The sequence below is a fragment of the Cetorhinus maximus genome, unplaced genomic scaffold (genome assembly GCF_964194155.1).
Source record: "Cetorhinus maximus unplaced genomic scaffold, sCetMax3.hap1.1 HAP1_SCAFFOLD_706, whole genome shotgun sequence".
Lineage (NCBI taxonomy): Eukaryota > Metazoa > Chordata > Chondrichthyes > Lamniformes > Cetorhinidae > Cetorhinus > Cetorhinus maximus.
The window spans coordinates 36,912-181,090 of record NW_027596648.1 but is presented as its reverse complement, the minus strand read 5'-3'; the positions used below and the strand labels follow the sequence as shown (position 1 = coordinate 181,090).

The 144,179-nt window shown below is 45.8% G+C and overlaps 1 protein-coding gene across 3 annotated transcripts; it reads right to left on the bottom strand.

Annotated features, from left to right (window-relative positions):
- Positions 1–26,782: 26,782 nt before the first annotated feature.
- Positions 26,783–137,713, bottom strand: LOC144674568 (stromelysin-3-like). Of its 3 annotated transcripts, none has more exons than XM_078535858.1 (8): positions 137,618–137,713; positions 88,198–88,457; positions 71,890–72,033; positions 66,581–66,714; positions 64,810–65,051; positions 57,404–57,608; positions 34,224–34,487; positions 26,783–27,089 (listed from the first exon to the last, which is right to left on the bottom strand). In XM_078535858.1, exons 1-8 carry the CDS (start codon positions 137,630–137,632, stop codon positions 26,956–26,958), a joined length of 1,398 nt encoding a protein of 465 aa, XP_078391984.1. In that variant the 5' UTR covers positions 137,633–137,713; the 3' UTR covers positions 26,783–26,955. The 3 variants fall into 3 exon arrangements, with proteins under 3 accessions (XP_078391984.1, XP_078391983.1, XP_078391985.1); XM_078535857.1 differs by having other exon boundaries at positions 137,546–137,687; XM_078535859.1 differs by lacking the exon at positions 137,618–137,713 and adding an exon at positions 88,612–88,680.
- Positions 137,714–144,179: the final 6,466 nt, after the last annotated feature.

Sequence of the window (144,179 nt, the reverse complement as noted above, 5' to 3'; positions counted from 1 at the left end):
TTGTTGAATTCAATATTCAGTCCAGAAGGCTGTAAAGTGCCTAGTCGGAAGATGAGGTGCTGTTCCTCCAGTTTGCGTTGGGCTTCACTGGAACAATGCAGCAAGCCAAGGACAGACATGTGGGCAAGAGAACAAGGTGGAGTGTTAAAATGGCAAGCGACAGGGAGGTTTGGGTCTTTCTTGCAGACAGACCGCAGGTGTTCTGCAAAGCGGTCGCCCAGTTTGCGTTTGGTCTCTCCAATGTAGAGGAGACCGCATTGGGAGCAACGAATGCAGTAGACTAAGTTAGGGGAAATGCAAGTGAAATGCTGCTTCACTTGAAAGGAGTGTTTGGGCCCTTGGACGGTGAGGAGAGAGGAAGTGAAGGGGCAGGTGTTGCATCTTCTGCGTGGGCATGGGGAGGTGCCATAGGTGGGGGTTGAGGAGTAGGGGGTGATGGAGGAGTGGACCAGGGTGTCCCGGAGGGAACGATCCCTACGGAATGCCGTCAGGGGGGGTGAAGGGAAGATGTGTTTGGTGGTGGCATCATGCTGGAGTTGGCAGAAATGACGGAGGATGATCCTTTGAATGTGGAGGCTGGTGGGGTGATAAGTGAGGACAAGGGGGACCCTATCATGTTTCTGGGCAGGAGGAGAAGGCGTGAGGGAGGATGCGCGGGATATGGGCCGGACACGGTTGAGGGCCCTGTCAACGACCGTGGATGGAAAACCTCGGTTAAGGAAGAAGGAGGACATGTCAGAGGAGCTGTTTTTGAAGGTAGCGTCATCAGAACAGATGCGACGGAGGCGAAGGAACTGAGAGAATGGGATGGAGTCCTTACAGGAATCTGTAGTCGAGGTAGCTGTGGGAGTCGGTAGGCTTGTAATGGATATTGGTGGACAGTCTATCATCAGCAATTGAGACAAAGAGGTCAAGGAAGGGAAGAGAAGTGTCAGAGATAGACCATGTGAAAGTGATGGAGGGGTGGAGATTGGAAGCAAAATTAATAAATTTTTCCAGGTCCCAACGAGAGCATGAAGCAGCACTGAAGTAATCATCGATGTACCGGAGAAAGAGTTGTGGGAGGGGGCCGGAGTAGGACTGGAACAAGGAATGTTCCACATACCCCATAAAGAGACAGGCATAGCTGGGGCCCATGCGGGTACCCATAGCCACACCTTTTATTTGGAGGAAGTGAGAGGAGTTAAAGGAGAAATTGTTCAGTGTGAGAACAAGTTCAGCCAGACGGAGGAGAGTAGTGGTGGATGGGGATTGTTGGGGCCTCTGTTCAAGGAAGAAGCTAAGGGCCCTCAGACCATCCTGGTGGGGGATGGAGGTGTAGAGGGATTGGACATCCATGGTGAAGAGGAAGCGGTTGGGGCCAGGGAACTGGAAATTGTTGATGTGATGTAAAGTGTCAGAGGAATCACGGATGTAGGTGGGAAGGGACTGGACAAGCGGAGAGAGAAGGGAGTCAAGATAACGAGAAATGAGTTCCATGGGGCAGGAACAGGCTGACACGATCGGTCTGCCGGGACAGTTCTGTTTGTGGATTTTGGGTAGGAGGTAGAAGCGGGCCGTCCGAGGTTGGGCAACTATCAGGTTGGAAGCTGTGGGAGGAAGATCTCCAGAGGAGATGAGGTCAGTGACAGTCCTGGAAACAATGGCTTGATGTTCTGTGGTGGGGTCATGGTCCAGGGAGAGGTAGGAGGAAGTGTCTGTGAGTTGACGCTCAGCCTCCGCGAGGTAGAGGTCAGTGCGCCAGACAACAACAGCACCACCCTTGTCAGCGGGTTTGATGACAATGTTGGGGTTGGACCTGAGAGAACGGAGTGCAGTAAGTTCAGAGAGAGACAGATTAGAATGGGTGAGAGGAGCAGAGAAATTGAGACGGCTAATGTCACGCCGACAGTTCTCAATGAAAAGATCAAGAGAAGGTAAGAATCCAGAGGGAGGGGTCCAGGTGGAGGGAGAATATTGGAGGTGGGTAAAAGGATCCGTTGAACGGGGAGAGGACTCCTGCCCAAAGAAGTGAGCACGGAGACGAAGACGGCGGAAGAAGAGTTCAGCATCATGCCGAACCCGAAATTCAGTGAGGTGAGGGGATAAGGGTATGAAACTAAGTCCTTTGCTGAGCACTGAACGTTCAGCATCGGAGAGGGGAAGGTCAGGGGGTATAGTGAATACGCGGCTGGGGCTGGGATTGGAAGATGGGGTGGGGACGGAGGGACAAGCAGGGGTGGAGTGTCCCAGATGGGTGTTGGTGTCGATGAGTTGTTGGAGCTTGCGTTCCTTAGCACTTGAGAGAAAGAGAAAAAGTTTCTTGTTGAGGCGACGGATGAGGCGAAGAATAAAATGAAACTGGGGGCACGCGCAGCTTTGAAAAAGGGTGCAGCGGTGCTGCTGGAGGGAGAGGTCGAATGTGTTCATATGGCGGCGCATGGCACTGAGTGTGGATCTCAGAATGCGACGGGAACAGCAGTCCGAGAAACGTTTTATGTCCCGGAGATACCTGTAATCCTGGGTGGGTTCGAAACAAGAGGGATGGAATTTCAGTTGAAATCCACGTGGGGTGAGTCGGAGACGGAGACAGTCACTGAGAAAGGATATATGGCTGTGAAAGCGGGTTTTAGTAAACACCTTGTCAAACACCAGGAGAGAAATGGAAAGCAATGAAGGTGAACAGGGCAGAAGAGACAGGCGGAAATCCTATCGGAGAACAGAGCAGTACTTCTTCAGGGAGGGCATTTCTTGAAGAGAGGTGGCAGTCAATTATACACAGAGATAAAAACAAAAAGCTAAAAGCTACTGCGGATGCTGGAAATCCAAAACAAAAACAGAATTACCTGGAAAAACTCAGCGAGTCTGGCAGCATCGGTGAAGAAGAAAACAGTTGACGTTTCGAGTCCTCATGACCCTTCGGCAGAACTGAAGTATAGTTAGGAGAGAGGTGAAATATAAGCTGGTCTAAGGTGGGGGGCGGGGGGAGAGAGAAGTTGAGGGTGGGGTGGTTGTAGGGATAAGCAAGCAGTGATAGGAGCAGATAATCAAAAGATGTCACAGACAAAAGGATCAAAGAGGTGTTGAAGGTGGTGATATTATCTAAGAAAAGTGCTAATTAAGAATGGATGGCAGGATACTCAAGGTACAGCTCTAGTCGGGGTGGGGTGGAAAGACTAACAAAGTTTTAGTTTTAGATTTAAAAATAATGGAAATAGGTTGGAAAAGAAGAATCTATATAAATTATTGAAAAAAAAGGGGAGGGGGAAGAAACGGGGTGGGGATGGGGGGAGGGGGAGTTTAAGATCTAAAGTTGTTGAATTCAATATTCAGCCCGGAAGGCTGTAAAGTGCCTAGTCGGAAGATGAGGTGCTGTTCCTCCAGTTTGCGTTGGGCTTCACTGGAACAATGTAGCAAGCCAAGGACAGACATGTGGGCAAGAGAGTACCCAATAAACACCCCAACACCTCCAATAATCCCCAAAACACCCCAATAAACACCAAAACATGCGCAATACCCTCCAAAACTCCCACAATAAACCTCAAAACACCCCCAATAAACCTCCAAACATCCCGAATAATCCTCCAAAACATCCACTATAAACCCCAAAACATCCCCAATAAACCCCTAAAACACCCCCAATAAACCCCAAAAACATCCCCAATAAACACCCAAATCACGCCTTAATAATCCCCAAAAGAACCCCCGATAAACACACAAAACATCCCCAATTAACCACCAAACACCCCAATAAGACCCAAAATAACCCCAATAAACCCCCAAAACACCCCAAATAAACCCCAAAACCTCGCCAATAAATGCTCAAAACGTTCCCAATAATCCCCCAAAACGCCCCAATAAACGCCAAAAAAGATCCCCAATAAAACCACAAAACAAACCCAATAAACCCCAATATATCCCCAATGACGCTAAAAACACCCCCAATCAACTCACAAAAAACCCCCAATATACGCCCAAAACACCCCGAATAAACCACAAATCTTGCCCAATAAACCCTCAAAATAGCCCTAATTTAACCCCAAAACATGCCCAATAAACGTCCAAAACATCCCCAATAAGCCCCCAAAACATCCCCAATAAACACCCAAAACACCCCCCAATATACCTTCAAAATAGCCCCAATAAACCCCAAAACATCCCCAATAAATGCCCGAAACATCCCCAATAAACCCCCAAAACACCACCAATAAACCCCAAAAAAGAACCTCCGATAAACACACGAAACATCCCCAATTAACCACCAAACACCCCAATAAGACCCAAAATAACCCCAATAAACCACCAAAACACCCAAAATAAACCCCAAAACGTCCCCAATAAATGCTCAAAACGTTCCCAATAATCCCCCAAAACATCCCCAATCAACTCACAAAACACCCCCGATAAACACACAAAACATCACCAATTAACCACCAAATACCCCAATAAGACCCAAAGCAACCCCAATAAACCCCCAAAACACCCAAAAGAAATCCCAAAACGTCCCCAATAAATGCTCAAAACGTTCCCAATAGTCCCCCAAAACGCCCCAACAAACACCAAAAAGATCCCCAATAAAACCACAAAACGTTCCCAATAAACCCCAAAATATCCCCACTGAACCCTAAAAACACCCCCAATCAACTCACAAAAGACCCCCAATAAATGCCCAAAACACCCCCAATAAACCACAAAACATGCCCAATAAACCCTCAAAACATCCCCAATAAAACCCCAAATAATCGCCTATAAAGGCCCAAAACATCCCCAATAAAACACAAAAACGTTCCCAATAAACACCCCAACAGCTCCAATAAACATCAAAATACCCCAATAAACACCCAAAACATCCCCAAAAAAACCCCAAAATATCCAAGATAAGCCCTAACAACACACAAAATGAAGTCCTAAAACCTCCCCAATAAACTCCCAAAACATCCCTAATTAACCCGCAAGCCATCCGCAACAAATCCCAAAGATTCCCCAATAAACCTCCAAAACGTCCCCAATAAACTCACAAACATCCGCAATAAGCCCCCAAAACATCCCCAATAAAGACACAAAACACCCCACATTAACACCCAAAACATCCCCAAAAATACGACAAAATATCCCTAATCAACCCTGAAATATCCAACATAAGCCGTAAAAACACACAAAATAAACTCCTAAAACATGCCCAATAAAACCCAAACCATCCCCAATAAACTCCCAAAACATCCACAACAAACCCCCAAAACATCCACAATAAACACCCCAACACCACCAATAATCCCCAAAACTCCACCAATAAACACCAAAACATCCGCAATACCCTCCAAAATACCCACAATAAATCTCAAAACACCCCCAATAAACCTCCAAACATCCCAAATAAACCTCCAAAACATCCACTATAAGCCCAAAAACACCGCCAATAAACCCCCAAAACATCCCCAATAAACTCCCAAAACGTCCCCAATAAACACCCCAACACCTCCAATAAACACCAAAACACCGCAATAAACACCAGAACGTCTGCAATACCTTCCAAAATTCCCACAATAAACCTCAAAACACACCCAATAAACCTCCAAACATCCCGAATAAACCTCCAAAACATCCACTATACACCCCAAAACAACCTCAGTAAACCCCAAAACGTCCCCAATAAATGCTCAAAACGTTCCCAATAATCCCCCAAAACATCCCCAATCAACTCACAAAACACCCCCGATAAACACACAAAACATCCCCAATTAACCACCAAATACCCCAATAAGACCCAAAGCAACCCCAATAAACCCCCAAAACACCCAAAAGAAATCCCAAAACGTCCCCAATAAATGCTCAAAATGTTCCCAAAACGCCCCAACAAACACCAAAAAGATCCCCAATAAAACCACAAAACATTCCCAATAAACCCCAAAATATCCCCACTAAACCCTAAAAACACCCCCAATCAACTCACAAAAGACCCCCAATAAATGCCCAAAACACCCCCAATAAACCCCCAAAACACCCCCAATAAACCCCCAAAACACCCCTAATAAACACCCAAATCACCCCAATAATCCACCAAAACAACCCTAATAAACCCACAAAGCACCCAAAATATACCCCACAATGTCCCCAATAAACCATCAAAACGTTGCAATAAACCCCCAAAATGTCCCCAAAATCTTCCGAAAGATCCCCAATAAAACCACAAATCACCCACAATAAACCGCAAAATATCGCCAATAAAGCCCAGAAACAACTCCAATAAGACCCAAATTCACCCCAAGAATCCCCGAAAACACCTCCAATAAACAGACAAAACATCCCCAATTAACCCCCAAAACACCCCAATAAGACCCAAAACAACCCCAATATACCCCAAAACACCCAAAATAAACCCCAAAACGTCCCAAATAAATGCTCAAAACGTTCCCAATAATCCCCCAAAATGCCCCCAATAAATGCCCAAAAGATCCCCAATAAAATCACCAAACATACCCAATAAACCCCAAAATATCCCCACTAAACCCTAAAAACACCCCCAATCAACTCACAAAAGACCCCCAATAAATGCCCAAAACACCCCCAATAAACCACAAAACATGCCCAATAAACCCTCAAAACATCCCCAATAAAACCCCAAACAATCCCCAATAAAGGCCCAAAACATCCCCAATACACACCCCAACAGCTCCAATAAACACCAAAACACCCCAATAAAAACCAAAACATCCATAATACCCTCCAAAACTCCCACAATAAACCTCAAAATACCCCCAATAAACCTCCAAACATCCCGAATAAAACCCCAAACAATCCCCAATAAACACCCAAAACACCCCCCAATAAACATCCAAAACATCCCCAAAAAATCCCCAAAATATCCAAGATAAGCCCTAACAACACACAAAATAAAGTCCTAAAACCTCCCCAATAAACTCCCAAAACATGCCTAATAAACCCACAAGCCATCCACAACAAAGCCCAAAAATTCTCCAATAAACCTATAAAACGTCCCCAATAAACTCACAAACACTCCCAATAAACCCCAAAACATCCACAATAAACCCCAAAATTGCCCAATACACCCTAAAAACACCCCGAATCAACTCACAAACGTCCCCAATAAACACCCCAACACCTCCAATAATCCCCAAAACACCCCAATAAACATCAAAACATGCGCAATACCCTCCAAAACTCCCGAATAATTCTCCAAAACATCCACTATAACCCCAGAAAATCCCCAATAAACCCCCAAAACACCCCCAATAAACCCCAAAAACATCCCCAATAAACACCCAAATCACACCTTAATAATCCCCAAAAGAACCCCCGATAAACACACAAAACATCCCCAATTAACCTCCAAAACACCCCAATAAGAACCAAAACAACTCCAATATACCCCCAAAACACCCAAAATAAACCCTAAAACGTCCCCAATAAATGCTCAAAACGTTCCCAATAATCCCCCAAAACGCCCCAACAAACACCAAAAAGATCCCCAATAAAACCACAAAACATACCCAATAAACCCCAAAATATAAACAGAATTACCTGGAAAAACTCAGCAGGTCTGGCAGCATCGGCAGAGAAGAAATCAGTTAACGTTTCAAGCCTTCATGGCTCTTCAGCAGAACTGAAGCATAGTTAGGAGAAGGGAGAAATATAAACTGGTTTAAGGTGGGGGGAGGGAGAGAGACGTTGAGGGTGTGGTGATTGTGGAGATGAGCAGATAATCAAAAGATGTCACAGACAAAAGGGTCAAAGAGGTGTTGAAGGTGGTGATATTTGTCTAAGAAAAGTGCCAATTAAGAATGGAAGACAGGATATTCAAAGTACAGCTCTAGTGGGGGTGGGGTGGAAAGGCTAACAAGGTTTTAGTTTTAGATTTAAAAATAATGGAAATAGGTGGGGAAAGAAGAATCTATATAAATTATTGAAAAAAAAGGGGGGTGGGGTGGAGAAACGGGGTGGGGATGGGGGGAGGGGGAGTTTAAGATCTAAAGTTGTTGAATTCAATATTCAGCCCGGAAGGCTGTAAAGTGCCTAGTCGGAAGATGAGGTGCTGTTCCTCCAGTTTGCGTTGGGCTTCACTGGAACAATGCAGCAAGCCAAGGACAGACATGTGGGCAAGAGAACAGGGTGGAGTGTTAAAATGGCAAGCGACAGGGAGGTTTGGGTCTTTCTTGCAGACAGACCGCAGGTGTTCTGCAAAGCGGTCGCCCAGTTTGCGTTTGGTCTCTCCAATGTAGAGGAGACCGCATTGGGAGCAACGAATGCAGTAGACTAAGTTAGGGGAAATGCAAGTGAAATGCTGCTTCACTTGAAAGGAGTGTTTGGGCCCTTGGACAGTGAGGAGAGAGGAAGTGAAGGGACAGGTGTTGCATCTTCTGCGTGGGCATGGGGAGGTGCCATAGGTGGGGGTTGAGGAGTAGGGGGTGATGGAGGAGTGGACCAGGGTGTCCCGGAGGGAACGATCCCTACGGAATGCCGTCAGGGGGGGTGAAGGGAAGATGTGTTTGGTGGTGGCATCATGCTGGAGTTGGCAGAAATGACGGAGGATGATCCTTTGAATGTGGAGGCTGGTGGGGTGATAAGTGAGGACAAGGGGGACCCTATCATGTTTCTGGGCAGGAGGAGAAGGCGTGAGGGAGGATGCGCGGGATATGGGCCGGACACGGTTGAGGGCCCTGTCAACGACCGTGGATGGAAAACCTCGGTTAAGGAAGAAGGAGGACATGTCAGAGGAGCTGTTTTTGAAGGTAGCGTCATCAGAACAGATGCGACGGAGGCGAAGGAACTGAGAGAATGGGATGGAGTCTTTACAAGAAGCGGGGTGTGAGGAGCTGTAGTCGAGGTAGCTGTGGGAGTCGGTAGGCTTGTAATGGATATTGGTGGACAGTCTATCATCAGAAATTGAGACAGAGAGGTCAAGGAAGGGAAGAGAAGTGTCAGAGATGGACCATGTGAAGATGATGGAGGGGTGGAGATTGGAAGCAAAATTAATAAATTTTTCCAGGTCCCGACGAGAGCATGAAGCAGCACCGAAGTAATCATCGATGTACCGGAGAAAGAGTTGTGGGAGGGGGCTGGAGTAGGACTGGAACAAGGAATGTTCCACATACCCCATAAAGAGACAGGCATAGCTGGGGCCCATGCGGGTACCCATAGCCACATCTTTTATTTGGAGGAAGTGAGAGGAGTTAAAGGAGAAATTGTTCAGTGTGAGAACAAGTTCAGCCAGACGGAGGACAGTAGTGGTGGATGGGGATTGTTGGGGCCTCTATTCAAGGAAGAAGCTAAGGGCCCTCAGACCATCCTGGTGGGGGATGGAGGTGTAGAGGGATTGGACATCCATGGTGAAGAGGAAGCGGTTGGGGCCAGGGAACTGGAAATTGTTGATGTGATGTAAGGTGTCAGAGGAATCACGGATGTAGGTGGGAAGGGACTGGACAAGGGGAGAGAGAAGGGAGTCAAGATAACGAGAAATGAGTTCCGTGGGGCAGGAACAGGCTGACACGATCGGTCTGCCGGGACAGTTCTGTTTGTGGATTTTGGGTAGGAGGTAGAAGCGGGCCGTCCGAGGTTGGGCGACTATCAAGTTGGAAGCTGTGGGAGGAAGATCTCCAGAGGAGATGAGGTCAGATCTCATCCCCAAAAAAACCCAAAATATCCAAGATAAGCCCTAACAACACACAAAATGAAGTCCTAAAACCTCCCCAATAAACTCCCAAAACATCCCTAATAAACCCGCAAGCCATCCGCAACAAAGCCCTAAGATTCCCCAATAAACCTCCAAAACGTCCCCAATAAACTCACAAACATCCGCAATAAGCCCCCAAAACATCCCCAATAAAGACACAAAACACCCCACATTAACACCCAAAACATTCCCAAAAATACGACAAAATATCCCTAATAAACCCTGAAATATCCAACATAAGCCGTAAAAACACACAAAATAAACTCCTAAAACATGCCCAATAAAACCCAAACCATCCCCAATAAACTCCCAAAACATCCACAACAAACCCCCAAAACATCCACAATAAACACCCCAACACCACCAATAAACCTCAAAACTCCACCAATAAACACCAAAACATCCGCAATACCCTGTAAAAAAACCCACAATAAACCTCAAAACACCCCCAATAAACCTCCAAACATCCCAAATAAACCTCCAAAACATCCCCAATAAACCCCCAAAGCGTCCCCAATAAACACCCCAACACCTCCAATAAACACCAAAGCATCTGCAATACCCTCCAAAACTCCCACAATAAACCTCAAAACACCCCAATAAACCTCCAAACAACCCGAATAAACCTCCAAAACATCCACTATGCACCCAAAACAACCTCAGTACACCCCAAAACGTCCCCAATAAATGCTCAAAACGTTCCCAATAATCCCCCAAAACACCCCCAATCAACTCACAAAACACCCCCAGTAAACACCCAAAACACCCCCAATAAAAACCAAAAACAACCAATAAGCATGCAAAACAACCCCAATAAAACTCATAACCACCCCAATAAATGCCCAAAACATCCCCAATCAACCCCCAAAACATCCCAAATGAACCCAAAAAAGACCACCAATTATCCACCAAAACACCCCCAATAAATGCACAAACCATCCCCAATAAACCTCTAAAACGTGCCCAATAAACTCCCAAGCACCCCCAATAAAATCCAAAACACCCCCAATAAAGCCCAAAACATCCCCAATAACCCACAAAACTCACCCAATAAAACCCAAAACATCCCCAATAAAACCCCAAACATTCTCAATAAACCCGCAAAACATCCTCAATGAACTCCCAAAACATTCCCCAAAAAACCCCAAAACATCCCCAATAAATGCACAAAACACCCCCCAATTAACCCCCAAAACATCCCCAAAAAATCCCATATAAGCCCTAAAAACACACCAAATAAATTCCCAAAACATGCCCAATAAAACCCCAAAACATCCCCCATAAACCCACAAACCATCCACAACAAATGCCCAAAAATTCACCAATAAACCTCCAAAACGTCCCCAATAAACTCACAAACACCCACAATAAAACCCAAAACACCCCGAATAAACCCAAAACATCCCCAAGAAACCCTAAAACACTCCCAATAAACCCCAAAACATCCCCAATAACCCGCAAACATCACCAATAAACCCCCAAAACATCCCCAATAAACCCCCAAAACAGCCACAAAGAACCCTCAAAACACCGCCAATAAACTGCCAAAACACCCCCAATTAACCCCCAAAACACCCTTAATGAACCCCCAAAGTATCCCCATAATCCCACAAAACATCCCCAATAAACCCCCAAAACATCCCCAATAAATTCCCAAAACATCACCATTAAACACCACAAAATATCACAAATAAACCCCCAAATCATCCCCAATATGCCCCCAAAACATTCGCAATAATCCTCCCAAAACATCCCCATAAGCCCACAAAACGCCCCCAATAAAACCTCAAAACATCCACTGTAAATCCCCAAAACATCCCCATTAAACACCGAAAACATCCCCAATAAACCCTCAAAACACCCACAATATAGCCTCCAAACACATCCAATAAAGCCTCAAAATACCTCCAATAAACCCCCAAAACGCCCCCAATAAAGCCCCAATACATGCCCAATCCACCACCCAAACATCCCAAATAAACTCCCAAAATATCCCCAATAAACCACCAAACCATCCCCAATAAACCCTAAAACCCCCCCCAATAAACCACCAAAAAACCCCAATAAACCCCCAAATCATCCAAAATAAAGCCCAAAACATTCCCAATAAACCCCCAAAACCCCCCAATAATCCCGCAAAACATCCTCAATAAACCCTCAAAACATCCCCAATAAATTGCCAAAACATCACCATTAAACCCCCAATATCATCCCCAATAAACCCCCAAAACATCACAAATAATCCCCCAAATCATCCCCAATAAACCACCAAAACATCCCCAATATACCTCCCAAAACATCCCCATTAAGCCCTCAAAACATCCCCAATAAACCCCTAAAACATCCCCAATAACCCCCCAAAACATCCCTAATAAATCCCCAAAAACACCCCCAAAAAACCCCCGAAACATCCCCAATAAACCCCCAAAACATCCCTAAGAGACCCCAAAAACATTCCCAATAAACCCCCAATAAACTCCCAAAACACCCCCCCAATAAACCCTGAAACATCCCCAATAAACCCCCAAAACATCCCCAATAAACCCCCAAAACATCCCCAAGAGACCCCCAAAACATTCCCAATAAACCCCCAATAAACTCCCAAAACACCCCCAATAAACTCCCAAAACACCCCCAATAAACCCCCAAAACCCTCCCGAAACATCCCCAATAAACCCCCAAAACATCCCAAAAGACCCCCTAAATCCCAATAAACCCCCAAAACACCCCCAATAACCCCTCAAAACACCCCCAATAAACCACCAAAACCTCCCCAATAAACCCCCAAAACACCCACAATAAACCCCCAAAACGCTCCTAATAAAGCCCCAAAACACCCCCAATAAACCCCCGAAACATCCCCAACATGGGAGATTGGTTGGGGTAGAGGGGAGGTCGAAGTGGGTGTTGGGGGAGATCGGAGGGGGTGTTTGCGGGTGGTTGGAGGGGGTGTTTGGGGGAGGTTGTGGGGGTTGTTGAGGGGAGTCTGGAGGGGGTGTTCAGGGAAGGTTTTAGGGGTTCAGGGGAGGTTGAATGGGGTGCTGGGGGAGGTTGAATTGGTTGTTGGGGGAACTTTGGAGGGGCTGTTTGGGTGAGGTTGGAGGGGTTGTCAGGGGGAAGTTGGAAGGATTGTAGGGGGGTGGTTGTAGGTGGTGTTGGCAGAGGTTGAAGGAGTTGTTGTAGGAGGTTAGAGGTGGTTTGGGGGAGTTTGAAGGGGGTGTTGGGGAAGGCTGGATGGGGTGTAGGGGTCTGTTGGAGGCAGTGCTGGGGGAGGCTGGAGGGGTATTGGGGGAAGTTGGAAGGGGTGTTGTGGGAGGTTGAAGGGGGTGTTGGGGGAGGCAGTGGGGGTTTGGAGGGAGTTTGTAGGGCATGTTGGTGGAGGTTGGAGGGGGGGAGAGGGTTGAATAGGTTGTTAGGGGAAGGTTGAAGGGGGTGTTGGGGGAGTTTGGAGGGGTTGTTGGGGGGAGGTCGGAGGAGTTGTTGGGGGGGTCAGTGGGTGAGTTGGGGGGAGGTTGAAGGGGTTGTTGGGGGTGGTTGAATGGGTTTTTGGGAGGACATTGGTGAGGTGGAAGGGGGTTGTTGAAGGTTGGAGGGTTAGTTGGGGGGAGGTTGAAGGGGATGTTGTGGGATTTTGGAAATTTAGGGGGGAGGTGAGAGGGGGGTTGGGGGAGATCGGAGGGGTTGTTGGGAGGAAGTTTCGAAGGGGGTGTTGTGGGATTTTGGAGGGGTTGTTGGATGAGGTTGAAGGGGTGTTGGGAGAGGATGAAGGGGGTGGTTATAGGGGAGAGGTTGGAGGGGGGTCCTAGGATGGCTGGAGGAGTTGTCGGGGGAAGTTGGAGGGGGTGTTGGAGGGAAGTTAGATGGGTTGTTTGGGGGGTCGGAGGGTGAGTTCGGGGGAGTTTGAAGGGGTTGTTGGGGGAGGTTGGAGGGTGTGTTAGGGGGAGGCTGGAGTGGGTTTTGGAGGGATGTTTGAGGAGTGTTGGGAGAGGTTGGAGGCGGTATTGGTATTGGAGGCTGAAGGGAGTTTGTTGGGGGAGATTGAGGGGGTTGTTGGGGGAGGTGGGAGGGGGTGTTGGGGGCTGTTCAAGATGGTGTTGGGGGAGGTTGGAGGGGGGTTGGGGGAGGTGGGAGGGGGTGTTGGGGGAGGTGGGAGGGGGTTTGGGGGATGTTGAAGGTGGTGTTGGGGGAGGTTGGAGGGGGGTTGGGGGAGGTTGGAGGGGGTGTTGGGGGAGGTTGGAGGGGGGTTGGGGGAGGTTGGAGGGGGTGTTGGGGGAGGTTGGAGGGGAGTTGGGGGAGGTCGGAGGCGGATTGGCAGGATGTTTGGGGGGCTTGTTGAGGGGAGATTCAGGGGGTTGTGGGGGCAGTTTGCGGGGGGTTGGCTGCAGGAGTTCCTCAGGGTAGCGTCCTAGGCCCAACCATCTTCAGCTGCTTCATCAATGACCTTCCTCCCATCATAAGGTCAGAAGTGGGGATGTTCGCTGATGATTGCACAATGTTCAGCACCATTCGCAACTCCTCAGATACTGAAGCAGTCCATATCCAAATGCAGCAAGACCCGGACAATATCCAAGCTTGGGCTGACAAGTGGCAAGTAACATTTGCGCCACACAAGTGCCAGGCAATGACCATCTCCAACAAGAGAGAATCCAACCATTGCCCCTTGATGTTCAATCCCCCACTATCAACATCCTATGAGTTACCATTGACCAGAAACTGAACTGGACTAGCCGTATAAATACTGTGGCTACAAGAGCAGGTCAGAGGCTAGGAATCCTGCAGCGAGTAACTCACCTCCTGACTCCCCAAAGCCTGTCCACCATCTACAAGGCACAAGTCAGGAGTGTGATGGAATACTCCCCACTTGCCTGGATGAGTGCAGCTCCCACAACATCTAGGAAGCTTGACACCACCCAGGACAAAGCAGCCCACTTGATTGGTACTACATCCACAAAAATTTGCTCCCTCCACCACCGACGCACAGTAGCAGCAGTGTGTACTGTCTACAAGATGAACTACAGGAATTTACCAAGCCTCCTTCGACAGCACCTTCCAAACCCAAGCCCACTGCCATCTAGAAGGACAAGGCAGCAGATAGATAGGAATACCACCACCTGGAAGTTCCCCTCCAAATCACTCACCATCCTGACTTGAAAATATACCATCGTTCCTTCACTGTTGCTGGGTCAAAATCCTGGAACTCCCTCCAATAAATGCTGGCCTAGTCAACAAAGCGCACATCCCATGAATGAATAAAAATACATTTTCACGTGGCCTTCTTTTGACCTTGGATGCAAAACACACACACGCCTCTCTGGAGATTGGGTCCCCGTTTGAGGGACCACAGGAAAATGATATCTCCTTCCTTTTAAAAGGAGGGCAGAATTTTACGTTCTGCAGGTGGGTGTGGGCCCGACCCAAACAGGGGTAAAATCAAGCGAGATGATGTCGGGCGAGCATCTTGACGTCATCGCGCACTCGCGTGATATTTTGGTTGGTGGGCGTGCATTGCAGTGGGAGGCACACCTGCCGACAAAGTGGGAAATTAAGCCCAAACGGCGCAATTGTCAGTGACTTTTCGTGGCCTGTCCAGCCTTATGATTGGCGGACAGACCAATCGGCCAGGCGGCTGTTTACATTTTTGATGAAACCTCATCCAAGGGCGGGATGAAATCTCTGTTAGGAAATAAAATAAAAAGAAATACCTGGGGACAGCATTTTTAAGAGGTCTGCTTTTAGGTGCTTGATTGTGCTGCCTTGACATTTGTTGCAGTTTTTTTGTACTTTCTTTTATTATTTGGAGGTCTGCAGCTCCCTGAGGCAGCTGTCTGCCTTCAGGGAGCTCAGTGGAAGCACTCCCAGCACCCGTGGTGACATCGGCGCCCACCCTCTTCCCGCCCCACCCTGGCAGTGCTGAGCTTTCCAGCACGTGTTTTACACCGGCTGCCCGTTAATTGGCCAGCCAGTGTGAAATCGTGGTTGGGGGACAATTGTGGTCGGGGTCCTGTTTCCCGACAGCTCCTGGGCCCACTGTTTGCGGGCACCTGGCAAGGGAAATATTCAGGCCATAATTTCTCATTTTTCTTTTTCTGGCTGGATTTTTAAAAAAACTGAAACTCTCTGAAGGCAATGGAGACTGTCCAGATGGCTACAATATACAGCTTGCACTCCACCAAGTGGGATGGGGAAGAAAAAAGCATGAAAGACTCCTGTTGACTTTACTTTATTCTGAAACTTGGTAAATATTTCTGAGATAAGGCATCAAAATGCAATTACTTATTCTAAAACAATGACTGCAGCATACATGGTCTAATAGGATTTCTCTGGAGTTTACAGCCAGCAGCCTACTTTAAGGACTGTTTTCCAAGCAGGAGAGAGATCAACAGAATATTCCAAGGAGAAACAGGTGACTTAAGCTGTTTGATCTCTCTCTCTCTCAGAAGTATTGTGGCCGGATTTGCAAAGTAACCATCCTGAGAAATCCACTGCATCCTGCGACTTATTGGGAATAAAAGGTGGAAATCTGTTCCCTACAACTACACCCAGGAAGACAATGAATAAAAAAGCCACAATGTGGAAACACTGCATCAAGACCGGCCAAAGAACAGCTAACCATATACTCCTTTGTTTTATCTTATTCACGAACTGTAAAAAATCTTTAAGCCTATCCTCTTATTCAACCATCCGTACGTGTTTGTGTTTGTGTACGTGCATGCATGCATGCGTGCGGGGGGTGCGGGGAATGTGTGTGACATATGAATGGTGGTTGCGATTTAGCTTAGTTTTTTTAAACTGGAGAAGTACTTTCAATAAACTTATCTTATATTTTATTTAAACTCAAAAAACCTGTCTGGCTAATTCTTTATCATCTGAAAGCATACATAGTGGGACTCCTGCAGCATTGGCAAAGCACATTCAGACCTGGAGTGGGAGAATAGGGAAGGCAATTTTTACCCCTCCTCGTTTGGCCGGAACACTTCCCCACACTGGTCTTGTGCGCTGGGGTGGATTTTGGAAGCCTTAAAAAAAAACCTCCTTGGAAAATTCGTAACCACTGGTGGAAGCCTGCTGAGGTTTTCTGAAGGGTAAGCTAAAATGTTGTGACACCTTCAAATGTCACTATGAGATGCTGTATTGTAATGTAGATGTGTTTTTAATGCAAAGATTAACATCTTCTCTGACCCTTACACTGACCAGCACTGTCATACATTACAGCATACATCCAATTGTCAAGCTGCCATGAAGTGTTAGAAATGTAAAAAAAATTCCTGTCATCTCTGCTGTCATGTTTGTGCAGTGATTTAAATTGACTGATGGTTCTGGCTGTTAAAGAAAAAACCTTGTTTTTGAAAGTTGAAAGAAATCTCACCACTTGCTTCCCTCCATGCATGGTCCCTCTCTCTCTCTCTCTCTCGCTCTCTCCACATGCTTTGCAGGTCAACAGGATGTTTCCAGAATTTTCTGTTTTTATTTCCGATTTCCAATAGCCACAATATTTTGTACCATTTTGTAAATCTCTACTGCATCCTATCCAAGACCTTGACTTCCTTCCTAAAGTGTGATGCAAAAGTTGAACACAACAGGTGGAATTGTCCCAGATTTGCACTAAGTGCAGCAGCATCCGGGTAAAAGAATGTTTCTCCCACCGGCCGCAATGGCGGCTTTCCACACTGTATCATCTCAATCCCGCCGCATTAATCATGCATTCCCAGGACCATGCCTTTTTGATGGCGGACAGGCTCTCATTCACCCGCCACACTACCACCTCGCTGCTTCATCACACTGGGCACCATATTTAAAGTGCAGCCATGCACAAACTTCTCACTGCTTCCAACCCAGGACTGCAGTGCAGAAAGCAGTATAGCCCAGAAAGAGAAGAAGACTGCAGTCCCCTAGTTTATTGACAAGTCCTTCGAGCACCCTTTGGACACAGTGGGGGCCCGTCGTGATGTCCTCTACCCCAACTCTGGCTGCAGGAGGGGCAGCTACCTCACTAATCCAGCATGGGAGGAGGTGGCAGTGGTGGTCAGCGCCAACGCCCTGCAAGAGAGGTTAGCACCCGGTACGGGAAAAGGATAAATGGTCTTATCCGTTCCACCAGGGTGAATCACCCTCCTCAGCACTCTCAACTCACACACTCACAAACCTATCACACATCCACAGGGATCTCACACCTCAAGGGACAACATCACTAACTCCCACACACACCATCACATCTCTATCAGGCTCATATCCTCTGGAGCTCACGTCCTCATCCCGTCCATGGCTCCACTCACCACACAAACATTCCATGCAGTGTCACATTCTCTCCATCTGTTTTCATGCAGGAGAAGCTGGCTCACAACAGGGAGAGGCCCCAGACCAGGAGTGGAGTGGCCCACATTCGGCCCCTCACTCACTTTGAGGAGCGGCCATCGTACTGACTGGTGAGGATGTGGACTGTGCCTGCGGCAATGGTGAGGTCGGCGGTAAACACCCACATGAGGATCCTGCACATCATCCCTCTCTCAATGGAAATGTGAGTGTTCTCTCTCCTCCTTTTGAATCTGCTGCCATACACTAATTATCTCTACTTTGGTTCACAGGGAGCTCTGCCAAGTGACCGACACCCTCAGCCTGCCAGTCCCTCAGCTTCATCCACATCCTCACATCGAGCCAAGAGGATACCTTCTCCATTGAAGAGCTGGAAATAAGCAGCCTAGAAGACCCATCATATCGCTTACCCACACCCTCCACCAGCGCAGAGACACACATCTTGGCGGAACCTAGATCTAGAGCAGGCCCGGGTTCATAATCTGGTGATCACCGCACGGCCATATGTCTGCAGCAGAAGGAGGCAGGTTCAGCCGAGCTCCCCGGCATTCGGCGGACTGCTGGGGAAGAGGCATCTGTGAGGTCCGGGTCAGATGACGAGCTCCCGGATTCGGCCTTCCAACCCATTGTTGCTGTTGGGCTCCAGCACCTTCTGCTCCTCGAATGTTCATGATGTGAGCAAGGCCCTGGCAGTAAGTCCCGACTTCTGCACGTCACACTTGTCAAGACGTGTTCTGCACCGGTGTGTTTACCCACTGCCGTGGGCAGACGATCCAGCATGATTCTAGCAGGCTGGCTTTATATTTTTATATTTATAATGATATGCTGATGTATTACAATGAGGTTCCTGACATCTGACGGCAGGAAACATGGCTCGCCATTGATGGGCAGAGCGGACAATTGCAAACTGGTTTCACACCGTCGTGAAACCTATTTTTGATCTTCTTGCCATATTGTCCGCTCACGCCGCCAAACACACCAGCAGGCATGGAAAATTCCGCCCGATACTTCAGCTGAGGCTTAATCACTGTTTTATAAAGGTTTAGCATAAAACAGAAATATATCATTTCTATAGCACCTTCCAGGCCATCAGGACATCCCTAAGTTTTTACAGCCAATGAGCTATTTTTGAAGTGCAGTATCTGGTGTAATGCCGGAAACATCATCAAGCTCCCAATAAACATAATGGTAATGATTAGATCATTTGTTTTTGAGATGTTGAGGAATAAATGTTAGCCAGGAGAGTTAGATAACTCACAGAGATAATAATAAAAAACTACTGCGGATGCTGGAAATCCAAAACAAAGACAGAATTACCTGGAAAAACTCAGCAGGTCTGGCAGCATCGCGAGAGAGGAAAAGAGTTGACGTTTCGAGTCCTCATGACCCTTCAACAGAACTAAGTAAAAATAGGAGAGGTGGGGTAAGGTAGGGGGGTGGTGGGGTGGGGGTGGGGGGGGGTGGGGGGGAGAAATAAGTTCCGTGGGGAACCCTCCCTCTGGATTCTTACCTTCTCTTGATCTTTTCATTGAGAACTGTCGGCGTGACATTAGCCGTCTCAATTTCTTTGCCCCTCTCACCCATTCTAACCTGTCTCTCTCTGAACTCACTGCACTCCGTTCTCTCAGGTCCAACCCCAACATTGTCATCAAACCCGCTGACAAGGGTGGTGCTGTTGTTGTCTGGTGCACTGACCTCTACCTCACGGAGGCTGAGCGTCAACTCGCAGACACTTCCCCCTACCTCTCCCTAGACCATGACCCCACCACTGAACATCAAGCCATTGTTTCCAGGACTGTCACTGACCTCATCTCCTCTGGAGATCTTCCTCCCACAGCTTCCAACCTGATAGTCGGCCAACCTCGGACGGCCCGCTTCTACCTCCTACCCAAAACCCACAAACAGAACTGTCCCGGCAGACCGATTGTGTCAGCCTGTTCCTGCCCCACGGAACTCATTTCTCGTTATCTTGACTCCCTTCTCTCTCCCCTTGTCCAGTCCCTTCCCACCTACATCCGTGATTCCTCTGACACCTTACATCACATCAACAATTTCCAGTTCCCTGGCCCCAACCGCTTCCACTTCACCATGGACGTCCAATCCCTCTACACCTCCATCCCCCACCAGGATAGTCTGAGGGCCCTTAGCTTCTTCCTTGAACAGAAGCCCGAACAATCCCCATCCACCACTACTCTCCTCCGTCTGGCTGAACTTGTTCTCACACTGAACAATTTCTCCTTTAGCTCCTCTCACTTCCTCCAAATAAAAGGTGTGGCTATGGGTACCCGCATGGGCCCTAGCTATGCCTGTCTCTTTATGGGGTATGTGGAACATTCCTTGTTTCAGTCCTACTCCGGCCCCCTCCAACAATTCTTTCTCCGGTACATCGATGATTACTTCGGTGCGGCTTCATGCTCTCGTTGGGACCTGGAAAAATTTATTAATTTTGCTTCCAATCTCCACCCCTCCATCATTTTCACATGGTCCATCTCTGACACTTCTCTTCCCTTCCTTGACCTCTCTGTCTCAATTTCTGATGATAGACTGTCCACCAATATCCATTACAAGCCTACCGACTCCCACAGCTACCTCGACTACAGCTCCTCACACCCCGCTTCCTGTAAGGACTCCATCCCATTCTCTCAGTTCCTTCGCCTCTGACGCATCTGTTCTGATGATGCTACCTTCAAAAACAGTTTCTCTGACATGTCCTCCTTCTTCCTTAACCGAGGTTTTCCATCCACGGTCGTTGACAGGGCCCTCAACCGTGTCCGGCCCATCTCCCGCGCATCCGCCCTCACGCCTTCTCCTCCCTCCCAGAAACATGATAGGGTCCCCCTTGTCCTCACTTATCACCCCACCAGCCCCCGCATTCAAAGGATCATCCTCTGCCATTTCTGCCAACTCCAGCATGATGCCACCACCAAACACATCTTCCCTTCACCCCCCCTGGCGGCATTCAGTAGGGATCGTTCCCTCCGCGACACCCTGGTCCACTCCACCATCACCCCCTACTCCTCAACCCCCACCTATGGCACCTCCCCATGCCCACACAGAAGATGAAACACCTGCCCCTTCATTTCCCCTCTCCTCACCATCCAATGGCCCAAACACTCCTTTCAAGTGAAGCAGCATTTCACTTGCATTTCCCCTAACTTAGTCTACTGCATTCGTTGCTCCCAATGCGGTCTCCTCTACATTGGAGAGACCAAACGCAAACTGGGCGACCACTTTGCAGAACACCTGCGGTCTGTCCGCAAGAAAGACCCAAACCTCCCTGTCGCTTGCCATTTTAACACTCCACCCTGCTCTCTTGCCCACATGTCTGTCCTTGGCTTGCTGCATTGTTCCAGTGAAGCCCAACGCAAACTGGAGGAACAGCACCTCGTCTTCCGATTAGGCACTTTACAGCCTTCCGGGCTGAATATTGAATTCAACAACTTTAGATCTTAAACTCCCTCATCCATCCCCACCCCCTTTCCGTTTCTTACCCCTCCCTTTTGTTTTTTCCAATAATTTATATAGATTTTTCTTTTCCCACCTATTTCCATTATTTTTAAATCTATAACTGGAATACCCTGTCAGTCTTTCCACCCCACTCCCACTAGAGCTGTACCTTGAGTATCCTGCCGTCCATTCTTAATTAGCACATTTTCTTAGATAATGTCACATTTTCTTAGATAATATCACTACCTTCAACACCTCCTTGTCCCTTTTGTCTGTGACACCTTTTGATTATCTGCTCCTATCACTGCTTGCTTGTCCCTACAACCACCCATCCCGCCCCCCCCCAACTTCTCTCCCCCCCCCCCCCCCACCCCCCACCCCCCCACCTTAAACCAACTTATATTTCACCCCTCTCCTAACTTTACTCAGTTCTGCCGAAGGGTCATGAGGACTCAAAATGTCAACTCTTTTCTTCTCCGCCGATGCTGCCAGACCTGCTGAGTTTTTCCAGGTAATTCTATTATGTTGTAGTTTGCCTGTGGAAAATCCACCTATACATCATCAGTCCAACTACCCACATCAATCCTTTCTGGTACTTTATCAAATAACTCAATTTAATCAACATGGTCATTTCTGGCTCGCAGCAGGAAAATGATCATTGAAGTTGCTGGGCGGTTTGTATAAACCCAACCAGTTCACTGATGACCTTCAGGGAGGGGAATCTGCTGGTACCCTGTCTGCCTCCCCCTAAAGTGCTTCCATTTCCACAGGACGGATACTTGAGGGAGATAAACTTTCAGGGCTACAGTGATAGAGTGGGGGAATGGGACTGACTGGGTGCTCTATAGAGAGTTGGCATAGATTCGATGGGATGAATGGTCTGCTTCTTTCTGTACTGACTCTACAGGAGGAGTTTTGTAGAGCTTGCAAGAGTGAGGAATGTGGAGTGCGGGGCATGGAATGAGCTGGGAGCCAAAATGTTGATTTCCTGATGGTGGGTTAAGATACAGGGATTAAGTCAGTGGCATGGTTGTGGCGTGTTGTGACCGTCCTGTGTCATGTTCCCATTTATAATATATTTGCAGCCATGAATGCTCATTAGTGTAAAACTTTTTTTATTATGCCCTACCTCCAAGATAAAGTCAGTGGCTCACAGAGTCTCATGGCACCTGGTTCACAATTGTTTAAAGGTGGCGTGTAATAGCCAGCTTTGTGCAATTGTGTTTGAGGTCAGTGGATTTATGTTGAGCTCTGTTATCAGTAGGGAGGGGAGCAGAAGAATGGCAGCTTACATGGATACTCGTGACTGGTGTGGTGGGTGTGGGGTGGGGTCGGTGGCAAAGAGGAGTGAAAGAGGGAAGAGTCTAGTGTTCTGGGGTGAGTGGATAGCCAGCCATGGTAACAAAATGAGGGACCTAAAGGGTGGGGTCAGTACTGTCCACATGTGTGTCCATCATAACGTGTTGACTGGCAGAGTCCTTTTGGACTTTGAATTCACCTACAACATTTCAGTATCCCTGCTGAGAGTGATCTTGGACAATGTCCTTAACAATGCATAGGAGGGTCAGCTGAGGCTGCAAGATCAGCCAGAATGCACAGAGTGGTGAGTACAACACTGGACACTAACATGATCATTCAATAAAGAGTGAATGCAAGAACACAACATTGTTTCTTCCACAGTAATGGAAATCACAGAATCACAGAGTGCAGAAGAGGCCCTTCGGCCCATCGAGTCTGCACCGACACGTGAGAAACACCTGACCTATCTACCTAATACCATTTACCAGCACTTGGCCTTGAATGTTATGTCGTGCCAAGTGCTCATCCAGGAACTTTTTAAAGGATATGAGGCAACCCGCCTCCACCATCCTCCCAGGCAACGCATTCCAGACCGTCAGCACCCTCTGGGTAAAAATGTTTTTCCTTACATCCCCCCTAAACCTCCTGCCCCTCACCTTGAACTTATGTCCCCTCATGACTGACCCTTCAACTAAGGGGAACAGCTGCTCCCTATCCATCCTGTCCATGCCCCTCATAATCTTGTACACCTCAATCAGGTCGCCCCTCAGTCTTCTCTGCTCCAACGAAAACAACCCAAGTCTATCCAACCTCTCTTCATAACTTAAATGTTTCATCCCAGGCAACATCCTGGTGAATCTCCTCTACACCCCCTCTAGTGCAATTACATCCTTCCTATAATGTGGCAACCAGAACTGCACACAGTACTCCAGTTGTGGCCTCACCAAGGTTCTATACATGACCTCCCTATTTTTGTAATCTATGCCTCGATTGATAAAGGCAAGTGTCCCGTATGCCTTTTTCATCACCCCACTAACATGCCCACCTTCAGAGATCTATGGACACACAAGCCAAGGTCCCTTTGATCCTCAGAACTTCCTAGTGTCATGCCGTTCATTGAATACTTCCTTGTCAAATTACTCATACCAATGTGTATCACCTCACACTTTTCAGGGTTAAATTCCATCTGCCACTTATCTGCCCATTTGACCATCCCGTCTATATCTTCCTATAGCCCAAGACACTCAACCTCACTGTTAACCACACGGCCAATCTTTGTGTCATCTGCAAACTTACTAATCCTGCCTCCCGCACAGTCATCTATGTCGTTTTTATAAATGATGAATAATAGGGGATCCAGCACAGATCCTGTGGTACGCCACTGGACACTGGCTTCCAGTCACTAAAGCATCCTTCTGTCATCACCCTCTGTCTCCTACAACTAAGCCAATTTTGAATCCACCTTATCAAATTACCCTGTATCCCATGTGCATTTGCCTTCTTTATAAGTCTCCCATGTGGGACCTTGTCAAAGGCTTTGCTGAAATACATATAAACTACATCAACTGCACTACCCTCATCTACACACCTGGTCACCTCCTCAAAAAATTCAATCAAATTTGTTAGGCATGACCTCCCTCTGATAAAGCCATGCCTCTCCAAGTAGAGATAGATTCTCTCCTTCAGAATTTTCTTCAATAGTTTCCCTACCACTAACGTGAGACTCACTGTGCCTAACTCCCCTGTAACCATCAGTGCGTGACAACCATGAGGCATGACAGTACATTCAGCTCTCTGACTAACTTTGTCTCAACAAATAACAATGGTGCACACATAAATAAAGTGAAACCAATGTAATGTGAAATATTTAGAAGCAAAGTTTAAATTTGAAGAACATCTGTGCCACCCTTGTGCTCTCAATAAGTCTTTTGTTCATGGCAATGGAGTTGGGCAGGGAAGCTGTGGTCATGATGCTGAGTCTCCCTGTTTGTCCAGGAGGCTCCTTTATAGCTCACTGATACCTGCTGCATTCTCAGCTGGTGGCAGGTTTCACCATGAAAAGCTTCCCCACAGCAGAAAACAGAAAGAGCAAGAAAGAAGTGGTGCCCACTTCCTATTTTGCCTTTGATAATGGCGTGCCATAGTTAAAATTCCACCCCATGCCTTAATTCTCTCAGGAAGTCAAATAATTGTCATATCAGGAATCCTCTTCAAGCTCCCGCCTAAATCCATCTAATGATAGCAGAATCCTTTGATTGTGAACACAGAAATCCCTCATTCACATTGACTGATGTTCTATTCAGTTGCTTTCAGTGATCTCAAGCCAGCCCAAGGTATCTCATTCAAGCAGCTACTTCATGCAAGCCAAGACAATCAGTGTCATCTGGCTACTGAACGGAAGAGGTAGCACTGTCCTTCACTGAACCAGTCCATATGCTCTTTGAGCAAAGGCACTAGGTAATGAGAAGCAGGAAGCCTGGCTGATAATTCTCCACAATTGATCCTGAGACTGAGATTACTACCTCATTCCCTACATTGGGTGGTATCAGCTCACTTATATTGTCTGGTGACAGAGCCTCGAGCACAGTATCACCTCTGAGATATTGAAACCTGGGAGCACAATCAGTAAGGGACAGATTCACATCTAAAATGAAACAGAACTGTGTAGAAAACATGATTTATTGTCAAAAATACAAAAACAAGTGTTGGTCCAGAGACATGTTGGGAGGGTGAGAACGTTGTTATTTCCAGGTCTGAGACTCAGCACAATCCAAGCATGTCAGGGTTGCTGTTCACATGTCCATCAGAGAGCCAATCAAAATAGGTTTGACATTTTGTACACTCCACAATCCCAATGCCCTCCCAGAGAAAAACACTTCCCTTTGTTTCGAATATGATACCTCCCCTGATATGAGACAAGTTGCTTTTAAGTTTTTACCAAAGGATAGCTTCTGAACAGAGAAAATTCCACGCCCACACCCTCCTCCCTCTACATCCTCACCGCTCTAATCGAGACACATTGGGCTAAATGTTCCCAGCTCTGTGATGGCAGGTTTGGGGGTGGTAAAGCTGGGAAAGTAGGGGTTATCATATCAGGGTGGCTCCCTGATGCCCGGTGAGCTGCGTTGGCAGTGCCCACCTCTGCCAGTAAGGCTGTCGAGGGTCCAGAGCTGTTGGTATTGTCTGTGGAGTGAGCCTGGAGACGGTCAATAAGGTGACGGCCTTCCAGAGATTGCAGAACTGTTCTCGTTACCTGCAAGTGCGGGATTCAGGATCTCCATAGGAGTCCTGAAACGCAATGGGAAAATCCAGCCCATCTGGTCACTTACAATCCCAATACACTGCTTGGGTCCTCTTCATTTAACTGATGTCAGACCTTAGAATGTCAGCAGGTATTTAAATGAAGCTTTTAGTTTTAGGAATCAGTTAATACTGGGGAGTTTGACAAGCAGACATTTCATCACTTCTCTATTCTTCTGACATCCTGGCTGTTAGCTTACAGGGCAACTTGCTGAATACTCTGATGGACCCTGTCCATGGCGAATGTGTACATGACAATTCTGTGAACGCAACCACGGTTCCCAATGTGACTGCCCAGGCAGGCAGGTGACCAACCCCTGTGGCACCCTAGTTTGTACGTTTCTTTGGGAATAATTGTTGAATTGTGTGTAAATGCTGAGCCTGCAAATCTGATTACAGAAAGGCAAAGCGTTTCCCTCCTCAAAATAATGCTCAGGCCTAGAAAGTATTAACTAATACAGATAATGTAATTGGCTCCAGCAAGCTAAAAAAGAGTGACCAGATGTCTGTTCAATATTAGCTTTCTTCTGAAGGGTACTCTTGAGGCTTTCCAGAACAATAATATTGTACAGTTATGTGTAATAAGAGCAGCTATCCTAAGAGATGGGGCCCTCAGTCATTTCAAGACTACAGGAGAAAACAAAAGCACACATGCCAAATCTTTCTCCATCTTGCCATAAACTGAGGTACAACCCAACTCTGAATCATTGTCCAGAAGAAAATCCTAGAAAAGTGAGTGGGGAAATGGGAAAGACCCAGAGTGAAGGGTAGCTGGGAAGGGACATGGGTTCAAATCCCATCACAGCAGTTGGTGGAATTTGAATTCAGTTAATAGATCTGGAATATAAAGCTAGTCTCAGTAACGGTATTGCAGTATTGGGTGCAGAAGAATATTCATGAGTAGCTCCAGGAGCTTTGAACATCTTTCGGAGTCATCTATATGGCTGAGGGGAAGAGGCACATCCAAAGAAGTCATGGCCTATCAGCCGTGGGTATCCTTCCTGTACCTTCACCTGCACAGGATCAAACTTCCAGTAATATCTTCCTTGGAGAAAGTAGGCATAACCTGTCAACAAAGAGTTCAGAGTTAGAATATGCAGAAGAAGAAAGCCCCAAGGTATAAGAACTAGGAGCAGGAGTAGGTAATTCAGCCCCTTGAGTCTGCCCCGCCATTCAATACAATCATGGCTGATTTCACTTCGGCCTCAACTCCAATTTCCCGCCCTCTCCCCATAACCTTTCAACCCATTACTAATTAAAAATCTGTCTATCTCCTCCTTAAATTTATTCAGCGTCCCAGCATCCACTGCAATCTGAGGTACTGAATTCCACAGATTCACGACCCTTTGAGAAAAGTAATTCCTCCTCATCTCTGATTTAAATCTACCACCCCTTAACCTAAAACTATGGCTTCTCCTTCTAGAATGCCCCACAAGGGGAAACATCTGCTCCACATCTACTTTGTCTATCCCCTTTAGCATCTTACATACCTCAATTAGATCTCCTCTCATCCTTCTAAACTCCAGCGAGTATAGGCCTAAACTGTTCAATCTCTCCTTAAAGACAAGCCCCTGGAATCTCTGGAATCAATCTAGTGAACCTCCTCTGAACCGCCTCCAAGGACACTCTTCCCAGACTGCTTCATGGCGATGGCGACTGCAGAGGACACTCTTCCCAAACTGCTTCACGATGGCGGTGTCTGCAGAGGACACTCTTCCCAAACTGCTTCACGATGGCGGTGACTGCAGAGAACGCTCTTCCCAGATTTACCATAAAAATTTTATCATGTTAACAGTGTGAAAGGGACAGCCCGTCAGCAACATGTCCTTGTATGTTGTTCACTCTAAGGTGCATAAGCCCTGGAACCAGGGTTGAAGGTGCAATTTCTGTACTGGTTACCCTTCTCCACAATTCACACAACCTTGATCTCTCTGAGCCTGACACTAGCCTCAGTCCAGCACAATCTCTACTTCTCTCTGAGGGTAGAAACAGGCTCCCAGTCCTCTTTACAACACCACAGCTAAGATCTCTTCAGTAGGAGGGGGTGGACAAAGCAGAATCTATACCATGCTGCTGGATGGCATATGTAGCAATATGTAGAGAACACCTTAACAGCAAATCTTTATTTCAATTTTCTTCCCTCTATTAGCCTTGACTCTGCTCCGGGGCACAGTTCCATGGATGTTGGCTGCTTCTTTGTAACTTGTTCAAGTCGTCAGTTGTCATCATGTGTTAGTCAGGCCAGTTAATCAGTGTCCACACATTTTAGAAAATCAATTCTAGGGATGTGGATATTATTGGCAATGCCAATTATTATCTTGTCCCAAGAAAGTGAGAGTGGGCATTCTTCTTGAATCATCGCGGGGAGATGGTGGCAGAGTGGTAATGTAGTAAACTACATCCAGAGACCCGGGCTGATGCTTGGGGGACAGGGGTTCAAATCCTATCACAGCAGCTGGTGGAATTTGAATTCAGTTAATAGATCTGGAATGTAAAGCTAGTCTCAGTAATGGTGTCCATAAAACTATCATCCATTGTTGTAAAAAGCAACCTGGATAACTAATGTCCTTCAGGAAAGGAAATCTGCCATCCTTACCTGGTCTGGCCTACATGTGGCTCCAGACTCTCAGCAATATGGTTGACTCTGAAATGACCTAGCAAGGTCAGTTCAAGGGCAATTGGAGACAAGCAACAAATGCTGGCCTTACCAGTGATGCCCACATCCTGTGGAAGAACTAAAAAAAAGCAAAGCTGTTTGATACAACTGGGTGATTTCAGGGTGCAGTTAAGGCTCCATCATGTTAGTATGGGACTGGAGTTACATGTGGGCAGAATTATTTGCTGAGAAAAGGCTTTAGTGAATGAATTGGGTTTTTACAAAAAAGCAACAGCATCATGGTCACTGTTAGCAACTAATTTCAGAGTTCTGGGATCTGATCAGAGTCCCTCTGGTGTACATGGTAGAGCGAACAGTGCATCTGAATAATAGCTTCTGATATACATTATTCTTTAATTGTGTTGATGGCTTATTCAGACAATAATTTGCATCAGTAAACTTTCCAACGAAGCCATCAGCCAGATTCCTATTTAATGAACAATTTGGATTGGATGGACCAGAAGAGAATCTTTCAACTAAAATGGCTCCGTGTTTAAGTGGCTCCTGTGAAGTGCTACTCTTTACAAGATCATAGGATAGATACCATTGGCTGAGGAAGGCCATTTGGCCATCTACCTCATGCAGCTGGGAAACCTTGCAGTCCCTTCCTCAAGGCATTGATGTTTATAAGATAATTCCAGAGTTTCTGGGACTACACTCCACACTGATCACTCCTTGTGTGAAACCCTTCCTGACTGTCGTCCTCAATTTTGCCTTTTTCCTGGTTTCTCGCCTCACTGTCGCAGTTTAAAGTCACGTTTCAGGTGCAGCCTTTCTATCCATTCAATATCTTTTGGACCTCGACAATGTGTTTTTTCAGACATGTTATTTCAAAGCTGAAAAGCACCAATCTCTCCAGCCTTTCCTCATCACTGAGCCCACAAACCAGGAACCAATCTTCAGCCTCTATCTCAGTCACTTGAATTTCCTCCATGGGTCTGAGTAACCAGGAATGGACACAGGACTGGAGAGTTTGACTTGATTGAATTGGGGATGGTGTTCAGTCTGGTTATTGAGAGGCAGGGAGGATCTGTCCCAGAGATTATCTCAAATTCAAGCGTTTAAGTAGCTGTCTCTCAAGGAGAACTTGGTTGTGGGTTTGCGGGGGGTGGTGGGCAGGTACACCATGTTCATAATATGGCAAAGAATCACATGGCAATTTTTGTGTCAAGTCTAACTAATGACATCAACAATTTATAGATCCCTGAGTCACTCCACAAACTGGCCTGCATGTTACCTGGGCTCACAGAGGATGGGGCTGAGGATACACTGCAACCCAACCACAGGTCACATGTTACACAATGTCAGCCCAACTGAAGCTGCTGCTTCCAGTTATTCTTCAATGGAGCTTCTCTGGATCTCTCCTCTTCACGGACTTTCAGGGCAATTAGCAGGCTGGACCAGCTGGTTCCAAGATGGGTTTTGGTTATATTCATACTTGGGAAGTAAGCATCATTTGCGAGGTCGACTGTTATTACTCATCTCTAATACCCCTTGAAGACATGTATTTGGGCCACCTTCTGGAACAGTCCCTGTGGAGGAGGTGTTCCTGCAGCACGCTCCCTGGGGAGGGGGGGCGTTCCCGCAGCGCACTCCCTGGGGAGGGGGGGCGTTCCCGCAGCGCACTCCCTGGGGAGGGGGGGCGTTCCCGCAGCGCACTCCCTGGGGAGGGGGGGCGTTCCCGCAGCGCACTCCCTGGGGAGGGGGGGCGTTCCCGCAGCGCACTCCCTGGGGAGGGGAGGCGTTCCCGCAGCGCACTCCCTGGGGAGGGGGGGGCGTTCCCGCCGCTTGCTCCTTGGGGAGGAGGTGTTCCTGCAGCACGCTCCCAGGGGAGGAGGCGTGCCCACAGGACGCTCCCCGTGGAGGTGGTGTCCGCGCAGCGCGCTCCATGGGGAGGGGGCGTTCCCGCAGCGCACTCCCTGCAAAGGAAGCGTTCCCTTGCTCGCTAAGTACATAGAAAACCCCAGATATGGGAATGAATGATGCAGGAGGTGCTGTTCCTGGTCTGTGGATTGAGAATGTACCCCAGCGGGGCACTGGTACTGGTATTGCTGAGAGGTGTGGGTACTTGGTGGGGGCATGGTCTAACTCAGCTCTGATCTCCTCATGACCTCCCCTGCTAAACTATCCCCCCCACCGGGAGTGTTTTTTTCACTCATTCTCGGGATGTGGGCTCTGCTGGCTGTGTCAGCATTTATTGCCCATCCCTAGTTGCCTTGAGAAGGTGGTGGTGAGCTGCCTTCTTGAACCGCTGCAGTCCCTGTGGTGTAGGTACACCCACAGTGCTGTTAGGAAGAGAGTTCCAGGATTTTGACCCAGCAACGGTGAAGGAACAGTGATATATTTCAAAGTCAGAATGGTGGGTGACTTGGAGGGGAACTTCCAGGTGGTGGTGTTCCCATCTATCTGCTGCCCTTATCCTTCTAGATGGTAACGGTCATGGGTTTGGAAGGTGCTGTTGAAGGACCCTTGGTGAACTGCTGTGGTGTATCTTGTAGATGGTACACACTGCAGCTACTGTGCGTCGGTGGTGGGGGGAGTGAATGTTTGTGGATGTGGTGCCAATCAAGAGGGCTGCTTTGTCCTGGACGGTGTCAAGCTTCTTAAGTGTTGTGGGAGCTGCACTCATCCAGGCAAGAGGAGAGTATTCCATCACACTCCTGACTTGTGCCTTGTAGATGGTGGACAGGCTTTGGGAAGTCAGGTGGTGAGTTACTCGTCACACAATTCCTAGCCTCTGATTTGCTCTTGTAGCTACAGTATTTATATGGCTAGTCCAGTTCAGTTTCTGGTCAATGGTAACCCTCAGGGTGTTGATACTGGGGGATTCAGTGTTGGTAATGCCATTGAACATCAAGGGGCGATGGTTGGATTCTGTTGGACGTGGTCATTGCTTGACACTTGTGTGGCATGAATGTTACTTGCCACTTGTCAGCCCAAGCCTGGATATTGTCCAGGTCTTGCTGCATTTGGACATGGGCTGCTTCAGTATCTGAGGGGTCACAAATGGTGCTGAACATTGTGTAATCATCAGCGAACATCCCCACTTCTGACCTTATGACGGATGGAAGGTCATTGATGAAGCAGCTGAAGATGGCTGGGCCGAGGGCACTACCTTGAGGTGCTCCTGCTGTGATGTCCTGGAGCTGAGAGGACTGACCAACAACCACAAACATTTTCCTTTGTGCTAGATATGACTCAAACTAGCGGACAGTTTTCCCCCTGATTCCCATTGACTCCAGTTTTGCTAGGCCTTCTTGATGCCACACTCAGTCAAACGCTACCTCGATGTCAAGGGCAATCATTGTCACCTCACCTCGGGAGTTCAGCTCTTTTGTCCATGTTTGAACCAAGGCTGTAATGAGGTCAGGAGCTGAGTGGCCCTGGCGGAACCCAAACTGATCGTCAGTGAGCAGACTTTGCTAAGCAAGTGCCACTTGGTAGCACTGTTGATGGCTCCTTCCGTTACTTTACTGATGATCGAGAGTAGACTGATGGGGAAGTAATTGGCCAGGTTGGATTTGTCCTGCTTTATGTGTACAGTATACACCTGGGCAATTTTCTACATAGCTGGGTAGGTGCCAGTGTTATAGTTGTACTGGAACAGCTTGGCTAGGGATGCGGCAAGTTCTGGAGCGCAAGTCTTCAGTATCATTGCCGGAATATTGTCAGGGCCCATAGCCTTTGCAGTATCCAGTGCCTTCAGCCATTTCTTGATATCATGTGGAGTGAATGAAATTGGCTGAAGACTGGCATCTGTGATGCTGGGGACCTCCGGAGGAGGCCGAAATGAATCATCCACTTAGCACTTCTGGCTGAAGATTGTTGTGAATGCTTCAGCCTTATCTTTTGCACTGATGTGCTGGGCCCCTCCATCATTGAGGATGGGGATATTTGTGGAGCTGCATCCTCCAGTGAGTTGTTTAATTGTCCACCACCATTCACGACTGGATGTGGCAGGTCTGCAGAGCTTAGATCTGATCTGTTGGTTGTGGGATTGTTTAGCTCTGTCTATCACTTGCTGCTCATGCTTTTGGGCACATAAGTAGTCCTGTGTTAAAGCTTCACCAGGATGACACCTAATTTTTAGGTATGCCTGGTGCTGTTCCTGTCATGCCCTCCTGCACTCTTCATTGAACCAGGGTCGATCCCTTGGCTTGATGGTAATGGTAGAGTGGGAGGTATGCTGGGCTATGAGGTTACAGATTGTGTTCGAGTGCAATTCTGCTTCTGCTGATGGCCCACAGCGCCTCATGGGTGCCCAGCCTTGAGTTGCTAGATCTGTTCAAAATCTATCCCATTTAGCACAGTGGTGGTGCCACACAACACGATGGAGGGTATCCTCAATATGAAGGCGGGACTTCATCTCCACAACAATTGTGCGGTGGTCACTCCTACCGATACTGTCATGGACAGATGCATCTGTGGCAGGCAGGCTGGTGAGGATGAGGTCAAATATGTTTTTTCCTCTTGTTGGTTCCCACATCACCTGCCACAGACCCAGTCTAGCAGCTGGACTCAGCCAGCTCGGTCAGTAATGGTGCTACTGAGCCAATCTTGGTGATGGACATTGAAGTCCCCCACCCAGAGTACATTCTGTGCCCTTGCCACCCTCAGTCCTTCCTCCAAGTGATGTTCAACATGGAGCAGCGCTGATTCATCGGCTGAGGGAGGGCGGTACATGGTAATCAGCAGGAGGTTTCTTTGCCCATGTTTGACCTGATGCCATGAGACTTCATGAGGTCCGGAGTCGATGTTGAGGACTCCCAGGGAACTCCCTCCCGACTGTATACCACTGTGCTGCTACCTCTGCCGGTGGGACAAGACATACCCAGGGATGGTGATGGTGGTGTCTGGGACACTATTTGTAAGGTATGATTCCATGAGGATGACTATGTCAGGCTTGACTAGTCTGTGTGACACTAGCCCCCAGATGTTAGGATGACTTTGCTGGGTCGACAGGGCTGCGATTGCCATTGTCGTTTCCGGTACCTAGGCCGATGCCTGGTGGTCCTTTTTTGTGACTTTGTAGCGGTTTGTTACAACTGAGTAGCTTGCTAGGCCATTTCAGAGGGCATTTAAGGGTCAACCACATTGCTGTGGGTCTGGGGGTCACATGTATCGCATGACAGATTTCTTTCCCCTAAAAGGGCCAGATGGGTTTTTACAACAAATGACAATGGTTTCATCGTCATCATCAGCCTTTTAATTCCAGGTTTTTAAAAAATTATTGAATTTAAATTCCACCATCTGCTGTGGTGGGATTTGAACCCAGGTCGCCCAGAGCATTACCATGGATTATTTTTGGATTACTAGTCTAGCGACATTACCACTATGCCATCACTTCCCCCAAGCAGCAGTGAGCAGCAGTTCATAAACCCCTACATCAGTGAAGACCCTCAGGACAAGAAGGGAGAAGACAATATGTAAAAAAAATCTGTTTGTTAACAAGATTCCTATCTCATTCCACCCTTTCACCCAAGATGAATCTTTGCAGTTGGCATCAACTACAGTCTAGGTTACATCATGGCAAAGGCTGCTCACCATGCTCATCTTGGAATGCCCCGTCAATGTTGGCAGGGATACCTCGCCAGTCATTGGTACTCCGTGGGTAGATACTGTCCACAACATTTTGGTTCACATCGAATCGCCAATAATTGCTTCCTTTAAAGAAATAGATCTTCTTCTTCTCCTCCTCCAAGCCCCACATCAGAGCAGCCTGGACCTCTTGAGCTGACAATCCCAGCTCAGAGATTAGCTTGGGCCCCGAGACTTGATTTTCTCCATCATAGATCCAGTAACTGGAGCCTGAAAGAAAATGGAGACAGTCTGATGATCATGGTGCTGAGAGGAAGAAGGTCGCGTTGACAAGGGTTAACAGGAGGTCAGGGCATTGGGATGAAGATGGCCTTTTCACTGTAGGGACCTGGATAAAACACATCTAAGATTGACGGAGTGACAGAGTCAAAGAGCCAGAACGGCACAGAATGAGGCCCCCACTCATCGAGTCCATGCTGGCTCTCTGCAGAGCAAATCAATCAGTCCCATTCCCCCCTCTAGCCCTGTGGTCTTACAGGTTTAGTGCCTATCCAATTCCCTTTTGGGATTATTGATTGTCTCTGCTTCCACCCCACTCATGGGCAATGAGTTCCAGATCATTACCACTCAGTGTGTTAAAAAGTTCTTCCTCACATTCCACCTGCATCTCTTGCTCAAAACCTTAAATATGTGTCCCCCAGTCCTTGTACCATCAGCTACTGGGAACAGCTTTTTTTTGTCTACCTTATCTAACCCTGTCATAATCTTGCACACCTCAATCAAACCTCCCCCCAATCTCCTTTGCTCTGAGGAGAACAAAGTCAGCTTCTCCAACCAACAAGCTGCTTTGTCCTGGATGGTATCAAGCTTTTCGAGTGTTGTGGGAGCTGCACTCATCCAGGCAAGTGGAGAGTATTCCAGCACACTCCTGACTTATGCCTTGTAGATGGTGAATGATCTCTTTACAAATTCATGCTGGTTCTCTCTGGTAAGCTGTAAATTTTCAAGCTGTTCTTCTTCTCTTTTCCTAGACTCTATTAATTCCCTGGCAACAGATATTAGGCTAACTAGGCAGCCCACTTGATTGGCACCCTCCACCACTGACGCACAGTGGCAGCAGTGTGTACCATCTACAAGATGCACTGCAAGAATTCACCAAGGTTGCTTCGACTGCACTTGCCAAACTGGCAATCTCTACCATCTAGAAGGACAAGGGCAGCAGATAGATGGGAACACCACCACCTGGAAGTTCCCCTCCAAGACACTCACCATCCTGACTTGGAAATATATTGGCCATTCCTCCACTGTCGCTGGGTCAAAATCTGGGAACTCCCTCCCTAGCAGCACTGTGGGTGCATCTACACCACATGGGACTGCATTGGTTCAAGAACTCACCACCACCAGGGCAATTAGGGCTGGGCAATAAATGCTGGCCTAGCCAGCGACGCCCACATCCCAAGAGTAAATAATAAAAAACCTGGTCTATAGTTCTCTGGTTCCCTCTTGTTACTTTTCTTTTATAGTGGAGGAACATGCACAATTTTCTAATCTAAATCAACCCAATGAAAATAATTCTTGAATCAAGAGAAATTTATAAGATTTTAAATTAAGGTTTTTGCAATGTTTTCTTTAAACCCTAAGATGAAAGCCGCCTGGTGCTGGGGATTTGTCACACTTCATGCCATTATTTTCTTCACTATTGTTATTTAGCGAATGTTAATTTTGTTGAGTTGCTGACTCTGATTCAGTTTCCTGAAGATTTCCAGCACTCTTCCTCTATTGTAAATACTGACTCAAAGTAATTATTTAGCATGTTTGCCATTTCCTTACTTTCATTGACAATATTATAGTTATCAGTTTAAGAGACCACCCTCTTTTTCCAAATTAAATTGTAAAATATTTTTGTGTTGACTTTGATATTCTTGCAAGTTTCTTTCCATACTCCCTTTTTGAAGCTCTTCTGTTTTGTCAACATTTGCTGCTCTTTGTAACTTTCTCATTCACTAGGATCTGTGCTATATTTTGCATCTTGGTGTGCTTTTTCCTTTATGCTGACTCTTTACCTCTTTAATTATCCAGGTTTTGTTTTTAAGCAAGTAGAGGTCTTCCCCATCAGGGAAATGGCCACTTAAGAGTCTCATTTTACCATTCCTGTAACTTTTCACCAGGCTGGGGAAGGCGGGGGCAAAGCGAGCAGCCTGGCAGATTTCAATGGTGGACAGGAAGCAGAGTGGGGAGACAGATCTTTTTGGGGAGCCCCCTGTACCCATTGGGACCACCACCCCCCAAGATCATAGTCTCCCTTTATCCCATCCCCCACGATCTCTAAAACATGACCCCCACCACCCAGTCACCCCATAGCTGAGGTCTGCCAAGCAGGCCCAGCCCAAACTCCCTGACTTACCTGAAGTTGAGAATCCATTGATCTTCTTCCCAGACTGCTGTGAAGCCCCATTATTGGCCAGCAGCTCTCCAGGGCGGGACTTGCTCCCAAAATAGGGGTGGAAGTCCCATTCAGAATCAATTAAGGCTGCCCCAGCTGGATTTCTGGTTGGTGCAGTGCCAACGGATTTTTCGGTCAGGGGGGTGCATAATCAGCCCCGCGTAAGATCCACTCCCTTGTGACCAACTCTATTTATCCTTCCCACTTGGGCTCTGGTCCTGGTAGAAGAGTGTGAAATGGATTGGACACAGTGGAGGGCTCTGTGACCTCGGTGGGGTGGGCGGGGGGGTGTGTGTGTGTGTGTGTGTGTGTGTGGTGGGGTGGGGGGGGGAGAGAAAATATCAGAAGCACTGGTATGAACGATTGTATCATCAGAACAGCAAGACCTGGACAATATCCAGGCTTGGGCTGACAAATGGCAAGTAACATTCGTGCCACACAAGTGCCAGGCAATGACCACCTCCAACAAGGGAGAATCTAACAATCACCCCTTGATGTTCAATGGCATTACCATCACTGAATCCCCTACTATCAATATCTTGGGGTTACTATTGACCAGAAACTGAACTGGACTAGCCATATAAATACTGTGGCTACAAGAGCAGGTCAGAGGCTAGGAATCGTACGATAAGTAACTCACCTGCTGACTCCCCAAAGCCTATCCACTATCTACAAGGCACAAGTCAGGATTGTGATGGAATACTCTCCACTTGCCTGGATGAGTGCAGCTCCAACAACACGCAAGAGGCTTGACACCATCCAGGACAAAACAATCTGCTTGATTGGCACTCCTTCTGCAAACATTCACTCCCTCTACCACTGACACACCTTATTAGCAGTGTGTACCATCTACAAGATGCACTGCAGAAACTCACCGAGCCTCCTTAGGCAGCACATTCCCCAAGGCCACTACCATCCAGAAGTACAAGGGCAGCAGATAGATGGGAACACCACCACCTGGAAGTTCCCTTCCAAGCCACTCACCATCCTGACTTGGAGATATATCACAGTTCCTTCCCTGTCACTGGGTCAAAATCCAGGCACTTTCCCACCCCCCGCCCCTAACAGCACTGTGGGTATAACTACACCACATGGATTGCAGCAGTTCAAGAAGGCAGCTCACCACCTTCTCAAGGGCAATTAGGGATGGGCAATAAATGCTGGCCTAGTCAGCGACACCCACACCCTGTAAATGAATATAAAAAGCAGAAAAACTGGGAGAATGGAATAGAGTCCTGACAGGAAGCAGGGTCTGAGGAAGTGTAGTCTAGGTAGCTGTGGGACTCTGTGGGTTTGTAGTGAATATCAGTTGATAGCCTATCCCCACAAATGGAGACAGAGGAGTTGAGAAAGGAAGGGAAGAATCAGAGATGGCCCAGGTGAAGGTGTGAGAAGGGTTGAAATTGGAAGCAAAGTCAATGAAATTTTCCAGTTCATGCTCAGAGCAGAAAGCGGCACCAATACAAATATAACAAACCGGAAAAGAGATGAGGGAGGAGGCCAGAGTAGGACTGGAACAAGGAATGTTCTAGATTTCTCACAAAAGGACAGGTATAGCTAGAACCCATATGGGTACCTATAGCAACACCTTTTATTTGGAGGAACTGAGTGGAGTTAAAAGAGAAGTAGTTCAAAGTGAGGAAATGATCAGCCAGGTGGATAAGGGCGATGGTGGATGGGGCTAGTTGGGCCTTTGTTCAAGGAAGAAGCAGAGAGTCCTCAGGCTGTCCTGGCAGGGTATGGCGGTGTAGAGGGATTGGACATCCATGGTGAAGAGGAGATGGTTAGGCCAGGAAATTGGAAACTGTTAAAGTGACAGAGGGCATTGGAAGAGTGGGTGGCAAAAGACTGCACAAGGGTAGGTAAAAACAGAGTTGTGACAGGAAGAAACCAGTTCAGTGGAGCAGGAACAGGGCAGGAACATGATGGGTCTACCAGGACAGTCCTATTAGTGAATTTTGGGGAGGCAGTAGGAGTGGACCATTCGAGGTGGGGGACTCAGAGGTTGCAGGCTGTGGAGGGAAGATTTCCAGAGACTATGAGGTTAGTGCCAACCCTGGAAACAATGGCTTGTTGAAGGGGTCATGGTCCAGCGGGAGTAGGAGGAAATGTAAGAGAGTTGGGGTTGGCCTTTACTAGATAGAGGCCAGACAACAGCAGCACCATCCTTGTCAGTGGGCTTGATAACGATGTCAGGGTTGGGCCTGAGAGAACGGAGTGCAGCAAGTTCAGAGGGAGACAGGTTAGAGTGAGTGAGTGAGGGGAGCAAAGAAATTGGGGCGGTCGATGTTACGCCAGCAGTTCTCAATGAAAAGATCAAACGCGGGTAAGAGGCCAGAGGGGTCCAGCTTGAGGGAGAGAGAACACTGGAGAAGAGAATACTGGAGATGGATGAAAAGGTCCGCTGATTGTGGCAAGGACACCTGGGTGAAAGGGTCTGCTGATTGGGGTGGGGATACCTGGGTGAAACAGTCTGTTGATTGGGGAGAGGACCCCTGGCCAAAGAAGTAAACATGGATGTGGAGGCGATGGAAGAAGAATAGGGGAATAAGGGGATGAAGGTGAGGCCTTTGCCGCATTCAGGTCATTCAGGGTCAGAGAGAGTGGAAGTTTGAAGGTTATGTTGAATATATAGTAAGGCGCAATTAAAAGAAGGAATGCAGTCAGAGGGAAGCGAAGGGGAAGAAGGTTCTGCGGGGTGTAGGTGCCCATGAGCTTGTGGACCTTACAACCCTTCACACCTGAAAGGAAGATAAAAGACATTTTGTTCAAGCATCAGACGAGATGGCAGATGAAATGAAACTATGGAGCTGGACAGCTTTGTGAGTGGGTGCTGCTGGAGAGAGAGGTCAAGAGTGTACATGTGGCGGTGCATGGCACTGAGTGTGGATCTCAGGATGTGGAGACAACAGCAGTCCGAGGAATGTTGAATGTCTAGGAGATACCTGTAATCCTGGGCGGACCCCAAACATGAGAGGTGGAATTTCAGTTGGAAAACCCACATGGAATAAGTCGGAACTGGAGACAGTCGCTGCGAAAGGAGATGTGGCTGAGAAAGCAAGTTTTGGTTGATCTTTGATCAAATGCAAGAAGGGAAATAGAAGGTGGGTGAACATGATGGAATAGACAAACGGAAATCCTGTCAGAGAGGACGGAACTCCTTCAAGGATAGGATTTCCTGGAAGAGAAGTGACAGCGAATTAAACGCCAACCCAAAAACAAATTCAAATCCGTGGCACCATGCGTGGCTCAGTTGCATGGGAGAGGAGGAAGAAGAGTGGAAGAGCAATAGTGATAGGGATTCATTAGTTAGGGCAGTAACTGTGATTCCAGGATAGTATGTTGCCTCCCTGGAACCAGGGTCAAGGATATCACAGAGCGGCTGCAGGACATTCTGAAGGGGGAGGGTGAACAGCCAGAGGTCGTGGTCCACATTGCGAACAATGACATAGATAGGAAGAAGGATGAGGTCCTGAAAGCATATTTGAGACAGTTAGGAAAGAAATTAAAAAGCAGGACCTCAAGAGCATTAATCTCAGGATTACTCCCAGTGCCACATGCTAATGAGTTTGGGAATAGGAGGATTGATCAATTGAACATGTGCCTGGAGAATTGGTGTATGAGGGAGGGCATCTGAGACATTGGGACTGGTTCTGGGTCAGGTGGGACCTGTACAAGAAGGATGGGTTACACCTTAAAAGGACTGTCCTCACAGGGAGATTTGCTAGTGCTGTTGGGGAGAGTTTAAACTAGATTGGCAGGGGGATGGGAAGGGTAGCTCAAGTTGGAAGGAAGTAAAGCTGGTAACGGGAAGTAGAAAAGTAGCAAGTGAAATGAGAAGGCAGGAGAAATAAAGGCAAGCATCAACTAGGCTTAGGATGTGGAATAATGTCAAAAATACAAAGTTGAGGGCACTCTACCTGAATGCACGCAGCATTCACAACAAGGTAAATGATTTAAAAGCATAAATAGAGGTAAATGGGTATGATCTAATTGCTATTACGGAAAAGTGGCTACAGAGTGACCGAGACTGGGATCTGAATAATCACGAATAATTAACATTTAGGAAAGACAGGCAAGTAGGCAAAGGAGCTGGTGTTACACTGATAATAAGGGATGGGATCAGTAGTAGGGGAGGATCTCAGATCGGAAGAACAAAATGTGGAAGCCGTCTGGGTGGAGCTAAGAAACAGCAAGGGACTACATAAATTGGTAGCAAATGTTTATAGGCCACCAAACAGTAGTGGGACATGGCATTAATGAGGAGATGAGAGGAGCCTGCAGCATGGGTAATACAGTAATCATGGGTGACTTCAATCTGCATACAGACTGGATAAATCAACTGAGCACTAATGCTGTGGAGGGCAAGTTTCAGGAGTGGGTTAGGGATGTTTTTCTAGAGCAGTATTTTGAGGAATTGACTGGAGAACAGGCTATTTTAGATTCAGCATTATGTAATGAGAAAGGGCTAATTCATAGTCTTGTTGTAAAAGAAACATAATAGAATTTTACGTTGGCCAGGATTTTACCGTCGGCAACTGGGGGGCAGGGCCCGCTCGCCAACACATAAAATGACATGTGGTGACGTCGGGCGGAACTCCTGATGTCACCGCGCCCCATTTAAATTTTCAGGTAGGCTCAGCAAAATCAGTTGTGCGCCCGCCGACCTGTCAATGGCCAATTGAAGCCATTGACAGAGTCATTGAAGTAATTAATGGACCTGCCCGTCCAACTTTAAGGTTGGTGGGCAGGCCAGGTGCCCTGGCGGACTTAGAAAAAGCATGAAACCTCATCCACGGGCGGGTTGAGGTTTCATATAGTTTTTTAAAAATTTAATTAAAGTGTTTTTAAAAGTTATGGACGTGTCCCAACTCATGTGACAGTGTCACATGAGGGGACATGTCAGGGATTTTTTTTTCTTATTTTTAATAATTTTTACAGTAGAGACAATCTCCCTGAGGCAGCACTTAGCCTCAGGGAGATGAGTGCGCTCATTTGTGTGCATGCGTGAAAGAGCTCACTCTTGGGTTTAGGGATTCCCCCCCACCCGCACAGGGAGCGCATAGTGCTTCCGTGTGGATGTCATGCTGGGTGGGCCTTAATTGGCCCGCCCACGTAAAATGGCGGCACGCCGCCGATTGGAGGCGCACTTCTGCGTGCCCGCTCTTCAACTTCCCTCCCGGTGGGGGGAAAATTCTGCCCATGAAATGGAGGTAATTCAATCTGAAGCCAGGGTGCTTATTTTGAACAAAAGAAATTATGAAGGTATTAGGGGCAAATTGGCTGAGGTGAATTGGGAAAATACATTAAAAGATATGACAGTACATAGACAATGGATAGTCTTTAAAAGAATTATTACATTTTGTTAACAAAGAGACATGTCTAAGCTTTTCATCTTGCACTCGTCAGGACACTTGCAAGAATACCATTATAAGGGGGAAAAAACAACAATTTATACTGTACGTGAGGAGAGTTGGTTGGTTGGCAAGTGGTATTGCCATGGATGGTGACTGATAGTTAACTACCAAGCATTGTTTGAAATTTAAACCAGGCAGCTTGACCTTGATTGGTCAAGGCATTGCCTTGAGGATTGAGTCAGCGAATAGCTGTCAATTATTTTGTTTAGCTGAAACAGTGTGTACATGTCAATGTATATACATGTTCTGTGCCCTCTAGTTCTTGATGTTCTCTTGTGTGGGAACAATTTCTCACTACTTACCCTCAGTATCTTGAATACCTCTATCAAGTCTCTTCTCAGCCTCCTCTTCTCCAAAGAACAGGGCCCTGTGAATCAATATATATAGCTTCCAGTACACGCAAACGCTCCACACTGAGCTCGGCTGACAATCTTAAATTGATTGTTAGCGTAATTGTTAGCACACTGAGGATTATATAGCAAAAGTTGCGCCAGTCGCGGAATCACATCTAATGTTGGACACTGTGTTTTGAGTTTTACATGAACAGGCTGATTGGGTACGGTCTGTATCCGTTGCGAACAGCGGTTGGGACATGCTGTTTGATGCGATTTCCAGTCTTTTGAACATACAGCCTACATACCTAGCATCACACTGCTAAATAATCCTCAGTGTGGTAAGAATTATGCTGGCAGCCAATTTAAGATTGGGCTTTAATTTAATAAGATTTAAGTCAGGCTCGCAGTGTGGTGTATTTGCATGTACTGGAAGCTGCATATATTAATACATAGGGCCCTGTTCTTTGCAGATAGAAAGAACATGTACATACATTGTGCCTGTTTCAGCTGAACAAAATAAGTGACAGCCATTCGCTGACTCAATCCTCAAGGTCAAGCCTTGACCAATCAGGGTCAAGCTGCTTAGTTTAAATTTCAAACAATGCTTGGCAGCTAACTGTCAGTCACCATCACTGGTGCATTCTCCATGGTGATACCAGTTGCCAACCACAGTATCTTTACAATGCAGGAGGAGGCCATTCGGCCCTTTGAGTCTCACTGGCTCTCTGAAAGAGCATTCCGCCTAGTCCCATTCCCCTGCCTTATCCCTGTAATCTTGCACATTATTTCTTTTAAGATAGCGATCCAATTCCCTTTTGAATGCTCAATTGAACTTGCCTCCACTACCCTTTCAGGAAGTTTGTTCCAGATTCCAACCCTCTGGGTGAAAAAATTTTCCTCACATCACTTTTACTCCTTTTGCCAATTATTTTGAATCTGTGCCCTCTAGTCCTTGATGTTCTCTTGTGTGGGAACAATTTCTCACTATTTACCCTGTCTATACCTCTCAGGATCATGAATACCTCTATCAAGTCTCCTCTCAGCCTCCTTTTCTCCAAGGAAAACAGTCCCAACCTCTCCAATCTATCCTCAAAGCTACAGTTCTTTATCCCTGGAATCATTCTTGTGAATCTCCTCTGTACCCTCTCCAATGCCTTCATGTCCTTCCTCAAGTATGGCGGTCAGAACTGGATGTAGTACTCCGGATGAGGCCTAACTAGTGTTGTATACAAGTTCAACATGACCTTCTTACTTTTGTACTCAATGCCCCTATTAATAAAGCCTAAGATATGCTTTATTAACTGCTCTCTCAACATGCCCTGCCATCTTCAATGACCTATGTACGTATACACAGAGGTCCCTCTGTTCCTGCATCTCCTTTAGATGCTCTCCCTTTATTTTATACTGTCTCACCATATCTTCTTGCCAAAATGAATCACCTCACACTTCTCTGCATTGAACTTCATCTGCCACTTGTCTGCCCAATCCACCTACATGTCTATGTCCTTTTGAAGTTCAGGACAACAGTTGACAACATTTCCAATTTTCGTATCAACTGCAAATTTTGAAATCATGGCCTGCACTCCACAGTCTAGATCAATATATATGAGGAAGAGCAAGGGTCCCAATACTGACCCCTGGGGAACTCCACTACAAACCTTCCTCCATTCTGAAAAACAACCCTTTATCACTATTCTGTTTCCTGTCACTCAGCCAAATTCTTATCCAAGTGCCTACTTTCGCTTTTATTCCATGACCTAGAATTTTGCTCACAAGTCTGTTGTGTGGCACTGTATCAAATGCTTTTCAAAAATCCATAAACACCACATCAGCAGTGTTTCCCTTCTCAACCTTCTCTGTTAACTCCTCAAAAAATTCCAGCAGGTTAGTTAAACATGATTTTCCCTTAATGAATCCATGCTGGCTTTCCTTAATTATCCTGCACTTGTCTAAGTGACTATTGATTTTATCCCGTACTATAGTTTCCAGAAATTTCCCTACCACTGAGGTCAAACAGATTGGCCTGTAGTTGCCAGCTTTATCCTTACGCCTCTTTTTGAACAAGGGTGTAACATTCGCAATTCTCCAGTCCTCTGGCACCTCCCCTGTGTCCAAGGAAGGCTGAAAGATTATCACTAGTGCCTCTGCAATTTCTGCTCTCACTTCCCTGAGTACCCTTGGATGCCTCTCATCCGGTCTTGGTACCTTATCTATTTTAAGTAACAATGGCCTTTCCAACACCTCCTTCCTCTCAATTGTAAACTCTTCTAGTGTACCAGTTACCTCCTCTTTCACCTTGACCTGGGTAGGGTCCTCTTCCTTCATAAAGACAGATGCAAAGTATTCATTCAACACCTGCACTATTTCTCTAGCCTCCACATGCAAGTCCCCTTTTTTGTCCCTAATCAGCCCTACTCTTTCTTTTACCACCCTTTTATTATTTACATGCTTATAAAAGACCTTGGGATTCCCTTTTACATTAGCTGCCAGTCTCTTTTCATGCTCTCTCCTTGCTTTTCTTATTAGTTTCTTCACTTCCCCTCTGGTCCTTCTATATTCAGCCTGATTCTCCACTGTATTTTCTACCTGACATCTGTCGTATGCACACTTCTTCCTTTTCATCTTTATCCCTATCTCTCTCTCATCATCCAGGGCGCTCTGTATTTATTTGTCCTAACTTTCCCTTTCAAGGGAATGTACCTTGACATTGCCTGCAATACTTTTTCTTTGAAGGTAGCCCATTGTTCAGCCAACGTCTTTTCTGCCAACATTTGATTCCAACTCACTTGGCTCAGATGCATTCTCATCCCATCGAAGTTGGCTTTCCCCCAATTAATTATCCCTTCCCTGGATTGTTCACTGTCCTTTCCCACGATTAACCTAAACCTTATGATAAATTGGTCACTGACCCCTAGAGAGTCTCCCACTGATATTTGATCCACTTGGTCCAACTCATTCCCCAGAACCCAGTCCAAAAGTGTCTGTCCTCTTGTTGGACCAGAAACATACTGCTGCAGAAAATTATCTTGAACACATTCCAGGAACCATTGCCCTTCTTGTCCCTTTCCACTATTCCTATCCCAGTCTATATTTCGATAATTGAAGTCCCCCATTATGATTACTCTAATTCTTGCACCTCTCCGTAATTTCTTTGCAAATTTGTTTCTCCATGTCCCTTCCACTAGTTGATGGTCTATATACTACACTGATCAATGTTATTACACCTTTTTCATTCCTTACCTATTGCCAGAGAGATTCTGTCCTTGGTACCTCTGGAACATCCTCTCTCTCTCTCTCTCCAGTACTGTAATGCCATCTTTAATCAATAATGCCACTCCCCCACTTATCTTCCTTTCCTGTCTTTTCTAAACACCTCGTACCCAGGAATATTTAATGCCTAGTCCTGCCTTTCTTTCAGCCAGGTCTCCATTATAGCGATAATAACATAATTCCATTTGTCAACCTGTGCCTGCAGTTCACCAATCTTATTAACCACACTCCATGCATGCACATACATGCGCATTAATCATGATTTAGGCTTTTTCACTTTCCCTCTTTTCTCTGGCTCCATCTAATGACTTACTATTGCCTACTCAAATTCCATCAAACTCTCCAAGTATCCATCAAGGTCGCATTTGACCAAGTGTGGCATTAAGAAGCCCTAGCAAAACTGGAGTCAATGGGAATCAGGGGGAAAACTCTCTGCTGGTTGGAGTCATACCTAGTACACAAAGGAAGATGGTTGTGGTTGTTAGAAGTCAGTCATCTAAGCTCCAGGACATCACTGCAGGAGTTCCTCAGGGTAGTGTCCTCGGCCCAACCATCTTCAGCTGCTTCATCAACGACCTTCCTTCCCTCACAAGGTCAGAAGTGGGGATGTTTGCTGATGATTGCACAATGTTCAGCACCATTCGTGACTCCTCAGATACTGAAGCAGTCAATGTCCAAATGCAGCAAGACCTGGACAATATCCAGCCTTGGGCTAAGAAGTGGCAAGTATCATTCTCACCACACAAGTGCCAGGCAATCACCATCTTCCACATGAATCTAACTATCGCCCCTTGATGTTCAATGGCATTACCATTCAATGGCATTATCATCACTGGATCCCCCACTATGAACATCCTGGGGGATACCATTGACTAGAAACTGAACTGGACTAGCCGTATAAATACTGTAGCTACAAGAGCAGGTCAGATGGTAGGAATCCTGTGACGAATACCTCACCTCCCGAGTCCCCAAAGCCTGTCCACCATCTACATGGCACAAGTCAGGAGTGTGATGGAATACTCCCCACTTGCCTGGATGAGTGCAGCTCCCTCAACACTCAAGAAGTTTGACACCATCCATGACATAGCAGCCCGCTTGATTGGCACCACATCCACAAACATTCACTCCCTTCACCACCGACGCACAGTAGCTGCAGTGTGTACCATCTACAAGATGCACTGCAGGAATTCACCAAGACTCCTTAGACAGTACCTTCCAAACCCATGACATCTACCATCTAGAAGGACAAGGGTAGCAGACACATGGGAACACCACCACCTGGAAGTTTCCCTCCAATCCACTCACCATCCTGACTTGGAAATATATCGCCGTTCCTTCACTGTTGCTGGGTCAAAATCCTGGAACTCCCTTCCTAACAGCACTGTGGGTGTACCTACACCACATGGACTGCAGCGGTTCAAGAAGGCAGCTCACCACCACCTTCTCAAGAGCAACTAGGGATGGGCAATAACTGTTGGCCCAGCTACTCTCTGAAAAAAATCCTCCTTATCCGTTAATACTTCTCTGCTTCTCTGGAAAAATGTGACGTTTGGTAGGAGGAACAGATGTGCAGAGTATTTCCTAAATGGTAAGACATTAGAAAGTGTAGATGTACAAAGGGACCTGGGTGCCCTCATCAATAAGTCACTGAAGGCTAAGTGCAGGTACAGCAGGCAATTAGGAAAGCTAATAGCATGCTAGGGGAGGCGGTAGAGTAGTGGTCTTGTTGCTGGACTAGTAATCCAGAGACCCAGGATAATGCTGGGTTCGAATCCCACCAAGGCAGGTGGTGGAATTAAAAGTCTAATGGTGACCCTGAAACTATTGTTGTAATGGTTCACTAATCCTCTTTAGGGAAGGAAATCTGCTGCCCTTATCCGGTCTGGCCCACTTGTGATTCCAGATCCACAGCAATGTGGTTGACTCTTAAATGCCCTATGAAATGGTCTAGCAAGCCACTCAGTTATATCAAATCACTACGAAGTCCATAAGGAATGGAACCGAATGGACCAACAAAAACAACAATGGCAAACCCAGCCCTGTCAACCCTGCAAAGTCTCCCTGGCTAACATCTGGGGCTTATGCCAAAATTGGGAGAGCTGTCTCACAGACTAGTCAAGCAACAGCCCGACATAGTCATACTCACGGAATCATATCTTACAGATAATTTCCCAGACACCACCATCACAGATCCAGCACAGTGGTATACAGTCGGGAGGGAATTGCCCTGGGACATTGACTCCGGCTCCCATTAAGTCTCATGGCATCAGGTCAAACATGGGCAAGGAAAGCCCCCTGCTGATTACCGCCCTCCCTCACCCGGTGAATCAGTGCTCCTCCATGTTGAACACCACTTGGAGGAAGCACTGAGGGTGGCAAGGGCACAGAATGTACTCTGGGTGGGGGATGTCAATGTCCATCACCAAGAGTGGCTCAGTAGCACCACCACAGACCGAGCTGGCCAAATCCTAAAGGACACAGCTGCTAGACTGGGTCCGCGGAAGGCGGTGAGGGAACCAACAAAAGGGAAAAAACATACTTGACTTCATCCTCATCAACCTGCCTGCTGCAGGCGCATCCGTCCATGACAGGTGACCATTGCACAGTCTTTGTGGAGGCAAAGTCCCGTCTTCACATTGAGGATACCCTTCATCGTGTTGTGTGGCACTACCACCGTGCTAAATGAGATAGATTTCGATCAGATCTAGCAACTCAAGTCTGGGCAACCATGAGGTGCTGTGGGCCATCAGCAGCAGAATTGTATTCAACCACAATCTGTAACCTCATTGCCCAGCATATCCCCCACTCCACCATTACCATCAAGCCAGGGGATTAACCCTGATTTCAATGAAGAGTGCAGGAGGACATGCCAGGAGCAGCACCAGGCATACCTAAAGATGGTGTCAACCTGGTAAAGCTACAACACAGGACTACTTACGTGCCAAACAGCGTAAGCAGCAAGTGATAGACAGATCTAAGCAATCCCACAACCAACAGATCAGATCTAAGCTCTGCAGGCTTGCCGCATCCAGTCTTGAATCATGGTGGACAATTAAACAACTCACTGGAGGAGGAAGCTCCACAAATAACTCCATCCTCAATGATGTGGGAATCCAGCACATCAGTGCAAAAGATAAGGCTGAAGCATTTGCTACAATCAGCCAGAAGTACCGAGTGGATGATGCATCTTGGCCTCCTCCAGAGGTCCCCAGCATCACAAATGCCGGTCTTCAGCCAATTAGATTCACTCCACATGATAACAAGAAATGGCTGAAGGGACTGGATACTACAAAGTAGTACTGACAATATTCCATCAATAGTACTGAAGACTTGCGCTCCAGAACTTGCAACGCCCCTAGCCAAGCTGCTCCAGTACAGCTACAATATTGGCATCTACCCAGCAATGTGGAAAATTGCCCAGGTATGTCCTGTACAAAAAACGCAGGACAAATCCAACCCGGCCAATTACTGTCCCATCAGTCTCTCTCAATCATCAGTAAAGTGATGGAAGGGGTCATCAACAGTGCTATCAAGCAGCACTTGCTTAGCAACAACCTGCACTGCTCAGTTTGGGTTCTGCTAGGGTCATTCAGCTTCTGACCTCATTACAGCCTTGATTCAAATGTGGACAAAAGAGCTGAACTCCAGAGGTGAGAGTTGACTAACACCAAGGCAGCATTTGACAGAGTATCGCATCAATGAGCCCTGGCAAAACTGGGGTCAATGGGAATCAGGGGGAAAACTCTCTACTGGTTGGAGTCATACTTCCCGTTCCTTCACTGTCGCTGGGTCAAAATCAAGGAACTCCCTACCTAACAGCACTGTGGGTATACCTACGGCACATGGACTGCAGCGGTTCAAGAGGGCAGCCCACCACCACCTCTCAAGGGCAAATAGGTATAGGCAATAAATGCTTGCCTAGGTAGTGACACCCACATCCCAAGAATGAATAAAGAAGAAATATTAGCCTTTATCGCAAAGAGTATTGAGGACAGGAGTAGTGAAACATAGAAAATAGGAGTAGGCCATTTGGCCCTTTGAGCCTGCTCCGCCATTCATTATGATCATGGCTGATCATCCAACTCAATAGCCTGCTCCCGCTTTCTCCCCCATATCCTTTCATTCCTTTCGCCCCAAGAACTATATCTAACTCCTTCTTGAAAACATACAATGTTTTGGCCTCAACTACTTTCTGTGGTAGCGAATTCCACAGGCTTACCACTCTCTGGGCGAAGAAATTTCTCCTCATCTCAGTCCTAAATGGTCTACCCCATAACCTCAGACTGTGACCCCTGGTTCTGGACTCCCCCACCATCGGGAACATCCTTCCTGCATCTACCCTGTCTAGTCCTGTTAGAATTTTATAGTTTTCTCTGAGATCCCCCCTCATTCTTCTGAACTCCAGCGAATATAATCCTAATCGACTCAATCTCTTCTCACATGTCAGTCCTGACATCCCAGAAATCAGCCTGGTACAATTTAAGCTTGTTATGGACAAAGAAATAGACAAGTTGCAAAAAAAATGTTTTGGATTGGGGGAGAGTGGATTTTAGTAAAATAAGGCAGGATCTGGCCAAGGTAGACTGGGAACAGCTACTTGTGGGGAAATCTACAGAACAGCAGTGGGGGAGGGTGTTCAAAAAGGAAATGGGGAGGGTACAGGCTCAACATGTTCCCTCTAGGGTGATAGGAAGGAGTAACAAGCCCAGAGAACCATGGACGACCAATGATATTCAGGATACGATGAGAAGGGAAAGAGAGGCCAGAGGACATTGGTAGAGTGTTGAACGAATACTTCACATCCGTCTTCATCCAAGAGAATGGGGATGAAGGTATGGAACTCGGGGAGAGAGATTGCAAGGTTCTTGAACAAATTGATATAGGGAGTGACAAGGTATTGGAGGCGCTGGCAGGCTTAAAAGTGGACATATCTCCAGGTCCAGATGATTTGTGTCCCAGACTGCTGAGGGAGGCAAAGGAGGAGATTGCAGGGGCTCTGACCCAGATTTTTAATTCCCCTCTGGCCACGGGAGAGGTACCAGAGGACTGGAGAACAGCTAATGTGGTTCCGCTATTTAAGAAGGGTTAAAGAGATAACCCAGGGAACTACAGACCAGTGAGGCTCACGTCAGTGGTAGGGAAACTATTGGAGAAAATTCTGAAGGAGAGAATCTATCTCCACTTGGAGAGGCAAGGTTTGATCAGGGATAGTCAGCATGGCTTTGTCAGAGGCAGGTCATGCCTAACAAATTTGATTGAATTTTTTGAGGAGGTGACCAGTTGTGTAGATGAGGGGAGTGCAGTTGATGTATTTTACATGGAGTTCAGCAAAGCCTTTGACAAGGTCCCACATGGGAGACTTATAAAGAAGACAAATGCACATGGGATACAGGGCAATTTGATAAGGTGGATTCAAAATTGGCTTAGTTGTAGGAGACAGAGGGTGATGACAGAAGGCTGCTTTAATGACTGGAAGCCAGTGTCCAGTGGCGTACCACAGGGATCTGTGCTGGGTCCCCTATTATTTGTCATTTATATAATGGGGGGTAGGGTTAGTAAGTTTGCAGATGACACAAAGATTAGCCGGGTGGTTAACAATGAGGTTGAGTGTCTTGGACTACAGGAAGATATAGATGGGATGGTCAAATGGGCAGATAAGTGGCAGATGGATTTTAACCCTGAAAAGTGTGAGGTGAAATACTTTGGAAGGAGTAATTTGACAAGGAAGAATTCAATGAACGGCATGAAACTAATGGCATGACCTTGGCGTGTGTGTCCAAAGAGCTCTGAAGGCGGAGGGGCATGTTAGTGGGGTGGTGAAAAAGGCATATGGGACACTTGCCTTTATCAATCGAGGCATAGATTACAAAAGTAGGGAGGTCATGTTAGAGTTGTATAGAACCTTGGTGAGACCACAGCTGGAGTACTGAGTGCAGTTCTGGTCGCCATATTATAGGAAGGATGTGATTGCACTGGAGGGGGTGCAGAGGAGATTCATCAGGATGTTGCCTGGAATTAAATATTTAAGTTATGAAGAGAGGTTGGAAAGACTTGGGTTGTTTTCGTTGGAGCAGAGAAGACTGAGGGGCGACCTGATCGAGGTGTACAAGATTATGAGGGGCATGGACAGGGTGGATAGGGAGCAGCTGTTCCCCTAAGTTGAAGGGTCAGTCACGAGGAGACACAAGTTCAAGGTGAGGGGCTTGGGGTTTAGGGGGGGATGTGAGGAAAAACTCTTTTACCCATAGGGTGATGACAGTCTGGAATGCACTGCCTGGGAGGCTGGTGGAGGTGGGTTGCCTCACATCCTTTAAAAAAGTACCATCATTCAAGGCATTGGGCCACGTGCTGGTAAATGGGATTAGGTAGGTAGGTCAGGTGTTTCTCACATGTCAGTGCAGACTCGATGGGCTGAAGGGCCTCTTCTGCACTGTGTGATTCGGTGAATCAGTCTGGTAAACCTACGCTGCGCTCCCTCTATAGCAGGAACATCCTTCCTCAGATAAGGAGACCAAAACTGCACACAATATTCCAGGTGTGGCCTCACCAAGGCCCTGTATAATTGCAGCAAGACATCCCTATTCCTGTACTTGAATCCTCTGGCTATGAAGGCCAACATACCATTTGTCTTCCCTACCACCTGCTGCGCCTGTATGCTTACCTTCAGCGACTGGTGTACAAGGACACACAGGTCTCGTTGCACATTCCCCTCTCTCAATTTATAGCCATTCAGATAATAATCTGCCTTCCTGTTTTGTCTACCAAAGTGGATAACCTCACATTTATCCACATTATACTGCATCTGCCATGCATTTGCCCACTCACTCAGCTTGTCCAAATCACATTGAAGCATCCTCCTCCCAGCTCACCCTCCCACCCAGCTTTGTGTCATCTGCAAATTTGAAGATATTACATTTAGTTCCCTCATCTAAATCATGAATATATACTGTGAATAGCTGGGTTCCAGCACCAATCCCTGTGGCACCCCACTATGCCTGCCATTCGGAAAAAGACACGTTTATTCCTGTTTGTTTCTATTTGTTTCCTGTCTGCCAACCAGTTTTCTATCCATCTCAATACACTACCCTCAAAGCCATGTACTTTAATTTTACACGCCAATCTCTTCTGTGGGACTTTGTTGAAAGCCTTCTGAAAGTCCAAATAAACCACATCCACTGGCTCCCCCTCATCAACTCTACTAGTTACATACTTGAAAAATTCCAGTAGATTTGTCAAGCATGATTTCCCTTTCGTAAATCCATGCTGACTCTATCTGATTCTGCCACTGTTTTCCAAGTGCTCAGCTATTAAATCTTTTATAACGGACTCTAGAATTTTCCCCACTACCGACGTCAGGCTGACTGGTCTATAATTCCCTGTTTTCTCTCTACCTCCCTTTTTAAATAGTGGGGTTACATTAGCTACCCTCCAATCTGTAGGAACTGTTCCAGAGTATATAGAAAGTCTTGCTTTAATTGTACAGAAGCTCAGTTACACTGCACTTAGAGTACTGTGTGCAGTTTTGGTCCTCTTACTTCAGGAAGGATATTATTGCAATAGAGGGAGTGCAACGAAGATTCACCAGACTTGTTCCCGGGATGGCGGGACTGTACTATGAAGAGAGGTGGGGGAAACTGGGCCTGTATTCTCTAGCGTTTCAAAGAATGAGAGGTGATCTCATTGACACCTACAAAATACTTAAAAAGGGATAGACAGGGTAGATGCAGGTAAGATGTTTCCCCTTGTTGGGTAGTCTAATACCAGGGAACAAAATTGCAAAATAAGGGGGAAGCCACTTAGGACCGAGATGAAGAGAAATTTCTTTACTCAGAGGGTGGTGAATCTTTGGAATTCTCTACCCCAGAGGGCTGTGGAAGCTCAATCACTGAGTATGTTTCAAGTAGAAATTGACAGATTTCTAAATACCAAAGACATCAAGGATATGGGGATAGTGTGGGAAAAAGGCATGGATGTGAATGATCAGCTATAATCTTATTGAATGGTGGAGCAGGCTCAATGGGCTGAAGAGCCTACTCCTGATCCTATGTTCCTATGACCTGGATAACATTCCATGAAAAGTGGCAAGTAATATTTGTGCCACAAAAGTGCCAGGCGATAGTCATCTCCAACAAGATAGAATCCAACCATCTCCCCTTGACGGTCGAAGGCATTCCCATCACTGAATCCCCCACTATCAACATCCTGGTGGTAACCATAGACCAGAATTGAACTGGACTAGCCATATAAATGCAATGGCTACAAGGGCAGGTCAGAGGCTGGGAATCCTGCGGCGAGTAACTCACCTCCTGACTCCCCAAAGCCTGTCCACCATTTAAAAGAGAAGTCAGGAGTGTGATGGAATACTCTCCACTTGCCTGGATGAGTGCAGCTCCAACAACACTCAAGAAGCTTGACACCACCCAGGACAAAGCAGCCCGCTTGATTGGCACCACATCCACAAACATTCACTCCTGCCACCACTGACGCACAGTGGCAGCAGTGTGTACTACAAGATGCAGTAGCTCACCAAGGCTCCTTCAATAGCACCTTCCAAACTCGTGATCTCTACCACCTAGAAGGGCAAGGCAGCAGATACATGGGAACACCACTACCTGCAAGTTCCCCTTCAAGCCACACACCATCCACTTGAAAATATATCGCTGTTTCTTCACTGTTGCTGGGTCAAAATCCTGGATCTCCTTCCCTAACAGCACTGTGGGTGTACCTACATCACATAGTCCACGCAGTCCGCAGCGGTTCAAGAAGGCAGCTCACCACCACCTTCTCAAGGACAATCAGGATAGTAAACAAATGCTGGCCTTGTCAGAGTCGCCCACACCCTATGAAAGAATGAAAAAAAACCTTTACCTCTCTCAAGAGGTGTAACCGAAATATGGCGCAAACGGCCCAGATAAACTTTCCTTCCCTTATGCGTGAGAGCATCTCCAACTCGCACTTCAACAGAATGACTGGAGACATTGAAGATGAAGACATCGACAGCAGATGTGTTCACTTGGGACAGTCTTACTGTCCACAAACTCTCATATACAGCAGTACAGATATAGAAACTGCTTTGCCATGTCTTCTTTATATTCATTTTTTAGTTCCTAAGTTTATTTTATTTTATTTTTTTACACACTAACTTGGACTAAAACACTCAAAAATATTTAATTCTACTGCCTCAAGCTTACACAAACCACAGTAAGTATTGGAGCTGAAAAGCAGCATCTCCTTCCCCCTCTGCACCGAATGCTCGACTTTGCACTCTGTTTACTAAGCACTTCTTTTATCACCACTGTGCATCAGCAGATGCTATAGTCCCTTCCTGTCCGTCATTAACCGGTAGTGACCCACAGAGGCCCAACTATTCCATCATTGCAAGCACTGACCCATAATGTCTGTTCTGTTGCATCACTGACCCTTAGAATCTTTCTTGTCCTTTCTCTGATCAATATATTATGGGATGCGATTTCTAAGTCCGTTGCAGATTAGTTCTTGGTTGCAATGCCCACACAACAGGGTTACAGACAGAGGCTCTCCTTCCTTGATTGCTGAGAAGAGCAGTGCTTCTGGAGGCCGAGGTTGCCACGTTAGGTGTTAACAAACACTTGCTGTCTCCTACAGGAAGATCTGTTACCTGCAGGACCTGGTGGCTGTAGGATCAAGGTGTTTGACAGAGCAAGGATTAATGTGGGACTGCAGAACAGTACTGTCCATGGTATGATGTTGAGAGTCACATGATAGTAGACTACCTGTGTAGTGGAAGGTGCTGCATTGGGACAGTTCCCATGCATGGCAGTGCCTCGGAGATTTACATAGTTATGGGTTACCAATAAACAGTTTATGTTTAACTATACAAACCTCCAGACCTCTCTGTGAAACACCAAGCAGCCTTACAACAGTGGCCACACATTGCCAGACATTGTTACCACTGCTCTCAATCTTTGGATCCAGCTCTTTCCATGGCACCAAATTGAGAACCTCCCGGATGGCTGCACACATAAGGCAGATGATGGATGGGTTGTTTGCTAGGGTAATCAAATTATGTTAACTTTTCCTGTGATGGCAAAAGTCAAAATGAGGGGGCACCTGGATTGGTATGTGTGTTGGTTTCCCATACATTCAGGATGTTGTTAACTGCATAGATAAGCCAATTCAGACACCACCAGATTAACCAGGAGTATTTGTAAATGGCAAGAGGATCAATCCATCAACATGCAGCTGTGTATGTAATCACAAGAAAAGGTTTAGGCAGGTATGCAACAGGTTCTCTCTATTCTGGGGGAATCCAAGCTTTCTGACCTCTTTGTACTTGGAACAATCTGAAGGAAACAAACATGAGACGCTCTTCAAACTTGCCCCATGACATCTGAAAGGAATCCCACCAATAAAGCCCAGTAACAATACGTCAGTTGCATGAGCAGCAGGCGTGTCATTGGCACATTGAACATGTTCTTCAGCTGCCTGGAACATTCAGCAGCCAATGAAGATCTCCAGAATGGTTGTGCTCTGCACAGTGTTGTGCATCAGTGAGGGCTACAGATGAAAGGAAGAGGGGGAGAAGAAGAAAAAGGCAAAGAAAGAGAGAGAGATAGAGAGAGAGAGAGAGCGCGCGAGAAAGAGAGTGTGCAAGAAAGAGAGAAAGAGAGAGAAAGAGAGAGGAGGAGGAGAACACCAGGCCAAATGCTGACATTGCTGCTCAGGGTGGCAGGGAAGTCTTAACAAGCTCGATGGTTCAGCTAGTGATTCACACTGGAAGAAAGTAATCATCACATCCCCCGGGTAACCACTGCCAACACATCCCCCTCCTACCTCACACAATGCAGCCCGACCAGTCACTCAATGTTCATCCCTCCCCATTGATCCTGTCAATTCAGGTATTCCTGTTCAGCAACAAACAACTGAAGAGGGTGAGTTACCGCCCAGCAACTAAGAATGGGCCACAAAGCAATGGTGCAACTGAATATGTTTTATGCACCATGATAACAAAAAGGAATGTAACAGAACATCTTTTCAATCATCCATGGGCATATCCTTGGTGAATCACAATTTGTCTTTATTCTTTCATGGGATGTGGGCATCACTGGCAAGGCCATCATTTGTTACTCATCCTTAATTGCCCTTGACAGCAGTTAAGAGTCAACCACATCACTATGGACTAGGAGTCACATGTAGGCCAGACCAGGTAAGGATAGCAGATTTCCTTCTCTAAAAGACATTAGTGAACCAGGTGAGTTTTTACAACAATCGACAATTTCGTGGTGACTAAGACTGAGACTAGCTTTCCATTCTAAAATTATTCATTCATTAAATTTGGGATTTAAACCCATGTCCCCAAAGGATTAAGTATGGGTTACTAGTCCAGTGACATTACCAATAGGCTGCCATCTCCCTCCTTTCAATCTGCCTACAGCTCCTACATGGTACCAGTAGCTTCAGCAGAGGTAGAGACAGGCTGCTCAGATCCCTACTGTGACTGCTATGATGCTCTTGGTTGATGACTTCTTATGTTTGGGTCCCAGCACTGACTGGCACTGACCCATAGACCCCTCCAGTCCCAGGACTGGAGTATCTCTGGCGAAGTAAACCATTTCACACATGTAGCCAGTTTAAAATAAATAGCCCATCCTGAGCTGATTTGGAGAAGGTAATGGGTTCAAAGGTTAGAAAAGGGAAGGGGAAGTGTTAAATATATAAAAATAATCAGAAAGGAAATCTAACCTTGGAAGAACCAAAAGTTCCCAGCTGAGTCCTCAAATCCTGCGTCGATGCGGTCAGGGATTGCCCACCAGTGCCGAGAGGCCTGTGCTGGGTAACCAGGCTGCAGGTGTCGGTCTCTCAATCTCCACACATATTTGGATTTAAAAAAGAAGAGTTCGCCACGGATCATTGACACAGCATCAAAGTCAGTCTCACAGACATCTGGCTGCAAATGATGAATTGGTAATGGTTACACAAATCCAGGTAAACAGTTGTCACAAAGGCCCAGGAATTCCATAGGGCTGCCACCTGTCTCCTGCCTGAGTCAGTCACTGCAGGAAACCCACACAACACACACTGCATCAAAATAGCAAGGGTTATTCCTCAATCATGACCAGAGAGAAAAGCCCAGCCATTTGCTCCTGAACTTCAATAGCATTGTTATTGCTCGACCCCCACCATCATCATCCAGCCATATAAATACTGTGGCTACAAAAGCAGGTCAGAGGCTGGGAATCCTGTGGAGAGTAACTCACCTCCTGACTCCCCAAAGCCTGTCCATCATCTACAAGGCACAAGTCAGGAGAGTGTTATAAATACTTTGGTCATGGCTCATGTTAATAATTTGAGGTAGTTTTTAGTTCTGGGAAGATTAAGGTTTAACTGTAGAAACTGTTATAAATGCAACTAAAGCAACTTGGAGTCTATTACACTTAAAAGGTCAGGGCCATGCTGACCAAAGGTGAGCTAGAAAGACAAGGTCATAAAACAGCAGGCTTACTTCACTGGAGAATTGGAGGTGAGGTGTCTACACTGCTTGCAGCCTAGAGAGTTGTTTTGTTTGGAGAGTTAAAGCTACAATTATTTTAAAAGCATTTAGTGAGCCCCAGAAGGCCACATCGCCACAGAGGTAGGTGGATATTAAGAAAGTTCTAAGGTTTCAATTTATCTGTGTGTTTGCTGGGGAAGTGAGTGTTCTGCAGCAGGGCTAAAGTCCAGACTGAAAAGGTGCTGCTGTTAGCAGGCTCCAGGCAGCAAAAGTGTTGCTGTTAGATGGCCCTGTGTGGTTGGGGCTCAGGAGAAGTCCTGAGGAGCTGAGAAGGTGGCAGAAGGTCACTGGCTCCATTTTGGAAAGGTCTAGGACTCAGAGGAAGCCCTGGGAACCATTTATAGCTTGGTGTAGCTGGGAATATTGGAGCTTGGTGAAATCCAGGGGCAGTGCCAGCCCAGTGAAGCTAGCCGACTATTAAAGAGCTGAAATTGTGTCAGCAAATAGAGGCTGGAGTGCAGACTCAGAAATCCAGGGGAACGGAGTCTCTGAAGATGAGATTAAAACCCTGGGATGTGTGCAATCATTGAGGCCATCTGAATTGGAGCTGTTTTTGAGGAAATTCAGGGCCTAGATCTTCAAAAGTGAAAAGTTTGAAGTCCCTTGTGAGAGAGGCAGAGTTTCAATGAGATTGGTTGACTCAGTGTTTATTGATTCTTGGGTGGGTTGCTGAGAAATCCGTCGGATCTGTCCTGGTCACATTTGCCACTTATTGTGCAGTGTGGTGTGTTTGACCAGAGTTTGCCTGTTAATTCACATGCACCTCATATTAACCCTGAATATTAGAGTAAACAATAGGTATTGTAAATCATTTTATCTTTCTGACCTTGTATAGTAAAGTTTATTTTTGTTTGTTCAAAACCCATGGAATCTTGTGGCTTTATTCACTGAGCAAGTGTCTTGAATCTCAAACTTTGTCTACTTTAAACAAAACTTCATTGGTCCCTAGCCGGATCTTACCAAAAACTTGGGATTCTGGTCTAGGATTATAACAAGTGTGATGGAATATTCTCCACTTGCCTGGATGAGTGCAGCTCTAATGGCACTCAAGAAACTTGACACCATCCAGGACAAAGTAGCCCACATGTTTGGCACCCCATCCACCATCTTCAACATCCACTCCCTTCACCACCAACACACAGAAGCAGCAGTATGTACCATCTATAAGATGCACTGCAGGAGCTCACCAAAGCTCCTTCGACAGCACCTTCCAAACACATGACCACTACCCTCTAGAAGGACAAGGGCAGCAGATAGATGGGAACACCAACCCCTGCAAGTTCACCTCCAAGCCACTCATTATCTTGACTTGTAAATTTATCATCGTTCCTTCACTGTCGCTGGGTCAAAATCCTGGAATCCCACTCCCTAACAGCACTGTGGGTGTACCCACACCACATGGACTGCAGCAGTTCAAGAATGAGACTCACCATCGCCTTCTCAAGGGCAATTAGGGATGGGCAATAAATTAACTTAGTTTCATACCCTTACGCCCTCATCTCAATGAATTTCAGGCTTGGCACGACGCTGAACTCTTCTTCCGCCGCCTTCGTCTCTGTGCCCACTTCTTTGGGCAGGAGTCTTCTCCCCGTTCAACGGATCCTTTTACCCACATCCAATATTCTCCCCCCACCTGGACCCATCCCTCTGGATTCTTACCTTCTCTTGATCTTTTCATTGAGAACTGTCGGCGTGATATTAGTTGTCTCAATTTCTCTGCTCCTCTCACCCACTCTAACCTGTCTCTCTCTGAACTTGCTGCACTTCGTTCTCTCAGGTCCAACCATGACATTGTCATCAAACCCGCTGACAAGGGTGCTGCTGTCGTTGTCTGGCGCATTGACCTCTACGTCGCAGAGGCTGAGCGTCAACTCGCAGACACTTCCTCCTACCTCCCCCTGGACCATGACCCCGCCACTGAACATCAAGCCATTGTTTCCAGGACTGTTACTGACCTCATCTCCTCTGCAGATCTTCCTTCCACAGCTTCCAACCTGATAGTCTCCCAACCTCGGATGGCCCGCTTCTACCTCCTACCCAAAATCCACAAACAGGACTGTCCGGGCAGACCGATCGTGTCAGCCTGTTCCTGCCCCACGGAACTCATTTCTTGCTATCTTGACTCCATTCTCTCTCCCCTTATCCAGTCCCTTCCCACCTACATCCGCGATTCCTCTGACACCCTACATCATATCAACAATTTCCAGTTCCCTGGCCCCAACCGCCTCCTCTTCACCATGGACGTCCAATCCCTCTACACCTCCATCCTCCACTGGGATGGTCTGATGGCTCTCCGATTCTTCCTCGAACAGAGGCCTGAACAATCCCCATCCACCACTACTGTCCTCCGTCTGGCTGAACTTGTTCTCACACTGAACAATTTCTCCTCAAACTCCTCTCACTTCCTCCAAATAAAAGGTGTGGCTATGGGTATCCGCATGGGCCCCAGCTATGCCTGTCTCATTATGGGGTATGTGGAACATTCCTTGTTCCAGTCCTACTCCAGCCCCCTCCCACAACTCTTTCTCCGGTACATCGATGATTACTTCGGTGCTGCTTCATGCTCTCGTCGGGACCTGGAAAAATTTATTAATTTTGCTTCCAATCTCCACCCCTCCATCATTTTCACATGGTCCACCTCTGACACTTCCCTTCCCTTCCTTGAACTCTCTGTCTCAATTTCTGGTGATAGACTCTCCACCAATATCTATTACAAGCCTACCGACTCCCACAGCTACCTCGACTACAGCTCCTCACACCCTGCTTCCTGTAAGGACTCCATCCCGTTCTCTCAGTTCCTTCGCCTCCGTCGCATCTGTTCTGATGATGCCACTTTCAAAAACAGTTCCTCTGACATGTCCTCCTTCCTTAACCGAGGTTTTCCACCCACGGTGGTTGACAGGGCCCTCAACCGTGTCCGGCCCATCTCCCGCGCATCTGCCCTCACACCTTCTTCTCCCTCCCAGAAACATGATAGGGTCCCCCTTGTCCTCACTTATCACCCCACCAGCCTCCGCATTCAAAGGATCATCCTCCGCCGTTTCTGCCAACTCCAGCATGATGCCACCACCAAACACATCTTCCCTTCACCCCCACTGGCGGCATTCCGCAGGGATCATTCCCTCCAGGACACCCTGGTCCACTCCTCCATCACCCCCTACACCTCAACCCCCTCCCACGGCACCTTCCCATGCAACCGCAGAAGGTGCAACTTTACTTCACTGCCCCTTTACTTCCCCTCTCCTCACCGTCCAAGGGCCAAACACTCCTTTCAAGTGAAGCAGCATTTCACTTGCACTTCCCTCAATTTAGTCTACTGCATTCATTGCTCCCAATGTGGTTTCCTCTACGTTGGAGAGACAAACGCAGACTGGGTGACCGCTTTGCAGAACACCTTTGGTCTGTCCGCAAGCATTACCCAGACCTCCCTGTCGCTTGCCATTTCAACACTCCACCCTGCTCTCATGCCCACATGTCTGTCCTTGGCTTGCTGCATTGTTCCAGTGAAGCTCAACGCAAACTGGAGGAACAGCACCTCATCTTCCGACTAGGCACTTTACAGCCTTCCGGACTGAATATTGAGTTCAACAATTTTAGATCATGAACTCTCTCCTCCATCCCCACCCCCTTTCCGTTTGGCCCCCCCTTTTTTTTTCCAATAATTTATATAGATTTTTCTTTTCCCACCTACTTCCATTATTTTTAAATGTATTTCCATCCATTGTTTTATCTCTACCTTTTAGCCTTTTTTGATTCCTTCACCCCACCCCACCTCCACTAGGGCTATCTGTACCTTGCTTGTCCTGCTTTCTACCCTTAATTAGCACATTCCTTAGATAATATCACCACCTTCAACACCTCTTTGTCCTTTTGTCTGTGACATCTTTTGGTTATCTCTACCTATCACTGGCCCTCTATCCAGCTCTACTTGTCCCACCCCCCCTTAAACCAGCATATATTTCACCTCTCTTCTATTTTTACTTAGTTCTGTTGAAGGGTCATTCGGACTCGAAACTTTAACTGTGCTCCTCTCCGCAAATGCTGCTAGACCTGCTGAGTTTTTCCAGGTATTTTTGTTATGGGCAATAAATGCTGGCCTAGCCAGCGAGGCTCTCATTATGAGAACAAAAAGAAAAGTTTTCTCTAATCCTCTTCCAAAGAGGAACTTAAACTAGGATGTCAGTTTAATGAGTGAAACTGAGTAGTAAAGACTCTTAGACTTTTCCAGGGAATGAGCTCCTACAGCAAAACTAAAATTGAGCCCTCAGCCGATATTTACATGAAAATCAAATGGATGACGAACAGGAGCCGGAACCCTGGATGATTTTCTCTTCCTAGCTTCCAATCCAAGGGCAGTGAATCAAACACAATGCCCCATGTGAGACCAGTTATCTTAGAACTGATCAAGGATCAGACTTGGGTCTTCTCTGGTTAAGGCTGAGTAACTGGGATTTGCCCTACATTGTAACCTTTATACTGATATGGACCAATGTTAGAATTTGCCTCTTTCTTCTAACAGTGGCTAGTTAGTGTCAGTTGCAATGAGTGCCCTGATGTACCTGTGCCTTTGGAAGGATGGAAGGACCGCAAGTGACCCAAAGCCCACAAGCTCAACTGGAAACTGACCTCAGTAACTTCTAGATCAACAGATCAGTTGCAAGCTGGTCCTTCAGTCCCCAGGGCCTTTCCTCTATAACACTCCTGTACTGTCCTGTTTGTAGTTACTCCTACCAAGAGATCTGCTCTCATTGTTCATCTGTACTGCTCCATCCTCACCCATCCACTGTAGCTCATCTGCAACCACTCTGTAATGCCTGTCATCCAGCTACGCCTAGGCCATCCCCTCTTTCTGTTGCCCTCCACTTTGCCCTCTAGAAGAGATCACTGTAGCTTTTCAGCTCTGATCAAATGGCCAAAATACTGACATTTTCTTTTTTGGATGTCACTTGTTTAACCCAATCAAGCATTATTATATGGGAATTGATTCTGGTTTTGAGGTGTCAATGAAATGCTGGTTGCAATGAATTGTACAACAAGATGGACTGGCAGTGGGTGCTCAATGAAGGGGAGTATCTGTGATGTGGCTGACCAGTTGGTTAATGTGGCATCATTGTTGGCACAGCCGTTAGCTTTAGGCAAAGACCGATCAATGACATCGCCTGACAGCATCTCCAATGTGATTAGTTATTTTAGGTTTGATTGGCTGGAGGATGATGGGCTGAACTCCCCCCTCTATAGTGGGGAGATGGCTGGAACTACAGCAGAAATCTCTCCCTGGTGTTCAAACAGGGCTTCCAGTGAAGTTCTCGCAGGACAGCAGGAACAGATCTGGCAAAATTCCCAGTGAAACAAGTACTGAAACTGTCCTGTTCATGGAGGCAGAGTTAAAGTTTGAACTCCATTTATTTAGCGGTCTCCCAGATAGTTATGATAATTAAAGGGTTTAATAGGGTAACCAGAAAGTATTTCCTTTGATGAGAGAGTCCAGAACAAAGGGAACAAACCTTAAAATTATAATGAAGTTTCATTCAGGAGTGAAATCTGAATACAAAAGTTAGTGAAATCTGGAACTCGCTCCCTCAAAGGTTTGTGGATCTTGGGAGACAACTGGAGCTTTCAGGACTGAGATCGATAGACCGCTCCCAATGCGGTCTCCTCTACATTGGAGAGACCAAACGCAGACTCGGTGACCGCTTTGCGGAACACCTTCAGTCTGTCCGCAAGCATGACCCAAGCCTCTATGTCGCTTGCCATTTCAACACACCACCCTGCCCTCATGCCCACATGTCCGTCCTTGGCCTGCTGCAATGTTCCAGTGAAGCTCAACGCAAGCTGGAGGAACAACACCTCATCTTCCGACTATGCACTTTACAGCCTTCCGGACTTAACATTGAGTTCAACAACTTCAGATCATGAACTCTCTCCTCCATCCCCACCCCCTTTCCGATCCCCCTTTTTCCAATAATTAAAAATTTTTTAAATATATTTTCTTTTCCCACTTATTTCCATTATTTTTAAATTTATTTCCAACCATTGTTTTATCTCCACCTTTTAGCCTATTTCTATCCCTTCCCCCCACTCCACCCCCACTAGGGCTATCTGTCACTTGCTCGTCCTGCTTTCTACCCTTAATGTCACCATTAGCACATTCCTTAGCTCATATCACCACCGTCAACACCCCCTTGTCCTTTTGTCTATGACATCTCTGGCAATCTCTTCTTTGCCTCCACCTATCACTGGCCCTCTATCCAACTCTACCTTTCCCACCCCCCTCAACCAGCTTATATTTCACCTCATTTCTATATTTCCTTAGTACTGATGAAGAGTCATACGGACTCGAAACGCTAACTGTGTTCCTCTCTGCAGATGCGGTCAGACCTGCTGAGTTTTTCCAGCTATTTTTGTTTCAGATTTCCAGCATCCGCAGTATTTTGCTTTTATCAATAGATTTTTGTTGGTTAAGGATTTCAAAGGAGAGCAAAGGAGGGCAAATGGAGCTGAGGTATAGATCAGCCATGACCTAACTGAATGGTGGAATATACTGAAAGGGGTGAATGACCTCTATGGTTCTCTGTCTGTAAAGTTCCCATCACTGTACCTTGTTTCCATGACGATCAACCCTGGGCAGTTCATTGGTTTCCATGTCCCGGTCAAAGTGTTCAACTCCATTGTCACGAGAGCTGCCATATAAATACTGTATTCCTTGCTTGTCATCCTCGGCCAGGCCCAGTGGGTAGTGGGAAGTGTAATAAGGTGACATCAAAGATTTTGGGACTCTCGAGTGCTGCAGTCCAAGGGCATGGCCAAACTCATGAGCTGCTACTTGAAGGAGGTCAGTACCTGTCCACAGAATAGAGGCCAGAAAGTCACCATGGACAGATGTCCAACACGACAACACAGGAACTTTTACAGCAATCTTTATCGCTGACTTTCCTGAAGGTCCAAGGAACCTTCTGATACTCAATATACCACAATACTCAACTTTCCCTCTCCGATACCCGATATCCAAATATCACTTTTCATGCTTGAGGCTGCAAGTGAATGTCAGTGGGTTATTCCACCAAAAAAGCTACACCTTCACACATATCACACATGCACACTTTCTGACACACCCATGCATGCACACACACCCACACGCACGCACACATACCCATGCACATACCCACATGTGCACAGAAACACATACACGCGTACACACCCACCTGTGCGCACATACACACATGCACACACATCCACACGCCCAACCACACTCACTCCACAGTCCCTGCTCCCTCCTGCAGGTAAAAAAAAAAATCAGGCCACAGCCCAACAGAATGACAGCTGCCCTGCTCTCATTATTTGCCTGGTTGCCAATTAAGAAAGATGAGATGGGACTTCTGTCCCTCAGGAATAGGAAGTCCAGCCTCATAGAACTACTGGCCAATTAGAGCTTGGCAGGTCTCCAGGGCCGCCAGTGCCACAGGGAGCGGAGGCCACTGCTGGTACAGCAGCCAGGCCAAGGTGTGGTGAGCTCTGCTGGATCCATCTCAGCAGGTGAATAAAGAGTCTTCCTGGGTGCCGAGCTGGCAGGCCACAGTGACAGGGGAGAGGGGAAAGGCAGGGCGGGAGGGGAACCTGGGGGTAGGGGCATTTACACCTTGGGGACTCAGCCCATTAAGGAGGGACCTCCTCCCGGGTGTTTGGCATGGACCTCTTCTGCTGCCAGTTTAATCCTAACAGAGGCATAATGAGGCCCTTAGGTGGGAATTAATTGTCCACTTAAGGACTCAAGTGGCCCACTTGTGCCTGGGTGGGTAGGCAGCAGGTAGACCACCCGCTGGATTTTTACATGCTTCCCAGCCTTCAAGCCCACCCAGTAAGAGAGCCAAAAACCCAGCTCCATTTTACAGATTCTGCTAAAGATTTCCCTGCAGGCTCTGTCAGTGACCAACAGTTGCAGCAAGTGACAACTCATGGGCTTGTTTCTATTAGGGCATGCGTAGTGAAGCTGCACTTCAGTGCAGACTCTCGCCTGGTAGGAGACCCAAGCAGGGTCTTGGTCCTCTGACTTGTCCCTGCTGCCAGTAATACCCCAATCTGGAACCCTAGCTGCATAATTTCCCCCCTCATATTGGTTTCAATTCCCTGGCAGTACTTGGTCAAGATGGGTAGGGAGCCACATGACAAACATAGAGAGAATGGAGAAGATGGGTTGTTGGTGCTTCCAACTCTCTTGGCAGTTGGACTTCTTTTTAAAATTATTAATGGGATGTGACCATCGCTGGCAATGCCAACATTTGTTGCCAGGATAGATTTACTGCCCTTCCCTACTCTCAGAGGAGGTCAGGATGACTATCATGATGCCTGATTCCAGTTGTAAGCTGACTTACCCTTATTGCTGTCAGTGGTCCACAGTTCGTCATAGTCAAAGTGAATATTTCCAGCCTGAGGGGTTTGAGGGTAAAAAGCGTGTGCCAACACCCCTCCAGGGCCATCAAATGGTAAATTATCTCCATGCCAATACCTGCATGGTGAAAAAGGAACAACCTGGCATTATTCGATTCAGATGCTGGCAAATTGCTTTTCAACAGGAAACAAAGCGAGTACAACAAGGAAAGCCTTCCCAGTTCAACTGTCACCATGAAAACACAACAATCTCTTTACAGTTCAGTTTTAACACTGGGACACCCCACTGAGGACAGCTCTGCCGAATCTTGTGGAGGTGACGGAGATCTTGACCACCAGCTACAGAGCTGGTGAAACCACCACATTGCCTCTTTCAGGGAAGGCCTGAAGTATCTTGAGGCACTTGGCAGATCAGCGGTGGGCCTTCCCCTGGGTTCAAGGACTCTGTGCAGAAGTCCTGCCCACTCTGAGCTGCTGGCCAATCAGAGGCTGGCAGCTCTTATGCTCAACAGTGCCATCAGGGAGATAGTGGCTGCTACTGGTACTATGCCCACTTGCACAACTACCATTACCACTCCTTTTTGCTTTTGTTCCATGTTATCTTTGTCATTTAATCACCCATCCTCTATTCAATCCCTGACCTTCCCTTTTGCTCCTCCTGACTGCCCCCCTTTTTCAACAACGTAAAACCCATCACATTTCTGCCTCTCTTCAGTTCCAAAGAGTCATATTGGACTCGAAACGTTAACTCTGTTTCTCTTTTTACAGTTGCAACTAGACTTGCTGAGTTTTTCTAGCATTTTCTGTTATTTGAGTATTTATCTAGCTCAGCCTTAAAAATATTCAATGACTCAGCCTCCACTCCTCTCTGGGGAAGAGAATTCCACAGACTAACAACCCATTGAGAGAAAAAATTTTTCTCATCTCAGTCCTAAATGACAGACTCCTTATTTTTAAACTGTTGCCCCTAGTTCTAGTCTCTCCCACAAGGGGAAACATCCTCTCAGCATCCACCTTGTCAAGTCCCCTCAGGATCTTATATGTTTCAAATAAGATCACCTCTCATTTTTCTAAACTCCAATGGATACAGACCTAACCTGTTTAACCTTTCCTCATTAGATAAGCTCTTTATCCCTGGTATCAGTCAAGTGAACCTTCTCTCAATTGCTTCCAATGCAATTATGTCCTTTCTTCAGGTAGGAGACTAAAACTGGACACAGTACGGTGACTATTGGAGTTCCACAAGGGTCAGTGTAGGGACCACAACTTTTCACTTTATACATTAATGATCTAGATGAAGGAAATGAGGGCATTCTAGCTAAGTTTGCAGATGATACAAAGATAGGTGGAGGGACAGGTAGTATTGAGGAGGCGGGGAGGCTGCAGGAGGATTTAGACAGGTTAGGAGAATGGGCAAAGAAGTGGCAGATGGAATACAACGTGGGGAAATGTGAGGTCATGCACTTTGGTAGGAAGAATAGAGGCATAGACTATTTTCTAAATGGGGAGAGAATTCAGAAATCTGGAGTGCAAAAGGACTTGGGAGTCCTGGTCCAGAATTCTCTTAAGGTTAACTTGCAGGTTGAGTCGGTAGTTAGGAAGGCAAATGCAATGTTGGCATTTATTTCGAGAGGACTAGAAAATAAAAGCAGGGATGTGCTGCTGAGGCTTTATAAGGCTCTGGTCAGACCACATTTAGAATGTTGTGAGCAATTTTGGGCCCTGTATCTCAGGAAGGATGTGCTGGCCCTGGAGAGGGTCCAGGGGAGGTTCACGAGAACGATCCCAGGAATGAAAGGCTTAACATATGAGGAACGTTTGAGGACTCTGGGTCTATACTTGATGGAGTTTAGAAGGGTGAGGGGGGATCTGATTGAAACTTACAGAATACTGAAAGGCCTGGATGGAGTGGACGTGGGGAAGATGTTTCCATTAGTAGGAGAGACTAAGACCCGCGGGTACAGCCTCAGAGTAAAGGAAAGACCTTTTAGAACAGAGATGAGGAGAAACTTCTTTAGCCAGAGAGTGGTGAATCTATGGAATTCATTGCCACAGAAGGCTGTGGAGGCCAGGTATTTAAGACCGAGATAGATAGGTTCATGATTGGTAAGGGGATCAAAGGTTGCGGGGAGAAGGCGGGAGAATGGGGTTGAGAAACTTATCAGCCATGATTGAATGGCGGAGCAGACCCGATGGGCCAAATGGCCTAATTTCTGCTCCTATGTCTTCTGGTCTTATAGTACTCTAGATGTGGTCTCACCAACGCCCTGTACAATAGTAGGGAAACACCCTACTTTTATATTCCATTCCTCTTGCAATAAACAACAACATTCCATTTGCCTTCCTAATTACTTCACGTACTTGGATACTAACTTTGTGTGATTCATGTACCAGGATAGTCAAATCCCTCTGTACCTCAGAGTTCTGTAATCTCTCTCTATTTAAATAATATGCTGCTTTGCTATTCTTCCTGCCAAAGTAGACAAGTCCACATTTCCCACATTATACTCCATCTGCCAAATTTTTGCCCACCCTTCCTCAAATGGACTGGCTGAAAGGGCAGTTCAAACATTCAAGGCGGGCATGAAGAAGTTAACTGGAGATTCCTTAGCAGCCAAGCTAGTACGCTTTCTTTGTCATTTTGGACCGCTCCTCACACAACAACAGGTGTCACACCTGAGGGATTATTGATGAAACGCCGTCTCAGGATGAGATTGAGCTTAATTATGTCAAATTTAGTTGGGGGGGTGGAAAGGAGTCGGGAAGTCAGAAAACTAGACACGACTGACATAGTCATGAGAGGAAATTTACCGCCTCCATGAAGAACTTTGGAGAAGGACCAAAGTGGTTACCGGGTGAAATAAGTGCAGTGACTGGATTTCTATCTTACCACATGGAGGTGGAAGGCCGAGTTATACGGAGACATGTGGATCATCTAAGGAAGAGAGAAACAATGCACCAAGAAATGATTCCACCAGTGTTCACGACTGGGTCAGCGTTTCCTGTTGAGAGAACTCAACCCAGTACAGACATATCTGGTGTTCCTTTAAGAGTGGAGGATACAGATCTGCAGGAGCCCACCTGATGTTCAGGCAACTCCAGAAAAGGAGGTTCCTGACAAGACACCTGAAGTTGTAGAGCTGAGACACTCTGCACAAATAAAGAAAGCCCCAGAAAGACTGAATTTGTAAATTACTTACCAGTGTAAATATTTCGCTATTTTGAGAAAATTATAATTGTAAATATAAAATGTATTTCTGAATAAAGAGGGAGGGATGTGATAATAATGGTTTTATCTGATGTGTAATATACCTTTAGGAAAATTGTTATTAAGGAAGATCACAAGATCTTAGAATCCAATAGCAGAGTAGCGTGGGCTACCTCAGAAGTTAGTAGTCAGTCGTATGGAGATAGAGTTTGAAGTGCAAGCACATGTTTGGTTGCTGCTGAGTACCTTTGTAAATAAACCAAGAGCTTCCACCTAAGGAGTCTCTGCTGATCAATAGTACCTACTCGGCCACCAATCACAACAAGCATGTTATAAGGATCCATAGGATCCAAAAAACTGGCGACAAGGATTCAACATAATCTCTCTCTCCCAAAGTCTCGCTGTTTTAAACTCTCTCTCCCAAAGTCTAGCTGTTTTAACCTCTCTCTCCCAAAATCTCACTTTTTTAAACTCTCTCTCCAGTTAGAGTACTTGGCCATTATCCCTACTCTCGGTTTCCTGCAGCTCAGCCAATTTCCTGATCAGGTTAATAATTTGCCTTGAATTCCAGGAGCTTTCAAATTTAATGAGGAACTTTATCAAATGCCTTCTGGAAGTCCACATAACTAACATCCGTATACATAACATCTCTGTCACCTCTTCAAAAAATTGAATCAGATTCTTCAGCATGACCTACCCTGCCTAATATCTCCTTATGTGACTTGGTATCAAATATTATTCGATAACACTCCTGTGAAACACCTGGTTACCTTTTATTATTTTAAAGGTGCTACATGAGCGTTAAAAAAAAAAGTTGTGGTTTCTCTGTAGCGACCCTATTTCCTCTGGTCAGAGAGTCCAAAACATGAGGACATAACCTTAAAATGAGTACAAGAGTTTTCATTGCTGATGTTAGGGCACATGTTTCACACAAAGGGTAGCGGAAATTTGGAATTCTCTCCCCGAAAGGCTGTGGATGCTGGGAGTAATTTGGAGTTCTCAGGATTAACACTGGTAGATTTCATTAAGAGTAAGGGAGATGGACCTAAAGTGGGTGGGTAAATGGAGCTGAGGTACATATCAGCCATGTAACCGAATAGTAAAGCAAGGCTGAATGTCCTCCTCTGGGTCCCAATAGCTGAGTGGAGATGTGGGGAGTCCCTTTGAGGGGGAAGGGTTAGGCATTGTGCTGAAGCAGATGTCCCCACAGACGGTGGTACTGCGTAGCTCAACCTCCAGTAGATCACAGGAGCCTGCTGCATGACAGGATGCCATTAGATGAGCTAATGAGGACAAGATGTACTGGTATCAGGGGAAGGGGAGTCTGCTCCTCACTCTATTGCACTTTCTTGTGGAACCCACCTGGCATAATCCTAAATTGGGAGATGCAATCTCTCTGCAAGGTCCCATTCCAAGCTCTGTATGGAACCTTTGGCAATTAGCACATACTTTTTGATTGTGCTGCTAACATCAATTTATACAGAAAATACAACATCGGCCATTTTGCTGAACTAACCTGTGCTAGTGTTATCTTTGGGGAAGTCTTAATCCCATGTTTGCTGCAGGCACAGTTTAGTGAGGAATTGTTCACTCAGTGGGACGTTTCCTCTGGGGAATATTTTATACTATTGAAAGCACTGAAAATTCCAATGTATAGTGAAGGGATGTGAAATCACAGGGTCATGGTGGACCTTAATGGCAGTCAGCAATCGTGAGGAAACAAGAGGGAATGTTATTAAAATGTGTGAGTGAGGGTTCGACAGGAGTTGTAAGACCCCAATATAATTTCCAGGTAACATTGGGTGGAGTGTGCTTCCTCCTTTAAATGCACATTGTCAGTGTGAATCCACACACCAATGCCTGGATTTCCCCTCTGCTTTATCCTAGTTGGATTGCTGCCTCCTAGCACAGCTCAGTTGCTGAATGAAAGCTTGGGACGACAGCCTCTCATCTTAAACCGGTTCTGAGTCCAGGTTAAGAGCGGCCATTGATTGAGGAGGAATGTTGGCTCTGTGCTATTGCATCCAGATTATGATGAGGGCTGTTGATCAGAGGGCTTTCTCTCCCCACCCCAGTAACTCTTACCGTGTAAACTCAATGATAATATCTGCTCTGGTGTCCTGCACCTCTGTAAATGTTAAGGAAGTCACGTCACTCCACACTCTCACTGCTTCAGCAATAGTGTGTCTTACTTTCTCTTGGCTCATTTGCCAAGGAAATCGCACGATTCTAGAAGAAGAAGAAAAAACGGAGATTATTTATCGCACCAGAGGTTCAGTCAGACATGTGGCAATCTTGCTGCTTTATTTATCTCCACATGACCGGTGAACATTCACAGGCCTCCCAGGTCTATTTGATGGAATTTTAACCCAGAACAATTGTGCATTTATGTCAGTTGGGGGTTGGGGGGGAATTAAGTTCACCAAAATAGTATCTCTGGAAGCCCGCTTTAACTCAGACCCATTCAGCTGGTTATGCATAACCCTTACAGGAGAGGACGGTTAGTAATTTATATACCGTATAATCATTAACATGCCACTCAACACAGCAAACAGAGACTACAGAGAACACTGATCCACAGATTTCCTGAATTTCCCGAAACTTGCCATTGAATCTAAGGCATGAACAGAATGGCAATTGTCAGGCAATTACAGCAATAAGTACTCAGTGCTCACAGTTGAGATCTCAATGTCTGCAATGAAGCAGCCTCACGCTGTAGCAAGCTCGAAAAGTCTTCCTTTCCTCATCTCCAGAATGTTCTTTGTTCTTTTGTCTACCAGATTCATTCCTCACCCAGGTATTGAATGCTTCTCCTATCATCACAGCAGCAGTGAATGATACAGCTGCAAAATTCTTCATAGGAGCCCAAAGTGCTTCACCTTGTCAAGCCAGTGCTGTCACCTTTCCTCAGTGTGCAATGCAGAAGAAGCTGAGAGGGAGAATTTCAGTCCGTTTTCTTTTCAAGGGGCTGTGCTTGTTCGAATCCTAGAGGGTTCTCTCTTCAATCAGTTTTTCCTTGATTGGTCTTCAGTACCTTTACATTCAGATCGTCATAAGAGTCACAGCCCAGCAGCCAGCTGTCGTGAAAAGCTGTATCCGACTCCACCAAGGAGTTTTTGCCTTCCAAGTAGATGCTAAGGGAACACATACATCCTCCACAGATTGTGAGAAGAGTGAACTTGAGGGAGATGGAGAATAAAAGGTTAACTCTAATGAAAGCTACTGAGCATGCGCGTAAGGAGCTATGTCACTGTGATGTCACTCACCGAGAGATGGTGACTGAGAAGCATTTTACAGAGTAGCTCCAGCTAGGTCTTGAATTTACTTAACCTTTGTAAATAGTTAGTACTGTTTTGAACAAAAGACCATTGCCTCCAGCAAAATCTCTTCTAGAAGCCAACAAATCCCAAGATAAACCCACAATAACAGATGGACAGCTTTCCTCCCTCCCTCCCTCAGATAGCCCTGGCCCAATGCCTTTTACCTACTGCAACTCGATATAAGTCATGGCCTGTTGCAGATCAATGCTCCTCAAAAGGTACACTACTGCTACAACACTGGCATCTATCCGGCAATGTGGAAAATTGCCCAGGTTGTCACAAAAAGCAAGACAAATCTAACCCAGCCAATTACCGCCCCATCAGTCTACTCTCAGTCTTCAGCAAAGTGATGAAAGGGGTCATTGACAGTGCTGTCGAGCAGCACTCACACAGCAGTAACCTGCTCACTGATGCTCAGTTTGGGTTCTGCTGCTCAGCTCCTGACCCAACTACACCTTGGTCCAAACTTGGACAAAAGAGCTGAGCTCCAGAGATGAGGCGAACATAAGAAATAGGAACAGGAGTAGACCATTCAGCCCCTCGGGCCTGCTCCACCATTCAATAAGATCATGGCTGATCTGCTTGTGTTTCGATTTCCACATCCCCATCTAACCCCAATAACCTTTGATTCTCTTGCCCAACAGGAATCTATCTACCTCTGCCTTAAAAATATTCAATGACCCTGCCTCCATCGCCTTCTGAGGCAGAGAATTCCAAAGACGCACAACCCTCAGAGAAAAAAATTCTCCTCATCTCTGTCCTAAAAGGGCTTGCCCTAATTTTAAAACAGTGCCCCCTAATTCTGGACTCACCCACAAGAGGAAACATCCTTTAGGCTTTCACCTTGTCAAGGCCATTCAGGGTCTTGTATACTTCAATCAAATCACCCCTCGCTCTTCTAAACTCTAGTGGAAACAAGCCCAATCTGTCCAACCTTTCCTCATAAGACAACCCACTCACTCCAAGTATCAATCTAATAAACCTCCTTTGAACCGCCTCCAATGCATTTACATCCTTCCTTAAATAAGGAGACCAAAACTGCACACAGTATTCGAAGTGCAGTCTCACCAATGCCCTGGTATAACTGAAGCATAATATCCTTACTTTTATGTTCAATCCCTCTCGTAATAAAGGATAGCATTCCATTAGCCTTCTTAATTACTTGCTGTACCTGCATACTAACTTTGTGACTCATGTACTAGAACACCTAGATCCCTCTGCACATCAGAATTATGCAGCCGTTCTCCATTTAAGTAATACTCTGCTTTTTTGTTCTTCCTGCCAAAGTGAACAATTTCACATTTTCCCACATTAAATTCCATTTGCCAGATCTTTACCCGCTCACTCAACCTATCTATATCCATCTGCAACCTCCTCATGTCCTCTTCACAACACTTCCCTATCTATCTTTGTGTCATCTGCAACTTTAGCTATCGTGTCTTCACTCCCCTCATCTAAGTCATTGATGTAAATCGTAAAAAGTTGAGGCCCCAGTACAGACACCTGTGGGACGCCACTCATCACATCTTGCCAATCAGAAAAAGACCCATTTATGCATACTCTCTGCTTCCAGCCAGCCAACCTTCTATCCAGGCTAATATGTTACCCACTACACCATGTGCTTTAATTTTCCATAAAAATCTTTGAAGTGGCACCTTATCAAATGTCTTCTGGAAATCCAAATACAGTATGTCTACAGGCTCCCCTTTATCCACTGCACATGTTACTCCTTCAAAAAACTCCAATAAGTTGGTTAAACATGATTTTCCTTTCACAAAACTATGCCTACTCTTCCCAAATGCCTTGAGCGCTTCTAAGTGCCTAGCTATAACCTCCTAAATGATCGATTCTAATAACTTCCCCACGACAGGCGGCAAGCTAACTGGCCTATAGTTTCCTGTTTTCTGCCTCCTTCCCTTCTCGAATAGAGGGGTTATATTTACTACTTTCCAATCTGATGGAACCTTCCCAGAATCTAGCGAATTTTGGAAAATTAACACCAGCGCATCGACTACCTCATTAGCCACCTCTTTTAAGACCCTAGGGTGTAGTCCATCAGGACCCGGAGACTTGCCAGCCTGCAGCTCCATCAATTTGCTCAGAACCATTTCCCTAGTGATTTCAATTTCACCAAGTTCCTTTCTCCGTTCACCTCCTGATTTGCAGCTATTACTGGAATGTTTTTTGTATCCTCTTTAATGAACACAGAAGCAAAATATTTGTTCATTTCTTCTGCCATTTCCTTATTATCTACTATTAACTCCCCACTGTCACTCTCTAGAGGACCAATACTCACTTTACTTACTCTTTTCCTTTTTAAGTATCTGTTGAAAATCTTGCTGTCCGTTTTTACATTTCTAGCTAGCTTCCTCTCATACTCTAATTTCTTTCTCCTGATGAACCTTTTAGTCATTCTCTGCCATTCTCTATATTCTGTTCAGTCATCTGTCCTGCCACTCATCTTTGCGGAGACGTATGTCTTAATACTTTCCATAACATCTCTAACTAACCACGGATGGTGGGTCCTTCTCTTAGATTTTTTTCTTTATAGTGGGAATGTACTTATTCTGAATACTCTGAAATATTCCCTTAAATGTCTGCCACTGCTATTGAGCTATCCTCTAGTCTAGTTTCCCAGATCACTTCAGTTAGCTCAGCTTTCATCCCCACATAGTTGTCCTCATTTAAGTTTAAGACACTAACCTTAGGCCCAGTCTTCTCCCTTTCAAACTGGATGTAAAATTCAATCTTATTGTGGTCACTGCTACCTAGGGGTGCCTTTACTCTGAGGTCATTAATTAATCCTGTCATATTACACAATACCAAATCTATTATAACCTGCTCTCTGGTTGGTTCCAGAACATGCTGCTCTGAGAAACTATCTTGAAAGCATTCTAAGAACTCCTCATCCAGGCTACTACTGCCAATCTTATTTTTCAGTTTGTGTGTACGTTAAAATCACCCATGATTATTGCCATCCCTTTATCACAAGCACACAACATTTTCTCTTGAATACTTTGTCCTACACTGTGGCTATTGTTAGGGGACCTGTAGACCACTCCCACTAATGACTTTTTTCCCCCTTCTAATCCTCATCTCCACCCAAACCAATTCTACATCCTGATCTCCTGAACCAAGGTAATCTCTAACGATTGCACCAATGTCCTCTTTGATTATCAGTGCTGTCTCTCCACCTTTACCTAACTTCCTATTCTTCTTGAATGTCATGTACCCTTCAATATTAAGGATCCAATCATCGTCATCCTGCAGCTATGTCTCCGTAATTGCTATCAGATCATATTTATTTACTTCAATGTGAGCCATCAGTTCGTTTACTTTGTTATGAATGCTACGTGCATTCAGATAGACAGCCTTCAGTTTTGTCTTTTTGATACCTTCGTATTAGCACAATAGAGAGGGATGACCCAAGTTCAGGAAACCAGGATGTGGAAACGGTTTGGGTAGAGTTGAGAAATGATAAAGACAAGAAGTCACTTGTGGGAGTCATGTACAGGCCCCCTAACAGTAACCACATGTTAGAATGGAGCATAAAGGAAGAAATAATGGGAGCTTGTCAGAAAGGCACGGTGATAATCATGGGAGATTTTAATCTACATATAGATTGGAAACGGCAGATGGGCAAAGGTAGCTGAGATGGAGGAGCTCATGGAATGTTTTTGGGATAGTTTCTTAGAACAGTACGTCCTGGAGCCAACTAGAGAGCGGGCTATACTACACCTGGTATTGGGCAACGAGATAGGGTTAATTAATGATCTCATAGTGAAGGCACCTCTAGGAAGCAGTGACCATAATATGCTTGAATTTTACATTCAGTTTGAAGGAAAGAGAGAGAGATTATGGGCAGAATTTTATGGCTGACATACGGGTGGTGGAGCCCGCACGTCAGCGCTTAAAATGGCGCACGCTGACGTCAGGTGAGCGCCCCGACATCAGTGCACGGCATCGCGATATTTAGTTGGGCGGGTGTGCTATGAAGCATGACACGCGCCCACCATTAAAGGCCTTGTTAAGGCCCTTAACTTGGCAATTGACGCCGATTTTGAGGAGCCCATGCGATCTTCGCCTCGGCGCATGGGCCCAACGGGCAGGCGGGTAACTGATTTTTTAACAAACCTCATCCACGGGCGGGATATGTGAGCTCAGAGGGATTGTTAATGTTTTATCTGAAGTATTTATTGCAGAAAGTGTTTTAAACTTGCCTGTGTGATTGTTAGCATTTCAGATCGATTTCCAATAGCTTTCTCTGTACTTTGAAGGTTCAGCTCAGCAGTCTGCAGTCAGTAATCTTTATCGGGCCTGCAGATTTCCAGAGGCCTCCATTTAGCCTGGGTATGAGTTCTGACATCTCCACTGGAGGCAGCTCCTCTGAGGAGGGAGGGATAGAACAAGTTGGGGGCCAGGAGTGGACAATCAGCCTCCAGGGATGCCACCTTTGGAAGGCCAGGCACAGGCACAAGGGGCACAGGGCCAAGAGGTTGTCCAAGGTGGAAGGGGCTGCAGAAGACGCCAATATCCTGCTGCCAGGGTATACAGGCGGCGAAGCAGCTACCTCAATATGACTGAGATGCAGTGCTGAAGGAGGCTCCGACTGTCAAGGGGGACAGTGAACTATATCTGTCAGATGATTAGCCCTGAGATCTCCCCTAACTGTGTGGGTGGACACCCCATGCCAGCGGCTCTGAAGGTCACAGTTTCCCTCCACTTCTATGCATCTGGCTCCTTCCAGGGCTCGGTGGGTGATCTTTCCGGTATCTCCCAATCAGCTGTACACACTTGTGTCAAGCAGGTTACCGACGCTCTGTTCAGGCGGGCATTCATCCACTTCCACTGCAACCAGGCAAGTCAGGTACAGCGAGCCAGAGGCTTCGCGACCATTTCTGGCTTCCCTCATGCCCAGGGTGCTATAGACTGCACACATGTGGCCATCAAGGCGCCAGCAGGTGAGCCCGGTGCCTTCGTCAACAGGAAGAGCTTCCACTCCATGAATGTGCAGATAGTGTGTGATCACAGGATGCAGATTCTGCAAGTTTGTGCAAGGTACCCAGGCAGCTCCCACGACGTCTACATCCTCAGACATTCCCAGGTGCCAGGGTCTTCAGTGCTCCGGCTCGGCTGGATGGTTGGCTGGTGGGTGACAAGGGCTATCCCCTCAGAAGGTGGCTCATGTCGCCTCTCCACCATCCAAGAACAGAAGCTGAGGAGCGCTGCAATAGGAGCCACGGCACCACAAGGGCTGTGGTGGAGAGAGCCATCGGTCTTCTCAAGATGCGCTTCCGTTGCCTGGACCGCTAAGGGGGTTCACTCCAGTACTCCCCAGATCGCGTCTCTGTGATAGTGGTAGCTTACTGCGCTCTGCACAATCTTGCACTGGAAAGGGGGGGGGATGCAGTTGATGATGAAGACGTTGACACCCTGGATGAGGCTGCACATGATGAATCCAGCGGTGGCTCAGAGGATGAGGGAGCACAGGGCGATGATGAGGGGCAGCACGCCGACCTGCTACTACACCAAGGAGGGAGGGACACCCGGGACACTTTAATCCAACGAACCTTCAGCTAGCTCCACACACATGGATCAGCAGGACCAGCATTGCCTGGTGCTTCCACACGTGGCACTTAGGTGCTACATCTTCCACCTCATCAGCTGCAACTAAGGGCTTAGTACAGAAACATCAATGTCCAGTCAATACTCATGATATGTCTGTTAAACATACAAATGCACCACAAAGGAAACACCCTCAGCCATGGTCAGAAAAGTGGACTTTATTGCCACCAAAATTAACAACAAACGTCGCTCTGACGCACATAAAGAAACATTCCCTAATCTAGGGCCAACACAAAATTACCAGTGTCAAACCCGTGGAGTGCCTAACGAGTGCTTACATTTGCGGGTGCTACATCTAGGTGCCACCCCATCGCTCGGAGTGACTTGTGAGACAGCCTGCTGACTCTGCTCTCCTGTTGGCCTCAATGACCTTGGCGGCCGTCCTCTGGCCCGTGAAGCCTGTGCTGACCCCGCCTGGGAGGGACTGGCCAGTTCCAGAATTGGCACCTCCCCAGTTGTCGCAGCCTCAATGGATGCAACGGTCACTGGCAGAGGGGCGGAGGAGCTGCTGCCCTCATCCGGAGCGCCCTGAGAGGAGCTCGCAGCGACAACAGGCAGCTGCTGCGCCGACTTGAGGTCACATTGGACCTCCCTGCTCACCGCAGATGGATGGGCACCGAGCTGCGACACTTGGTGCCTAGAACATCTTCCACACTGCCAATGACCACCTGTGGCCATTAGCGCTATGAGGGCTTGCAGGTCAGAGCGTAACCCAGTCAGAAGATTCTCAATCTGCTGGAAGCCCCTCTCCATGAGAGTTGCCAATCTCTCAATGGAGGAAGCCTGAAGCTTTGTCCTGAGGTTCATGCCATCACTGACACTATGCCTGGATTCCTCCACCACAGAGACCAAGTGAAGCACACCTTCATGCAACATTGCCAGATGTTCACACGCACCCTGCCGCTTGTCCTGCAGCTGCTGCATGGCTGACATCTCCAGAGGCACATCATCACTGCCTGACTCAGAATGTGCCTGGTCCCCTGCAGTCCTCCGGCTGCTGGTGCCATTGGCACTCTCTGTCCGTGCCATCTCCTCCAGTGTTTGTGAAGCGCCCTCTCCACTGTGCCCCGGGATACTAGCTGACGTCATGATCCCCACCGATGTGGTGGTCGTTGTGCTGGTGCCTGGCTCGCTGAAATGATTTTGCAAGTGTTGGCCCTCAGGTATGGAGGGGGAGCTCTGGGCTTGTTGGTGGCGGCCATGCGATGGTGATGCTGAAATTAACAACAAGGATAGTGCATCAGTTAGTGTTCAGTCAGTAACACATTTCGTCCCTTTCCCCCCCAGCCTCACAATGCGTTCACCCTTCAAGAACCTAAGGAGATGAAGATTGGTGGGGTGGTAAATAGTCAAGAGGAGGCCCAAAAATTACACACGCATACAGACAGGCTTGTCAGATGGCCTAAGGAATGCCACATGGAATGTTATGTGGATAAGTTTGCGGTTAAGCACTTGGGCAATACAAACAAGGTACAGGAATACATGAGTCATGGTAGGACCGTGGAAAGTCACGACGATTACAGGGACCTTGCTGGGCAGACCCGTTAAGGTAGCAGAACAGGAACATAAGGTGTTTAACAAGTTCAAAGCCAAATTTGCCTTTATTAGCCGAGGAATAGAATGTAGGAAAAGGGAGGTCATGTTGCAAGCGCAGAAAACGCTGTCAAGGCCACATCTACACTTCTGTGTTCACTTGTGACCTGCGATTCATGGGAGGGATGGCATTGGAGTGGGGAGAGTGCAGAGGTTCCTGACCTGGAAGAATGCTGGCCTGGAGAGTTGGAGTTATGAGGAAACATTGCATACACTTGCGACATTTGCCACGGAGCACAGGAGATTGACAGGTCACATTATTGACCTTCATACCGTTATGAGGGGCAGAGAACGGGTGGACGCAAGGCAACATTTCCCTTGGCGCAGGGATGACTAACGTGGTGGCGTTTATTTAAGTTGAGTGCCATGAGGTTGACAGGTGAGGTGCTGAGGACCTTTTGGACAGAGTAATGTGGGACGCACTGGCTGAAAGGGTGGTAGACATACAAACCCTCCTAAGATGATATAAGTCTTTGGATGTGCAGCAGCGATGCCATGGCATGTTAGGCCATGGGGATAGTGGTCACAAATGGGATAAGGTGACTTTGGAAGGTGCTAGAGACGCACATCCTCAAGGGGCCGAGGGACCTTTGCGTATGTCCCACACGTCTGACTGTATCAGTCTGTGAATGAGCAGTGTTGCTGCATTAATGATTGCAGCAATCAGCAGTGCTTTGGATGGTGGGGAGACAGAGTGGATGGGACTGTGGCCCTCAAATACCTGGGCGCTGCACCCCAGCCTCGCCGACACCTGCTGACCTGGCCGCCTGCCTCCTCCCCAGCTCCATGGCCTGCTCCTCATACGTGGTGAGGTGCTGCAGCACGGCGTGCCCACCATCACCAGTCCGCAGACACTCCCAGCTATTGTTCTCTGTTTTTGCCTGCAGAACAGAGAAGAGCATTTAATGGGGTTGATCGCTCATGTACTCTGCACGTGCACGCCGCACCCCAACCACAGTGGTCCATCTGAGGCCTCTAGCGGCTCCTGTCCACACTACTGGTGATCAGTCACCAGAAGATAGTCCAGCTGCTCCCAACCCCCTCCCCCAACAGCCACCTTGGACACATTCGGCGTCCATCACTTTGAACAACACACGGGTCTTAGCGCCCATGGCAAGGAGGCACAACTAGGTGCAGCACCGAGGCCAGCACATGGCTCTTGGCCACGATACCTTGAGGCTCCTCTTCCACCATCTCATCACCATCAATAAGACATATGTTGGAGTTCTGAGTCTGTGTCTAGCTGCCTCCCCTACAGGTTGTCCCCAGACTACTCAAATGCGACAAACACCAACATATGCTGCAGGGAGAACCCATCTTCTCCTCAACCACTAAGACTGATTTAAGCATGGCCACTATCTGTTTGCCCACCCAGCATGCGCCAAATGCCCAATGTAGTAACGACATTAAGACGGGTGGGGGGGTGCCTCAAAGGCTAAGGCTGCCTGCTGCGTAAAATGGCCAAGGCCGGCATGGTGCTCACCCTTCCAGAGCGCAACAAATCATTGAAGCGCTTGCGGCACTGGGTTCCTGTGCACCGCACAGCATCATGAGAGCTTACAGCCTCTGCCACCTCCTGCCTGGTGACATGGGGGGCCCTCCTCTTCCCATCCTCCGGAAACAACACCTCCCGATGATTTGACACCTCTTCCAGGAGGGCAACAAGGCAGGCATCGGACCCCCGCTGGTCTACCCTGCAGCCTGCCCCCCTCCTCCTCCTCTGCCCTCACCTCCTCTGGAGCCCAGTCGCTGGCCATGGTGAACAGCCTAAAGGAGGCTGCCTGGCCGTTCTTTATACAGACCGCCAGTTCCCCATTGGAACCGGCGGTCTGAACACGCCCGCCGCCGATTTGAATTTCCCGCTGAACATGGGGGTCTGAAACGCGCTGGGAGGGCCTTAATTGGCCCGCCCACGCAAAATGGCGGGGCGGCCTGTTTCGCTGGCGGCGATCAGCTCCACGCCCGCCACCGATTGGGTCGGGCCCGCCTGCTCGACAAACGCAAAATTCAGCCCTATGTTTTTAAACTTAAATAAGGGCAATTATAAAGGCATGAAAGCAGAGTTGGCTAAAGTGAATTGGCAAATTAGGTTAAGGGATAGGTCAATGGAAATGCAGTGGCAAACATTGATGGGGATATTTCAGAATACACAGAATAAATACATTCCAACGAGTAAGGAAAAATCCAAGGGACGGACACATCCTCCACGGTTAACTACAAAGGATAGTATCAAAGTTAAAGAAAAAATATATAATTGTGCAAAGATAGGTGGAAGGCCAGAAGATTGGACAGAATATAAAAAACAGCAAAGGATGACTCAAAGATTAATAAGGAGGGAAAAATTAGAGTACGAGAGAAAGCTAGCCAGGAATATAAAAACAGATAGTAAGAGATTCTATAAATATTTTTAAAAGAAACGAGTTAACAAAGTGAGCAATGGTCCTTTAGAAAGTGAGTCTGGAGAATTGATAATGAAAAGCAAGGAAATAGCAGCTGAATTGCATCAGTCTTCTCTACAGGGGATACAAGTAATATCATAGAAGCAGCTATAATTCAGGAAATGGAGGGGAGGGAGGAACTTAGGAAAATTACAGTCACCAGTGAAGTGGTACTGAGTAAATTGTTGGAGCTGAGGGCTGACAAATGCCTGGGTCCTGATGGACTTCATCCTAGGGTCTTAAAAGAAGTGTCTCGTGTTGATGCATTGGTTTTAATTTTCTGAAACTCCCTAGATTTTGGAAAGGTTCCGTTAGATTGGAAGATAGCAAACGTAACTCCATTATTCAAAACGGGCGGGGGACAGGGGAGACAGAAAGTGGGAAACTATAGGCCAGTTAGGCTAACATCTGTCATAGGGAAAATGTTAGAAGCTGTTATTAACGAAGTTTTAGCAGGGCACTTGGATAATTTCAAGGTAATCAGGCAGAGTCAACATGGTTTTGTGAAAGGGGAATCATGTTTAGCCAACTTATTGGAGTTCTTTGAGGAAGCAACGTGCTGTGGATAAAGGGGAACTGGCGGATGTACTGTACTTAGATTTCCAGAAGGCATTTGATAAAGTGCTACATCAAAGGTTATTGTGGAAAATAAAAGCTCATGGTAAAGGGGATAACATATTGGCATGGATAGAAGATTGGCTGGCGAGCATGAAGCAGAGAGTAGGCAAAAATGGGTCTTTTTCAGGTTGGCAAGATATAATGCTTGCTGTGCCACAGGGATCAGTGCTGGGACCTCAACGGTTTAGAATTTATATAAATGACTTGGGTGAAGGGATGGATGGGATGGTTGTCAAATTTGCTGATGACACAAAGATGGGTAGGAAAGTAATTTGTGAAGAGAACTTAAGGAGGCTACAAAAAGATATAGATAGGTTAAGTGAATGGGCAAAGATCTGGCAAATATGGGAAAATGTGAAATTTTCCATTTTGGCAGGAAGAATAAAGAGAGGCATACTATTGAAATGGTCAGATTGCAGACCTCTGAGATTCAGAGGGATCTGGGTGTCTTAGTGCATGAATCGCAAAAAGCTTGTATGCAGGTACAGCAAGCAATTAGGAAAGCTAATAGAATGTTATAGTTTATTGTGAGGGGAACTGAATACAAAAGTAGGGAGGTTATGCTTCAGTTATACAGAGCACTAGTGAGACCACATCTGGAGTATTGTGTACAGTATTGGTCGCCTTATTTAAGGAAGGATGTAAATGCGTTGGAAGCAGTTCAGAGAAAGTTTACCAGACTAATACTGGGAATGGGTGGGTTGTCTTATGATGATAAGTTGGACAGGTTAGGTTTGTATCCGCTGGAGTTTAGAAGAGTAAGTGGCAACTTGATTGAAACATATAAGATCCTGAGGGGACTTGACAGGGTGGATGTGGAGGGGATGTTTCCTCTTGTGGGAGAATCTACAACTAGGGGTCGCTGTTTAAAATTAAGGGTTCACCCATTTAAGACGGAGACTTGGTGAATTTTTTTCTCTCAGAGGGTCATGAGTCTTTGGAACTTTCTTCCTGAAAAGGCAGTGGAAGCAGAGTCTTTGAATATTTTTAAGGCAGAGGTGAATAGACTCTTGGTAAGCAAGGGAGTGATAGGTTACCGGGAGTAGGTGGGATGCAGATTTGAGGTTACTATCAGATCAGCCATGATCTTATTAAATGGCGGAGTAGGCTCGAGGGGCCAAATGTCTACTTCTGCTCCTTGTTCGTATGTATATATGTTCGTATGTATGTAACTCTCACACACACCCTCACATCTTCATCAGGCTCATATCCTCTCAAGCTCGCATCCTCATCCGCTCCGTGGCTCCACTCACCACACAAGCATTCCACACAGTGCCATGTGTCCTGCTGCTCACACACTCTCCATCTGTTTTCATGCAGGAGAAGCTGGCTCACAACAGCAGGGAGAGGTCCCAGGCCAGAGGTGAGTGGCCCACATTAGGCTCCTTGCTCACGTTGAGGAGCGTGCCATCGTGCTGACTGGTGAGAACGTGACCCATGCCTGTGGCGACGGTGAGGTCGGTGGTGAATGCCCACATGAGGATCCTGCTCCACATCATCCCTCTCTCAATGGAAATGTGAGTGTTCTCTCTCCTGCTTTTGAATTTGCTGCCATACACTAATTATCTCTACTTTGGTTCACAGGGAGCTCTGCCAAGCAACCGACACCCTCAGCCAGCCAGTCAGTCCCTCAGCTCCATCCAAGTCCTCACCTCCAGCCAAGTGACACCCCCTCCATTGAAGAGCAATAACTAAGCAGCCTGGAAGACCTGTCACAGCGCTTACCTACACCATCCACCAACGCAGAGACACACACCTCGGTGGCACCTAAATCTACAGCAGGCTTGGGTTCACAATCTGGTGGTTACCGCACAGACACATGTCCGCAATAGGAGAAGGCTGCCTGGTACTCGGAGGACTGCTAGGGAAGAGGCATCTATAAGGTCCGAGTCAGATGGTGAGCCTCTGGATCCGGCCTTCCAACTCATCAGGGGGAGTCAGCAAAAGGTGGGAAAACATCATGCAGAGTTGTTGGAAGCCCTCACCTCGCCGTACCACCTCGCTGATCATCTGTAGCAGCCCATGGCCCAGACTGTGATGTCCCGAAGCATCAATGGAGACCTCCCACCTTCCGTAAGCCGCTTCGCGGCAGAGCCATGACCATGAGAATCCATGAGCTGTGGGGCTCCAGCATCTTCTGCTCCTTGGGTGTCTGCGATCTGAGCAAGGCCCTAACGTTAAGTCCCGACTTCTGCACGTCACACTTGTCCAGACATGTTCTAGGCCGGCATGTTTACCTGCCGGTGTAACAGTAAATCTGGCATGGGGGGGATGATTCCAGTCAGGCCTTACTTTGCATTCCATTAGCGGGATGCAAATCGTGTTCCCAACAGTGGGATTGGTGTTCTGCCATGGTGGACACTATTGGATGATCCTGCTGTACTTTCACACCGGCATGAAACCGATTTTTGGCCTTCTCGCCATATTGTACCCCTGCCCGCCATAATGCCTGACACCAACGGGGCCAGAAAATTTTGGATATTGTTTTAGATTTAAATGTAATTAAGACATTTGCAGATGATACTAAAATTGGCCCTGTGGTTGAAAATGACGAAGAAAGCAATAGGTTGCAGGAAGATATTAATGATGGATCAGGTGGGAAGGAAAAGAGGCAAACGGAAATAAATTCATGAGGTAATACATTTACGTAGAGCAAACAATGAATAGTAAGAAACTGAGAAGTGTCGAGGAACAGAGGGACCTTGCAGTGCATGTCCACAGATCCCTGAAGGGAGCAGGATGATAAGGTGATTAAGAAGGCATACAGGATACTTATATTCCATGGCTCGGCCAATAAAGGTACGAGCAGGAAGGTCAGGTTAGAATTGTCTGAAACACTAGTTAGACTGCAGCTGGAACACTGTGTACAGTTCTGCTTACTACCCTTCAGCTCTCCTATTTAAGGTGCCAGGCATGTTGGCATCCAGAACCTGCATGAGCGTGGTCAAGGCTTTATTGGACTCCTTTCATTGCAGAGATTGGATGTTCCATAGAGTTGTCATTCTGCAAAAAGACATCACAATGCTCCGTAACATTAACACCCCATGCTTGAAGTGGACTCTTCCATTTTACCCTGCAATCCTGGACTGTAGATGTGGAAGGCCTGTCAGTACGCCACAGATTTTCTGCTGTCCCTCAGTGGTTACCCTTTTCATGGATGAACTCCAGTTACAGTAGTCCTTTTAGAGGTCTATGCCCTTCAATGCAGACTCTTCCACTCCTTTCTAAGCCTTTACTGTCTGCTCTTGCTTGCTTATGAACTGTGAGTCACCAGGTGAGAAACCAAGGTGTCTCTCAAATTGGAACTACTAAAAAGTGTGAATATCTGTGCTGGTCAATTCCAAGCTGAAGTGCACGGACACTGACCCTCAAAAGGAATATGCTCCCGAGGATTTATTGTCCGTGAAGTCCCGTGACATGTTGTATATGTTAAGGCCCTGACACTGAGAAAATATCTGGTTCATGCTGGTAAGGTAAGAATGGTGCAACTCATCAAGCTGACCATATTTCACTTGCTGCTGAAATCTGACTGTGACTGAGTGATCTATCACACGTAGGTTGATGATATTTAATTCTGTCATAAGATAGCTGCAGGATTGCCATCTCCAATGCTAGAGATGTCAAGACATGAAATTTCCTTCAGGATTGTTACAAATACGAGGTTTTATAAGATTGTTAAATTTTAGGATTGTGTCCTTCATTTAGGATAAAATGAAGGGAACTGTTCTGAAATCTGCCTAACAACAGGCCTGCTGACTGTTAAAGATTAAAGAGAGGTCTTTTTTGCTTTGCTGGAAGAAAGGTGTTCACACTTGGAGGCAATAGCAGCAGCAATTGTGTACACAGTGATTAGACTGCTAAGCTCCAAAGTCCCAGGAAGGTGTTGAGAATGATGGGTTGTAAATGGTTATGCTTTAAACTGTCCATTTATTTCCAAGATAAAAGAGAATTGGGGTCTCAGAGACAGCTAATCAGCATTTCTATCTGGATATAAGGCCCATGTGATTCACATTGCCATGGAAATGGGCTTTAAGAGGGGAAGGGTTCCTGATATCCCTGAAAACTCATGGACAGAGGTAATCTGCCAGGATCTGGGAGAAGGAGAGCAGCTGGAGGCTGCAAGCTTCTAAAGATCACCACATAGGAACGCGGTAGGAGTTTGCACTTGGAATGAAAAGATCAAACTTGTGAGGATTTTAAACAAGGCTGGAAGGTTCACCTAGCTTGCGCTGGATGAGGATCACCAGGAAACATCCTCACTATGAAAGGCAGTTAAAAGTTACCAGACTTGGAAAGGAAAGGAATGGAAGTAAACCCTCAGGAGCTAAGAAGCACTTTGGGCTGGTTCTGGGGAAATCGACTGACTTCTTAAAGGACAGTTAAAAGTATACCTCTGAAGTGGGTTTTTCATTTGTGTTAAAAGTAAAAATGGAAAGTCCTGAGTTTAAAGTTGCTTACAAAGATAGTGTTTACTTAAAAGAGCTATTAGTCTATTTATTACAGTAAAAATCTTAAATCTTGTCGTCATTCTTTCAACCATTAACTGGAAGTTTGAATTTCATTTTTTGAAAATTATCAGGGATAACAGGATGGACAGGGTACAGTGCGATCCCATGTAATTCCCCTCGGGACAGGGTACGGTGCGATCCCGTGTAATTCCCCTTGGGGCAGGGTACGGTGCGATCCCGTGTAATTCCCCTCGAGACATGGTATGGTGTAATCCCATGCAATTCCCCTTGGGACAGGGTACAGCATAATCCTGTGAAATTCCCCTTGCTACCCTGAGAGTAATGTCCTACTTGTACGTCAGGTCAGTTTTGTTCCACCGTTCTCCTGCAATCACAAAGCGTCTCTTCCTTTTGGTGTTGCCGTGCTGGATATATTTCCCAGACGGTAGATCAGGAACACCACAGCGGCGAGGGTTGAGTGTCGAGGTATCCCCAGCACTGTTGTGGAATGCATATTTTGTTGGCTGGAACAGATCCTTGTGGAGGGGCAGTAACTGCCATCTATCAGCCCTCTGCTTCGGAATGTGGAAATTCAGTTCCTGGCGCCAGCCCTGGAATATTAATGAACCGAGCATTAGTTGGACTTCTTGTGAAAAGAACTATTTTTGTGGAAAGCAGAGGACTTCAGTTACATGGAGAGACAGGACAAGCTGGAAATGTTCTGCTTTGGGAGGAGAAAATTAAGGGGATGTTATGCCCTAGTACCGGCATGTCATATTCTGAACTTCAAACTAATTTTATATTTAAAGCTGGACACAAGAAAGGCTGGAAAAGATGGCTGCCCAAGTACACTTCTCATTTTTTGTAGATTAGAACCACTCCCGTCTCATGAGGGAACAAAAATAACATTCCAGGCTGAAGTGAGTCGATGCCTTCTCCTGAAACCAATCAAAAAGGTAATATCAGATTTGAATGGGTTATTCTAAAACAAAGACACTGATTGTTTCAAACCCTCAGGAGGTGTTAACCCAAAACACAGGATATAATCAACATAAACACCACCCCTTAATTGGAGAAGGACCTGAACTCATGGAAAGTCACATGGTGAGGCAGCCATGTTTTTGTCTGCTTTTAAAAATCAGCTAAGAGCTGTGTGCAGGCAGTTCTACCAAAGCATTATTCTTAAGAAGTGTCCTGATGAGTGCAAGACAAAAAGCTTCGACATGTCTCTTTTTTCAGCAATACTCAAGTTCTGTACTACTAAACGACTAGATGAAAAGAAATAGTTATATGCAGCGAGTTGTGATTTGGAATGTGCTGCCTGAAAGGTGATGGAAGATGATTCAATAGTAACTTCAAAAGGAGCTGGATAAATACTTGAAGGGAAAAGCTTACAGAGCAGCAGGAAAAGAGCAGGAAATGGGATTCATTGAATAGCTCTTTCAAACAGCCAGTATAGGTGCAACAGATTGCATGATCTCATTTTGTACTCTACCATTCCATTATTCTTTGTAAAGGGTTAAATTGTGGAGACAGGTTCTGTAGACTAGGCTATGACTATACAAAAATCCAGACTGACACTCCAGCGCTGTATTGACAAAGTGCTGCACTGTCGGAGGTGCTATCTTTCAGATGAGACATTAAACCAATGCCCCATTTGCCTGTTAGGTGGATATAAAAGATCCCATAGCACTATTTGAACAAGAGCAGTGGAGTTCTCCCTGGTGTCCTGGTCAATATTTATCCCTCAATCAACATCACAAAAACAGATTATTTGACCATTATCACATTGCTGTTTGTGGGAGTTTGCTATGCGCATACATTGGCTGCTGTGTTTCCGACATTACAATAGTGACTACACTTCAAAAAAAATTAATTGGCTATACAGCACTTTGAGAAGTCTGTGGCTGTGAAAAGTGCTGTATAAAGGCAAGTCAAAGAAAGAAAGTCAAAGAATACAAAGAAAGAAAAAGAAATTCTTTCCTGTATTCCATGAGAAGAAAAGAGAAGTTAAAGGATGATCTGATTGAGAGGGTTAAAAAGGTTGTTAGGATAAACAGGCAGAAACTATTTTGTCTGGTGGAAGAGTCCAGAACAAGATGACCTTACCTTACAATTAGAGCTAGACTATTCAGAGTGATGTCAGTGCTACTTTACACAAAGGGTAGTGACAATCTGAAACTCTCTTCCCCCAAAAGGCTGTTGAGGCAGGCTTGCCAATCCTCCCAGAATGGCTGGGAATTTCCTGGAATTGGTATCAATCTCCCGGTGGCTATTGAAAGCAACCTGGGAGATTTGAAAACGTTATTTTAAACAAATAAATTATTCTGTACAATAATTTGTACACAGAAGCTCATTGTTCATTGTAGAATGCTGATCCGAAGGTGTACTTGGCAGGGTGATGACATAAGATGTAAACCAGTACTGATGTGGGTCGCGTACACATACTATGCTCACAAACGCGTTGCCTGTTTCTTTCTGGCGAGTAACATAGAAACTAGGAGCAGGAGTAGGCCATTTGGCCCTTCAAGCCTGCTCCGCCATTCATTATGATCAAGGCTGATCATCCAACTCAATAGCCTGCTCCCGCTTTCTCCCCATATCCTTTCATCCCTTTTGCCCCAAGAGCGATATCTAACACCTTCTTGAAAACATACAATGTTTTGGTCTCAACTACTTTATGAGGTAGCGAATTCCACAGGCTCACCACTCTCTGGGTGAAGAGATTTCTCCTCATCTCAGTCCTAAATGGTCTACCCCGTATCCTTAGACTCTGACCCCTGGTTCTGGACTCCCTCCACCATCGGAAACATCCTTCCTGCATCTACCCTGTCTAGTCCTGTTAGAATTTTATAGGTTTCTATGAGATCCCTCCTCATTCTTCTGAACTCCAGCGAATATAATCCTAACTGACTCAATCTCTCCTCATATGTCAGTCCCACCATCCCAGGAATCAGTCTGGTAAACCTTCGCTGCACTCCCTCTATAGCAAGAACATCCTTCCTCAGATAAGGAGACCAAAACTGCACACAATATTCCAGGTGTGGTCTCACCAAGGCCCTGTATAATTGCAGCAAGACATCCCTGTTCCTGTACTCGAACCCTCTGGATATGAAGGCCAACATACCATTTGCCTTCTTTACCACCTGCTGCACCTGCATGCTTACCTTCAAAGACTGGTGTACGAGGACACCCAGGTCTCGTTGCACATTTCCCTCTCTCAATTTATAGCCATTCAGATAATAATCTGCCTTCCTGTTTTTGCTACCAAAGTGGATAACCTCACATTTATCCACGTTATAATGCATCTGCCATGCATTTGCCCACTCACTCAGCTTGTCCAAATCACGCTGAAGCATCTCTGTATCCTCCTCACAGCTCACCCTCCCACCCAGCTTTGTGTCATCTGCAAATTTGGAGATATTATATTTAGTTCCCTTACCAAAATCATTAATAGATATTGTGAATAGCTGGGGTCCCAGAACCGATCCACTGCCTGCCATTCGGAAAAAGACCGTTTATTCCTCCTCTTTGTTTCCTGTCTGCCAACCAGTTTTCTATCCATCTCAATACACTACCCCCAATCCCATGTACTTTATACACTAATCTCTTATGTGGGACTTTGTCGAAAGCCTTCTGAAAGTCCAAATAAACCACATCCACTGGCTCCCCCTCATCAACTCTACTAGTTATATTCTCGAAAAAGTCCAGTAGATTTGTTAAGCATGATTTCCCTTTTGTAAATCCATTCTGACTCTGTCTGATTCTGCCATTGTTTTCCAAGTGCTCAGCTATTAAATCTTTTATAATATACTCTAGAATTTTTCCCACTACCGACATCAGGCTGACTGGTCTATAATTCCCTGTTTTCTCTCTACCTCCCTTTTTAAATAGTAGGGTTACATTAACTACCCTCCAATCTGTAGGAACTGTTCCAGAGTCTGTAGAGTCTCAGAAGATGACCACCAATGCATCCACTATTTCTAGGGCCACTTCCTTAAGTACTCTGGGATGTAGATTATCAGGCCCCGGGGATTTATTGGCCTTCAATCCCATCAATTTCCCCAACACCATTTCCCTACTAATGCTGATTTCTTTCAGTTTGTCCCTCTCACTAAACCCTGTGTTCCCCAATATTTCTGGTATGTTATTTGTGTCCTCCTTTGTGAAGACAGAACCAAAGTATGTATTTAGTTGGTCAGCCATTTCTTTGTTCCCCATTATAAATTCCCCTGTTTCTGACTGTAAGGGACCTACAATTTTCTTCACCAATCTTTTTCTCTTCACATACCTATAGAAGCTTTTACAGTCAGTTTTTATGTTCCCCGCAAGCTTACTCTCGTACTCTATTTTCCCCTTCTTAATCAATCCGAAACCCGGGCTTCCAGGAGCTGCAGCTGGAGACACTTCCCGCACACATGCTGGCCCCGGGCACTGGAAATGTTCCTGGCTTCCCACATAGAGCAGGAGGAGCACACCACGGCTTTCAGCTCTCCTGCCGTGACTTATCCCTTTAAATTAAACCTTTTGGAAGATACTTGATATCAAATAATATCAATTACTGTAGGGCCCTTCTTCCCAGCTCCTCGTTGTTACAGAATATAGCCCTTACAAATGATGAACCACAAAATAAGACCTTAAAAACTATAAGCGATAAAAGTAGTAAATACTTACCCAACTGTAATCCCGGTACTCAAAGGATCATCTTGTTCCCTCCTCACTAAACTCCCTCAGTCACCAAACTCCAACTTAAGCACTCTACTGCAGCCCAAAGCAGCACTCCAGTGCAGAGTAGGTTGTAGCTCAGACATGTAGTCGTAGAGAAGAGTTTACATTAATTTTCACCTCAGTCAAGAGGGAGCTCCTCCTAGCTTCCTTAAACCCAGTAAATGTCCTGGTGCAAACTGTGAACCGACGGGGAGTGAGTTGCAGCAGGAGTAGCTGCAGAAGTGACTAAAGAAATGGCAACCGTTGTGTCTCCGGTTTTGGTCTGCTTGGTAGGAGGCTCGGGAGGCTGCTCAGCAGCTGCCCCTGGGGTGGGTGAGCTTGAGTAGGTGGAAATCAGCACTTCTGGGGAAGTCAGCACAGGTGTGTGAGGTCATGGTCCCAGGAATGGAGTACGTGCAGGCGGTTTGCTCCCTGACACGGGAATGGAGATGCTGGGAGGGAACCAGCACTGCCTCTGCCCTGCCCCAGCAGCGCCGACCGACAGGTTGCCAAGGAGTAGGAAGAAAGCTGGATCCATGATAACGGGTATCAGCAGTGGCGCCTCATCCCTTCCTGGGCAACGGCCCAAGAGTGAGCTCCACTCCTGTTCCATGGCTGGGAGCCGCTGCCCCACTGTTGCCAAGCTACAGCTGATGATCCCAGCAAGAAGGGCAGGCAGGAGTCTGTCGGGAACCCTCTGTATCCAGCTCAGAAAATCTCCCAGAATATGACCAGCCAGAGTTGGGAACCCTATATTGAGGCTATGGGTAAACTGAAAATACATTTAAAAAAAAGTGTTTAAGCAAGGATATCAAGGATTATTAACCAAAGTAGATAGATGGAGTTAAGATGTAGATCAGCCTATGATCTAACTGAATGAGGGAACAAGCTGAAGGGGTTGAATGGCAGAGACTGGCACTGCTCTGGAAATGTTTGATGCTGAGAGTATGGTGTGGAGTAGAGAGTATTACAGATCCCATTCCCTTTCAAATGCATAAAATTAACAATGAACAGTACAGGCTGAAGTTGATTCTGCGGTTCCTTCGGATAAGGTGCATCTGTGGGTGAAATATTTTCACATAACCCGTGTACTAAGCCAGGTAGTCTCTCCTATTCCTCTGTTGTTTGGGTGCCTCGTCGTGAAGTGTTTTGGCTCAAACACCAAACCTCTGACTGCAGTGACTCATTGCAGAGATAAACAGAGAGATGAGTCACAGCTCGTTAAGTGACCATGTGGGAGAGCAGTATGAGGGATTATGACTCCCAGGCTCAACACAAGAATTTTTTTATATAGGAAAAACAGGTTTTGTTAGGTTTGGGCAAGTTATTGAAGCGGTTTAATCATCTCCTACAGACCTTGTGGTTTGTCTTTTATCATCTTTGCAGCGATGGATTGTAAAGTGCTGATGGCAAAATACTCAAAGCCAGGAGGAAACCCAGTCAGGATGAGAGACTGGGCCCGATTCCATTACACACTCCAGCTTCAAAGTGTAAATCGAGGGGTTTTTCCCCAAGTGCTTCAAAAGATATACTTAACTTCTTCATAGCTAATGCATGCAAACCCCTAGATGTTCTTCAATACAACCAAAAGCTTTGCCAATACAGGAGGGAGGGAGTGTGAGGCAATGCTTTCTGATCATTGCCAAAGTCTCCCAAGGTGGCTGCTGCACTGCTCACTGAGGTTCATTGCCATTCGGTCAGGAAAGTTACTGGTTCGATCCCATTCTTCGCCTGATCAGCTGGTTGAAACTTAGGCAGTTGTCATCAGTGTCACTCCTCAACTACAAAGGCTTTTGCATTTCATCCAAAAGGTGCACTCACTAAAAGGTTGGTTGACATACTGTGGACATGATGTATATTCACATAGACTCAATTTTTAGTACTGGCTGATATTTTTGTGTTTTATTCTTTCATGGCAAGGCCAGCATTTATTGCCCATTCCTAAATGCCATTAAGAAGGCAGTGTTGAGCTGCCTTCTTGAACCGCTGCAGTCCCTGTGGTATAGGTACACCCACGGTGCTGTTGGGAAGGGAGTTCCAGGATTTTGACTGAGTGACAGTGAAGGAACAGTGTCTGAAAATGATCCTTGTGTGGTACTCCGTGAAAGGTCAGGCTGACCGCAGTCCTGCATCCCTCACTGAGAGTACTGCATGTCAATGTTATGGTGATTGAAGTAACGCTGAGGGCTCAATGTGATAGGCATAAGCACTTGGAGAATGTTCTTGGCTGAGTTGGCCCAAATCTTACCTCACATTTTCACCAAAGTCACATAGGAGGTGTTTTCCCGCAGCTGGAGATTGCTGTCCTTGAGGCACCTTGTCAGATTGGAGGCATAGAGCCATGAGCACACTGAGAATTGTATTCCAGCTCCTGCCTCTTGAAGGATGCTGGAGAGATGTTTGAAGAGGCTGCACCATCTGACGTGTGAAGCTGAGATTCTCTCCTGCAGTTAGGACCACATTTCAGCAAGGCAACATTCTCCCAAAGGTTCATCATCCTTCAAAGGATGAGGAAGTGATGACCCTAATGTGTAACTACTCATTCTCAGATTGAAGTGGATGATTAAAATGAAAAGGATAGCAACACAGGTGGTAATGTGGGCCCAGCATGGAGACCAGTGACCTGACAGCATAATCACTGTGTCTCGTCATCATCTTCCTGGGATCTGGTGGCTATTAGTGCCTCACGTGCATGCCTGCTTCGTCTGGCCCATGCTATGGCCTCTTCCCTTACAGCCTCAGATTCCTCACCCACCGTCCTTTCAATGTCCTCATCTTCAGAGGAGAGGTGCAGCTCCTCCATCTCGTCATCTGGCACGTGCTCCTCACTTTGCAGCACCAGGATACTCAGCAAACCACGATGACCTGAGAGACCCTCTGGGGAGTGTACTGCAGTGCTCCGCCAGATCTATTGAGACATCAGAATCGCCTGTTCAAGATGCCAATGGGTTTGCTCTATCAATGTTTGTGTGGCAGTATGAACATCATTTTACCTTCCCTCAAATGGAGTTTGTGGCTGCTGACGGGCATCGTCAGCCCCATGTCCTCTGTGGGTAGCCTTTGTCACCAAGGAGTCAATACTGGATGTGATGTGGGCCTTCGATGATGTCCAGAATCTGCAATTTACTCAAGATTTAGGAGTCGTGGCAGCTCCCTGGGTATTTTGCGCATTCCTGCATGATGTGTTCTGGTGGTTGCAGACCAGCTGTATATTGAGTGAATGGAACCCATTCCTGTTATTGTATTGCATTTGCTCTTGCCAGGGACCTCTTATAGCCATATGAGTGCAGTCGATGGCACCCTGCATAGGGGATGTCGGAATCCGGAAATAGCAGCAAATCCCAGTGCTCTCTAGTGAAGTGCACGTAATTATGGGCCTTGGCAATGAGGGCGTCCATAACCTCCTGTAAGCACTTATGAGCGGAAGCTTGAGATGCCGCAGAGGTCCCCAGTGGAGCCCTGGAAGGAGCTACTCATGTTCAGGTTAATGTTGTATGATGTTGTACGTGCCTTCGTGCGACTGTAATGTAAAGGTGCTCGCCAGAAAAAGAGTTGATGAGGGACTAGAGAACAGAACCACCCATGGTATAATGTATAGAGTCACATGGTAATAGACTGAGAGAACAGTCTAGAGAGAACACTCTGGAACCAGCCTGCATTTAGGTAACAGCACCATGCATGACAGTAACCTGGGATCTGTTAATAACAAAGAGTTCATGTTTAAATATACAAGTCTCAAGATCTCATCGAGACATCTAAAGAGCCCATATTACAACAGGGTTGGCAGCGGTTGTCGCTTCTACAAGATAGCATATCAGAGAAGTACCATAATCTGACATGGTGATCTGGGGTGATATGAAAGCTAAATGTATGAACCTAGAAAAGCATCCTCAAGGTATGGAAAATAGAAAGCAACTGAAGCCTAACTAGAGAGAGATGCGCACCTAAGAAGAAAACTTGAAGAAAGAGTTGAAGAAGCTTCACTACAGAGTTGGAAGTGAGGAATCCGCCAGTGAGTGGAAGTCCATTAGAGAAAATTGCAAGAACTTGCGTGACACAGTTCACAAGATGGTGAGCAAAAATACAAAAAAGTAGCTGTACTTACATCTTAGAATAGGTGGTGGTCCCAAGGGCCCAGCATCCAGAAGGCAGCTGAAAGAGTGCTGCAAGTAAAAAACAAAGGTTTTTTAAAAAAAACCTGTGAAAGTCAGCTGGCACGGTCAAAAGTTTAAGCAGAGCCTATAGAGTTTAAAAAATAGACCTGCAGATTTTAAGAACTAAGTGCTGTCACTTTAAGTTTAAGAAAATGGACCCCGATTGGACGAAAACTCCCACAGCATGGGTCCTTAAAAAAAGGCATTCAGGAATTAAAAAAAATAAGTTATTGCCCAGAAAAGAAATCTTAAACCTTAAAAGCTTAAAACAGTTAAAAAAAAGAAGGCCCACAATTGCCAGGATGCCCACCAAAATCCAGAAAAGCGCAGGAAACATAGAGAAACTGACAGTAGCAGAAACAACTTGAGAGGAAAAAAATGGTTACTGCACTGACAGCTCTTAAAGCAGTAACGACATTTAAAGCAGTAGCTATAAAAGGAAAATCCAGCCAGCCATGGACGGAAAGTTAGAAGAGCCAGGTGCATTTGTGCTATGGAATGGGCTAAACCAGACTCAAGAGTGGGTGTCTTGGAAAAGACGACTTTTAATTTACAGCTGAACTACAAGATTAAATAAGGAATCAGAAGTACAGGTTGATAAATTTTCATTCATCTTTGGTTCATTTGCTGGTGAAGCACGCCACAGCCAACATGAAGATCAATACTCGACAACACTTGGTGAGATATTAAAAGGCTTTGACAGGTATTTTAAACTCCAAGTTGTGGTGAGTGCAGAACCTAGAAGAAGACTAGCACACCCCCAATAAAGCACAGAGGACAACAAGAGACCCCATAGAGAGGGTAACTGCCAATAAAGTTCCAAGGGCAACAAGAGATCCCAGAGGGAGGGCAACTCCCAATAAAGCGCCAAGGTTAACAACAGACCCCAGAGGAAGGGCAACGAAAGGCCTGATAGGGAGGGGGAAAAGACCCTAGAAAGAGGGCGACAGAAAAGCCCTGAGGGGGCAATAAAAGACCGCAGAGTGAGGGAGACAGATGGCAGTGCAGAGTGAGCAGATGGCTATGCACGAAGGAAAGCTATCCGGGGTAACTCAAAGAAGCAAAATATGCAAAAAGTAAATGAAGCTGTTCCACAGGAAAATGTTCACATCAAAGTTGAACTGGAAGAATTGAAGCACAAGATTCAAGCTGAGTATATACCTTTGAAAATGCATAATAAATTGAAATCTTCAATGAATCAAGCTGTTCGAGATCTGAACAAATACATTTCAGACTCGATACATAGGTATTAGGAGGAGATAACAATCCTCAAGTCCACAGTTGGCAAATGAAAGCAGGAGTTAGAGAAACTCAACCTGATGTACAGCCAAACAAAATAGCAGGCAGACAAGGCATGCACAGAAGTTGTGACCAAAAAAGACTCCTTGAAGGATCAATATGTAGGCACAAAAAAGCATGAAAAGCTAAAAAGAATGTTGAATATTACTTCAGAAAAAGGTGCATTGGAAATAACAGTAGCAATGAAACAATGCACTGAAGCCCAGAGTGAGTCTGCAAGAGGTCAACAAGAAAATAAATAGTTGAAAGAATAGTTGATTGTCCTTCAAGATCAAATGTAAAAAGGGTTGCATAACCATGCAGCAACATGAAGAAATGAAGACTGTCTTAAACAGCATGGCAGAAGAAACTCAAAGACTCTTGAATTACAGGAAAGCTCAAGATGAAACAAGTGAGCTGTGCAAAGAAAAGGAAAACCTGTTGAAAGATGTTCACATGTTACAAGAATCCCTCGGGACAACATCTATTCTTCCGGAAAATTATGAAGAGAAGCAAAATGAACGTAACATCTCTCTGAACAAACTGAAGAACCAGTTGGCAGGGAAAACTCAGCAATGTTTAATATTTCAGGAGGAGGCTGAAAGCTATAAGAATCAGGCTGAAGAAGCAGTTGAATGGAAAAGAAGGTGGCATTGGAAGGAAAAGCTGTAGAACCAGTCTAATTAGACACTGGCATGGTCTTTTGATATAGCATGGTGGCCTGATTCTGGCGAGCTGCCTTCATAATGAGCGTTCATGGTAGTCAAATGTATCCAAATGCCGTTCCCAACATGGCACAGTGGGAAACGTGCGTCACCATTGAAGTCTGAAGTGGACCGCGATGGACCTGTTCTCACGCTGACATAAACCTGACTTTTGCACTTCCATGATGTTTTCCCCTTCCGCCCACCATTATGCCCGCTACTGATGGGAATGGAAAATCCCGCCCTTTGTGCCCGTCATCACGGAGGAAGATACAAAAAACCTCCCAGGAATACTAAAGAAAGTTGATAAATCATCTGCACCTGATTATCTACATTACAGAGTGTTGAAAAAGGTGGCTATAGAGATAGTGGTTGCATTAATGATCATCTTCCAAAATTCTATAGATTCTGGAATGGTTCCTGCAGATTGGGAGGGAGCAAATGCAAGCCCACTATTTAAGGAGGGGGCGTGAAACTGGGGAACTACAAACCTGTTAACCTGACAGCAGTAATAGGGGAAATCTATTATACAGGATGTGTTAACTGAACACTTGGAAAATAATGGTGGATTGGGCAGGGTCGACATGGATTTATGAAAGGAAAATCATGTTTGACAAACCTACTGGAGGTTTTTTTGAGGATGTTGCAAGCAGAATAGATAAGGGATGTGGATGTGGTGTATTTGGATTTTCAGAAGGCTTTTTATAAGATCCCACACAGGTTAGTAAGCAAAATTAGAGCACATGGGATTGGGGATAACACACTGGCTTGGATTGAGAATTGGTTAACGGAGAGAAAACCAGAGGAATAAATGGGTCATTCTCAGGTTGGCAGGCTGTGTCTAGTGGGATATTGCAAGGGCCCCAGCTATTCACAATCAATATCAATGACTTGGATGTGGGGACCAAATGTAATATTTCTAAGTTTGCACTTGACACAAAATTTAGTGGGAGTGGGAGTTGTGAGGAGGATGCAAAAAGGCTTCAAAGGGATTTAGACAGGCTAAATAAGTGGGCAAGAACATGGCAGATGGAATATAATGTGCAAAAATGTGATGTTATCCATTTGGTGGGAAAAAACAGAAGTATATTTCTTAAGTGGTGAGAGATTGAGAAGTGTTGATGTCCAAAGGGTATCCTTGTTCATGAGTTACTGAAAGCTAACATTCAGGTGCAACAAGCAATTAGAAAGGTAAATGGTATGTGGGCCTTTATTGCAAGAGGATTTGAATACAGGAGTGAAGATGTCTCAATTCTATAGAGACTTGGTGAGACCACACCTGGAGTATTGTGTACAGTTTTGGCCTCCTCACCCAAGAATGGATATACTGGCCATAGTGGGAGCGCAACGAAGGTTCACCATACTGATTCCTGGGATGGTGGGATTGTCCTATGAGGAGAGATTGAGGAGGCTGGGCCTATATTCTACAGCGTTTAGGTGATCTCATTGAAACATACAAAATTCTTACAGGGCTCGACAGGGTAGATGCTGGAAGGATGTTTCCCCTGGCTGGGGGTCTAGAACCAGGGGACACAGTCTCAGAATAAGGGGCAGGTCATTTAGGGCTAAGATGAGGAGGAATTTCTTCACTCAGGGGGTGGTGAATCTTTGGAATTCTCTTCCCCAGAGTGCTGTGGAGGTTCAAACAATCATCGAGGATGTTCAAGACTGAGATGAATAGATTTCTAGATATGAATGATATCAATGTATATAGGGATAGTGTGGGAAAATAGCCTCTAGGTAGAAGATCAGCCATGATCTCACTGAAAAGCTCAAATAGCCTACTCCTGCTCCAATTTCCTATGTTCCAGTTAAATTTCTGGTCAATGGCACCCCCAGGATGTTGGATAATTAAAAATACATATTAGATGCCTTATCTGTTGAACCAGACATTAGAGACCAACAGCCTTCTTTTTATTTGCCTTCTTCCACCTTCCTCACAGTGACTCCTTCCTGTGCTCCAGTAACACGAGTGACTATAAACCAATCAGTGGCCAATATTGGCCGATGAATGTTGGCAGAGAAGTATAAAAGCAGGGATGTGATGCTGAGGCTTTATAAGGCTCTGGTCAGACCACATTTAGAATATTGTGAGCAATTTTGGGCCCCATATCTCAGGAAGGATGTTCTGGCCCTGGAGAGGGTCCAGAGGAAGTTCACGAGAACGATCCCAGGAATGAAAGGCTTAACACATGATGAACGTTTGAGGACTCTTGGTCTATACTCGATGGAGTTTAGAAGGATGAGGGGGGATCTGATTGAAACTTACAGAATACTGAAAGGCCTGGATAGAGTGGACGTGGGGAAGATGTTTCCATTAGTAGGAGAGACTAGGACCTGAGGGCACAGCCTCAGAGTAAAGGGAAGACCTTTTAGAACAGAGATGAGGAGAAACTTCTTTAGCCAGAGAGTGGTGAATCTATGGAATTCATTGCCACAGAAGGCTGTGGAGGCCAGGTCATTGAGTACATTTAAGACCGAGATAGATAGGTTCTTGATTGGTAAGGGGATCAAAGGTTACAGGGAGAAGGCGGGAGAATGGGGTTGAAAAACTTATCAGCCATGATTGAATGGCGGAGCAGACTCAATGGGCCGAATGGCCTAATTTCTGCTCCTATGTCTTATGGTCTTATCTGCCCTCAGCCCCTGCCCAATCTCGTCCTTACCTTTTGTCCGATTCTGCCCTTGCACACGAACAGGTGAGAGACTGCTTCGTGAGTGAGGCACAGCCAGAGTGAGTGTGGGTATTGGCAATTTGGTGCACAGTGGGAATTCAGTGCATAGGGGAAGAGGTGCTCTTTGCATTTTTTCTTTGCTATCCAGCTTCTTAAATCTTCAGAGAGTAGCCTTGCCCTGCTGCAGCAGTAGCGGCTACAAGGGAAAGGAATGACTGGTAAGTGGTGGGTAAGGTCGGGTAAGTATTTACTACTTTTATTGCTTATAGCTTAAGGTCTTTTTGTGGTTTATAGTTTGTGTATTCTGTAGTAACGAGAATCAGGAAAGAAGGGCCCTAGAGTAATTGATTTAAAAGGTTTAATTTAAAGGGATAAGTTATGGCAGGAGAGCTCAAAGCCGTGGTGTGCTCCTCGTGCTCCATGTGGGAAGCCGGGAACATTTCCAGTGCCCAGGACCAGCATGTGTGCAGGAAGTGTGTCCAACCGCAACTCCTGGAAGCTCGGGTTTCAGAGCTGGAACGGCGGCTGGGGACACTGTGGAGCATCCGCGAGTCTGAGAGCATCTTGGATAGTACGTTTAGAGAGGTGGTCACACTGTAGCTGAAGGGACTTGAGGACAGAAGGGAATGGGTGACCACCAGGCAGTCCAAGAGAAACAGCCAGGTAGTTCAGGAGCCCCCTGGGGTCCCGCTCGTAAATCGGTATTCCGTTTTGGAGGCTGGTTCCTCCAGGGCATGCAGACAGAGACAAGCAGCCTGTCTGTACAGGAGAGGAGGAAGGGGGAAGAGCAATAGTAATAGGAGATTCTATAGTCAGGGGGAACAGATAGGCGCTACTGTGGCCGTCAACGTGACTCCAGGATGGTGTGTTGCCTCCCTGGTGCCAGGGTCCGGGATGTCACTGAACGGTGGCAGGGCATCCTGGAGGGGGAGGGTGATAAGGCAGAGGTCAAGGTACATGTTGGTACCAATGACATAGGTAGAAAGAGAGATGAAGTCGTGCATCAAGAATTCAGGGAGTTAGGCAGTAGACTGAAAAGCAGGACCTCTCGGGATGTAATCTCTGGATTACTCCCAGTGCCACGTGCTAGCGAGCACAGAAATAAGAGAATAGCGCAGATGAATACGTGGCTTAAGAGTTGGTGCAGGAGGGAGGGTTTTAGATTCTGGGTGACTGGGACCGTTTTTGGGGAAGATGGGACCTGTACGAGCAGGGCGGTCTACATCTGAAGCACAGCGGGACTAACATCCTTGTGGGCGGGTTTGCTAGTGCTGTTGGGAAGAGTTTAAACTAATTCAGCAGGGGGAGGGGACATAGAATGTTAGCAGAATAGGGACACATCATAATACAGTAAAACAATCAAGTCAGAGGGTGTACAGCTGCATTAAGTTTCAAGGGAGTAAGGCAAGGCTGGATGGCCTCTATTTTAATGCCAGGAGTACTACAGGTAAAATGGAGGAGTTAAGGGTGAGGATTGACACGTGGAATTGTGATATATTAGCCATCACTGAGACGTGGTTGAGGGGTCAACATTCCGGGATATAGAATCATCAGGCGAGACAGGGAAGGGGGTAAAAGAGGAGGAGGCATTGCATTATTAGTTAAGGAGTCAGTTACTGCAGTAAGGAGAGATGATATCTTGGAAGGGGCATTGAATGAAGCTTTGTGGGTAGAGCGTAGGAATAAAAAAGGGGCAGCCACATTGTTAGGTGTTTATTATAGACCCCCAGATAGTCAGCGGGAAATTGAAGAGCAAATATGTGCACAATTTGCAGAGGTGTGTAAAAACAATAACAATAGGGTAATTATATTAGGTGATTTCAACTTTCCCAACATTAATTGGGATAGACATCGTGTTAAGGGCTTGGATGGAGTCGATTTCTTGAAATGTATACAGGAGAACTTTTTAGGTCAATATGTAGAGGGTCCAACAAGGGACGGCGCAGTGCTGGACCTAATTCTGGGGAATGATGCCAGATAGGTGGCTGAGGTGGTGGTGGGGGAGCATTTTAGTGATAGTGACCACAACATGGTACAATTTAAGCTTGTTATGGACAAAGAAATAGACAAGTTGCAAAAAAATGTTTCGGATTGGGGGAGAGCGGATTTGGCAGGATCTGGCCAAGGTAGACTGGGAACAGCTACTTGTGGGGAAATCTACAGAGGAGCAGTGGGGGGGGGCATTCAAAAAGGAAATGGGGAGGGTACAGGCTCAACATGTTCCCTCTAGGGTGATAGGAAGGAGTAACAAGCCCAGAGAACCATGGATGACCAGAGGTATTCAGGATACGATGAGAAGGAAAAGAGGCTTTTAGCAGCTACAAAGGAAGCAAATCAGCGGAGGCATTAGTGGAGTACAGACAGAGCAGGGTGGAGCTTAAGAAAGCAATTAGGAGAGCAAAGAGGGGATATGAGAAATCTCTGGCTGGGAAAAGTAGGGAAAATCCCAAGATATTCTATAAGTATATCAATGGGAAGAGGATAACCAGGGAAAGAGTAAGGCCCATTAAGGACCAGTGGGGCAATCTCTGGGTGGAGCCAGAGGACATCGGTAGAGTGTTGAACAAATACTGCACATCAGTCTTCACCTGAGAGAATGAGGATGAAGCTATGGAACTCGGGGAAAGAGACTGCGAGGTTCTTGAGCAAATTGATATAGGGAGTGACAAGGTACTGGAGGATGCTGAAAGGTACTGGAGGTGTTGGCAGGCTTAAAAGTGGACAAATCTCCAGGTCCGGATGATTTGTGTCCCAGACTGCTGAGGGAGGCAAGGGAGGAGATCGCAGGGGCTCTGACCCAAATTTTTAATTCCTCTCTGGCCACAGAGGAAGCGCCAGAGGACTGAAGAACAGCTAATGTGGTTCCGCTATTTAAGAAGGGTTGTAGAGATAAGCCAGGGAACTACAGGCTAGTGAGTCTCACGTCAGCGGTAGGGAAACTATTGGAGAAAATTCTGAAGGAGAGAATCTATCTCCACTTGGAGAGGCAAGGTTTGATCAGGGATAGTCAGCATGGCTTTGTCAGGGGGAGGTCATGCCTAACAAATTTGATTGAATTTATTGAGGTGACCAGGTGTGTAGATGAGGGTAGTGCAGTTGATGTAGTTTATATGTATTTCAGCAAAGCCTTTGACAAGGTCTCACATGGGAGACTTATAAAGAAGGCAAATGCACATGGGATACAGGGTAATTTGAAAAGGTGGATTCAAAATTGGCTTAATTGTCGGAGACAGTGGGCGATGACAGATGATGATTTAGTGACTGGAAGCCAGTGTCCAGTGGTGTACCTGTGCTGGGTCCCCTACTGTTTGTCATTTATATAAACGACATAGATGATTATGTGGGGGTTAGGATTAGTAAGTTCGCGGATGACACAAAGATTGGCCGGGTGGTTAACAGTGAGTTTGAGTGTCTTGGGCTATAGGAAGATATAGACGGGATGGTCAAATGGGCAGATAAGTGGCAGATGGAATTTAACCCTGAAAAGTGTGAGGTCATACACATTGGAAGGAGTAATTTGACATTTACTTATTCAATGAATGGCATGACACTAGGAAGTTCCGAGGAACAAAGGGGCCATAGAGGGTGTGCCCATTGATCTCTGAAGGCGGAGGGGCATGTTAGTGGGGTGGTGAAAAAGGCATATGGGACACTTGCCTTTATCAATCGGGGCATAGATTACAAAGGTAGGGAGATCATGTTGGAGTTGTGTAGAACCTTGGTGAGGCCACAGCTGGAATACTGTGTGCAGTTCTGGTTGCCACATTATAGGAAGGATGTAATTGCACTGGAGGGGGTGCAGAGGAGATTCACCAGGATGTTGCCTGGGATGAAACATTTAAGTTATGAAGAGAGGTTGAATAGACTTGGGTTTTCGTTGGAGCAGAGAAGACTGAGGGGTGACCTGATCGAGGTGTACAAGATTATGAGAGGCATGGACAGGGAGCAGCTGTTCCCCTTAGTTGAAGGGTCAGTCATGAGGAGACATAAGTTCAAGGTGAGGGGCAGGAGGTTTAGTGGGGGGGGATGTGAGGAAAAACTTTTTTTACCCAGAGGGTGCTGACGGTCTGGAATGCACTGCCTGGGAGGGTGGTGGAGGTGGGTTGCCTCACATCCTTTAAAAAGTACCTGGATGAGCACTTGACACGTCATAATATTCAAGGCTATGGGCCAAGTGCTGGTAAATGGGATTAGGTAGGTAGGTCAGGTGTTTCTCACGTGTCGGTGCAGGCTTGATGGGCTGAAGGGCCTCTTCTACACTGTGATTCTGTGATATCGGGAATATAATTTCCACCCACGCTGATGCAGGATTGTTTGACCAATGTCACAGCTCTGATCAACTAAGTCAGCCAAAGGGATAACACAAGAGTAAAGGTGCAGCCTGTTAAAGGAAAATGAGTTCCCTAGTATATAAGGAAGTTCCCTAGTATATAAGGAGGGAGAAAGGGTAGGTGAGCTTTAATGGGCAAGATCATAAAATAGAAATCAAGAACGTGGAAAGACAAATAAACTACAATTGTCAAACCCAAGGGAATCTTAACTAATGCATGGAATGGGTGAATACTGGGGAACTGGAGCTAGTGATTGAAACAGAAAACCAGGTCATTGAAGCAGTAACTGATACATGCCTATAGGTGTCAGAATTAGTAATGTTCATTCTGTTTCTCTCTCCACAGATGCTGCCAGACCTACTGAGCTTTTCCAGCAGTTTCTATTTTTATTTCAGATTTCCAGCATCTAGGTAAAAACCTCCTTGAGGGACAGGGGTAGTGGGAGTGAATATGCAGAGTTTATCATTCAAGTGTAAGGATTTTAATTGTGAGGTAATACAACAATAATTCTGTTTCAATCACGAGCTGCAGTTCCCCGGTATTCACCCATTCCATGCATTAGTTAAGATTCCCTTGGGTTTGGCAATTGTAGTTTATTTGTCTTTCCACATTCTTGATTTCTGTTTTATGATCTTACCCATTAAAGCTCACCTACCCTTTCTCCCTCCTTATATACTAAGGAACTCATTTTCCTTTAACAAGCTACAACAATAATTTTATTTAACAACTCAAGGAGGCACCAAACACAGAGGCTTTGTTGGGAGCACAGAGGCAAAGTCGAGGTGTCAGAGAAAGCGCACAAATCTCCCAACAGCTTAACTAAATGACCCTGCATGTGGCAGAGAATACAGGTCGCGCATTGGACTTATCAGCATCTCCAAACCCATCAAACTGGAGTGGAAGCAATTATGAAGAAGAGTCATATGGACTCAAAACATTAATTCTGCTTCTCTCTCCACAGCTGCTATCAGAGCTGCTGAGTTTTTCCAGCATTTTTTGTTTTTATTTCAGATTTCTAGCATCTGCAGTATTTTGCTTTCATAGATGCAAATCATCCTCGAACCTGAGGGACTGCCTAAGAAGATTAGCCAAAGCATAACACTGAGCCACCAAGATATATTAGGGCAGATGACAAAAAGCTTGATCAAAGGGGTAAGGTTTTAAGGAGTGCTTTGAAAGCGAGATAGAGGGGCAGAGGGGTAGACAGGGTATTCCAGAGTTTGGGTCCTTGGCGACTGCTCCACTAATAATGGAGTAATTAAAAATCAGGGATGCTCAAGAAGTCAGAATTAGACCAGTGCAGTGTAATAGCACTATATATATTGTCAAACCAGAATAAACTAGTTTCAGTTGGTACTTGACTTTACATGTGGCAGACCGTCTCTTTTCAGTCCTGCAAAGATATTATAGTTTGGCGTGAGTGTTGAGGTGGGATTGAGGATGTCCCTAGCTGAACAAATTTCGGTTGGAGAAACTTACAGCAAATCAGTAGAGAAACTGAGGTTTTTTTGCTTAAGAACTAATTTTAAAAATCCAGTCTTAGTGAAAAGGCTTTTTATACAGATGGGTGGACTAACTTTGAAGATGGCTGCATCAATGGATATTATTGGGCCACTGGGAGAATATAGCCGTGACCAAGAGAGTCTTTCAGTATGTACGTTGAGTAGCTAGAGATGTTTTTCCATTGCTAATAATATCTTTGATGTTAGTGACAATTTGGCTGCTAATTAGGCAGTGTGGGAAAGGAAAGGGGCGATATTTCTGACAGAACCAAGTGTATGAAATGCTTAAGAATTTGCTCGTCACTGCTAAGCCAAAAGACACACCACTGTCAGACATTTTCTGTAAGCTTGAGCAACACTAGATTCCCAATCCATTGGAGATTGCTGAAAGCTATCAGTTTGGAACAAGGAATCAGTTGCCCAGTGAGGACATTGGAGAGTTTATCCTGGCTTTGAAAAAAGCTGTCCATTCATTGCAATTTGAGATTTCTGTGCGGTTTAAAAAGTGAACACTGTCATGATGTTGTGACTTGTGCATGAGTGATAAATCTGTAATTTCACCGGCTGACCAAATATATACTGAACCGTTAAAAAAGAGACTTTTTAAAAGACAAGAAAAAGAGACAGACTAAAAGATGGCACAAGTCCCCTGACATCTAGTATTGCCAGTTGGCCAACTTCAGGCAAGTTCTGATGTGGAATTACAATTTAAATGTTGCAATTTGGACTGAGACAGAGCAAACTGCTTTAAAAGATAAGGATGAAACATTTGCTACAATCTTCAGTTATAAATGTCAAGTGGATGATACATCTCAGCCTCCTCCAGAGGACCCTAGCATCACAGGTGCCAGTCTTTAGCCAATTCGATTCACTCCACGAGATATCAAGAAACGGCTGAAGGCACTGGATACTACAATGGCTATGGGCCTTGACAGTACTCCGGCAATAGTACCGAAGACTTGTGCTCCAGAACTTGCCGTGCCCCTAGCCAGTGCAGCTGCACACTAGCATCTAACTGGCAATGTGGAAAATTACCTAGGTATGCCCTGCTTATAAAAAGCAGGACAATCCAAACCGGCCAGTTACCCCACCACCCCATCAGTCTACTCTTGATCATCAGTGAAGTGATGGAAGAGGTCATCAACTGTGCTATCAAGCGGCACTTGCTTACCAATAACCTGCTCACTGACGCTCAGTTAAGGTTCTGCCAGGGCCATTTAGCTCCTGACCTCATTACAGCCTTGGTTCTAACATGGACAAAAGGGACACCCAAGGTGAGGTGAGAGTGACTGCAATCGACATCAAGGCTGCTTTTGTGTTGCATCAAGGAGCCCTAGCAAAACCGGAGTCAATGGGGGAAAACTCTGCACTGGTTGGAGTCATACCTAGCACAAAGGAAGATGGCTGTGGCTGTTGGAGGTCAGTCATCTCAGCTCCAGGACATCACTGCAGAAGTTCCTCAGGATAGTATCCTAGGCCCAGCCATCTTCTGCTGCTTCAATGACTTTTCTTTCCATCATAAGGTCAGAAGTAGGGATGTTCGCTGACGATTGCACAATGTTCAGCACCATTCACAACTCCTCATATACTGAAGCAGACCATACTAGGTATAGGTCTAACCTGTTCAACCTTTTCTCAGAAGATAACCCTCTCATCCCAGGAATGAGTCGAATGAATCTTCTCTGAACTGATTCCAGTGCAATTATATATTTTTTTCAAATAGGGAGACCAAAACTGTACACAGTATTCTAGATGTGTTCTCACCAAGGCCTTGTACAGCTGTATACTTCTCTACTTTTATGTTCCAATGTTGCAATAAATACCATCATTCCATTTGCCTTCCTAATCACCTGCTGTACCTGCATATTGACATTTTGTAACTCATGTACCAGGGCATCCAGGGCCCTCTGTACCACCAAGTTCTGCAATCTCAATCCATTTAAATAGTATACTGCTTTTCTATTCTTCCTGCCAAAGGGAACAAGTAATGTAGTAAGACCTGGGCAATATCCAGGTTTGGGCTGACAAGTGGCAAGTAACATTCACGCCACAAAAGTGCCAGGCAACAACCATCTCCAACAGGATTGAATCTAACCATCACCCCTTGACATTCAATGGCTTTGCCAGTGCTGAATCCCGCACTATCAACATCCTGGGGCCACCATAGACCAGAAACTGAACTGGACTAGCCATATAAATACTGTGGCTACAAGAGCAGGTCAGAGGCTAGGAATCCTGCAGTGAGTAACTCACCACCTGATTCCCCAAAGCCTGTCCACCATCTGCAAGGCACATGTCAGGGGTGTGATGGAATACTCTCCACTTGCCTGGATGAGTGCAGCTCCAACAATATTCAAGAAGCATGACATCATCCAGGACAAAGCAGCCCACCTGCACCCTCATCCCAAAACATTTACTCCCTCCACCACCGATGCACAGTAGCAGCAGTGTGTACAAGATACATGGCAGGAACTCACCAAGGCTCCTTTGACAGCACCTTCCAAACACATGACCACTACCATCTAGAGCACAAGGGTAGCAGTTGCATCGGAACATCACCACCTGGAAGTTCCTCCCCAAGCCACTCACCATCCTGACTTGGAAATATATTGCCATTCCTTCACTGTCATTGGGTCAAAATCATGGAACTCCCTCCCTAACAGCACTGTGGGTGTACCTATACCACATGAACTGCAACAGTTCAAGAAGGTGCCTCACTACCACGTTCTCAAGGGCAATTAGTGATGGGCAATAAATGCTGGCCTAGCCAGCAACACCCACATCCTGTGAAAGAATAAAAAAAGAAAAAAAGATGGCATTGGTAGAACAACTTGTAGGGACTCTGTATTGGCAAGGGTTTATGACTATATCATAAATAGATAGGCAACATGGATACTGGATTAAGAAATCAGGCCATTTCATACATGTAAGAACGAATTGTCTGTTTGAACGAGTTGTCTGTTGATAAAGGTTGTTTTATGTGCAGAGCCAGAGTTGTAATTCCTGAAAAGGTACAGATCGCAGTTGCTATGTGATCTTCACGATAAACATTTAGGAATGAGCCTGTCAAAGAGTAGACCGAGAAGCTATGTTTGGTGGCCAAAGTTAAATAAGGACAGAGAAGAAGACACAGTGAAATAGTGTAGAGTATGTCAAGCTGTAGAAAAGAAGCTGCCATCGGTACCTTTACAACCATGGAAATGGCCAGCTAGAGTGTGGCAGAGGTTGCACGTAGATTTTGCAGAATTTGAAGGGCAATAGCTGTTCATTGTGATAGAAAGCTATTCGAAGTGGGTTGAGGGGTTTCCAACGAACCAAACAACTAGCAAAACTCTCGATATTTAGAACAGTTTGTTTGCTGCTTATGCGTTCCCAGAGGAAATTGTGTCCGACAACGGATCTCAGTTTTATTCAGAAGAGCGTTTTCAAATTTCATGAGTTCCACCACATCATCCTGCTTCAAATGGAACAGCAGAACGCACAGTACAAATTGTTAAACATGCTCTTGTTAAGCAAATGCTAGATAAAAATTGGAAGAAACTTCAGATGTAATCGGAACATAGGAAACAGGAGCAGGACTAGACTGTTTGGCCCTTTGAGCTTGCTTCATCGTTTAATAAGATCTGGTTGTGGTCTCAGTTCCATTTTCCTGTCTGCCTATATAGCTCCTGACTCCCTTGCCTATCAAAAATCTGTCTAACTCTGCCTTGAATAAATTCAATGACATAGCTTATACTGCTTTCTGGGGAAGAGAATGCCACAGATTAACAACCCTCTGAGGGAAAAAAATTCTCCTCATCTCAGTCTTAAAAGGGAGGCCTCCTACTATTAAATTGTGTCCCTAGTTTCAATCTCATCACAATAAGTAACATCCTCCGGGTATCCACCCTATCAAATCCCCCCAGAATAAGATCACTTCTAATTCTTCTAAACTCCAATGGGTATAGGCTTAACCTGTCCAACCTCTTCTCAGAAGATAACCCTCTCATCCCAGGAATGAGTCGAATGAATCTTCTCTGAACTGATTCTAATGCAATTATATATTTTTTTCAAATAGGGAGACCAAAACTGTACACAGTATTCTAGATGTGTTCTCACCAAGGCCTTGTACAGCTGTATACTTCTCTACTTTTATGTTCCAATGTTGCAATAAACACCATCATTCCATTTGCCTTCCTAATCACCTGCTGTACCTGCATATTGACATTTTGTAACTCATGTACCAGGGCATCCAGGGCCCTCTGTACCACCAAGTTCTGCAATCTCAATCCATTTAAATAGTATACTGCTTTTCTATTCTTCCTGCCAAAGGGAACAAGTTCACATTTATCCTTGTTATACTCCATCTGCCAGATTCTTGTCCACTCATCTGTCTATATCCCTTTGCAGACTCTCTACCTCTTGACAACTTACTTTCCTACCTACCTTGGTGTTATCAGCAAATTTAGCCACTACACATTCAATCCCTTCATCCAAGTCATTAATATAGATTGTAAATAGTTGAGGCCCCAGTACTGCTCCTTGTGGCACTCCACTTGTTACAGCTTGCCAATCCAAGAAAGACTCATTTACCTCTACTCTTTGCTTTCTGTTACCTAACCATCCAGCTATCCATGTTACCCCCTACACAATGTTCCCTTATCTTGTGTAATTACCTTTGACGTGGCACCTTATCAAATGCCTTTGGGAAATAAATGGGGCATGTCAGAAAGGTACCACAATAGGGTGACTTTAATTTTTTTTTAAATTGTAGATTGGGGGAATTAGATTGACAAAGGTAACCTGGAAAGTGATTTCATAGAGTGTATTCAGGACAATTTCTTCATTCAGGTTTGAAACACTAGTCTTAGACCCACACTTCGCCCTATCAAATTGAAGGTGAAATTCTATCATGTAATGAACACTGTCACCTAGAGACTCCTTTACCATGAGGTTATTGATTAATCTTATCTCATTGCCGATTACCATTTGCAGATTAGCCTGCTCCCTGGTTGGCTCTAGAATGTACTGCTCCAAGAAACTGTCCCAAAAAGTCTTTTCCTATTTCTTATCTCTACTCAAACTGATTCTACATTTTATCTTTCGAGCTAAGGTCTTCTCTCACTATTGTAGTAATGACATCCTTAATTAACAGAGCTACCTCATCACCCTTTCCCAGCTTCCTATCTTTTTGAAGTGTCAAAACCCTTCAATATTCAGGTTCCAACCTTGGTCACTCTGCAACCATGTCTCTGTGATGGCAATCAGATCATACATATTTATTTCCATCTGTGCTAACAATTCATCCATTTTGTTACAAACGCTGTACAGGTACAAAACAAAAACAGAATTACCTGGAAAAACTCAGCAGGTCTGGCAGCATCGACAGAGAAGAAAAGAGTTGACGTTTCGAGTCCTCATGACCCTTCAACAGAACTGAGTAATATTAGGAGACGGGTGAAATATAAGCTAGTTTAAGGTGGGGGGTTGGGGGGAGAGAAGTTGGGGGGGGGGGGTGGTTGTAGGGACAAGCAAGCAGTGATAGGAGCAGATAATCAAAAGATGTCACAGACAAAGGAACAAAGAGGTGTTGAAAGTGGTGATATTATCTAAACGAATGTGCTAATTAAGAATGGATGGCAGGACACTCAAGGTACAGCTGTAGTGGGGGTGGGGTGGAAAGACTAACAGGGCATTAAAGGTGTAGATTTAAAAATAATGGAAATAGGTGGGAAAAGAAAAATCTATATAAATTATTGGAAAAAACAAAAGGGAGGGGGAAGAAACGGAAAGGGGGTGGGGATGGAGGAGGGAGTTCAAGATCTAAAGTTGTTGAATTCAATATTCAGTCCGGAAGGCTGTAAAGTGCCTAGTCGGAAGATGAGGTGCTGTTCCTCCAGTTTGCGTTGGGCTTCACTGGAACAATGCAGCAAGCCAAGGACAGACATGTGGGCAAGAGAGCAGGGTGGAGTGTTAAATTGGCAAGCGACAGGGAGGTTTGGGTCTTTCTTGCGGACAGACCACAGGTGTTCTGCAAAGCGGTCGCCCAGTTTACGTTTGGTCTCTCCAATGTAGAGGAGACCGCATTGGGAGCAACGAATGCAGTAGACTAAGTTAGGGGAAATGCAAGTGAAATGCTGCTTCACTTGAAAGCAGTGTTTGGGCCCTTGGACGGTGAGGAGAGAGGAAGTGAAGGGGCAGGTGTTGCATCTTTTGCGTGGGCATGGGGAGGTGCCATAGGTGGGGGTTGAGGAGTAGGGGGTGATGGAGGAGAGGACTAGGGTGTCCCGGAGGGAACGATCCCTACGGAATGCCGCCGGGGGGGTGAAGGGAAGATGTGTTTGGTGGTGGCATCATGCTGGAGTTGGCGGAAATGGCGGAGGATGATCCTTTGAATGCGGAGGCTGGTGGGGTGATAAGCGAGGTCAAGGGGGACCCTATCATGTTTCTGGGATGGAGGAGAAGGCATGAGGGCGGATGCGCGGGAGCTGGGCCGGACACGGTTGAGGGCCCTGTCAAAGACCATGGGTGGAAAACCTCGGTTAAGGAAAAAGGAGGACATGTCAGAGGAACTGTTTTTGAAGGTAGCATCATCAGAACAGATGCGACGGAGGCGAAGGAACTGAGAGAATGGGATGGAGTCCTTACAGGAAGCGGGGTGTGAGGAGCTGTAGTCGAGGTAGCTGTGGGAGTCGGTAGGCTTGTAATGGATATTGGTGGACAGTCAATCACCAGAAATTGAGACAGAGAGGTTAAGGAAGGGAAGGGAAATGTCAGAGATGGACCATGTGAAAATGATGGAGGGGTGGAGATTGGAAGCAAAATTAATAAATTTTTCCAGGTCCCGACGAGAGCATGAAGCAGCACCGAAGTAATCATCGATGTACCGGAGAAAGAGTTGTTGGAGGGGGCCGGAGTAGGACTGGAACAAGGAATGTTCCACATACCCCATAAAGAGACAGGCATAGCTGGGGCCCATGCGGGTACCCATAGCCACACCTTTTATTTGGAGGAAGTGAGAGGAGTTAAAGGAGAAATTGTTCAGTGCTGTACAGGTACAGATGCAGAGCCTTTAACTCTGCCTTTTTACCATTTTTGCACTCTACCCTTATCTGCTGGTGCACCCTTAAGTTTGTACTCTCCCTTCCTGCCACAGTCTAGTTACCTTTACCCAAATCTACTACCTCATCGTTACCTCTCCTCTCACACGATCCCTTCCCCCAGCTATTTAGTTCAAAGCCCTCTCTACCTCCCTAGTTATATGATTCGCAGAACATTGGTCCCAGCACTGTTCAGGTGTAGACTTACCAATGGTATAGTTCCCACTTTTTCCAGTACTGGTGCCAGTTCCCCATGAATCGAAACCCATTTCTTCCATACCAATCTTTGAGCCATGCAGTCATCTCTCTAATCTTATTTACCCAATGCCAATTTGCTCATGGCTCAGGTAACAAACCAGAGATTATTACTCTTAAGATTCTGCTTTTTAATTTAGCTCCTAGCTGCTCATAATCCCTCAGCAGAACCTCTTTCCTAGTCCTATCCATGTCATTGGTCCCAACATGAACCATGACAACTGGATCGACCCCCTCCAGCCCTGAGCAGGTGTTCTTAAACCTAGCATCAGGCAGGTAACACAGGCGTCTGGACTCTCGCTCTTGGCCTCCGTGAACTGTGTCTATCCCTCTGACTATACTGTCCCCAACTACATTCCTATTAGGTCCCCGCACCTGAATGGCTTCCTGAATCATGGTGCCATGGTCAGTTTGCTCATCCAGCCTGCGGCCCCTGCTTTTGTCGCCACACGTGTGTTTTTTTAATTCCTTCAAGGGATGTGGGTGTCGCTGGCTAGACCGGGATTTATTGCCCATCCCGATTTGCTGTTAAGGTGGCGAGGAGCCACCTTCTCGAACTGCTGCAGTCCATGTGATGTAGGTACACCCACAGTGCTGTTATGGAGTGAGTTCCTGGATTTTGACCCAGCTACAGTGAAGGAATGGCCGATATAGTTCCAAGTCAGGATGGTGAGTGACTTGGAGGGGAACTTCCAGGTGGTGGTGGTCCCATCTATCTGCTCTCTTGTCCTTCTAAGTGATAGAGGTCGTGGGTTTGGAAGGTGCTGTCAAAGGAGCCTTGGTGAATTTCTGCAGTGCATCTTGTAGATGGTACACACTGCTGCCACTGTGCGTCGGTGGTGGAGGGATTGAATGCTGGGGAGGGGTGCCAATCAATGTTTTGTCCTGGATGGTGTTGAGCTTCTTGAGAGTGTTGTGGGAGCTGCACTCATCCAGACAAGTAGAGATCACACTCCATCACACTCTGGGCTTGTGCCTTGTAGATGGTGGCCAGGCTTTGGGGAGTCGGGAGGCAAGTTACTATCCATAGAATTCCCAGCGTCTGACCTGTTCTTGTAGCCACAGTATTTATATGGCTGGTCCAATTCAGTTTCGGATCAATGGTAACCCCAGGATATTGATAGTGATGGATTCAGCCATTGTAATGACATTGAATGTCAAGAGGTGATGGTTAGGTTCTCTCTTGTTGGAGATGGTCAAGATAAATTCCCTTGAAAAGGAAGGGCAGAGCAAACAAATCCAGAGGTTCCTGGATGACAAAGGAGGTAGAAATTAAGACAAAGAAGAAAAAGTGTGCTTCTGACAAGTGTCAGGTAGAAACTACAATTGAGAACTAGGCAGAATAGAGAAGGCTCAGAGGGTAAGTGAGGAAGGAAATAAGAGAAGCAAAGAAGAGTATGAAAATGGACTGGCAGCTAACATAAAAAGGGAATCCCAAAGTCTTCTATAGGCAGATAAATAGTAAAAGGAAGAATAGGGATGACGACGGATGAGAAAGGGAATTTACACATGGAGGCAGAGGGCATAGCTGAGGTATTAAATGAATACTTTGCATCTGTCTGGAGAAGAAGCTTCTACCCACTGGAACCTGATTTTTAAAAATTCATTCACGGGATGTGAGCTTCGCTGGCTGGGCCAGCATTGATTGCCTAGTTGCCTTTGAGAAGGTGGTGGTGAGCTGCCTTCTTGAACCGCTGCAGTCCATGTGGTGTAGGCACTCCCACAGTGCTGTTAGGAAGGGAATTCCAGGATTTTGACCCAGTGACAGTGAAGGAGCTGCAATATATTTCCAAGTCAGGATGGCGAGTGACTTGGAGGGGAACTTCTAGGTGGTGGTGTTCCCATCTATCTCCTGCCCTTGTTCTTCTAGATGGCAGTGGTCGTGGGCTTGGAAGGTGCTGTCTAAGGAGCCTTGGTGAATTGCTACAGTGAATCTTATAGATGGTACACACTTCTGCTACTACTGTGCGTCAGTGGTGGAGGGCGTGAATGTTTCTGGATGGGGTGCCAATCAAGAGGGCTACTTTGCCCTGGACAGTATCAAGCTTCTTGAGTGTTGCGGGACCTGCACTCATCCAGGCAAGTGGGGTGTATTCCATCACACACCTGACTTGTGCCTTATAGATGGTGGACAGGCTTTGGGGAGTCAGGAGGTGAGTTACTTGCTGCAGGATTCCTAGCTTCTGACCTGCTCTTGTAGCCACAGTATTTATATGGTTAGTCCAGTTCAGTTTCTGGTCAATGGTAATCCCCAGGATGTTGATAGTGGGGGATTCAGTGATGGTAATGCCATTGAACGTCGAGGGGCAATGGTTAGATTCTTTCTTGTTGGAGATGGTCATTGCCTGGCACTTGTGTGGCATGAATGTTACTTTGTGCTAGGTATGACTCCACCAGTGGAGAGTATACTCCCTGATTCCCACTGACTCCAGTTTTGCTAGCGCTCCTTGATGCCACACTGTGGCCTTGATATCAAGGGCAGTCACTCTCATCTCACCTCGGGAGTTCAGCTCTTTTGGTCATGTTTGAACCAAGGCTGTAATGAGGTCAGGAACTGAGTGGTCCTGGCAGAACCCAAACTGCGAGCAGGCTATTGCTAAGCAAGTGCCACTTGATAGCACTGTTGATGATCCCTACAATTACTTTACTGATGATCGAGACTGCACTGATGGGGCAGTAATTGGCCAGGTTGGATTTATCCTGCTTTGTGTACAGGACATACCAGGGCAATTTTCCACATAGCTGGGTAGATGCCAGTGTTGTAGCTGTACTAGAATGGCTTGGCTAGGGACGGGGCAAGTTCTGGAGCACAAGTCTTCAGTATTAATGCCAGAATATTGTCAGGGTCCATAGTCTTTGCAGTATCCAGTGCCTTCAGCCACTTCTTGATATCACGTGGAGTGAATCGAATTGACTGAAGACTGGCATCTGTGATGCTGGGGACCTCTTGAGCAGGCTGAGATGGATCGTCCACTCGGCACTTCTGACTAAAGATTGTAGCAAATGCTTCAGCTTTATCTTTTACAATGATGCGCTGGGTATCCCCATCATTGAGGATGGGGCTATTTGTGGAGCCTCCTCCTCCAGTGAGTTGTTTAGTTATCCACTACCATTCATGATTGGATGTGGCAGGACTGCAGAGCTTAGCTCTGTTTATCGCTTGCTGCTTATGCTGTTTAGCACGCAACTAGTCCTGTGTTATAGCTTCACCAGGTTGACACCTCATTTTTACATACGCCTGGTGCTGCTCCATCAGGTTACAGATTGTGTTAGAGTACAATTCTGCTGCTACTGATGGCCCACGGCGCCTCATGGATGCCCAGTCTTGAGTTGCTAGATCTGTTCGAAACCTATCTCACTTAGCATGGTAGTGCCACACAACATGATGGAGGGTATCCTCAATGTGAAGGTGGGACGACGTTTCCACAATGACGGTGTGGTGGTTATTCCTACAGATATTGTCATGGACAGATGTATCTGCGGCAGGCAGGTTGGTGAGAACTCCCAGGTGAGGAGTATGTTTTTCCCTCTTGGTTCCCTCAACACCATCTGCAGACCCAGTCTAGCAGCTATGTCCTTTAGGATTTGACCAGCTCGGTCAGTAGCGGTGCTACCGAGCCACTCTTGGTGATGGACATTGAAGTCCCCCACCCAGAGTACATTCTGCACCCTCGTCACCCTCAATGCTTCCTCCAAGTGGCGTTTGACATGGAGGACCACTGATTCATCAGCTGAGGGAGGGCAGTACGTGGTAAACAGCAGGAGGTTTCCTTTACCATGTTTGGCCTGATGCCATGGGACTTCATGGGGTCCAGCGTCAATGTCGAGGACTCCCAGGGCAACTCCCTCCTGGCTGTATACCACTGTGCTGCCACCTCTGCTGGACATACCCAGGGATGGTGATGGTGGAGTCTGGGACATTATCTGTAAGGTATGATTCCGTGAGGATGACTATGTCAGGCTGTTACTTGACTAGTCTGTGAGACAGCTCTCCCAATTATGGCACAAGCCCCCAGATGCTGGCAAGGAGGACTTTGCAGGGTCAAACAGGGCTGAGTTTGTGGTTGCCGTTTCCAGTACCTAGGTCGATGCTGGTTGGTCCATCCAGTTTCGTTCCTTTTTTGAGACTTTGTAGCGGTTTGTTACAACTGAGAGGCTCGCTAGGCCATTTCAGAGCCAACCACATTGCTGTGTCTCTGCAGCCAGATATAGGCCAGACCATGTAAAGACAGCAAATTTCCTTCCCTAAAGGGCAGTCGTGAACCAGATGGGTTTTTACAAAAACTGACAATGGTTTCATTCCAGATTTTCATTGAATTCAAATTTCACCAGCTGCCATGGTGAGATTTGAACTCAGGTCCCCGGAGCTTTATCCTGGGTCTCATTAGTCCAGCAACAATACCACTATGCCATCACCTCCCCTAGATAAGATGCACCCATGGATACTGCAAGAAGTGCCAGTGAATTGAAGAATTATAAACGTTACACCCTTGATCAAAAAAAAATGTCCAAAATATATGTCCAGCAACCACAGGCCAGTAAGTTTAACTTTGGTGGTGGGGACACTTCTAGAAACAATAATTCAGGACAAAGTTAATAGTCACATGGACAAATGTGTGTTAATTAAGGAAAGCCAGCATGGATTTCTTAAGGGAAAAACATGTTTAACTAACTTACTGGAGTTTTTTGAAGAGGTAAAAGAGGTTGATGAGGGTAATACTGTTGATGTGGTGTACATGGACTTTCAAAAGGCATTTGATACAATGCCACACAACAGACTTGTGAGGAAAGTTAGAGCTCATAGAATAAAAGGGACAGTAGCAACGTGGAATTGGCTGAGTGGCAGGAAACAGAGAGTAGTGGTTAATGGATGTTTTTCAGGCTGGAGGAAGGTTTGTAGTGGAGATCCCCGGTGTTCAGTGTTGGGACCCTTGTTTTTCCTAATAAATATCAATGACCTAGACCTTGGTGCGGAGGGCACGATTTCAAAGTTTGCAGATAACACAAAACTCAGAAGCATTGTAAACTGTGAGGAGCTCAGTGTAGAACTTCAAAGGGACATAGACAAGTTGGTGGAATGGGCAGACAGGTGACAGATGAGCCTCAATGCAAAGAAATGAGGTGATACATTTTGGTAGAAAGAACATGGAGAGCTAGTATAGAATAGGGGGTGCAACTCTAAAGGGTGTGCAGGACCAGAGGGACCTGGGTGTATATGCGCATAAGTTGTGGGTTTGGAACAGAATCTAACCATTGCCCCTCGACATTCAGTGGAATTACCATCACTGAATCCCCCACTATCAACATCCTGGGGGGTTACCAAAAACTGAACTGGACTAGCCATATAAATACTATGGCTACAAGAGCAGGTCAGAGGCTGTGGAGCCTCCTGACTCCTGGAACTCCCTCCCTAACAGCACTGTGGGTGTAGCTACACTACAGGATCTGCAGCAGTTCAAGAAGGTAACTCACCAATGCCTTCTCAAGTGCAATTAGGGATGGGCAATAAATGCTGGCCTAGCCAGCGATGCCCACGTCCCATGAATGAATAAAAAAGTGTAATTGAAGCTGGTAGAACAGGTTGATGGAGCAGTTAATAAAGAATACAGTATCTTCGGCTTTATTAATAGGGGCATAGAGCACAAGAACAAGGGGGTTATGTTGAATTTGTATAAGTCACTAGTCCGGCCACAGCTGGAGTATTGCATCCAGTTCTGGATGCCGCACCTGAAAGAATGTGAAGGCATTGAAGAGAGTGCAGAAAAGATTCACGAGAATGAAGTTTCTCATCCGTGGAACTAATCACGAAGGTAGATTGGAGAAGTTAGGATTCTTTTCCTTAGAGAAAAGAAGGCCGAGAGGAGATTTGATAGAGGTATTCAAAATAGGAGGCGATTGGACAGAGTAGATGGGGAGAAACTGTTCCCACTCGTGAAAGGATTGAGAACGAGAGGCACAGATTTAAAGCCATTGGCAAAAGAAGCAATTGTAATATGAAGAAAAATCTTTTCATGCAGCAAGTGTTCGGGGTCTAGAATGCATTGCCTGAGTGTGGTGCAGGCAGGTTCAATCTAGAATTTCAAAAGGGAATTAGATTGTTATCTGAAAAGGGAGAATGTGCAGGGTTACGGGGAGTAGGCGAGAGAATAGAACTAGGCCAGTTGCTCATTCAGAGAGCCGGTGCAGACATGAGCCAAATGGCCTCCTTCTGCTCTGTAATAATTCTGTGATTATGGGCACTGCCTGGCATTTTCAATGCTGAAGCCACATTTAGCACTTTCTGTAGAAGAAAAACAATCCAGGCAGAAAGAGAGTCATGATATGGGTAGAGAGAAAGAAGTCTGAAGTTGCACCAGAAGGTTAAAGTGAAAGATCATCATTATAAGTGGTTGAAGTGGTTACCAGGAAGAGTCATGAAAACATGGTCCTCGCAAATATTTGGACAAAATGTTTGGAAGTGAAAAGGTTAAGTTTGTACATATAGATCATGTTCTACCTTCAGAGGTTCACAAAGAAGAAGGAATAATCAAATGAGTCTCATGAATTGAATAGTTGCAATCAGTAGAGTACTGATAGTTACTGCAATACAAGTTGTGCCTGAAATCAATTCAGAGTCAGAGTCAGGTAGACATGTCTGATGAAGTGGAAAATTCAATTCAAAGTGGAAGGTCAAGGACAAAAAAAATCAGTCTTTGTTAGAGAAAACATCTTCTCAGACTCAGGCCAAAATGGGTCAGGGTCCTTCCCCAAGTTCTGAAAGTTTGGTTCAAGAAAGGAGGTATCCCTCTTAGGAATAGGAAATCAGTGGCTCAATTGGATTTGTAAATAAATTAAAAACAAGAACACAAGTTGCATAGAATTTGAACATTGTGTAACTTTCTCATTAGGAGTGCAATAGTTTAATCGTGTAATAGCACCCTCTTGCAGCCATTTGTGCACGTATATCTACACATTGTCAAACCAGAATAAACTAGTTTCACTTGGTACTTGCCCTTGCATGTGGCAAATTTGTCTCTTTTGTCCTGTGAAGATATCACATGCACAAATCTGAGGGTTGTGCGGCTGGAGGAGATTCCAGAGATAGGGAGGGATGAGGCTATGGAGGGATTTGAAAACAAGGATAAGAATTTTAAAATCAAGGTGTTGCTTGACTGGGAACCAGTGAACACAAGAGTGATACAGGAACACAACTTGATGCAAGTATGGACACAGACAGCAGAATTTTGGATGTCCTCAACTTTATTTGGGTCGGGGGGTGGGGGGGGTATGGAATGTGGGAGAGCAGCCAGCAGCATGTTGAAATAGTTGAGTCCAGGAAGTAACAAAGGCATGAATGAGAATCACAGCAGCAAATGAGCTGAGGCAGGAGTGAAGTTACAGAGGTGAAAATAGGCGGTCTCAATGATGGCACAGATTATGTGTTCACAAGCTCATCCGGGGGTTGAATGTATATATATAAAATACGTGCACTTGTTGATATTTATGTGTCTTTATTGACTTTAGGAATTAAATGTATACAAGTAAATGAAATGCAATTGATCTAACCATTTAGAATACATCACAAAATTGAGGGAGTGTGCAGAAACACAAGCCCATAAGGAACTTGCAGACTCATTCACCTCATAGTCCATTTCTCCTCACTGATTATTTTTTCATGAAAATGGTTTGTTTTCAATGTTAAGGAAAACATGTTGAAATGTTGTTCACTGCTTTGAATGATGGTTAAAGACTTTTGCCTGCAGTAGCCTTCCAACAAGACAAGGAGAGGATTTACAAAAAGTCACTCCGATTTCAACTCTGAGCACAAAACAGGTGGGCATGAGGCTTGGATAACTAACTCCATTTACCCTTCCAATTGCATCAGGAAGATCTGATATGGTGACCAGAACTGTACCAAGGACCCCAGGTGCGGCTGTGCTTGTGAAGGTGGATTGTTACTCCCCCTGCCTCTCCATCCTGAGCTACAGTTATCATTGCTGACACATACTGAATTGTTGGTTTCAGTGAGCTGTGCACTAACATCACTAAATCTTCACTTGTGTTGTATCCAGGAGCCTAGAGCCATTTAGTTCACATTCCCACTGTTAAATTTTCCTTCTCAGTACTTTGTGTTTGTCCACTTTAAATACTATTGGCTGTTCTTCAGGCACCTTCATTTCTACAGCCCTTTGTATTTTGCGTGTTCCCTGGTGTTTCAACCCTTACTTTTGATTGTCATCTGCAATCTCAGACAACTTTGTTAGTGGCCCCAATTACAAATCATTTATATATTCAGCACTGACTCATGCTCCATTCACCACACCTGTGCTTTAGTTAGCTCCAATCTCCCTCAGAAGTATGTCTCTTTCTCCATATCCTTGAACTGTACAGGGGAATTGCTTCTGTGGCACAGGATCAAATACCTTGTTTAAATTGGAAGATTTTGCATTTACAGAACTTGTTGGAACAGAAGTCCTTCATTCCCCAAAGTTCAATCAGACAAGCCCTCCACCCATTCATCGATGCTGCCTCCCTCGACCCTCAATTGCTTCCTGAGGAATTTTAGTGTCCCCTTTCTATCCTTCACACACAACATATGTTCAGCTCACTGGCTTGTCTGTGTTCACCTCATGCCCTTTATTTGAAAAGCTGCTGAAATGTTAGTTTGCAGTGAGGCACACCCAGAGTCTGTGCTGTTGATGGATCTATGCTGGTGCAACAGGACAGCATCAATAATTGCTTCAAAAAAGAACTATAATGGGGAAGAGAATGAGTAGGCAGTAATATGTCAACATCATTACGCACTGAAGGAGATCATTCGATCTATCCAGTCCATGTGTCTGTCAGAAAGAATTGCTATGCCACATGACTGATGACTGGTATGTGATTGGGCAGTAGAAGTGTAGGTCTCTGGAGTCAGAGAAAAAGGCTGTAGCCATGGAGACAGCTGGATTATACCATCCAAACAAAGGGGAGTGAGGTCAACAAACAAAAAGTTGTCAAACGAGTGGAGTAGCCAGTGGTGCTGAGAAAGTGGTTGGGAGATTACAATGAGAGGAGAGAAAGGGCCACAAGAGTTCTGGAGTTGCTGAAGATTGTGATGGGTTGAGGTAGGGCGTTAGGGAAGAGAATACGATCTTCAAGGTTTTTTTTATTCATTCACAGTATGTGGGCTTCGCTGGCTGGGCCAGCATTTATTGCCCATCCCTAGTTGCCCTTGAGAAGGTAGTGGTGAGCTGCCTTCTTGAACTGCTGCATGATGAAAGAACAATTAGTGTTTTCACAAAGGCAGGTGGGAAAGGCAGATTGGAAACAGACCAAAGGCAGGTTATGGGGAAGTGGTGGCATAGTGGTATTATCACTAACTAGTATTCTAGAGACTATTTTCATTTGGGTGGCAGTGGAGGTGGGTGGGCTGAAGTCAGGCCAGCCAACCTGGGTAGGGTATTAGGGAGGAGAATACAATCCTCAAACTGATGAAAGAATGCAGGCATGTCTGAGCCCAGGAATCCATTAGCCTGTTGAACTAGTCCATGCTTTAAACTGTCTATTGAATTCCAAGCTAGAATGGTGCTTATGGCCATGGAGGAGAGGGTGGGTGGGGGGGGGCATAAAGAGCTGGAGGGGAGTGGAGTCTAGAAGATAGCTAATTAGTATTTCTATCTGGATACAAGTCCTATGTGATTCATGTTGCCATGAAGATGGAAAGAGTCCATACATAGCAAACCATTGTAGTATTGGGTTACAGGGTTTCCTAAGATATCACTGAACATCACAGACCCAAGTCAGTCTGAAAGAATCTGAGAGACAGAAAGCAGAAAATAGAGGCAGCTAGTCCTGCACCTGAAGCAGAGAAAATGCTGACCCTAATGTTCACCATGCAGAATGAGGGTGGGATGCTCAGATTGAAGAGACTGAGTTCGTGAGGAACTAAAGGAGGCTGGAAGACTAGTCTAGCTTGGACTAGAGAGTAGTAATCTCTAGTGTAACCTTCAGTGAAAGTCAGTTCTAGGATTAGAAGTTACCCAGCTGGGAAAGGAAAAAGGAAGCAGGCTATCAGGAGTGGAGAAAACAGAGTGGACTGGCTCCGGGAGAATGGTGTCCACTTAAGGGAGAGTGAAGTATAACCATGGATTGTTGACTATGTTAAAAGTCACGTGGGGGGGGGGGGATATTTTCTGTTGCCCAATCTACAAATTGCCTCTGAATTGGGGTTAATCAATGTTACTTTTAGTTTGTTTGTTACAGTACAAGTCTTAAACCTTGAAATCATGTGTGATTTTTTTTCAGTCGCTGGAAATTCAAATATCTTTTAAGAAACTGGTGGTTCCTATGGGGATTATAACACTATAATCAGATTTAATGCCTGATATACACATCTCCTGATTTTTCATTGCAACTTTTCAGTCACTCTGGCCTTAAGCTAGTGTCGGGAATTCAAGTGTAACCACTCATCATCCCCTTTTCTGGCTCAATTCACTGTGTCTCCATTTCTTTGCCCAATACTTTTCAACTAAGATCGTGTGGACAATTTGCTTTTTGAAACTTACTTCAGTTACATGCACAAATTGAAGAAGTTGGGGTTGTTTTACTTGCGAGAAGAAAAGGTTGAAAGGAGACTTGTATTCAAAAATCATGAAAGGTCCAGACAGAGTAGATAGGGAGAAACTGCTCCCATTGGCAGAAGGATTGAGAACCAGAAGACACTAATTTACGCTGATTGACAGAAGGGGCAATGGCGACATGAGGATTATTTTTAAAAATGCAGTGAGTGGTTAGGGTCTGGAGTGCAATGCCCAAGAGTGTGGTAGAGGCAGATTGACCTGTGGTGGGGGCAGACTAACCTGTGGCTTTCAGAAGAGAATTGGATCATTGTCTGAAGAGGTAAATATTGGAGGGCTAGGGGAAAAGGGGAGGGGAGGAGGGGAGGAACTAGTGAATTGCTCTTGCAGAGAGCCAGCATGGACAGGATGGGCTGAATGGCCTCCTCCTGTGCTGTGCTATGAAACAGCCATTGGGTCCTACCATCATGAATCAGGATGGAGCACACACCAGAAAAGGTACATTGCAGTCCTTGGTATCTCCTGGGGTTTGGAACTGATCAGTCAGTATAGCAGGGTTAAACTGAGCTGTACAATCAGCATAAACATCACCACAAACAGCTGCAGTGGTCAAAATGGACAATTAGGCAAAATGGTAACCTCAACATTCTTGTGGTAAAAATAAATTTCTGCTTTTCAGCTGAACACAGCAAACCACATAAACACACCAAGGAGAGCTGGAGTCTGGCCAGCAGAACGGAAAATTCCATTCAAACCAGACACAAAACCATCACGGGAAAACATGCAGTTGGACATTTTTTAGAATTGTATCCAAAATGGGAATGGGCATCAGAATGGAGAAACTGGCAGAAAAAAGTGATAACAGTGATTTGTTTTCCAAATTGTACTAAATTACTACTATCATTACTCTCCAAATCAAAATTTAAATAGTTTACAAAAATTGTTTGCCTCATATTTACAGCAGACTTCCTGTGGCTCACATGAGTTGAAAATCACCTCATCTTGAAAATTATAAGGGGTTTGGAATGTGCTTATTTGTTTCCTCATTCACCCTGATCAAGGGGCCGAAACTCAGTGGGAAGTTGTTAGTTAACTGATGCACTGCACATCAAATATTTTTCCAAGCGCAAGCTTGTGTTTTAATAAATTAAACTTGAACAGACTTCTAAAGCTATTATCATGAGGGGAAAAGGAAAGAAAGAAAATTTCCACAATTTCAGGGTACACCAAAGCATTTCACAGCCAATAGTACTTTTGAAGTGTAGTCACTATTTGTAGTGTAGGAAACAACTGCCAAGTCGTGCACCGCAAGCTCCCCCAAACAGCATGACAAAAATGACCAGATAATTTATTTTTTAAATAGTGATATTGGTTGATGGGTAAACTTTGGCCAGGTCACAGAAAAGCAGAAGAATAGGACTGTGGGATTTTTTACATCTACCCAAGAAAACAGACAAGGCTTCAATTTGAAGTCTCAAAAGATGGCTCCTCCGACCAGTGCACTACTGAGGATGTGCTGCACTGGAGTGTCAGTGGAGAGAGACAGCTGGGGATAGAGTGGCGGCAGAGAAACCTGACATCAGGAGTGAGATTGATGGAGATAAATAAAGCGGCGGCGGTACAGGGAGCCGGGGGCGAGAGCGGCGGCACAGGGGGCTGGGGGCAAGAGCCGAGTGAGAATAATGGGGATATATTGAGCTGGGGGTTGTGAGTGGACAAAGTGGGTTAAAAGAAAAAAATCTGCATGATGTCACAAGAAAGCAGGTAAGTGACTGGTTGGTGAGTATTTCTCTACCTTTCTCTCTCTAAGGCACTCGTTCAAACCAGGAGCTGGGAAATTTAAAATTTCAAATCAGGGTAAGTATAAAGTAAGTTCTTTTTATTCTTTCATGGGATGTGGGAATCACTGGCAAGGCCAGCGTTTGTTGCCCACCCCCAACTGCCCTTGAAGTGAGTGGCTTGCTGGGCCATTTCAAAGGGCAGTTAAGAGTCAACCACATTGCTGTGGGTCTGGAGTCACATGCAGACCAGCCCAAGTAAGTTCGGCAGGTTTCCTCCCCTAAAAGGGCATTAGTGAACCAGATTTTACGATAATCGATGATAGTTTCATGATCACCATTATTGAGACTAGCTTTCAATTCCAGATTTTATTGAATTTAAATTCCACCAGCTTCCTGCAGCATTACTGTGGGTCTCTGGATTATTAGCCTAGTGACATTACCACAATCACCACTAAAGTATTAGCAGAGAGCAGGCTTTGAGGCAGGAATTGAAATTGATTGCTTAAACCATTATTATTGGGATTCTGAAAGAGGGAATTGACATTTTTTAGATCGTGGATGGGTAGCTGAGACCTGCTGCTTCTGATTCCTGTGCCATGTGGGATCTTCCAGGACACTTCATGTGTCTTGGGCCAAATATTGGAACTGTCTCTAGCTGTTTGAGCTTAAGCTCAGGATTTCCAAGTTTGATGGGTAGCTGGAGTCACTGTGAAGCATCATGGAGGATAATAATTTCCTGGATCATACATTCCAGGAGGCGGTTATCCCACAGGCAGTGAGAGAGTTAATTTAGAAGAGTAGGAAGAAGCAAGTAGTACAAGAATCTTCAGGGTGTGTACCACTATCAAACTGGCAGTCAGCATTAGGGGCTGCTGGACATGGCGACACTCTGAAGGAATACACTGTAGGTCATGGCACCAATGGGGAAGGGACTGCACAGGAGGGAACAGCAAGAACTGCAGTTGTTATAGGAGATTCCGTTGCTAGGGGGACAGACAGGCATTTCTGTCACGTCATTGTGAGTCCCACATAGTGTGTTGCTTCCCCGGTGGCAGAGTAAAGGACATCATGGAAAAGGTGTAGTATATTTTGTGGTGAGGTGCGGGGATTGCTGAACCAAAGCGAATTGTGGTACACATTGGTACCAATGACAGAGAGGGCAGGTACCGAAAGCCAAGAAGATTTTCGGGAGTTAGGGAGAAGTTTAAAAGTAGGACATCAAAGGTGGTAATCCTGAGATTATTCTGTGCTGTGTGCTAGCAAGAGCAGGTGCAGGAGGGAGGGCTTCAGGTTCTTGGGCCATTAGGACCAGTTTTGAGGCAAGAGGCACCTATTCAAAAGGGACGGGTTGCACCATAAGAAGACATTGGTCCCAGTCCTGGTGTGGAGGTTCACCACTGTCGTTGGGAAGGGTTTAAGCTAAATTGGAAGGAGGATGGGCACCCAACATATAGAAGTAGAAAAAAAAGAGGAATAAGGTACATAAAAGGAGTGAGTGTTGGACAGTACGAGAGAAGGGAGTAGTTCCATATTTAATTAGAAGCGGACCAAGAAGGACTACAAAGCCAGGTTTACAACGTATATTATGTACATAAACACACAGAGTGTGGTGAATAAGCTTGGTGAGCTTCAAGCAAAATAGCCATGTGGGAATATGATGTAGTGGCAATCACGGAAAAAATGGCTTAAAAAGCGGTGAGGGCTGGTGTTTAATAGGGTTGCCAACCCTCCAGAATTGGCCTGGATTCTCCAGGAATTGAAGATCAATTTCCAGGACACTGTTGTGTGCAACCCTGAAGAAAAATCATAGGGACAAAAGAAAGTTTTTAAAAACTTTTCTTGAACATTTCTTTTTACCATATACAAAAATATTGAAAAAGGGAAAAAAAGGCTGTTTGGCTGACAGTCAAGCATCATCCAATTGGGTAGTGAGTCTTTTGTTTTCTATTTTGCGTGGGAAAGCAGTATGTCACAAGGATTGATATGTTGGCCGATGAATGGCTGGAGCATGGGGTCATGTGATGAAATCTCCAGGAATAAATTTAAGCACAATTGGCAACCCTAGCGCTCAATATTAAAAAATACAAAGTCTTCAGAAAGGTAGGGAAGGGGAAAAAAGGGAGATGGTATGTTGCAAATATCTAGTTCATGGCTCATTTGTTTTAGTATATAATTTTTAGTTTTAGAAATTAACGTTTAACTGCAAAAAAAGGGATAAATGCTATTAAAGTGCGTTACAGTCTATTACATTTAAGAGGTTAATAGCTTAGAAAAGCTAAAAATCATAAAACAATAGCTGGGTTGGTTGGCTGGGGAACTGGAGACCTTGTGTCTACACTGTTTGTGAAGAAGTGCAGTCCAGAGATGGTTTTGTTTTGGGAATTAGAGCTAAATTAGTTTAAAAGCATTCAGTAAGTCCCAAAAGGTTTTGAAGCCCATTTATTTCATCAGATCAGAGAAGAAGCTAAGTAAAGGAGAATTAATTTAAAGGTTAGTTTGAGGAGAGTCCAGAGTGGAGTTTAGGAAGGCGCTCTGGTTTCAATTTATCTGGGCGAATGCTGGGAGAGGATTTTTGTTGCAGTTTGGACCTCATGTGATTTGCAGCTCACAGCAGTTAGCCAAAACAAATGACAGACAGACCTGCACCGGAAACAGAGTAAAACCCTAACTTCATCATTGACCACGTGGCAGGCAGGTGAGGCTTAATATCAGTTTGAATTTTGTGAGGAACAGAAGCTGGAAAGTTGCCTAGTTTGAAGCTAGTGGGAGAATTTACACTGGGTCTCACAATGTCTTATTGCAATCAATTTGCTTGGAAGTATTGGAAAAGTAGCCAGAACAAGGGACTGAGATCTCCACAGTCAAGAGAGGGTAATGAAAGTATTCAGCTGAGAATAGCTGAAATTAAAGAAAATTCTTCAGAGCACTGTGGCATTATGAATGGTCCCTACAGAAATAAATCATTTTAAGGTTGACCTGTCTCATGAGAATACTTGGGGGAAGTAGGGAGTAAACCTGAGTGCAGAACATATGTAGCTAGGAACCATCGTGTTAAGTTAATTGTGCTTGTTTCGTTTAAGTCTTATAAACAATAAAATTCATGTTTTGTTTAAAAATGTGAAATCTTGTGATTAAGTTCTATAGGTTAAAACAAGGCATTCGGATTTCTTTTTAAATGTTAATGGTCCCTAACTGGATCATAAATCAGTCCTGATTAGGGAAGGCATTGTAATGGTGGAAAGAGAGGATGTTCTTGAAATGGCAAGGACAGAATTAATTGGTCAGAGTTGGGATGGAAGAAAGGTATGATCAGGCTACTGGGAGTATTCTATGGGCATCCAAATAGTGAGAGACAGATAGAGGAGCAACAATGCAGAGAAATCACAGAGATGTGAAAGAACATAGAGTGATGATTTTGAGAACTTAATTATTCAATTATTGATTATAATAATGTTAGAGTAAATAGTAAGGAGGGGAGGAATTTCTGAAATGTGTTCAGGAGAGCCTCTTGATATTATATTCTCGGTCCAAATAGGAAGGAGATATTTGGATCTGGTGCTGGGGAATGAGGTGGGCCAAGTGGACCGAGTATCTGTGTGGAACACTAGGATAAGAGTAATCATTGCATAAGGTTTAGATTAGCAATGGAGCAGAGCAAGAAAAAGTAGAACATCTAAATGGAAGAGGGATGAGACAGGATCTAGCCAGGCTAAAACAGAACCAAAGACTGACAGGAAAAACTATAATGAAACAATGGGTCATCTTCAGGTACATTCTAACAAGGGGAAAGGATAGGGTAACCAGAACCAGCACTCCTTGGATGGTGAGGAAGGTCAAGAATATGATGAAACAAAATAAAAGAGGGTATATGATGCTGGTCAGGTGAAGTCTTCAAGCAAGGAACAAATGCAGTAAGTTGAGAGGAAGTGAAGGAAAAAATAAGACTGGCAAAGAGAGAATGAGAATAGAATGGTAGTTAACATAAAATCTACCAACATGCAAACAGGAAATGGGTAATAAGTGGTGGAGTGGATCCATTAAGGACAAAGAAGGTGAAATATAGTTACAGGTGCAGGGCACCAGAGTCTGGCTGCTGCACCTGCACTGGCTTCCTGTGTCCTAGTGCAGGAAGTATCATCAGTTACAGTAGCTGGAGCTCGGATTTACAGAACTTGAGCAGCAACTGCTGTCACTGAGGTTAACTGCTATGTGAATAGCACATTTATAGATATGGTCACCCTGTAGCTTATGAAAATGCAAGGAGAGGGGGAATGGGGGAAGAAACAGGCATGTGGTGCAATTACATTGCTTGGTGTAGACTGTAGGCCACCAACTAGTGGTAAAGATGGAGAGAAACAAATTTGCAAGGATATTTCAGAGAGGTGCAAGAATTATAGTGTAGCTATAATGGGGGACTTTAATTATCCAAATATAGACTGGGGTAGTTTAATGTAAAGGGCAGAGAGGAGCAAGGGTTCCTAGACTGTGGTCAGAAATTTTCTACAGCAGTATGTGTCCAGTCCAATGAGAAAGGAGACATTGCTAGACCTAGTTCTGGGGAATGAGGTGGGCCAAGTAGATCAAGTGCCAGCGGAGGAACATTTAGGGGACAGTAATCATTGTATCATTGTATCATAAGATTTAGGTTGGCTAATGGAAAAGGGCAAGGAACAATCCAGAGTGAGAATAATTAACTGGGGAAAGCCAACTTCAATGTGGTAAGAATGGATCTGGGCCAGATAAATTGGTTTGGATTAATTCAAAGGTTGGCAGGAAAAATAGGCTGCCTTTAAAGAAGGGATGGTTCGGGCACAGTCAAAGTATATTCCCACGAACAGGAAAGGTAGAACAAACAAATCCAGAGATCCCTGAATGGCAAAAGAGATAGAGATTAAGATGAAGAAGAAAAAGTGTGCTCATGACAGATGTCAGGTGGATAATACATTTGAGAACCAGGCTGAATATAGAAGATCCAGAGAGGGAAGTGAAAAAGCAAACAAGAGAAGCAAAGACAGAATATGAAAAGAGACTGGCAGCTGACTTTAAAGGGAATCCCAAAGTCTTCTATAGGCATATAAATAGTAAAAGGGTGGTATAAGCAGGAGTGGGGCTGATTAGGGACCAAAAAGGAGAATTACACATGGAGGCAGGGGGCAAGATTGAGGTATTAAATGAATACTTTGCATCTGTCTTTACCAAGGAAGAAGATGCCACCCAGGCCACGGTAAAAGAGGAGGAAGCTCAATCATTGGAAGGATTTAAAATTGATAAGGAGGTGGTATTGGATAGGCTGTTTGTACTTAAAGTTGATAAGGCACCAGGAGCAGATGAGATGTATCCAAGTGAAATATGCAAAAATATACAATGTGGAAATTACGGAAGCACTGGCTATATTTGTGGTGACAGATGCAAAGTGTTCATTCAGTATCAGTACCTTAATCACACCCTGCACCCCCACAAGATTTCCTTTTTTTGTTTCTAATAAGCTTCACCATTTCTTTTAGCTAACTTTTTACATGTCTAAAATATTGTTGGGTACTCTAATTTTACCTGTTAATCTGTCTTATTTTTTCTTTGCTCTTCTTCTGTCCTTTATCAATGTTCCTCTGCACTCTGATTCTGCCTGGGTTTCCACTCTATTCTGTACCCGACATTTCTCATAAAGCATGTTTTCTGTTTTATTTTGACCTGTATTTCTTTTGTCATCCAGGGAGCTCTAGCGTTGTCTGCCCTATCTTTCCTGCTTATGGGAATATGATTGGTTTGAGGTGTATCCATCTTGTAGGCCTGCCATTGCTCAGATACTATTTTCTCGGCCAATCTGTGTTTCCAGCACATCTGTGTTAGATCACTTTTCAAATCACTGAAATTGGCTCCTTTCTAGTTTAGTATTTCTTCCTACCTTTTTTTTTTGTCCCTTCCCGTAACTACTTTAAACTCAATTATATTATGATCAATCTTACCCAGATCTTTTCCCGCTGAAACACACACTCCACTTAGCCTATTTCATTCCCAGAACCAGATCCAGCACAGTTTTCTTCCTCATTGGGTGAGAAACATACTGATTTAAGGAGTCCTCCTGTACATATTTTAGGAATTCTTCACCCTCCTTACCCTTCACTCGTGTTTCTTCCCCAGTACACACTAGGGTAATTGAAATCTCCTACTATTAGTGTTCTATTATTTACTTTTCTCTGGAATTTGCCTACTGATTTGCTTCTTTATTTCTTCCTCACTATTTGCGAGTCAATAGTAAAATCTCAATGTAACAGCTCCATTCTGTTCCTTAACTCAAACTGAAAAGATTCAGTCCTTGAACCTTCCAATAGATGTGGAACTGTAATGTTATCCCTGATCAATACTGCCACCCCTTCCAGTCTATTTTCCTGCCCCATCCCTCCCGAATAATATTGCAGACAAGAATGTTTAGTTCTCATTCTGCCTATATTATAGTCACAGTGTCATAAATCCATGTGGAAACTTGTCTCTCTACCTTATCAACCTTAGTTATAATACTCCATACATTCCAACACTATGCTAGTCAACTGTTTTTTCCCTCCATCTTATTGTTGCTCTTTCTGCATTTTTTTAAATTTTCTTGCCGTCTGTCCATCGTAGCTTTTTGTGCATCTTGTTCCACCTCTCTGCTGTTGTGTCCTCATATTCTACCCCCCATGTCAAATTAGTTTGAACCTCCCCAAACAGCACAAGTTAACCCCCACCATCCCCCATGACACAGTGCTCTTAGACCTGTTCAAGTGCAACCTGCCTGGCTTGTACAGAACTCTCCTATCTCAACGCTAACCCCAAAAATATGAAGCCCTCTTAGTCCACCTGGTGGTCACCCACTTGCTTTCCTCCTGAACTCTGCAGCTTGCAGGCTCACCACCTTCTAACACGTCCAGCCCATGAAACTTTCAGCTTCCTGTATGCACTGCCGGAGATTGAGCTGGAGCATCTGGCAGCACTTCATGCACATGGTTTTCCAGGACATATGAAGTGTCCTAGAGTTACCGTGTGGCACAGAATTGTGCATGTAACAAACTGTCCGACATGTTAGATAACAGTTATATAGCCTTAAAGCAAACACAAAAACACAAACTTTAACTGCTTAAAAAAAAAATCTATTCTATAAAATCATACACCATTAAATTAAATATTAGACTAAGCACTAAAAACCTTGCCTTCTGCTACTAACCCAAAATACTTAGATGGAATATACCCACACCACACCAGGCCAGAATATAGCCAAGGCATGCCCAAATATACCCACGGCACGCCACGCCGGAATATTATACCCACACCGTGCCCACGGCACACCGCTCTGGAACGTGCCCACGGCACACCGCTCTGGAACGTGCCCACGGCACACCGCTCTGGAACGTGCCCACGGCACACCGCTCTGGAACGTGCCCACGGCACACCGCTCTGGAACGTGCCCACGGCACACCGCTCTGGAACGTGCCCACGGCACACCGCTCTGGAACGTGCCCACGGCACACCGCTCTGGAACGTGCCCACGGCACACCGCTCTGGAACGTGTCCACGGCACACCGCTCTGGAACGTGCCCACGGCACACCAAACCAGAATATATGCACAGCACACCAGAGTATACCTATGGCAAGGCACTCTGGAACATGACCACACCATGCCATGCTGGAATATACCCACACCACACTGGAATATACCCACACCATGCCACGTCACTCTGGAACATGCCCAGGGCACGCCGGAATAGACCCACAGAACATTGGAATATACCCACGGCATGCCACTCTGGAATATGACCATGCCATGCAGGAATGTTATACCCACACCATGCCACACTGGAATATACCCCACACCATGACACGCTGCTCTGGAATATACCCACGGCATGCCACTCTGGAATATACCCACTGCATGCTGGAATATGACCATGCCATGCCACACCGGAATATTATACCCATGCCACGCCATGCTGGAATATACCCACACCATGACACGCTACTCTAGAATATACCCACGGCACATCAGAATATACCTACCCATGGCACGCCGGAATATACCCATGGCACGCCACTCTGGAATATGACCACGCTGGAATATTGTACCCACACCACTCCACACTCTGTGCTGGGTACTTTTGAGTTTGTCTGGAATCTGCCATTGACATGTGCACTGCTTAAAGCTGCTCCATCTCTGCCCTGTGGCTGTCACTGTCTTGTCTCCACATCCCCGTGCCAAGCAAGGTTAGGTCAAATAGCTAATAACTTAAATTGAAATACACAAACGTTATGATCCCAACACAGGACATTCTGCCCCGACCATTCACATGTAAGTGTGTGTGTGTCTACATGTGTTGCAGATGGTTTTTTAGTGTGGGCATTTACAAACTGTGTCAGGATTTGCTGCTTGCATTAGACTAGGTACCAATGGAAACTGACTGAAGATGAAACCCCAGAAGGAAAGTCAGTATTTTAAAAGGAAATAGAAACTTCTTGTACAAAACATTAAAACTCTCCCAATTTTTGACTGAAAGTAGGTGCCTGGTTCTTGTGGTGTTTTCCAACTGGTTATATCGGGTGCAATTCTTTCAGCTATGTTTGAGCTCAAACAGGATTGGTAGAAAGTAAATTCTGGAGGGAGATTCTGGTTTAAAGATACAAATTTTTTTTAAAAAAAGAGTTGGCCTTAATATGGTCTCAAGATGTCCCAAAAATGCTTCCCATCCAACAAAATACTTTTGAATGTGCAGTCACTGCAGCAATGTAGGAAACGCAGCAGCCAATTTGTGCACAGCAAGCTCCCACAAACAGCACCGAGATACATGACAAGGTGATCTGTTTTATTGGTATTGAATGATAAATATTGGCCAAGTTGCTGCAAGGACTCCCCTACTCCTCATCAAAATTGTGCCAAGGGATCTTTTACATCCACCCAAGGGGGCTGGCAAGTTTAACATCTCTGATACTGTGGGAGTGTTATACCACAGTACTGGAGGGTCAGCCTGGATTAGGCACTCAAGTCTCTGCTCAAGAACCCAGTTGGCTCAGGAGAGAGTGCTACTGCTGAGTGAATCATGATGGACACTGGGTTAACTCTATCTACGTTAACTGATTACTGTGCCTCTGTAAGATTACCCTCAGAGATAGCTCCCTGTGAGGTTAAAAATCAATTTCCTTTTCTCCTGTTATCATTTGTGGACTCACTGATCAACTGTTGTATAACTACTGTTCATTACCTTCTAAAGTTATCATAAGCTTTGCCTTGGGAGAGTATGGCACAACAGCTCTATGCTTTAAACAAAAATGTTCCACTTAAAGTATTTCCTGCATATAAACAAGAAAATGAAAATATTTGTGGACAAAATTGAACAGAAAGTAATACCAAAGATAACAACATCCCACATGTTTACTGCGTGCAGCCACTGAACACTGAATGATCCCTTACGCCTTGTCCAGTTACCCCCTGCATCACCGCCCCCCCACCCCCGACTCCAAATACACACACACACACACACAAACACACACGCAGTCTTCCCCCTCCCCTCCCCCAACACTCACCCCTACCCTGTCAATATCACCACTCCGTGCGGCTGAAGGATCTGATAAGGGGAGGCTAATGTTAACAGGAACAGAAATCAGTTGCCTGGATTGTGAACTAACCCGCTGGAATCGAGACTGAGAACGGCAAAATGACACTCACTGGACGCTCACTGACTTCATCCCCAGGCTTCATTTCAGGGGCGAATTCTCACCTTTGTAAACTAGTCAGACAAGTTTGTTTAATGTTTGGAAATATCAAGTGTCAGCAAGTTCCAGAAAGCTCAGCAATAATCCCCAGGGAATTCCTTCATTAACTCCCAGAGACTTATTCAAATCTCCAGCCCTCAGATGCAAGGGATTTGTGCTGAGAGTTGTGAAGGGGCTGATCCACCAAGGTGGGGATGACCTGTCCCACTCCCAGTCCTGGGAGTGGAGTGCACCCCTCAGTCTGAGGTGGTTTTGACACAGATGAGGATTGCTATTCATTTAGAGACAGTGAACTAGTTCCTTTCAAGGTCTGCTAAAAGTTGTTGCCTTGCCTCCTTTATTGCATATTATAGTGAATACCTGGGAGCATGTCAGCACTTGCATCTCCCAAGCCCTCACTCAAACCTCTCTCACCATGGGTTGATGGAGAGGGAGAAGGACATGGACCAGGAGGGGATTCCAGGGGCACCAGGCACAGCACAGTCAGCGAGGTCAGCAGGAAGCTGAGTGAGGGACGCACACACACACACTCATCCACAGCTCCTCACAGGAATCCAATACACTCACTCAGATCTTATACACATTCAATAACCATATAAATAGTGCATAATAGATGCAGTTATATGAATTTGGATGCATCAATATAAAAGTTTGTAATTTATACAGTTTACTCTATGTACATTGTTTGATTACTTCATCAATTAAACGTATTAACATATTTCAGCCATTGCAACTTTTTCCTAATTTCAAATTCCCGCTGTAAATGGCACTTTATTGCCGGCGCAATTTAAATGTTGCAACTTAACATTTTGCAGTTTAATAAACCTTGAGCCAATTGCCATAGTTTCAGACCTGTGCTAGAGCCGTAGGATTCAGTTGCGAAATTGTTTTACAACAGAAAAGCTCCCCTCCCTTCGCCTGCCATTCTGATCAGGGAGCTGCAAGAGGCTCTCTTACCCGACGATGCCGCTTCTGCCCCCGAGGAGTCGGCAGAGCACTGCTGCTACATACAAGCAAAATGAGACTGACTGCACTGACCAACATCCTGACTGAGTGAGACTCTCAGTCTAATCCGCCTTTTATACACCGCACCGCTTTGTTCCCCGATCCTGCTCTCGATTCACAGCTAGAAACATCACGTGGGCGTGTGTACGTTTCTATTAACCCCTGTTGGGTGGTTACCCCTGTTGAGTGAGTTTTCTCTATTAACCCCTGTTGGGTGAGTTTTCTCTATTAACCCCTGTTGAGTGGTTATTCTATATTAACCCCTGTTGAGTGAGTTTTCTCCATTAACCCCTGTTGGGTGAGTTTTCTCTATTAACCCCTGTTGAGTGGTTATTCTATATTAACCCCTGTTGAGTGAGTTTTCTCTATTAACCCCTGTTGGGTGAGTTTTCTCTATTAACCCCTGTTGAGTGAGTTTTCTCCATTAGCCCCTGTTGGGTGGTTATTCTCTATTAACCCCTGTTGAGTGGTTATTCTATATTAACCCCTGTTGAGTGAATTTTCTCTATTAATCCCTGTTGGTAGGTTATTCTATATCAACACTAAGATAAAAGTGCTGGAAATCCAAAACAAAAACAAAAATACCTGGAAAAACTCAGCAGGTCTGGCAGCATCTGCGGAGAGGAGCACAGTTAACGTTTGGAGTCAGAATGACCCTTCAACAGATCTTGTTCTGTTGAAGAGTCATACGGACTCGAAACGTTAACTGTGTTCCTCTCCGCAGATGCTGCCAGACCTGCTGAGTTTTTCCAGGTATTTTTGTTTTTGTATTCTATATCAACCACTGTTGTAACAGTCTTTTGAACTAATTGCTGCTGTTTTTCAGGATTTCTGGGGGTAGTGGGTGGGCAGTGCTACCTATGACTGCCCATTGCCTTAGATTGTGAGTAGTTAGTGAACCTAAAGGCATCTTGAACCTATTAAAAGGGAGGTGCAAGAAGTGGTGGGAGATTTTATGATAGGCAACCTGGGCTGTAATACTTTGAGCAATGTCTGAACATGTGATTGAACACATGCCAAGGTTTTCAGAGGTCTTGGTAAAAAAAGGTGGAAAGAAGGAGAGGTACCTTCTATCCACAGGGGAGCAGGAAGTCCTGACAGATGCTCAAGCACAGTGGGAACAAGTATCAATGGAGGTCAATGCCATGAGTTGCTCCAAGAGCATGAATACAGTGCAGGAAAAAGTTTAACAATCTGACATGAGTTGTCAAGGTGAACAAGTTCATTTTGATAAGGTATATCCTACCAGCTGCACAACTACACCCCCCAACAACCACCTACCAACAATCTCCATCAATCAGTGCTCAACTTTATGATTCAAATGTTTTACCTCACTCTCCCATACTTAGCACTAATGCAAGCCAGCACCTACAAAACACCATTTGTACACATTGGTAGTTATTCAATGACAGCCACATCCCCTAAACACATTGTACATCACTCATTGGTGCACTTCCCTCTTTCTTACTGGAGAAAGTAGCAGACATCAGGAAGAAACTGGTGGACAAGTGTGCCTACACCTTTTAACTCCATAGAGGAGACAATACTGGCTATCCTGCAAAAGGGGCATCACTGAGGTGCGGATACTGGTGGATATGAAGTGATTGATAATGAGGATATGTCAGGAGACAGCGCAGGGGCTGGGGAAGGATAATGCATATGCCAGCTTGCCAGAGGCCCAGGTTGCACACTAGTTTTGTTGTTGACTAGTTCTGTGGATTTCAATAGGCCAGATGATAGAAGAAGGTTAAGTGGTGTACACCATATACTTGGTGTACTAGGAAACTTGTGTTCAATGTCAAGGAGCATGGAGGCACCCAACACCAACTTGGGGCAAGGCTTTGTGCAGACCCTGAAGCCCATCCTTTTCAACATCGCCATGACACAGCATCTGAAGGTTCCAGTTTCCATCCCTGTACAACTTCCATCAGAGGTTCAGAACTGCAGTGGAAGCTCAGGCTGTTCCTTGCAAGCTCAGACTGCTGCTCAGACAATGGCTCTAGACATCACTGTTAAAAGGACGTCCAGAACATCACAGCAATCCATCAATCTATTCTCCAGCAGGTCAGTGGGATTGCTGGCTGAGGCACTGCACCAGGAGACTGGCAGTGGCTCCATGGAACAGGAATGTACTGTTCTCTCTTAGGAAGATAGCTTTCCTGCTCCCACCTCTGTCAGTGCCAGTGCCCTCGCCGTTGTCAATCAGCCAGTCAGACCAGATTATTGCAACCCAGGCCAAGGTGGTTCAGCCTGAATCTAGGGGTCCAGGCCCAGAGCTGCTCAAGCTGGTCCTCCAAGACCTTCTACAGTCTCCTCACTTGAAGGTCAGCAGCACTTCACCAATCATGCTGCAGCCACTGGGGAAGAATCTTGAAGGAGCACCCGAAGAACCAAAAACACACTGAAGACAGACACTAAAGGAAAGCACCATCACATGCACACTCTCGCTCTCTCTCTTCAGCAGCATTGACTCACTTTGCCTCAAAGCTGTCCTGCTCCATAGTTTCATTTCATTCTTCATCTCATTCCACACTTTTAAGAAAAAGCTTTTCATCTTCCTTTCAGTTGTGAAGGATCACAAGTTCCATTAACTCTTGGCTACCAACGTCACTCCGGAACCTTCTTCCCCCTCACTTCCTTCTGACCCCATCTCGTCTTCTAATTTCACCCCATGTCATGTATTCATGATACCCTCCAACTTTCCCTCTCTGACTCTGAATGCTCAGTCCTTTGTGAAGGTCTCAGCTCTATCCTCTCACCTCGATGCATTTCAACTTCTGCATGATGTTGGGCTCTTCATACATCACCCCCATCTCCATGCTCACGTCTTTGGCCAGGAATGATCGGGGGAGCTTTTCACACATCTGCAGTTATTCTCCCTCCATCTGGACCCCCCCCCCCTGAGCTCTTACCCTTTCTTCATCTTTTTGTGGAGAGACAAACAGAGTTAACGTTTTGGGTCCAATATGACTTCTTCTGAGTCTCCCCTTTCTCTAGTCTTTTCCCACCTACATCCATAACTCTTCTGATGCTCTCTGTCACTTAAAAGTTGCCTATTTCCTGGCCCTCACCGGGCTCGCATCACCACAGCTGTCCAATCTCTTTACACCTCCATCACCAGCAGGACAGTCTGTCAGCTCTCTGTTTCTTCCAGTCTCCATCAACATTTGTCATTTAATCTCCACTCTAACACAGGCTTTCCCTTTCGTTCCTTTTCTCACCTCCTGAGTATTTTTTAGCATTTTCTGCTTTTAGTTCAGATTTCCAGCATCCTCAGTATTTTGCTTTGGTGATTAGTTTATGGTTGTATGCATTGTGCATGATTGAATTCATAAATTTGGATTGGCATGTGCCTTTCCTGATGGATTCTATTTTTACATTGTCAGAAAGGGGATGATATAATGGCTATTGATAGAGTAAGGAGAAGGAAGATGGGACTTGGTGAATGGAATCACAGAATTGTTACGGTGTAGAAGGTGGCCATTCAGCACATCATGTCTGCACCGGCCCTCTGAGCATTTTAATTTAGTGCCAATCTCCTGCCTTTTCCCCATAATCCTGCACATTGTTTCTATTTAAATAATCATCCAATGCCCTCAAATGCCTCAATCGAACCTGCCTCCACCACACTCCAAGGCACTGCATCCAAATTCCTAACTACTCGCTGTATAAAAAAGTATTTTCTCACCTCACATTTGCTTCTTTTGCCAAACCCTTTAAAACTGTGCCAACTTGTTCTCGATCCGTTTACGAGCGGGAACAGTTTCTCCCTATCTACTTTGTCCAGGCCCCTCATGTTTTTGAAAACTTCTATCAGGTCTCCTCTTAGCCTTCTCCTCTCCAAGGAAAACAGTCCCAACGTCTCCAATCTTTCCTCATAACTGAAGTGTTTCATCCCTGGAACCATGCTTGTAAACCTCTTCTGCATTCTCTCCAATCTGTTCACACCCTTCCTATAGTGTGGCGCCCAGAACTGTACACAGTACTCCAGCTGAGGTCTAACCAGCGTCCTATATAAGTTCATCTTAACCTCCCCGCTCTATGCCCCTATTAAGGAAGCCTAGGATACTGCATGCTTTAGAAACAGCTCTCTCTACCTGTACTGCCACCTTTAATGACTTATGTACATAAACACCCAGGTCTCTCTGCTCCTGCACACCCTTTAGAATAGTATCCTTTATTTTATACTGTCTCTCCATGTTCTTTGTACCAAGGTGCATCACCTCACACTTCTTCGCATTGAACTTCATCTTGAATCACAGAATCACAGTGCAGAAGAGGCCCTTTGGCCCATCGAGTCTGCATCGACACGTGAGAAACACCTGACCTACCTACCTAATCCCATTTGCCAGCACTTGGCCCATAGCCTTGAATGTTATGACGTGTCAAGTGCTCATCCAGGTACTTTTTAAGGGATGTGAGGCAACCCGCCTCCACCACCCTCCCAGGCAGTGCATTCCAGACCGTCACCATCCTCTGGGTAAAAAGGTTTTTCCTCACATCCCCCCTAAGCCTCCTGCCCTTTACCTTCAACTTATGCCCCCTTGTGACTGACCCTTCAACTAAGGGGAACAGCTGCTCCCTATCCACCCTGTCCATGCCCCTCATATTCTTGTACACCTCGATCAGGTCGCCCCTCAGTTTTCTCTGCTCCAACGAAAACAACTCAAGTCTATCCAACCTCTCTTCATAACTTAAATGTTTCACCCCAGGCAACATCCTGGTGAATCTCCTCTGCACCCCCTCCAGTGCAATCACATCCTTCCTATAATGTGGCGACCAGAACTGCACACAGTACTCCAGCTGTGCCTCACCAAGGTTCTATACAACTCCAACATGACCTCCCTACTTTTGTAATCTATGCCTCGATTGATAAAGGCAAGTGTCCCATATGCCTTTTTCACCACCCCACTAACATGCCCCTCTGCCTTCAGAGATCTATGGACACACACGTCAAGGTCCCTTTGTTCCTCAGAACTTCCTAGTGCCATGACATTCATTGAATACTTCCTTGTCAAATTACTCCTTCCAAAGTGTATGACCTCACACTTTTCAGGGTTAAATTCCATCTGCCACTTATCAATCCATTTGACCATCCCGTCTATATCTTCCTGTAGCCCAAGACACTCAACCTCACTGTTAACCACCGGCTAATCTTTCTGTCATCCGCAAACCTACTAATCCTACCTTCCACATAGTCATCTATGTTGTTTTTATAAATGATGAATAATAGGGGACAGAGCACAGATCCCTGTGGTGCACCACTGGACACTGGCTTCCGGTCACTAAAGCATCCTTCTGTCATCACCCTCTGCCTTCTACAACTAAGCCAATTTTGAATACACATTATCAAATTACTCTGTATCCCATCTGCATTTGCCTTCTTTAAAAGTCTCCCATATGGGACCTTGTCAAAGGCTTTGCTGAAATACATATAAACTACATCAACTGCACTACCCTCATCTACACACCTGGTCACCTCCTCAAAAAATTCAATCAAATTTTTTAGGCATGACCTCCCTCTGACAAAGCCATGCTGACTATCCCTGATCAAACCTTGCCTCTCCAAGTGGAGATAGATACTCTCCTTCAGAAATTTCTCCAATAGTTTCCCTACCACTGACGTGAGACTCACTGGCCTGTAGTTCCCGGGCTTATCTCTACAACCTGCCACCTAACTGCCCATTCCACCAATGTGTCAATGTCTTTTTAAAGTTCTACACTGTCCTCCTCACAGTTTACAATCCTCCAAAGGTTTTTGTCGTCCGCAAACTTTGAAATTGTCCCCTGCACACCAAGATCTAGATCATTTATATATATATCAGGAAAAGCAAGGGTCCCAATCCTGACCTCTGGGGAACTCCACTACAAACCATCTTCCAGCCCGAAAAATATCCATTAACCATGACTCTGTTTCCTATCTCTTAGCCAATTTTGTATTCATATTGCTACTGTCCCTTTTATTCCATGACCTATAACTTTCCTCACAAGTCTGTTGTGTGGCGCCGTATCAAACTCCTTTTGGAAGTCCATATACACCACATCAATGGCTTTGCTCTCATCAACCATCTCTGTTACCTCTTCAAAAAACTCCAGCAAGTTAGTTAGACACGATTTTCCTTTAACAAACCTGCGCTGACTCTTCTGAATCAATCCACGTGTTTCCATGTGGCTATTAATTCTATCCTGAATAATTGTTTCTAGAGGTTTCTAGAATGGGGAGGAATGGTTGAGATTACTATTATTGCTCATTAATTATTTGATCACGTGGGGTCTGTGCAGAAAGGGGCTGGACTTCTTCAGCCTCCTCTTCCTTGTGCACCTACCCCTGAACTTCTCACCAGCAAGTGCTGTTCCCTCGTAATGTTGAATTGTACAGCACACTACCACAGATCCTGATAGCCACTCAGTTGAGCACTGCAAGGTTCCTCCAGGTGAGTCTAGACAGTGAAAGCATTGCTTGAGGGCACAGCTTGTGTGTCCTAAAATGTTCCTTATGGTAGGATTGAGGGCATACTGTGCTGTGTGCATGGGCTCCAGACCAAAAATGAGGAGACATGCCAGAAATGGTTAACTCTTGTCACCA

Coding starts and splice junctions, on each gene's coding strand:
- LOC144674568 (XM_078535857.1), bottom strand. CDS start 137,632: ATGTTGGTCAGTGCAGTCAGTCTCATTTTGCTTGTATGTAGCAGCAGT. Junction 57,609..64,809: donor TTGATCGTCATGGAAACAAG/GTACAGTGATGG, acceptor CATCATTTGCAG/CCAGATGTCTGTGAGACTGA. Junction 27,090..34,223: donor GGCATTCCAAGATGAGCATG/GTGAGCAGCCTT, acceptor CTTTGTTGACAG/GTTATGCCTACTTTCTCCAA.